Raw genomic sequence first — 117,412 nt, 5'->3', positions numbered from 1 at the left:
ACTGATAGCCAACCAGTATTTGTCGACAATCTACATGCTTCAAATTTCATCATTCAAGACCCTTCTCATCAGGCTCATGTTATGACTAATTGTAATGAAGATACAGCTCTAGCAGCTCCTCCTTGTTCAGAACCTAATTTAGAGGTACCTGATCACTTGACCACTTCTCAGGCTACTGACATCATTGAGGAAACAGTCCAGGAGGTTCCTGTGCAGGTTGTCTTAGCTGATACTAGAAGATCCTCAAGAACTACACACAAACCCTCTATGGCTGCAGGATTTTGTCTCTCTCAACATAAATATGGATGTGAAGTATCCCTTATGCAACTACGTCTGCTATAGTCATCTCTCCCCTGCCTATCAATGTTATATAGCAGCTTCCTCATCATACCTACTCAGATGTAGTTAAGGATCCTAGATGGGTTGATGCTATGCAAACTGAGATTCAAGCCTTAGAAGACAACCACACTTGGGAAATCACAGATTTACCCCAAGGAAGAAGCATATAGGCTGCAGGTGGATATATAAGATCAAGTACAAATCTACAGGGGTTGGTAGCTAAGGGGTATAGTCAACAAGAGGGTATTGATTACAAGGAAACTTTCTCACCAGTTGTTAAGATGGTGATTGTGAGATCCATTGTTTCTCTTGCCTCTTCAAGGCACTGGCATATTCATCAGATGGATGTTTTTAATGCTTTCTTGTAGGGTGACCTAGAGGATGAAATATATATGCAGCTTCCTCAAGGATTTGTCAGTCAAGGGGAGAAGGTGTGTAGACTGACAAAGTCACTGTATGGGCTCAAGCAAGCTCCAAGGCAGTGGAATCACAAGCTGACTGAAGCTCTTGTTGCCCTTAAGTTCAAACAAAGCCAATATGATTACTCATTGTTCATCAACAAGTCAGAAGCTGGGATTTGTATTGTGCTAGTTTATGTGGATGATATGTTAATTACTGGCAGCAGTCTTGAATTAATAGAAGACACTAAACAGGCACTACAAAAGCTTTCAAGATGAAGGACCTAGGTGAACTAAAGTATTTCCTAAGTATTGAGTTTAGTAGATCAATAGATGGTATGGTGATGCATCAAAGGAAGTGTGCTCTGGAGCTTATAACTGAGGTTAGTATGACAGCAGCCAAGCCTGCAGGAACTCTTATTGATGTCAATGTTAAGTTAACATCAAGATAGTATGATGAGCAGGTAAAACTGAGAGATAATTCTGAGGATCTATTGGCAGATCAGACAATGTACCAAAAACTAATTGCGAAGCTGTTGTATCTTAACATGACAAGGCCAGACATATCCTTTAGCACACAAACTTTGAGTCAATTTCTACAGCAACCAAAGAAGTCACATATGGATGCTGCATTGAGAGTGGTGAGATACTTAAAAAGGAACTTGGCCAAGGTCTATTGCTGGCTAGTTCCTCAGATGAACTAGTCACTGCATTTTGTGATGCTGATTGGGTTTCATGTCCACTTACTAGAAGATCAGTTACACGGTACATGGTCAAGATAGGCAAGTCATTGGTGTCATGGAAGGCAAAGAAGCAGACCACAGTGTCCAAAAGCTCAGTTGAAGCTGAATACAGGAGCCTAGCATCTGCAGTCTCAGAGTTGGTGTGGTTACTTGGAATGTTGAAAGAGGTAGGAGCTGATATTAAACTACCAGTGCAAGTATATAGTGACAGTAAAGCTGCCATACAAATTGTTACAAATCCAGTGTATCATGAGAGGACAAAGCACATAGAAATAGACTGTCATTTCATAAGGGAAAGATTACAACAAGGCTTGATCAAAATAGACTATCTACCTACACAAGAGCAACCAGCAAACATTTTGACAAAAGGGTTGTCCAGGATACAACATAAAAATCTAGTATCCAAGCTAGGTGTGTTGAATATCTTCACACCTCCTAGCTTAAAGGGGAGTGTTGAAATATGAGCTGATGATGAAGCAAGAAGAGTACAAGTTAAAGTTGTTAGGATTAATAAAGGGCAGATTAGTCTTTCCCAATTAGTTAGTTATAACTAACTCTTTGTTAGTAGGTTCTAGAAGTTAGTTACTCAATGTAATAGGAATGAGCTATAAATACTAGTCTTACATTGATGTATTACTTAGTCTTTGAACTCAAACAATGAGAGTTTCTCTTCTTCAATGTTAGCTCCTTGTTAATGGAGTTTTTCTGTTAATTCTGCTTGTTTCACTTACGTTCAAAATATACTCATGACTCAATTACTTATAGAGAGAGCCCCTTAGGGTTGGCACGAAATGTTAGTTTGACACTAAACTTTGCTTCTGACCAATGATTGAGCTTCAATCTCCTTCTCGATCAACTTATTCAAAAATACTTATTTTATAGAAATATTTTTCTAATATACTGTATAATGATATTACAAATAAAAATATCTAAATACAATTAAAATGACGAGATTGATACATTTTGAGTAGATGAAGTTTCAATCGAAATAAACGTGCATACGCCTCAAGAATTACGAGGCTCAAATTTTCAAATACGTAAAAAGATTTAAATTATACTCCCCCATTCGAAATGAATTTTCGTATTTTGTATCTCGAGAATCAACTTGACTAATTTCAAACCTAAATTACATCATATTAACCCAACATTTTAGAATTAAATTTTAGATATTCAAATGTTATACAATATCATTATAGATTGTAATTTCTTTTCATATTAATTTGATGAAAAAGTATATTTTGAAATGGTCAAATTCACTTAGTTAGATTTCAATTAACGAAATATGGCATAATTTGGGACAGAGACAGTCCATACCTATAACGCAACAAATAAGTGCAACTTACTGCCTTTTTTTTAATTGCATTTACCAAATTAAAATAATTATTCTGATTGTTCACCTTAGAAAATGGCTTGGGAGTTGGAATATTTAGAAGTAAGATTAAGAGCATGTTTAGTGGAATAAAACACTATAACTTTAGAGTATATATATATATATATATATATATATATATATATATATATGGTTTGACATATATATTAAGTGTAGTAGTCTAGACTTCATATGGTTTGACATAATAAAGTTGTTCAATACATAATCTTTTTTAGTTTTAGATTTTCAAGTTCATACATTAGCTAGTTTATTTATAAAATTAAAATCGAATATGCATCTTTTGATATTATTATACGTTGATGATATGATAATAACTTTATTTTGAGATGATAAATTTGGTCCAAATTGAATGTTTCTTTATTTGGAAGTGAAAAAATCAGATCAAGACAATTTTATTTTTCAAAAAAGTTACGCATAGAATTTTAGAGTGTTTCGACATTGAGGAGTCAAAAGAAAATACTACTTCAAGTTACCATTAATTTACAAAAACGTCTACAACCTACCACACTCTATTCTTCCAATTAGTTAATTCAACACTGAATTAATTAATTATCAGGCATTAGAATACTACTAAGTACTAATGATCTTTACTTAACCCACTTTTAAACAACATTGAGAGGCACATTTTACCATATTGACAAACTTAGAACACATAAAAACAATAGTACCACTACCAAGTTTGGTTGACTTGGTTATAAAAAATAATCTCATATAGCTAATACAATATTTGATTAGTTGTATAAGAAAGAAAAAATCTATGCATAATTAATACATCGTATTTGGTTGATGATATTAAATAATATCATATTAGATTAAAATGTGATACATGTTAAGCATTTTATGTCAAATAAAATGTAAAGAATACGAGTGTTAATGATAGGTCAGAACTCCTTAAAGACAAATATATATGTCTTTAAGGTAATTTATACATACCATTAGTTGTATTATTATTACATCGGTAAGTATTCTTACATTTTTATAAACTATATTATAGTTAACCCGTTGATTATTAATTGTGCACCATGTGTGCATAAATAATTTTGTTTGTTGTTCTTTTAATACTTGAGTTTGATATGTTTTATTTGAGCTAATGATCTATCGAAAACAGTCTTATCTTCATAAAGTAGGAATAAGGCTACGTACACATCACCCTCCGTAGATCCATCTTGTGAAATTACAGTACAGTGCATTGTTGTTGTTGTAAATAAATAATAATAGCTACATTTATAATTCCCGCAACCAAATCACATCTTTAAAAAAAGGGAAAAGAAAAAAGTAAGTATATATTGGTCTAGAACCCTCTAATTTTTAATTATTTATTTAGTAAATTTCAATTAAAAAGAAGAAGAATAAGTACAGATACTACGTACCCTATTAAGTCAAAGATGCAAAAACACAAGGTACCTAGTCGTTGCCAACCACTTTAAACAACATAACAAAATAGTACTATGTATAGACACATATGTCGTAACTAACATCCTACATGACAATTTGTATCTTATGTAATGTCATATATGTATTATGTCATGTAGGACTCATGTATATATTTGTTCATTTTATACAAGTTTAACTGTCTATTTGTGCACATTCAAAGTTGAATGACATAAATGTGAAATAAGGTCAAGTTTAAAAGACACGTTTATGTATTATGTCTTCTAGAAAAAAGAAGAAATATAAGTATATTTTAATAAACTTAAAATCTTGCCTCAAACTCTTTAAATTTTAGAATTAAGGAGCCTTTTAAATGAAAAACAAATTATACATCTATTTTGCAAATTAAGTTTTCAAAGTATCCTTTTTGCCTAATCATCTCCAAATACTATGTACCATATTAAGTCAAAGATGCAAAATATAAGCTACCTAGTTTGTTGCCAACCACTTTAAACAACATAACAAAATAATATATATTAAACCAATAAGCATAAAGGTGAGTAGCCAAACAAATCAAGAATTGTAACAATGGATTTGAACATGAAGCTAGAGAGAAAATCCTCAATAAGAAAGTTAGGAAGAAGCAAAAGCACACTATTAGCATCAGAGTTCATTAATATTCCTTGTGGAGATACTGATTATTATGAGAGAATTTCACAATCTATGAGACATGTTGAAATTATTGATGATGATGAGGCCATCCCAATAATAAGACATAAGTGGAAGAAGAAGAAAAATAAAGCATGGGTATTTCTCATGAAGGTATTTTCTTTCAAGAAAATGAGAACAAGTGAAGAATGCCATGTTGTTGGGGAAAAGTCTATGGAAGTGGTGGATAAGATCATGAACAAGAAGAAGACGCAATCTTCCTCATGGTGAGATTAATAATCTTCTATCTTAGCACTCTTTTTTTTCACCCCTCCTAGGGAGCTCACACCAACTTTATGGTCGGAGGTGGATGGTGCTTGATTATCATTTGGCACTACTAGAAACAAAGGTTTTTTCCTGCGAATCAATAGAAAAATTGTGCTATAAAACATGATTTTTACATTCCATTAACCATACTTTCTTTTCTAACTGAAAAAGGCATGGTGAAAAACAGATTCTCATTAAAATATTGAGAATATCCATTAACCATATTTTCTTTTCTCACTAATTCAATTAAAATATCCGTCGGAATAGTCATTGAACATTTGTCACAGTGAGAAATTTCGATGGGAAAATAGTGATCTTTTAGTCGTGTGAGCAACCTCCTCTTTGTCTTATTTTAATACCTTTTGGTTACAATCAGTTTCCCAATTTATATGGCACTTTCCGTTTCTAGAGAATTAAAACTTATAGTATATTTATATAATTTTTGAATATCTAAATTTTGATTTAAAAAAATTATTGAATTGATCTAATCCTTAACTTTAAAGATTAGTCAAATTGATGCTCTAGAAAAAGAGTAATAAACGAAAATGCACATCAAATTGATCAAATAAAATAATTAGTTGAAATTATGGTTTAGAACATATTTACAAAATTTTCAGCAATTTTAACATATTGATCATCAATAAATATTGAAACTTTATGTGTAGGGAAAGAGATGGTGAGATCACACAAAAGCCAGATGAAGTGTTGGTTGTGGAAAAGAAGAAAATAAGGCAGCCTACGTTTCTTCCTGATCCTTACAGACGATGGCCTGTTCAAGGATGGAGATATTGAAGATTAATTTTGATCTAAATCGACTATTCATCGTTCAAGAATTCTTGTTTAGTATTCATAATGTTTTTGAATTTATTTTAATTTAGGTACTCCATTATTTCCTCTCTTTTTCATTAATGTTGTTTGGTCATCTCTTTTAATTTGTTTGAAATAAATATCTATCTTACAATATCTAATATAATCATCTAAAAATAACACCCCTTAATAAAGCTTTTTCGATAAAGTATATATTTGTTGCAAATCACCTTAGAATATACATATTTAATGTATTTGTTAAGACAATTTCAATATTTAATGTATTTGTTAAAAAAAATCCAATATTTAGACCAAAACTAATAAATTCAATTGAACCCGAAGCATACATATCATCCCCTATTTTTGGGTCACAAATTAATAAAAAGATAATTTATGTGATTAATAACATAAAATAAGTACTTTTGATTAAAATCGTATTTACTTTGAAAATTAGTCAATTTAACACATAGGTTTCATCTCTCATTAGTTTTCCCAATCCCTACAAAAAAAAATTAAAATAATAAATATATAGTACTATAAATTATAGTAATATATAATACATTTATAAAACCAAAGTTGTGCAAGAACTTGCAAAGCCAACACAAGAGAAAAAGAAATATGTTCACCCTCGAAAATACGCACTTGATAATACCTTATTCACAAATGATCTAACTTTATGAAGTATCGTGCTCCACTTAACTGATCGAAAAAGTCTGCAATAAGAGGCATAAGGTATTTGTTCTTGATAAGCACTTTGTTCAGCATTCTATAATCGATACAAAACGTCAAAATATATATAACAATCTTTTTTTTTCTTTTTTTTCCGGTTAATTCGTGCATAATATTACAATTATCATATGCACATTAAAACTAATTAAATTAGTAGTAATTATATTTCATTAACTTCCTATGTAAATGTATATATATATATATATATATATATATATATATATATATATAGGAACTTAACCATTCCATACTTGAGTCTCCTTTTTCTCAATAAAACAATGTTACTTTCAAACTCTTTAAAAATGTCACCTACATATATTGCGATAACATTTTTGTAGAGTCCGAACAACACCCCGATTCTTCCACCTTAAATCAAATTGATCATTTTGCTTGCTTGTGTGCTCCAGAATGATTATAATCACTACTGAATTCACTGCTAGTATCAGAAGGATGGAGTCCATAATCACTTGTGTTACCATATTCACTACTATTCATATCTTGACTTGTCATCACCATTTGCCTAAATTTCACCATGTCAGCATTGTATGCACATGTGTCGTAGAGATCTGAGGCGGGCCCACTTGCACCGCCAAAATTGGCCGTGTTGTTCTTGCCAGCTTTTTCATTTAAGTCCTCCAAAGATGAATCGCCATCCAAGGCACGTAAAATCTGAATTATCATAATAATATGTATAAGCGCAAAATATTGTAACACTATAATATAACTAATTTCATGTATGGTCACTTAAACTTTACTCTCTATAACAATAGAGTCATTAACTATATATCTTTTGTTTGTTACTAGCTCACTGAACAATAAAGTCATGATACTATTTTTTATTACAGTAAAGTAATTAAATTATATATGTGTATGACTCGAAAAATACAAATGACGAGAAGGTCAAATTTTAGAAAATACAAATAATAAGTTGGGGGGGGGGGGGGGGGGAGGCCAAAAGACATTGGGGCAAGAAATTTGACTTTCCAAAAATTCACATGTAGTTTAGTTATTTTAATGTAACAAAAATGAATACTAATATGATTTTGTTGATAGTGGGGTACTTAAATTCAGTTACTTTAATGCGACGAACAAAATACTGTTGTAATACATAAAGTTTCGAGGACTTGCCTGGCTCATTTTAGGACGTCTTCTAGCAGAATGGCGTACGCTAGCAGCAGCACAAGCTACCATCCTTTGTAGCTCATCGGGATCATAGTTTCCTTCTAGTCGCGGGTCTACCAACTCATCGTAATTATTCTCTTCTAGTGCTTTCGTAAGGAAAGGTCTAGCCTGTTCACGAAGGACATGAAACAAAATAATCCGTTACAATTTGAATAAAAGAATAAAATTTCATAAAAGGTCATTTGTAATAGAAATATAACTACCAAACCCTCATGTATAATAGAAAAGATGAATGTCTATGTAGTGCCAGAAAGAAATTCATTTAATATATATGTGTATATATAATAATTATTAATATTATTTAGTATCACTAAACTATCTTTTTTAGAATTCGGAACGTATAAACTATAGATTCGAAATTCTAAGAATATATTAAAATGAAGAAAAAATTAAATTAATTACCCAATCTACTAGACTGTCATCCATGAGTTTATTGGTAGTATCCAAAGGTCTTCTTCCAGTTATAAGTTCCAATAACATTACTCCAAATGAAAATACATCTGACTTTTCTGATAATTTTCCACTTGATGCATATTCTGGAGCTAAGTACCTGTAATATAACAAAATTTATTAGCAACTTTTATTAGGTTTTTATTATGAAAGGATTATGAAATAGATAAAATTACGTCTATTGTTCGTTCTGTCTTATATTAGTTGTTATTTTTCTGATCAAAATTGTATCTAATATATCAACCTTGTATAAAGTGTATAAAAGATGTTTATACACAAATATAAGTTAAATTACGTGTTTACATACAAAGTATGAATTACGCGGCGTAAATATTTTTGGAAAATATAATTTTCTTACCCAAAAGTTCCCATAACACGAGTGGAGACATGAGTATTATTGTCTTCGGTAAGTTTAGCTAATCCAAAATCAGCCACCTAATAAACAAAAAAAAACATTATTGTAAATCTTTTTTTTTTTTATTGGCATAACCAAAAAAAAATATACTTATACAAATGAAAGTTATAAAATGTCTCATTTTTACCATGGCTTCATAATTGTTATCAAGTAAAATATTTGCACCCTTGATGTCACGATGGATAATTCGAGGATGACCTGCATATAAATAGTTTTGTAATTTTAACGTTATAAGAAATGAAATTTCAATTATTTAACGTGATGAAAGATAATTTTGTGATATTATTGTTATTATAGTGGATAAAATTTAGTTATTTTTCGTGAAATTAACTCGAGAGGGTAGAAAGGGAATTTTCATACAATCTTCATGGAGGTAAGCCAATCCCTTGGCTGATCCCAAAGCAATTTTAAGCCTAAGGCCCCAGTCCATAACAGGTCGACCTTTACCTGCAACCACACCACATAATTAATTTCAATTTTCACACTTAAATTGCTCAAAAATGTATTTCAACAATTGATTTTTTTATATATTAATTAGAATTTTTTTGAAATTTCGATATCAGAAAGTGTTATTTCACATCATTAACCAACATCGACTTATTCTCTCAGCAATCACTAATTAAATAACTTTGAGTGGATAAATAGTCAATACACTCCTTCTATTTCATTTCATATGACAGTATTTGACAGATAACAAAATCTTTTTTTTAAAAAAAAAAGACAAAGAAAAGAGACTTTAGCATGTCATTAAAACAAAAACAAAAAAAGAGTTTCAAAATAAAACAAAAAATGTGTCACATCTACATATATTCAACTATAGGTGTGAAAATTGTGTCTAGTACCTAGAAATAGCCACAAAAATATTAGTCCACATAAATTATATTCGAAACAAAATATTGTAGTTAAATAAATATACGTACCATGAAGGTGATACTCCAAAGTTCCATTTGAAACAAATTCATATACCAACATACGTTGTCCATCAGCAATGCAATATCCCACAAGTGAAACAAGATGTCTATGATGAACTCTACTAATAATTTCTACTTCAGCTTGAAACTCTCTCTCTCCTTGTCCGCTCCCGGACTTCAAACTCTTAACCGCGACTACACTTCCATCTGTCAAAACACCTTTATGCACGAATCCGAACCCTCCTTGACCCAACACATTTGCTTCCGAAAATCCACCCGTGGCGGTTGCCAAGTCAGCATAAGTGAATTGAATTTTTGATAGTCCACCATAATTAGGAGATGGTATTGTAGCTGGCCCTCCTCCAGGTACATGGCTTGAATACCCTGAGCTAAATTCACTGCTCGTACTCGCGGCCGGAGGAGGGGGTGGCGGGGTCCACCCGCGACCCCCTTCTTGAGGAGTTCCCATTACACCTGGTGGTGGAGCTAATGTAACAATGTGATCCGTATGAGGACTAGAATAATTGCCCGTATTGTAGTAAGGATCACCACCTACACTAATTCCCAATGATACTTAGTTGTATTGTACGATATATTTTACTTATATACATTGACGATATAAAACATCTTATTTAATTTCTATAGGTGTTACATACAACAAGACAACATCAATAATCCCTAATTTATAAAAAAATCTGACTTCATAGTTGAATAATTAAGGAAAATACAATGTAATATTCTTACAGTAACGTTTAATTTCAAAGACGAATTCAAGATTTAATCTTGAAGGATATGTATATCTATGTCTAAATGAAAAGTTATTGATTCAGTTGAACTTGTGCCTAGCTAGCTATATAATCATTATGTGAAAATGGGAAATTGAGATAATAATTAACATACCTTTTGGTGGATGTGCAGGATCGACATAGTATGGTTGTTTCTTCTTCTTTCTATTACATAATAGGCAGACAATGACAACGGCCAAAATTAATAGACCTGTCACAGATACTGCAGCTACTATTGCAACAGTTGAGGAAGATGATTGTTCATGTGGTGGCGAGTTATTGCTTCCTAAGGAACTAGGTGATTTATTCGATGATGCATCTCGTGAAGGTGGAGAAGTAGGTAACGCCTTTTCAGATGGAAATAGAGATGATTCTGGAGAAATGGGAGTGGGTGGAGAGAATGTAGATGATGGAGGAGAATTAGGTTCGTTAAAGGAGGTATTTTTGGAAGGAGAGGGTTTGGTGTTCGTGGTTGGTGGTGGGGATGATGATGATGATGAAGAGTTTGAGGAGGGTGGTGGTGATTGTGTATTAGGGTTGTCATTGTCATCAGAAGGAGAAGAATCAGATGATTTCGGCGATGGAGGAGAAAAAATTGTAGATGATGGAGGAGAGGGAGAAGATTCTGTAGGAGGTGGTGATGCAGGAGGAGGAGATGATTCGGATTTTGGTGGGGGTGATTGATTAGGGGATGGAGGAGGAGGAGATGAATCAGATTTCGGTGGTGGTGATGATTCAGGGGGTGGTGGTGAAGGAGAGTCAGATTTCGATGGTGGAGGTGAAGGTGAAGAAGAGTCAGATTTTGGTGGTGGAGGTGAAGAAGAGTCAGATTTTGGCGGTGGTGGAGAAGATTCAGGAGGAGAAGGAGGGGGAGAAGAGTCAGGAGGGGGCGAAGAAGAAGAAGGTGGAGTAGAAGATGAAGAATTTGAAGGAGAAGGAGAAGAAGGAGAATCTTCCATGTTTACCAAACGCTGACCTTCCGGACAAGATTGTGCGTGAAATCTACACGCAACTGCTGCCGGAAAATCACTTAATTGTTTGTCTCAACAATTCCTCAATTCCCTTAATACATTGCCATGCAAAGAAGAAGAAAAATTACCTTGCACACATCAACATGAAAGAAAAAATGTGACACAAATTATTCGCATGTAAAAGGTATTAACGAATTGAATTAAGTCAAGATCCTTCAAACATTACAATGCATCTATACAATATGCATTAAGATTCATTGAAGGTTTGCCATATTCATTCGTTTTGAATTATATTGAAGTTGGTTAATGGAGTTTTTGTAGTAAAGAAATTGAAAAGGTAATAAAAATAGAAAACATGTACCTGAATGAATACCGAAAATGAAGGGTTCTCAAAGGGAGAGAGAAATTTTTATTGGGACTAACAATGTGATTTTCCCTTCTTAGGGAGAAAGTCCCTTTCTCTCTTTCCTCTCACTCAAAATTTTGTGCTTTTAAACACCTCAAATTTGGAGGAGACCCAATTCTCTAATGACCTAACAATTGTCAATAGTTTTCTAGTTCGGCCAAGGGTATCATGTTTACTTGTAACTCTAGTTTATCCCTACTCCTGATTGAAATCGACGTATATGAATCCAAAAAAAATAAACAACAAGTAAGAATTAGTATTAGTCTAACAAATAAAAATGACAAAAAGAATTTGTGTATTATATACATACGATATGATTAATATAATCTTTGTATAACAAATATATATAATATATGATTATGTATTAATCTTCTACTATTCGTATGAGGCAAGTAGAATTTAATATTGGATTCTGAATGATATATATATATAGAAATATAAGTTTATATTATTGTATTATAATTATAAGGTATGTTCTATATCCTTAAAAACCTATGTCTTGCTAAATATAATTTCGATTGTTAAGTTATTTGAAGAGAAAAAAAAAATGAATGAACAGAACCCTGTCCCTTTGATTTTTTGCCTAGACAAACCAAGACCACATAACATTGGATAACAATTCAATGGCCTATACCAAAGTACCAAAACACAAACTCTAATTGGAACCAGTTTAATAGATTATAATAATATCTACTTTACCAACAAACAAAAAAAAAAAAAAAAGCACAAACTCAAAAGTAAAAATGTTAAAAAGTACAACTCTTGTTCTATTTTAATTGTAAATTATAGCAACATGTAAAATTTCTCTAATACAAGTACACCATTAAAAAAAAGTACCAAGTAAAAATTAATCTCCATTACAGACAACTAACTCAACATTCAATAGTTTTGAGAGATGAACGACAACGGATGATATTGTATCAATAAAAAAGTACATATATAAATAACTTAATTTTGCGGAGAGAGATATATGTCCTTGATCTGAATCCCCAATACTTTCAAGGTGGAGTGTAAATTTATGAAAACTACAATAAACCATAGATACAAACTCATAATTTTTAAAAACACAATGACTGCATCGCTACAAACCTTAAAAATTAAACTCATATCTCGACGCGCCTGAGACTAATAAAATGTTAGCCAAAGCATTGATCGGTAGGGAGTGGGCCAGGAATGGAACCTTGTTCCAAGAATTGCAACCCAAAGACAACCAAAATGGCCAACAAGGACAAGTAAGACAACCCTTCTACAGCACCCAACAACCCAAAGGGTCCATTAGGCAAACCCGACCCGGTTTTGGACTTGGTATACAATGACCAACCCACAATACCCACCACAACTAAGTAACTTACACCTTCAATTGCTCCAATTGAACCAGCAGGTCCTGGTGGAAGCCCACATCCTGTTGTTTTTAGAGTGTAAAGTGACCATCCAATTACTGGTGTGGATATTAGTCCACCAGCTATGGCGATTTTTTCGATTGGGGTTGTTTGGTTAGACATACATTGGATTTTGAGATGTGTTGATTTGGGATTGTAGGGCTGTTGTTTTTGTGATGGAAGAACACATTTCGGAGATGATGGAGATACAAAGAGCAACATTTTGATATATTTGAGTTCCTGATAAGAAAACGCAATCTAGTATTTGTATCGGACGTTGCAATATCGTCATTTTTTGCCTACTCATTTGTTTTTTTTTTGTTTTTTTGTGTGTTACTATTTTTAAAAAAAATAAAAATTGGGGATTTCATGATAATTACAAGTGCAAAAAATCAAACGCTTACCACCAAATAATTGTACTTATATTTTAATTACGTGATTTTCAAAAATTAAAATACTATGTTTTAATTAAAGTTGTGATTTTCAAAAATTAAAATACTACTCCCTCCGTCCCATTTTATATGTCATCTCTTTCTATAAATAGTTAGTTCATAATACTTGTCATTTCATAAAATCAATGCATAAATTACCATATTTTCCTTTTTTACCATTGTGAGTTATTAACCTTGAAAATATACATTTGATCAACTTAAAAAAATTAAGTAAATGTTTCATGTTCATTGGTCAAATTAATTAATCAAAATAAATTAATTCATATTCATTGATTGAAAACTTGAATTTCAAAAGAATTATATAAGTAGAAGGGTAAAGTTATATTATTTCTTAATACAAGTGCAAAATAAAAATGGGATGGAGGAAGTATGTTTAAATTGAAGTCTGGAAATAATTGGGGGGGCGGGGGGGGGGGGGGGTATACTAAAAGAGAGACGGAGAGAATTGAATAAATTAATACAAATCCAAGCGCACGCGCTATACATGTCTTTGTAATTTTGCTTTAAAAATTGTACATAAACAAAGTGGAATCAATCCCATTAGAACGATCAACCAAGCAATGCCATTGCGACTTCGTGAAGTTCACGCGCATTGGGTCACAAATTGGACCATTTCCTCCATGATCACCTTTCCTTGTAGCCCATTCTTCTCTTCCATCATTTTGGGCTTCCAAGCCCATACCCGACAACACAAACACTTCATGGCACCAATCCAAGTGGGTTAAAAACAGCATTTTTTTTTTGCACAAAATAAGCAAGGAATTTTTTTTCCTTTTTTGTTGGATTGGGACAGACAATTGCTTTCTCTTTCTTTTTTTCTTTATTAAATAGAAATATATTCTGTGCGTGCCGGTGGGCATGTCATCGCTCGTTCGCTCACACAGACACAATTAGCTGACTGACATCTGGCACCACCTGCAAGTTGCAAAAAATATTAGCTCGCTCTAATGTAAAAGTAGGCTCATCATCATCTCAAGTCATAAAACGGTCACACTTAACAGAGACAACTATCCACAAAGCGGTTTTACAAAGCCAATTTAAAACTACTATCCCCCATAATAAAAGGCAGCAAAGCATTCCTTTTTAATTTAAGAAGAAAATAAAGAGTTTCTATCACCTACTACTATAGCAGAACTAGCAAAGATTTTCCTTTCAAACTAGGATTCCCTCTTCATCAATAACTGTCATTAAGCAACGGCTACTGCACCCAAACAAAGAGCGCCAATATTTACTAACCACCTTTTGAACATTTTCTATATCATCCATCATCCATCATCCATCATCATCATCATCATCCTACACCTGAATTTCCCACCAAATCATCTGGTCTGTTACTATCCAACAAAGACATGCTCAAAAGTTAACTACCACCCATCATCACTTTCAGATATTCTTGCTAACGGTGCTTGGATGACTTTGAATAATCTTCTTCTTCGTCGTCTTTGTCGTCCCCACCATCATCATCCTCATCATCTCTCTTCCTCTTCTGAGAGGAGGATGGTGGCTGCTCCTGAACTTCACCATCATCATCCTCTTCATCATCAACATCTTCCTCCAAATCCGCATCTTCATCCCCAATTACTGCCTCCACATCACTGCCTTCAGTATCATCTACTACAACCTGACCAACTGGTTGAACAAGGTAGCCATTCCCATTATCTTCTTCCTGCCATTCATAACAAAATCAGTAAACCTCCCTATTTACCATCATACCAAAAATAAAAGTAACTGCAAAATCCATAACACAACTTTGACACACAACAAGATAATAATGATCACCCCAACTATGCCATAAAAAAAATACAGTTTTTTCCAAGAGGTGAATACAGAGTCAAACAAATACAAAACTACAGCACCATAGAAAAACATCTAAGGAAGTAGAAGATCATTCATACATAACGACGACACTTGCGCCAAGGAATCACACAGAGAAGATCATAGCAGAAGCAAGAAGACAAAAATAACCAATACTTGCAGAAAAAACAGAACAAAGGAACACAAGCAGTGGATTCAACAAGTCAAATTACCCATAGACTTCAGCAATGCAATTTGACAGATCCTTCCAGAAAAGAAACACAGTTTACAAATAGCAAAGAAGTGGAAAACAAGAAATTGAAGTTTAACTTGGGATAATCACTTGATAAAAAAGGATGGCAAATACACATCACTTAAAGGTAAGATTCCCTATACGTTGGCAATTGACAGTCACCTTCTTGAAGAATGGGATAATGATGGCAAAAAAGAGAGAAATCAAAGAAAACGGTGTCAAAGCTTAATTTTTAGGACATCAACTTACAACCAACAAAAAGATGAAAGGACTAAAAACACCATAACCCTATCCTCTTTTCTTTAAATAAAGGATACTGGTACCGTATGCCAATAGGGGAAGACCAAAAAACAGATTCAGGGGAGTTGTTTCAAGCGAAGCTCAATGGGAATCAAGAGATAGTGCATAAAACAGCAAGCCATTCAGGTAGAAGGGGGGAAATAATAGCACAACAGCAACACCAAAGACATGGAAAATCACCTAAAAAAATTTCACTTTGAACCTCTTAACATTTGCTCCTCTAGTATAATAGCAAGCACAAAAATTGAAAAAGAACCCTCAAAACTCTCACCTAACAAATCACAATTTACTATTTGGGTAAGAAAACAAAATACAGTTACAATCTCGGCCAAAATCAGAGTTCCCGGTGGATATTAGACTGGCCACGCAGAATTAATCATATAACTAACGGAAGAGCACGTAGATGAAGCTGCAAGTATCATATAAATTATAAAACCGACACCATTCAACAATCTTCTTGCAAGTTTATTCATCTGTTAAAATCAATTAGCTAGTGACTCTAGTCAGTTTTCTAAACAAAATTATAGTTCAGGTGGACTAGGAATGATTAATCCTAGATGGGTACCTGCATCAGATATTTTGTAGAATACACAGCTTCAACCAGAATAATATATATTACACACCACCATAATCTAATAAATCAGCTTGGTTTTGAAGGTAACAGAATCAATCTGTACACCAAACTTCCAGGTTCAGAGTAACCTGAGGGCAGATCCCACCAACAAGTCAGCCAAAATTACTGGTATTTCCAAAAGCAATCAGTGTAACAAATTGATTAATCACTATGGAGTTCCAATACAATATGAACTCTAACAATTCTTTAGCAGTAGTAAGCAAATCAATCATGCATTTTCATAAAACTAATAACAAGAGAAACAACAAAGCTTAACACAAAATAACCAATTCACCCATCAGAAAAAGGAGTGCAGAATAAGTTATGCAACAAGCAAAAGACATTGAACAAAACAAGTTATGGCATGTGATACATTAAAATGAAACAAGAAATAACCAACTAAAAGAGGAGAAATTTTCACCTCATCTTCAGCATCCTCATCATCTTCAAAATCTCCATCCTCCTCAACACCTAGCTCTTCCTCCCCTGTCTCCCCATCATCATCCTCATCTGCATCATCTTCCCCATGTTCATGCCCATCAATCTCTCCTTCTGCACTATTCAACCTCCCAGTACTTTCGGGTTCAGCAAAAAACCCATCATCGTTATCAACTTCCTCTTCATCCTCATCATCGTCGTCGTCATCATCGTCCTCCACACCATCTTCATCCTCATCACTGTCTTCTATCTCATGAACCTCCACAACATCATCTTCATCTCCCTCTTCATCTATCTCCTCCACAAAGTCCTCATCTTCATCATCCTCATCGTCATCATCCTCCTCTCCATCAGAAGCTGCCTCTACTCTAAAACCATTTGAGTGACTGGAACCATCCCCTTTTGACCCATTAGTCACTCTAGTTATCTCTGTCTCCTCCTCATCAGCATCACTCTCTTCTTCATCCACATCTACGACTCCTTCACTCTCAACCCTATGTCCATTCGTCATTCTGAACGGACGATCCTCTCCATCAACTTCCCCGCTCCCTGGATCATCCTCTTCATCCTCCTCTTCATCTTCCTCCTCATCATCCGATTCAGGCCTCTCATTACCCTCTGCATCCATCTTATCCAAATACTTCAACGACCTAATCAAACCAAAAACCCTAGATCGATAATCCTTAACCCTCGTCACGGGACATTCATAGAGATCAAGGGAGACAAGCCTGAGTTCAGCGAAAGGCCGAAGATCATCGATATCCTGAATCCGGTTATTAGACAAATCAAGGTCCCTAAGAGAATTTAAACCAGCCTCTACAAGGAACTCAAGCCCTCCAGCAATTCTATTGTCCGATAAATTCAACTTCTGTAGATTCTGAAGCCTAGGAAACTGTTCAAGCGATGTAACACCGGTGTTTGCAATCGAAAGGTGCTCTAGATTCTGAAACCTTTCGAAAATTGACGGAGGAGCCAACTTACCATGAATACACTTCACCGCTCCGTCCAACGTTAGGGTTCTCACAGAACCAAAGTTTCTCTCGCCATCTAACGCCGTCTCCACCGCTCTTTCCCAAATCTCGTCCATCAATCAGAACCACAACTCATATAAATACAAATTTTCAGAAAAACTACAGGACCACCAAAACCGATATCCCAGAGCCAAAACGTCGAAACCAAACAGCGTTAAAAGTTCAAAATACCTCAAACTTTCCCGGTATCTTCTTCGTCGGCGCCGGAAAATGCATATAAAACCTAATTTTTTTTTCTTTCTCTCTCTAGTTTCTCTCTCTAACAAGTTTACAAACTATCGCTTGATATTGGGGGAGGCGAGTCGAGGAAACTCGAGGTCGAGTCAGGGTTGGGAGATAAAGAGTAATCAGGGTTGAGTTAACTAACCAGAGTCATGGTTAATATGTGTTTGTTGAGAGGGTAATTTACCACCGCTGATTTTGAGAAACACGGATCGATGACATGGATATAAAATGAACGGCCGAGATTGAAGTACCGTGTGTTTCTTTATCAAAATGCTGAAGACTCGTTTTTTATTTTGTTATTGATAAGAACGGACACGTCACTGTTGACGCTTGTATATCGGGGATGTATAAAAAATACCCTTATGTTTCTCTAATATCACGGAAATACCACTGGCCTTTGCACAAATTTTTTTTTTTCTTTTTCTTTTTTCTTTCACATAGAAAAAGAACTCTTTCTTTTAATTTTGTTTTGCCTATATAAGTGAAAAAATTATTGCATACCTTTTATAACTGATGAATGATGATACTATAATTGTTATTTGTGCATGTCCATAACTACAGTAAAATTTACAATAATTATTTTCCATCTATGTAAGATAATACTTTCAGATAGGAAAATAGTAAGATATTGATCATAAATTAGAATTAAAATAACAAATAAATTATTAAAAATACTATATCGTGGCAAGTCACTATTTTAAAAGAGATTTCAATTGAATAGAAATGCGGAAAGAAAGAGAGCAAAAGTATGACCGTTCAATAAAAAATATAAATAAGCAAGATTTCGATTAGGCACGTATCGAAGGAGCAAATTAAAGGAGGAGGTAGCAGCAACTTTAGCAGGAATGTGATGAAAGAAAGAGAGTAGAAGTATGACTTTTTCAGGAAAAATATGAATAAAATAAGATTTTGATCAGACACGTATCGAAGGAGCAAAAGAGGAGGTAGCAACAATATTAGCAAGAGCAGCAGGAAGCAAACAAAAGCGTGTTCTAGAATCAGGATTATAAATTTCACTCAAAACACGTGCGCTTATCACTTCAAACACGTGCACTTATAGCTGAAAGTTTTAAAAATTGTATAAATACCTAGAAAAATAAAAAGAGAAAGAAAACATTGAAAAAGAAGAGAGCAATTAGAAAACGTTGTTGAAGAAGAGGAAGAAGAGAGGAATTTCTTTATATTGACAAGAGAAATCTCAACAAGTATATATAGATAGATGATAATGTTTGAACAGTAAATGTCTTTTAATTCAGGAGAATATATATTGACTAACGTTAATTTAAGGAAACAAACCTAATTAATTCGGAAGAATAAATCTTGACTAAATTTAATTTCAAAGGAATGAACCTTGACTAACTTTGACTTTCAGAAAATGAACTTGGTTAATTCAAGAAAATAAATTTTTGACTTTACACTACCACTCATAAATAAAAATACCAGCAATCTCCCGTAAATTCAAAAATAATATAATTAAAATGTCACGATCCAACCCATCACCTACAATACAAGAACCCTTTCACCCAACTAAAATTAGGCAATGTGGAAAATAAACAAATTACTACAAAAAAAATCTTTTTAATACCTTTGAAAATTCATAAAAACATCAAACCTCACAGTGAGTACATATTTGTTCTCTTTGATTACCACAAGTCCCAGAAATGGCTAAAACCTAAAAGTAAAAGATTTTTGACTAGTTTAGATCAAGTCAACTTTAGTTGGAAAAAAAATTCCTTGTATGAATTTAACCATAATAAGAAAATCTTCTCCATGTAACTTTTAATATGTATTATAGTTAATATTTAATATCATTAAAATAATGATATAATAATTGTAGAAAAATGTGAAAAGATGATTTTGTCTAAAGCGAGTCTTGAGCAAAAGTTTAAATAATATTTTATAGGACCTTCATGTTTCAATATAGTACTAGTTAAGTGTACGTGCTTTGCACATGTGTATCACGTTATTTAATAATAAATACACACACGCACGCACGCACGCACACAAAAGACCAAAAGAGGAGGTAGCAACAACATTAGCAGGAAGCGAACAAAAGTGTGTTCTAGAATCAGGATTATAAACTCATTTCAAACATGTGCATTAATAGCTGAAACTTTTAAAATTGTATAGATACCTAGAAAAATAAAAATAAAAGAAAACTTTGAAAAAGAAGAGAGCAATTAGAAAACGTAGTTGAAGAAGAGGAAGAAGAGAGGAATTTCTCTATATTGACAAGAGAAATCTCAACACGTATATATAGATAGATGATAAAGTTTGAATAGTAAATGCCTTTTAATTCAGGAGAATATATATTGACCAACGTTAATTTCAGGGATCAAATCTAATTAATTCGGAAGAATAAATTTTGACTAAGTTTAATTTTAAAGAAATAGACCTTGACTAACTTTAATTTTCAGAAAATGAACTTGGTTAATTCGAGGAAATAAATTTTGACTTTACACTACCACTCATAAATAAAAATACCAGCAATCTCCCGTAAATTCAAAGACATTATAATTAAAATATCACGTTCCAACCCATCTCCGACTTAAACACCTAGATACGAGAACCCTTTCACCCAATTAAAATTAGGCCAAGTGAAAAATAAACAAATTACGACAAAGAAAAATCTCTTTGATACCTATAAAAATTCAAAAAAACATCAAACCTCACAATGAGTACACATTTTTTCTCTTTGATAACCACAAGTCCCGAAAATGGCTATAACCTAGAAATGAAAGATTTTTGACTAATTTTTTTTAGATCAAGTCAAATTTTAGTTGGAAAAAAATTTGTGGTATGAATTTAACAACCATAATAAGAATATCTTCTCCGTATAATTTTTAATATATTTATTATAGTTAATATTTAATATCATTAAAATAATGATATAATAATTGTAGGAGAATGGGGAAAGACGATTTTATCTAAAGCGGAGTCTTTTAACGAAGAGCAAAAGTTTAAACAATATTTCTAAGGACAATAATAAATCTTGAAAGCTCTTATTATCCCAGCATCACAAGGTTGAAATTAGTAAGATATAATGATTTTAATGTATTCATTGTACTTTATGTATAATTTTTTTAAAATGAGAAATCAATAAATATGATACATAAATTAGTAAGATACAATTATTTTGATATAACCTTCATTAAATCTCAAACCGTTCTTTAAATTAATAAATATTAATTTATCTATTAAATAATATCTCTATAAAATAATAACATTTCATGATCCTACCTCTATTAATTTATAGATGTTTTACTGTATACATAAAATATGATTTATGTATAATATATTATTAAGTTAAAAAACTTTTCAAAATAATATAAACTTTTTTAAGAATATAATTTTTACCCAATTAAATATGGTTTAATGAAGGTATCTATAGGGTTAAGTCAAAAGTGTTCTAAGCTCCCATGAATGCTAATACGTTTAATAGGATTAAAGTATATACAAGCAATAACTCTTGAAAGATAGTGATCTAACAATTTTCTATACAGTCTATTCCATATGAGAAATGGAAATGAGGGAACTATTCCCAAACGGGTCAAAATAGGACCTTAGACTGTGAATTGTATGTTCATTGGATATGCTACAAATAAATAGTAAAGCATGTCGATTTATGATTCATAAGTCTGAACCGTCGGATAGTCAAGTGAAGGGTCTAAACAACCTTGGAAAGAACCAAAGGAGAATGTACTTAATAAAGAGATTCAGAGGCGTAGTAAATGTCAATGGACAAATTACTTCCTTCGAGTTTGATTTTGTAAAATTTCTTCTTGAAAATGAATCTCATGTATTTGAAGAAGCTATGTCCTCTGTGGACTCATTCTTTTTGAAAAAAGACTGTCAATAATAAGATATATTAAATCTTGAGCAACCATACTTGACAGTTGGTTGATCTTCCTCCAGGAAATAAACCTTTGGGTTCAAAGAGGATCTACAAAAGGAAAAGAAAGTTGATGAAACAAAGCAAGACTTGTTGTCATAGGCTTTAAACAATAAGAAAGCCTTGATTATTTTGACACATAATAGTCACTAACTAGGATTACATCTATTCAAATGTTAATTGTGCTAGTTGCAGTATATGACTTTCAAATTTGTCAAAATGGATGTGAAAATATATTTTTTTTAGATGGAGAATTGGAAGCAGAAATTTACATGAAACAACCTGAAGGCTTTGTGGTTCCTGGTAAAGAAAAGAAAGTCTGTAAACTTGTTAAGTCACTTTGTGAACTAAAAACAAACGCCCAAATAATGACATGTGAAGTTTGACCAAACTATGTTGGCAAATGAATTCAAGATTAATAAATATGATAAATGTTTTTACATTAAAGACTCTTCAAATCACAAGGTGATTGTTTATTTTTAAGTTGATAACATGTTGATCATCAAAAGAGACATTTCTGACATAAATGCTACTAAGCCTATGCTAGAAAGCAACTTTGATATGAAAGACATTGAAGTTACAAATGTGATTGAAAAGTTACGTGAAGTATTTGAATTTCAATATTGTCAAGACTCCAATAAATGTGAGTTTTGTACTTCAAAAGAATGAAGGCAAAAGTGACTCACAATTGAATTATGCTAGAGTATTGAGAAGTATGATGTATATCATGAAGTGTACGCGATTAGATATAACATGTACTATTAGCAAACTGATTCAGTTCATGAGTAATCTTAATCAAACTTATTAGATGACAATGAAAAGATTTTTAGAGTATTTAAAACATACTTTAAAACTATGTTTTGCATTATAACTAATATTCAACAGTATTGGAAGAATATAGTGATGCAAATTGAATCACCAGGTCAAATGAAGTAAAATTCACGAGTGTATATGTATTTACTCTTGGTGGAGGAGTAGTCTCTTGAAAATCTTCCAAACAGAAATGTATCGATCACTCTACTATGAAAGCTGAGTTTATCACTCTAGATAAGGTCAGTGAAGAAGTTGAATGACTTCGAAATTTCTTAAATTTTTTTTGGCCTAAACCTTTAGCTTCTAGTATGCATACATTGGTGAGAGTCAATTTGCAATAGGTAGAGCATGGAGCCTGATGTATAACGGAAAGTCTCGTCATATATGACGTAGACATAATATCGTTAGAAAACTACTCTCTAGTAGAATTATCATAATTGACTATGTAAAGTCAAAGGATAATGTGTCGGATCCACTTACAAAAGGTCTAACTAGAGATGGAGTTAATAGATTATCAAAGGGAATGAGACTATGGCCGAGGACAAGTCATTGTGGCGGTAACTCTACCTAGAATACTGGAGATCCCAAGATCTAGGTTCAAGGATATCAAACAAAGTCACTGATGACAGTTCAATATTGTCAAAAAAAAATTTATGGTTCATTCTCATGATAAGACAATGTTCACTAACAAGGATAAAGGCATTAGGACTTTTTAATGGTTTCTAACTTTGATACAGGGTATATCAAATGGTGTATCTATGGGATAACATATTTAGAAATCACCTATGTAAGTGTGAAGTGTAAGCCGCTTCAAGGAGAATCCGATAAGGCCAGTTCTCTACACACTTATAAACCAAGACGTGTTCATGACTGAAACAAACAAAACAATGAAAATAAAAAAACAGGTCAAGGGTTAATTGTGTGACTTATGTTTTCTAGATATACACCAAAACTCGACGGTTCAAATATATCAAATCTACCGATTGATTGAGTATATACGATATATGTTCACTATGAAAAGTTCAAAGGGAAACCCCCTTATTCAGATACAATCAATCCTTACTTATGAATCACACAATTTTTCATGCATATGTTTTAACAATAGTCATTCTCTATTCATGTGGGGATTGTTGAGTTTTAAAGGTGTGGACATGAAATGAAGAGTTGTGACTCTCCTGAAGGGTTGACTTTGCCGAAGGGTTGTTACCTTTATGATATGTTGTGTTTTTTTCTAAAGGGTTGTGATCATTTGAAATGTTGTGTTTTTTCCAAAGTGTTGTGACCTTTCTGAAATGTTGTCTTTTTTTTTCCTTGAAGAGTTGTGACTTTACCCTTTGTTGGCTATAAATAAAGAGATTTTCTCTCATTTTTCTGCATTGAATTCTTCCCTTCTTCTGCATACATTTCTTACGAAACAAAATAGATCGATCGTGTGTGTGTGTGATTCATGGCTGTCATTTCTAGTTTGTTGAAATTATCGAAGTTTGAGGTACCTCTACTTCTTTAATGGTTAATCCATTTTATCCTGGGAGGAATTAATCTTCAACCTCGGGTGCTTAAGGGGATTAAATTTCTTAAGGACACACAGTGGGTTATGTGGACTCAGATAGTTCTTTGTTTTTTCTTTTAATCTTTTATTATTTCTGGTTTGCTAATCTGAATACAGAAGATAACAAGTTAAAATTTAAATTGTAGTTATAAAAGTTAAATATCAATATGTTAAAATTCTTGAGATTAAGACGATCAAATTGGGCGGGTCAAGACCCAGTACGTTTTTAGCCCATCTGAGCCTAAAGTAACCTTGGTGAGTCAGGACCCAACCCGATTGCTATTTCAATCTATTTTAATATAGTTAATTCCAACCCAACCGCCCATTTGACACCCCTACTAATCAATATTTACATATTTGGTGGTTTAACCCTTTAATTAAATACTAGATTAGCATAGCCCGTGCCAAGCACGAGCCCAATGCTAGACTAATAAATTGTCGTTCTAGTTAAGCAGAAGAAATTATTGTAAGGTTGTTCATGAATAACTGGAAATTGAAACTCAGACAACAATGAATGAAGCAAAGAGTTTGGGGATTGTTACGGATTTGGTTCTAAAATTACACTACACCAATTGGTGCAAACAGAAGAGGTGGTGATCAAAACACTTCTTTTGAGTAAGGATGATCATCATTTATGCACATGCTATATAAATAAATAAATACCCTCAAAATTTCAGCCAACAATAATATCATAGCAAAATCAAAAGAGGAGAACAAATTTGGATGTGAACAGGGAAAAATTTCTAATCCCTTTTCACCGACTTTGAGAGTGAGTACTGTTGAGTACCACTTCACTATTAGGTGTAGATGTATATATAGAGTACTCATGTTCTATATAGAGAAGAAGAAGTATAGGTGGTTTAGAATATTATGATTACATGTGTTTTATGAAAAGAATAAATTAGTACAATTTAACTTGCTTCGACTTTTAAATTGAATCTCACACCTATGTAAAGCAAAGTTCATGTTGCACTGTAACAACCTTCACCTAGCTTGAACAGTCATAAGATTATTTTGTTGTCCAACAATTTATACAACTTTACATTCTATTACCTTGACAAAAGCTTCAACAGTATGAAATCCAACTGCTAGTATAATTGGGATTTTGGGAATAATAAAATTTGGACTGAAGAAAAGAGTTCACATAAACTTTGTTAATGCGGCTAACACAAAGAAAACAGCTCTATTACATGGACAAACTTCAACGCCTCCGTCCGCAATAGTTTTTGATTCAAGCTCATCTTTCCTAAAATTTACTGTAATTAAACTTCAATATTTCTCTTTCCATCCCTGTCCGATTGTGTGTAAGCACAATGAATCATGATGGACAAACATGAGTTCTTCCACATGCATTTTTTTATCGTTCTTTTGAGTGGTAATTATTTCTATTACTTGAAATTGTGAACAATATAGAACTTAATATTTCCAAGCAAAGATATACTGAAGGAAAATAACTAATTACTGCTCAACACAATTGTTGTTAAGTAGTTAAACAATGATAGAATCGCCAAGTGCATTAGAAGAAAATAAAAAAGAAAAGCCAGCATGGGTAATACAAGTATGTACATTTTCAAAATTCTCATGTCACTATATGAAGCTCAAAAGAACCGCACATTATCGACATATATATCTTTCATGATAACAAAGATAAAGGAAAATGCCTTGAGATATTTTAGACTTCCACTATATGAAGTTCAAAAGAACAATACATTAATGACATATATATCTTTCATGATAACAAAGATAAAGGAGAATGACTGCAGATTTTTTGGACTTACTTCTTCTTGTCCCATCTCAGAGAGAGTTATAAAACATTGACTACTTCACTTTTAAGAGAAAGGTTTTCAACAAAAGAATGGTTTAAGTAACCTCGTTTCAGTTTGTTACAAACTTATCCGAGCAATTAGTCTTAAAATGACTTGTAGTCCAGTGGCTACTACTCACTTCTCTTTTTCATCAAAAGCAATATCTTCCTTTCTAATATTTTATCTTTACCATTCTTATAGTCATATAATTCTACTTGATTCACATACCAAAAAGAAAAAGTAGATCTCACATCAACGACACATATTATCAATGGATATATGATAGCATGCTACTTCAAACATATATATGGTTCTAAAATCCGCATGTCCTTCTCAAGTCTTACTTTATTTTTTTCATTAAGAGGAGGGCGAGCAACCTAAAATCTACTAGTACATAATATTTCAACTTATTCTTTAGTTGGTCTTGTAATAAGCTTTCACACAAGTCCTAAGTTTTATGCCTTTCTTACTTTCTAAAAATTGGGAGGCAAAGCTAAAGTTAAAAAAACATTTTAGTGCATAAAAATGATTATTGTTTTATAAAGAGTACATAAAAATAACTAATACACAAAATTTCAGTTTTACTCTCCTGCAAATCCCAAGAAAGCATAGTAGGCAATCAAGTATATCATTCCACGGATCGAAGGAAAAAAGTCATCAGTTTCTAAAGTTAAAACACAATAGAAAAAAATGCTAACTAGAAGACGAATTGCACGTCACATTTATTGTGGATTTGTAGGAAATTCATAGAAAGATCGAAAAGATTCAGATAATTTGTGCACATACAAAAATAAAAATACTCAAATTCAAAATGGATATGAGCCTAAAAGGCACATAAGATAAAAATCATGCAGAAACCAAATAGATGACAACTCTTATATAGATTAGTTAGCACCAATCAAACCAAAATTCTATGTTCAATTAAATGACATATTACTTACTAATATTGTCTAGTAATGTTAAATAATATACCTCTCAAATTGGTGAATAATATGCAAGGTGTAGAACTATTGTGTAAAAGAAAAAAAATAGAAACGTGTTTAGTTACTTTAGGCATATAACACCTTTGCTACATCAATATAAATAGTTTTTTAGTAGCATATGCTCCCACACACCAGGAAAATAATTCATAAGAGGCATTTCAACAAACAATCAAATTCATGCAAGGAATTAACAAAGAAGCATGATGAAAGGAAAAAAATATATATGTATCATCCATTATAAAAATATTAAATGACACACTTCACTGAAAAGAAAAAAAGAAGAACTTATGAGGCCCCTGCAATGCGAGGGCTAGCACTTAATGGTTCGCAGTGAATTACAACATAAATTTAGTGCATTCAACTTTCAGGAACTTTCAAACAAAATATGACCGAGAATTGGCTAAACACTCACATGGAGTAACTTTGAATAGCCATTTCACAATTCGAGTCTATTGAGAACTCTTAGAGAAGTGTCAGTTAGAAATGCCAAACTTTAGCAGTAAAGAAGCAGTATGCAGAGCAATGCAAGAAAACACAAAGAATTTGAGTATGGAGAAGTGAAAGTGGAAAAAAGATGTTCATACAATCTAAGTTGTTCGACTCTTCACTTTTGGTACCATACTCGTGTCGACACAATATGGGTGTGGGTGTGGGATCCGTGTCTGATTTGGTCAATCGATTTTGGGTACTTTGACCAAAATCGAAGGGGAAAGTATGGATAGTTTTTATGGTTTCTGTAATCAATTTAAAAGCTAAGGTGAAATTGAAGAAAAGGGAATACCTTTTTATATCAAAATTTCTATGTCACTCCTTTTCCTTGAATTTCCTTCTAAGATTCTTCTCAAGTTCTCTACATAATATCTCATAATTTAGGGTTTATAACTCTATTTTTAGATAGTTTATAATTATTATTAGGCGTACATGAATCCATATCCACGAATCTTAAAAATTATATCATGAAGAATCCGACCTCTGGTTTTGCACCAGTATCGGACACCCGCACTCGAGTCCGAGCAACTTTGCATACTATGATACAAAAACAAATGTTGAATCCAACTCACTGAGCTTGGATTGAGCTTCTCTAATGGTGAACACACGATGCCATTGATGATCAACACAAAAGGAAAGAAGAGGATCTGCTTTTGTATTTCATAAACTGAGCTGATCAAATTACAATGAAACAATACAAGCTATCTATTTATACAAATAAAGAGAAATTTCTAGAATAACTAACTACTGCTACAACTGGCACTAATAACAAACTATCTAACTAATTCTAATTCATAACTAAAATGTGTATAACTAACTTTGAGCAACTGAAGTTCTCAATAACCCCTCTCAAGTTGAAGGTGATGCAATCACTGCCAACTTGGATAATACATTTGAGTGCTTAACTCCAGTGAGTGCTTTAGTGAGGATATCAACCAACTATTGAGTGGTACCAACATGCTGTAGAGTGATGAGTCCTTCTTGAAGTTTGGTCCGGACAAAGTGACAATATATCTCGATGTGTTTGGCGCATTCATGAAAAACAAGATTTCTTGCAATGTGATGCAGATTGACTATCACAAAATACATGAAATGGATCAGTGCTAGGAACAGTTAGTTCAACAAACAACCTTTGTAACCATACCAACTCACCAACTACCTTTCTAAGCGACATGTACTCTGCCTCAGCTGAAGATAGAGAAATAGTCTCATGTTTCTTGGATTCCCAGCTCACAGGGCTATCACCAAGTAGAACCACATATCCAGTAACAAACTTCCTAGAATCAGGGCAGAATGCCCAATCTGAATCGCAAAATGCTCTCACTGTGTAATCAGTTGTATTAGACATGAAAATACCCAAGGTGGGATCTTACTTCAGATATCTCAACATGTGAAAGGCTGCCTGCAGGTGAGGCTCTCTAGGTGCATGCATGAATTGACTTAAGTGTTGTACCCCATAGGCAATGTCCAGTCTAGTATTTGTGAAGAAGTATAGCTTCCCTATGAGCTTTCTGTAATATGCAGGATCTGAAAGTAGTGAGCCTTCTTCAGCTCTTAGCTTGATTAATGGATCAAGAGGTGATGAGAAAGGTGTGAAATGACTGCAGTTATATTCCTTGAGCAGATCATGGCAAACTTTCTTTGAGAGATAATAATCTCATCCTCCTTATACAAGACCTCCAAGCCAAGAAAATAGTGCAACTTCCCCAAGTCTTTTATCTTAAAGGTCTCATGCAAGAAGATCTTCAGATTATTTATCTCTATGAGATCAGTACCACTGCGCAATACATCATCTACATAGACAGCTACAAAGACAATGGAAGAACCTGATTTTTTGTGAAATAAGAAGTAATCATTCATTGAGTGGGTGTAGCCTCTAAAGTTGAGAGCATCGGTTAACTTTGCATACCATTGTCTGCTGGCCTGTTTAGATCCATACAAGGATTTATTCAGTTTGCATACAAGTTTGAAGGTGCCAATATCTAACCCTTATGGTATATCCATGTAAACTTCCTCTGGTAAGTCCCCATGAAGGAAATCATTATTGACATCCTGCTGGAAAATGTCCAAATGTTTTTTGGTTGCAGTGGCAAACAAAGCTTTGATTGTTGTCATCTTTACAGCTGGGGAAAATGTCTCAGTCTCCAGCATGCTGGGTATAACCCTTCACAACTAACCTGGCCTTCAGCCTTTCTATAGTACCATCTGCCTAATGTTTGATCTTGTACACCCACTTACATCCAATTGGTTTCTTTCCAGGTGGTAGAAGAACTATGTCCCATGTGTGATTCTCATGCAATGTACTAAACTCTTGTGTCATGGTTGTCTTCCATGCAAGATTCATAGTTGCTTCTTCATAAGATGATTGTTCACAATCATGAGAAATATTAATTACAAAAGACTGACTAGAATGTGTCAAATCCTAGGGGCAATGTGACTGATGTGTGCAAAAAAAGTACAAAGGGAGAGTGAAATGGATTTGGGGGCAAGATAAATGTAATATTTTAGGTAAGTTGGTGTCTTGTGAACTCTGGTGGACTTCCTAGGAACAGGTGCAACTTCAACAGAATTGGAAGAAGAATGTGTTAGACTAGTGATTCAACAGAACTAGATGTTATATGTGATGCTGGTTGGTGAGCCCTTTGATCACATTGTTCAAGATTAGTATGAGGTGATACAGGATCACACTGTGCAGGATTAGGATGAGGTGAAACAGGATCATGATATAATGAAGAAAAAGAAGGAACATCAAAATGGAAAAATGGAGATGCAGGAAAAACAGAAGTATCTTATGTCAAAGAAAAAAGAAATATTGTCTCATGAAACACCACATCCCTGGACACATCAATCTTTCTAATAGCTAGAGTTAGTACTTTGTACCCCTTTGTGTTAGGAGGATATCCTATGAAGACATGAGGACTAGTCTTAGATTCAAATTTGGTTCTTTGTATTATAGGTTTAGTAGGATACCATAGGAAACCAAAGCTTCTCATATGGGAATATGATGGTTTTAGTTGGTGTAATACTTCAACAGGACATTTATTATTCAAGGTATGTGAAGGTAGTCTGTTGATGATATAGGTGGCTGTTAGAATGCATTCACCCCAATACTTTATTGGCAATTTAGATTGAAAGAGGAGTGCTCTAGCTGTTTCAAGGAGATATTTGTGTTTTCTTTCCACTACACCATTTTGTTGTGGTATGTGTGGGCAAGTTTTCTGGTGTATGATACCTTTGGATTGAAAAAAAAAATTGGCTTTAGTGTTTGGGAATTCTAATCAATTGTTTGATCTGATTATTTTTATTGAGGTTTGAAACTGGTTTTCAACCATAGAGATAAAATACTTGACTACAAGTAAGGCATTACTTTTACTGCATAAGAGATGAATCCATGTAGCCCTACTGTAATCATCTACTAAAGTGATGAAGTAGCTGAAGTTATTGTATGTCTTGGTGTGGTAGGGTCCCCATAGATCAGCGTGTAACAAATCAAAGCATTTGGCAGACTGTGTGGTTTTAGTGGGAAAGGGTAGCCTGGATTGCCTAGCCATGTGACAGATTGGACAAAAGAAAGGTTGTTTGGTTGAGAACTTTACTGGTATTGAAGTTAACCCTCTCATCTTTACAAAGGGGACATGACCAAGTCTACAATGCCATAACAGATCTGCAACATTTGCATGAGATATAAGGGAAGTATGAGTGAAACATGAATCACTATTTTTATTAGCAACAATTGTATTTCTTACAACAGGATGAGTAAAACAAGAATCACTACCTTCAGTAACAACAAAGTTTTCTATATCAAAACTAGGGGAACATGAATGGGAACTACATGGATATTGTTTACATGGATATTATGCTTTGTTTACATTGAGCACATGAGATGAAAGACAAGGAAAAGTATGGTTCTTCTGTAGGCACTTTGAGCAGAGAAAGTATAGTCCATCATGTATCTTACCAATCTCCAGAGGCCTCTTCAGTGAAGGGCCCTACAGTAGACAAAGTGAGTTAGTAAATGTAGTGACACAGTGAAGATGTTTGTTCAAGGAACTGATGAAAATTAGATTGTACTTGAAGGTAGGTATTAAAAGAACATTAGACAATGTGATCTCAGGGGTTAACCTCACTTCTCCAACTTGTGTTACCTTGACTCTATAACCATTAGGTAATCTAACAAGCATTGGATATGGTATGGTGAAGATCTTAGTTAAATTGGTTTTATCAAAGGTTATGTGATGAGTACCCCTTGAGTCTAGGATCCAGGAATCAATTTTTGCTTTGAAACATCCACATGAAAGCTTATCAAAATCAACAGAGGAATTGCAAGCAATTATACCTGCAAAGTTAACAGATCCATTGTTGAATTGTGGCTCAATAAATGCAGATCTATCCCCATGTTTCCTCCTTGAAACTGCTGCAACATGCTAACTAAATGGTGATATTGTTCCTGAGACAAGGCACTTGCAGGACCACTCTGAGTGCTAGATTCACCCTTTTCTAGCAGATCTCCATGAATATTTGTTGCAGTACCCTTACCTTTATGCCCTTTATACTGAGAATTGGAGGAATTAAAGTTTTGGTTCTGGTTGTACTGATTTCTTGGTGGATAGTTATTGTAAGGATGGTTATTAGGTCCTAAATTAACATTTGGCTTGCTAGGATACCCATGGATTTTGTAGCACTTGTCCTTTGTATGTCCAACCCTCTTACAATGATCACAGTATTAGTTTGGAAACTTTTTACACTTGAAGGACCCAGAACTTCGTGAAGAACTAGAACTGACATTTAGGGAAGAGGAAGATTCTGCAAAAGAGTGGTTGTTTGGCTTGAATTCTCTTTGTTTTTATTCCTGGACCAAAAGAGCAAAAGCCTGTCCCATAAAGGGTAATGGATTCATCATCAACATGCTTCCTGGATAATGGTTAAACCTCATTAAGATCCATAAGGAATTGAATGAGTTGTCTGTCCTGCTCAGCCTTATGCATTGTGTCTTTAGCACCACATGTGCAAGTGCAACTACAAATACTCTTAGCACTTACTGTGGTGAGTTCTTCCCAAAGCTTCTTCATTCTTGTGTAGTAGGAGGTGATGTCCAGAGTGCCTTGATTGAGGTCGTTAATTCCCTTTTGAATCTGATACAGCTTAGCCAGGGTCTACTCAACAACATTAGGGGCCTAAAGCGAAACTTAAGAGAGGGGCCCTAATATTTTTTTTCATCATATGTATTTTTATTTAAAATCTACTTTTCTAGCTATTTTAGATGCGAAGTCATTAAGTACTGTTATAATCAATTTGATTTAATAATTTCTTTTCAAATGATAATATAACTAACTCATTCAATCTCTCTTTAGACATTGTTGATCTTAAAGAAGATTTAATAAATTTTAATTTTGAAAAAACTTCTTTCGGCTGAGGCAACGGTTACCAGATTTGTTAACATTATTCTATAAGCAATATGTGTATTTGGAAAGGAATCAAGTATTTTTATTTGATTGAGTATTTTCATTAGATCACTATCTTCTACTTGTATTATTTCTCTTAACACTTTAATTCAAAAAATAAATCTAAATCATCAATACCACAATAAATATTACGTGTTAAAGAAAGTTCAAGGTTAAGACTTTTTTAAAATTCTCATCATCTAGTGATCTCAATATTTTACTACTAAATAAAAAATAAAAAATATTTTCATATGCTTCAATTGGTTCAAATCTATTTTGAAGTGAAAAAATAGTTTGATCTACTCTACATATATAAAGTAATCAACTCTAAAAGATTCTTCAAGGGACTTTTGTGATTTTTATCCATATTTTCATTAAATTGTTTCTTACGAAATTTAGGTTTATATTCATCTCATATGCAATTTCCTTAGTAGAAATCATAACATTCATAATACATATAATTATTATTCTTAGAAAAATAACATATATAAGTAATTATATTTTTAAAAATGGGGCCCCAAGCGATGGCTTTAGTGGCCTAGGGGTTAAGACGGCCCTGAGCTTAGCCCCATTGGTTTGATCATATCAATCCTGTAACTCACTTCATAGCTCCAATGAATCAAACACGTACTATACACTGTTTGCAATATCCTTGCTTAGCGAATTCAGTATCCAAGAGGTAACCATGGCATCACATCTCTGCCATTGACGATAATCAGGAGACTGGGCTTGGTTTCATACACTCTATTAATAAACCCTAATTTGTTCTTCAATGAGAGTGAACGCAGCACACTCCTCTTTCATGATCGTAAACCAACACCATCGAATGGTACATGGACCAACACTGAACCTGCGCTGTCAGAGGGGTGGATGTATAATGGACTTCCAATATCGAAAGTGATGGGAGTTGGAACAGAGGATGAAGACCCAACAACTTGATCCACAACTTCAACCATAGTGAGAATCGAAACAACTGTTGAATTGAAAACGAAATTGGAGATGAACCGGACGAGTGAAGATGAAAATGAGTAGATATGAAACTGAGCAGAGAAAATAAAACCTCTATAGCACTGATTAGTGAGCTCGGATTGAGCTTCTCTACTGGTGAACACACAATGCCATTGATGATCAACACAAAAGGAAAGAAGAGGAACTGCTTTTGTATTTCATAAACTGAGCTGATCAAATTACAATGAAACAATACAAGCTATCTATTTATACAAATAAAGAGAAAGTTCTAGAATAACTAACTACTGCTACAACTGGCACTAATAACAAACTATCTAACTAACTCTAATTCATAACTGAAATGTGTATAATTAACTTTGAGCAGCTGAAGTTCTCAATAGATCGAGTGTAAACAAACCCGGAGAATCTCGTAGATATTATTCTCTCTTCCTTCATACGAATTGGAAGCTTTCTCCATTATTCATGTTTTGCAAAAATCAGAGTTTATTAAAACTTTATGTTAGAAGCATAGCAATTTATTCTACAATCGTAAGTAGACTGACCTTTTACAACTCTTTTGATGACATGTATGGTTCAATTTTTCCTAAAGATTCTGATACAACACTTGTTGCTTCCTTATCTACGCTACTGGTGCACCCAGATTCTTGAATTTTTTTATGTTCATAACTTAAAATCATGTCTTCTTTTATCTTTTCCCCATCATCACGTCAAAAAAAGTATGTGTTTTGTTTTGCAGGTGCAAATTAAACCTAGAGATAACACTGAAAAATAGATACCAAGTGATGAAATGCAATGCTTGTAGGTAAATAGGATTTATGCGTATTGATGAATAAAATATAATCTGCAGTGGTAAATTTGTATATGCACAATCATAACCAGTGAGTCGAGCATAAACACAAAACAAATGCTCATATAATCTCTGTCTTAAGAGTACACATACACACCCCTATCTGTATGGCACTAGGAGAGGAGCTGCAACCTAATTAAAAGCTATATAAAATCTATAATAGATATTCAATATTGGTCTAATTGCATCTTTTTGACACCCTTCCTATAAAATCTATTACTTCATCAAAAGAAACATTGCAATAGATGTTCGATATTAGTCGTACCTAATCAATGTACAGCCGCAAAGTCTACATCTTCCTTTTCTTATAGCTCATTTTCTTAATTTTTCTTTTTTAATCAGGACTAATGTTTGTACTGTGCTCCAGATTCTTGAAGAGAGATCCAAATGATAGATAAGAAACTCATCTAACATTTTTACTCTCTTCTCCTTTGTTTTCCAGACATGTAACACTGTCCACCAATTAGATTTGGCAGACACCTGACTATATGTAAGGAATTCCTCTGTAGTCTTCTATTGGTGCCAGTAATGGTAGAAAATACTGTTTTTAAAAGTGAAAAGCACAAACTATGACAACAACCATGGGACTTGGAAGTAAGAAATGAAGCGTGCACTGCTTTGAAGTGAAGAACAATGTTTACAGAAAATTAAAAGCTACCAACATATATGAATTTAGTATATAAAATTGCAATAAGAATAACTAATTCAAACATCCATTGTACAATAATAGCAATTTCCACAGGGTACTTGCTACCTCCCACTACTACGGGTCACATCCAGCCTCCTCTCTACCTTTTTCACCACTCCATTCCATATCTCAAGTGCTTTGTATTTGCATCTAAAAGGAGACCCAAATAAGTAGAGGGTCTGAAGTCTCTAAGATGTAATCATCCCTTTCTTTTTGGTATAAGAGCTATGAATGAGGCATTGTTGGATTTGACCATGTGGCAATGCCGATGGAACTTGGAAGTGGTTGAGAGCTCCCATATATATTACTTGCATGGGATGCACTTATTGGAAAAGAGTAGTCAAATATCAAATAGGTGTGTACCTATGTATTTAAGCCTTTAATCATTTGTACTGTTTGACCATCATTTAGAAATGTGCTTAACCGCGTATTTTCTTTTGGGGGGACTTTAACTCTTCTTAAGTACTGCTTTTCCATCCAGAAAAACTCACTCACTCACTCACTGAATAACTACTTCATAGATTCGTCACCTTTTCAAAGAGTGACCCGAGTTAACAAAGTCTCATTTCTTGTAAATCCATCTCTAAAGATGACTCTCACCCTTTCTAGTTCATGAGTACCAATAGCTCTAACCCTAAGCCTCTAAGAGACAAAGATCAGAAAAGATAGATCGTTCGGAGATATTAAACAAATAAAACAATGTAAAAATATCAAATATTTACTGCATCACCTTTTGACAGTATACACATGTGATGCTTAGCTTGGTTTAACCTAACTTTAAGGAAACTCCAAGAGCAACATTAGGAAACACAACAAGCTAAATTTTAGTTTACTAGCATACCTGAGAATGTTGAGCACCAACTCCATCTGTGGCACCATTAGGACCCCTGAAGACGATGGGGACTGAGATCTGACCGGCATACATGTAATTTGATTTTGCAGCATAATTGATAATATGGTCAATTGCCTGCTGAATTCCAAAATATTATACCTTCAATCAGCATTCATAGGTATAAACCATAATCAAGAAAAACCTTTGAGAATTTCGCTCACAAAGCCTTTCAGTATTCTCATTGAATTCTTCTTAAGACAATTTAACACCTAAGAAATTGAGACAAAATAGTAATGAGTACACGTATCTGCAAAATCAATTAAAGGAAGAACAAACTCACAAGATTTCTGGTGAGCTTTACTTCATTCTCGTTCTTTCATGTAACACCCATTTCATAGTGACAGATTCCTGTTAATTTTTCCCAATTTCCAAACCAAAAACACATAAAAAGTGAAAGACGACTTTGAATTTGATAAATAAGAAATCAATATCTCAGGAAAAAAAGAAGATTAAACCCAGAAACTGAAAGGAAAACTCTAGAAATTTAAATTAGAATGAAAATTACCTTTGATTTTGATAGTCAAATGTGAAATTTCATCACCAAAATTGATGCACCAGCTCGGAACTCGAATCACTCTTCTCTAATTTGCCATCAATTTCTAAAAGCCCTCTTCTTCGCCAACAGTGAGTATGGGAGAATGAATAGAAAAGTAGAACATGATGGAAAAGATGAAAACTTGATGCAAGAACCAAAGCAAAATAATGAAAAACCAGAGGCAGGAGGACGTGTGTAGTACACATGTTTATTTACCAGTGAATAGGGCACAATGGTGTAGTACAATTTTTAATGATATAGGTACAAATTTGTGGTGTTGTGTTGGTACTCCAACTTGTTGGCTTATATATAATGGTAATAAATATATGAGTGGTTGATCACATGTTAATAAAAAAAAATATCATTAGTACATGTTTCAATTCAACTCCCAAAATATTGAGGCGGAAAACGATAACTAACCTCAATGGCAAAGACATTTAGATAAGTGCATGTTCATATCTCGAATGTGCAAAATATTACTTCTAATTTTTTTTTCCATACATTTATAATAGGCATTTATCGAACATGATAGTGAAATTTGAAAAATATGATTACAATAGATCGATTTGACTCTCGTCCTCCTCTTTCTCTTCTTCTTTCTTCTCTTCCTTTCCTCGTCTTCTTCTTTCTCCTCTTTCTCCTCCTCCCCCTATTAATTTTTTGATTACTTTATTAAATATAATCAAATTTAAACTTTTGAAATTGTACATATATATTGATATCACTTGAGTATTTATGTCATTTGATTAATTTTTGGCAATTAATTTTCCAAATTCATGGAAGAATCACACTTTCGTTAGAATGTGCCATTTGTTACGTAAAATATTAGTAAATTTTAATATAACACAATATTTATTTGAAATGATTACATGAGCGTCATTTCTCTTGATTATTAATTTATTACTTTGCAGGAAGTAAATATATAATTAAGGCATAATACATAAATATGATGCTTAACTTGGTTTCAACGGACTACTATGATCTTTAGTTTTGAATCTGTACAAGTAGACATTTAAACTTGTATAAAATTGAGCAGATAGACACATTCGTCGTACATGACAAATTTGTGTCCTACGTGACATCCTATGTGTGCTATGACACGTAGAACACATGTGTCTACTTATTTAATTTTATACAAATTTAAGTGTTTAATTGTACACAACCAAAATTGAAGGATATAAATAATAGTTAAAGCCTAGTTAAATAGCATATTTATGTATTATGCCTGAAATTAAAATAGAATTGTGCCACCATGCACTATAAATAGCTTAACAACATTTGGCTTCTTATTTAGGAAAAACCACTAATATAGATTAATTTTAGGACTTCTCCGTTCAAACTCCAGTAAAAAAAGTTTGAAGTTTTTTTTTTTTTTTTGGTTAAACTAAGGGTATTTTAATCAAAAATTTGTTTTCACATAAAAAATAGTTAAACATTGAATTATTTTGAAATGCTTGATTAGCGATCCAAGAAATGAATACTTATTTTGTCCCTATTTATGTGACATAAGTAAAATTTCATAATTTTTAAAAATTTGATCACAAATTCAAACATAAATTTTTAAATTTTTCTGAAATAAAAAATATATTTAAAAATCACGTAAAAAATACTATAAATTACAATGCTCCTTCAATTCATTTTTATATGTCCACTTTGAGTTTTTTACACCCATTATAAAAATAATGAACATAAGCATTTTATCATCATACAATGAAATCTCACTAAATTAATACTCGGTTAATTAATAACCTCTCTAAAATAATATTTTCCTTCGGTCCCGACTTGCGCCAATGGAAAAAATCACCTATTTCGATAAAATAATATATTTTCAGAAGACCCATATATAAATATATGGTCCCATTAATATTATAAATTAATAATTCTTTAAAAGTACAAATATATCTAAGATAGTTTAGTGAAATATGATTCTATTGTGTTCTGTTTTTTGTTAAAATTTAATTCTAGTTGAAGCTCATCTCTAACTTTTCTTATTGCATCAAAAAAATTCGGTGTTGCCTTTTCAAACTACACCATAAAATCGTGAAGAGTTCTAAATGCGATAAGTGCTTCCTTACGCGTAATTGGTTCCAAAGGTATTGTATCATCTTCAACTTTATCATCAACATTATTTTTTTCAATTATATCCACAATTTCTTCTAAGCTCTAAACCTTTGAACATGTATCATTTTCACCCATCTAACGAGTTATAAACATCCATTTTATTACGGTAACCAAGATCACTAATCATGATTCATAAATGACGTTTTCACAAGTGGGTTTATTTAAATTCTCTGAGATTTCATCCCTCGAAACATTCTTTAAATTAATAAATATTAATTTATCGATAAAATAATATCTTTATAAAATAATAATATTTCATGATCCACCTATATTAATTTAGTGAAATTTTATTGTACTCATATTAATTGATTTATAGTCTTATGTTTTAAAAAATAATTAGACAAACAAGTACTAATTAATATTAAAACTTGATAATTTTATTTCAATATGTTAAAATTTAAAAGTGACAAGTAAATGAAAATTTACTTTTACTATAGTGAATAGAAAATAATTAACAACTTAAAATATTTGAGTAACGTATAAAAAATTTTAAATATTGAATCTCAAAATTATCATATCATATAAATTGAGACGGACGAGATTATTTGTCATGTTTCTCTCTATCTCCACGTAACAAACTCAACGTGCTTGGCTCGCAAATTCACGATCGCTTTCCTTTCCCGTAACTCAGATTCTCTCAATTTCTTTCTCTCTTCACATCGACTCAATTGTTCATTAAAATCTCAGTTTTCAAATAACAATCAAAATCTACAAATGAAGGACGATGAATCGATACCGGTATCTACACCGACGACGGCGTATTCATCGTTGAATACAAATTCAATACATTCGAAATCATTATATGATGCTACATTGTTCGGAAGAGGTCGGTACAAGTTTTGGGCATTGGCTGCTATTCTTTTGTTAGCATTTTGGTCAATGTTTACAGGTACTGTTTCACTCCGATGGTCTGCCGGAAACCTTAATAGTCTCTCCGATCTCTTCGATATTCCGAAATCAGATGATCTCGACGTCCTCGTATGTTTACTATGCTTATCCTTTTTTTTTGTTCTGTAAATAAGTTGGATCCAGTATTGGTTAATTTTACTCCATTTTTCTTTAAATGTTTTTTGCATTTTCGGTATTTCTAGATTCAAATTAGTTTTGTTCGAATTACCTCTGAAAATTAGTTAAGTTGACTATTAATAAGCTGGTAAAGTTGCTGATCAGGAGGTTACGAGTTCGAATTGTGAAAATAACCTCTTGCAGAAATGTAGAGTGAGATGGAGTCTTGTTCGATTTAGCTCCAAAAATTAGTTAATTTGTTTGTTAACAAGCTGGGAAAGTTGTTGTCATGTGATAAGGAGATTACAAGTTTGAATTGTGAAAATAACCTCTTGCAGAAATGCACGGTAAAAGATGGTGTACAATAGATCATTGTAGTCTAGTCCTTCCAGCTTAGTGCATCGGTTTTTTTTTTTTTTTTGACCATCAATAAGCTAAAAGTGTGTTGAATAAATTTGGATGGGGAGGGTTACATTGTGAGGGTGTTGATTGATTCTTTGAGAAAATCATAGTACTCTTTTTGCAGGAAATGGAAGACAGGGAGAAGTTGGTGAATCATATGTGGGATGTGTATACTAATAGTCCTCGGATCAGGCTGCTTAAGTTTTGGCAGGAGGCGTTTGAGGCGGCCTATGAGGAGTTAAACAGTGACGTTGCTGAAGTTCGAGAGGCTGCTATATCCGAGATATCTAAGATGTCTATCCGATTTGTTCATATTGATCTGCCACCTTTGCGTTCGATGGTTAGCTCTCTCTCTGTGTTTCAGTCCAGTTATATGGGTGCATATAGTTCACAGAAAGTTGATTCCTTATATTATGATTTCTGAGCATGCTACTTTTTTTTTTTGATGAAATATTCTGAGCATGCTACTTTGAATAGTTAAAAACCTGAGAGCTGTTGTTGTATGCGGATATAACAAGTTTCTACAAGAATCAGTTTGTGAAAGATAACATTGATAACAATTAGATTTTGTAGGATCGTGAGTGCATAGATGATTGAGCATTAGGTGCAAATACAAGTATCCAATGTAATATAGGTAACAATTTTCAAGGCTTAATTAGTAGATAGTTCAGGTTACTGCATCTGCACTATTCTACCTTGTCTTGTGGGGCAGTTGGTGGAACTTGATCCATCATTGGATTATTACTATTAATTTGAACATTGATCTCAATTTGCCTCACAAATTAAACCTTGTCTTGAGCGTATAGACTTGTTATTTTCTTTATAAAGTAATGATGAACTTGTTATTTTATTTGTCCATTTACTTGGGATGCCTTCTTGTAAGGAAGAAAAGTGAATTTCCAAATTGGAAAGATTTTCCTCTAATCTAAATTTTATAATTTGGTGACTTTTCATGGCGATTAATCAAATTAATTTTTTTAATTGTTAAAATTAAATAATGTTACAATGAGTTAGTATTATATTTTGTTTGGGGTTAGTATGCTATTTAGAAGATTCAAATCTGCTATAAAGATAACATATAGATTCAAATTTGTAGATAATATTGTCTCTCTCTGAGTCTCTATTAATTCAGCTTTCAAGATGACAAATGTTGCCACATAGAGAAAGATGTATAATTTTCAGGACATACCATAGGTGAAAGTCGATCAAAGTGAGAAGGATGTAGTAATATTCTTCTTCTTACATATCAATGACAATGCATAGGAACAGTATACATCTTGATAGATCACTTTTCCCTTAGAAGTTGATTATTTTGAAGGAATAGGAATGAAAGGAAAGGAATGAAAAGGAAAGATATTGTACCTTTACCAATTGACATGCTCTCTTACTTTGTTTCCTTCTCATTCATATCTTTACTATCATATCTAGTTGACCCCTTTGTAACTCATTCAGCCCCGGTTATCTTCTAAACTTCCAAAAGACAGAGCTGCTATGCTTTCTCATACTTCTGCTTGACAGAAGTGACTAAAAGTTTGTTGTCATCCTCTAAAGAAACTTATCCTGATGCAGATATCGAGTGTGTCCATGTGGGTGCTATGGTGGTCATAAACCCCATCCCTTTAAATTTTCTTACAGTCTTGATAGGCGCGTAACACATTATCTATCACAAATTTGAGATAGAGATTCGCGCCCGTTCTCCCTTTGTTGGCACAAGACTAGAATAATACTATGCCTCAATCCAAAACAAGTTGGGGTCGGTTATATGAATCCTCATTGCACACGTCGCTCCATTTCGTATTTGGCACTAGAATCATAAAACTTTTCCTCCATCCCCACCATTTGTCATCATGCACCCCTTATTTTAGCAATTAAGGCTCCAATATTGGTGCCTTGATTGTTGCCGCTCTCACAAATCATCAGTACTTGGCATGAACAATTTCAATCAACTTTAATAATGAACTGGCATCCACATAAGTACTTACCATCTAAACATTTTACCAGCAAATGCCACAATACAAAGGCACAGCTAGATCAACTGCTTTCAAGTTCCCAAGTTAAAGGCTGAGTGGTTGATATGTAGAATAACTACATGTATCTCAGGTTCGAATCTTGTTATAATACTCACTTACTCAGTGAGTCCATCTGCTCTAGTCTTTGCGGACAAGATTTATCCCACCGCTACTTATGAATTATAGCAGACTGTCCTATGGATTAGTCGAGATGTGCCCAAGGTTTGGTCTGGACAACTCTATATTTAACAAAAAAATCAATTGCTTAGTCCTTTTCCATTTATACTTGGGAAATTGGTTTCTATGTTGCATGTTTACCCCTATATCCAAATTCTATTGGGGGATAAGAGAGTTGTCTGGATTAGCAAATCAGGACCTTGGATATGTCGTAAACGTGATAATGGACTGAATACCAATTCTCTCTCTTCTCCCATTTCTTATGTGGATAAGATTGTGAAGCTGATTGTTCTCTCTCTTAACTTCTTTTCATGTTTGTTTACATTCTCCATCAATTTTCTTTTTGTAATTTTTTTTCATTTACTTGAGATTTTTGAAATCGTTCATCTACTATAGACTTTCTTAGGTCCAGTGTTTGGTTCTTGAACAGTACTTCAAAGTTTGTCGAGTGAAATGCAGTCATTCTATTGTTGCAACCATCTGTCTGTCTGTTCTGCTTCTGCATGTCTACACATTCTTCAAGATTTTTTCCCGTAACTCTTTTTTTTCCATATTTCTAAAATCCTTGGATGATAGAACAATTTTTTCTTCTTCTAGCTAGCTGTAACCTTTTATGGTCTGTTCTGGAATTCGTATACTTCTTGATTTTGTTTTACCTCATGATCTGTCATTTTTGCATTTTTTAAACTGAATACTATCCTCTAGCTGTTCCTGTGCAAAACCCGTGAGATCTTTAGTTGCATGCTTATCACTTCTATATTTCAGTCTTCCTTTCATTAGAGAGCTTGCAAACTCATCTGTTCTTGGCGTGCGAATCTCGAACGAGTTGAATAAGTACAACATCAGCCACTATACTTCTGCAGAATCTTTCCTGGAGTTGCTATACTGGGCTTCTACCAAGTTAATTATTCAAGATCTAAACGCAAGCAAATCATCCGTTTAGAGGATTTGTTATGAACTTTTAAGGGAAAAATACATCGTTTCCACACTTGTGATCTTTTTTTTTGGATAACCGTGTTGTCAGGGCGAGCTTACACGCACCTTGACTAATTCCACCGGATACCTGCCACATGTGTGATCTTTTAGGGATGATAGAGAACGATACTGCTTTCGGGGAGAAAAGAGAATTTTAAATTAGGAATTCAGTAATGTAAAGGTGTATGTATCTAAAAGAGGACTGATCTGCACAACACTAGAGCGGGGTTTACTCTGTGTGCACCTGAAGGGTATCGGCTGCGAGTTCTGTTGTCATCATCCAAAAAAAAAAAAAGGGTGACAAAGGATCTCCATCTCCATTCTCCTATTCCTCTATAGTGAACTTGTGCCATCCCTAACCCTATTTATCCACCTTAACATATTTAAGTGCAGGATAGTTACAGGGAGAACTCTTTTGTTAATGCATTTGTTGAATGTGGTAAGAGTTCTGGAAAAGGTTACATGATCCTTTCGTCAATCTAACTGTCAACTTTATTCAAATAATCCTTGTTTGATCTTCATGAGGGTCACTTTGGATTTGTACTACAATGTGCCTATTTAGGTTTGACAGATAAACTAACTGCTGCTTGCTGTTACTTTTAATTTCTTTTTAGGGAAAATGCATTAGTACCCCAAATATGCCCGAAATCCCAGAGACACACTTATACTATACTAAGGTCCTATTACCCCCGAACTTATTTTATAAATAATTTTCTACCCCTTTTCGGCCTACGTGACACTATCAACCAGATAACTTGAAAAAATTGTCAACACGCGCCGAGCCCAGAAGATAGTATCACGTAGGCCGAAAAGGGGTAGAAAATTACTTACAAAATAAGTTTGGGGGTAATAGGACCTTTGTATAGTATAAGTGTGTCTCTGAGATTTCAGGCATAGGTTGGAGGGATACTTATGCATTTTCCCTTTTTTTTATAGGTAAGATTTTGTAAGCTGCTCGTAGTTCTCTCCATAGTACGTTCCACCTGCCCTCTTTCACACTTATAATTGCACTTTGCAATTGCTCCCTGAACATTCTTGTTAATTTTGCGATTACTTCTTGAACATTTCCAGTCATTTTAATTGGCATGCATGATTGATCTTTCCATGAACCGTTTCAGGCAGTAAGAAAATTAAGTCAAAAACAAGCTGAGAGCAAACAGAGGACCGCAACGGGAAGTAAGTTATGACTAGAAGAACATCAAGGGTCCAAATTTGCACGGTTGCCACTTATTTATACAAGACAAATGAAAACGTACACAAACCTGCTCCCTGGTATTTGACTAAAGGTGTATCTGGGTAAAGATTACGCGAATTTTTGCAATAGGGATAAACATTTCTAATGTTTTGTTACCTGTACCTCTTTTTTTCCTTTCGATTTCCATCTCTCCAGACTCCATTGAAAAATCATATGAGTGCAGAGTTCAAGAAAATCATTACTTAATTGCTTCATGCTAAGAGATCGGAAATTACACTAGAAGACCCTTACTGATTTTCTTGTATTACAGTTGAGATACCAATTATACAAAGTTGCACGGGAATAGAAAGATTATATTTTATGAGTTCTCATGTGGTAAACTTGTTTTTGGTAGTCTCTCAAGTGATTACATGCAGCATGCGGCCCTGTTTGCATAAAAAATTGCAACTCTACTCACTTCGAAACAACTTCAGGCACTGCGTATCTGAAATTAGGCTTGTTGGACAAAATGTCTGCAAGTTTTATATGACATGAGATCTGCATATATGGTGGTCTTTTGATTTCTAACTATGATATGACCTAGAGCTTGCTAGAAGAATATTTCTATCTTTTCAGGATTTTAGAATAGATTTGGTGCTTGCTTGAATGTTACTAGAGGTGATTAGTATTTTCATCCCCCAATTGTTGCTAGTATCAATTTCAATTCCTTGAAAGTTATTATTATTTGGATGGATGGGAAAAAAATAATTTATATATCATGTTTGTCTCCGCTGAAAATTAAGCATTAGATCTCATGATGCTCAATCTACTTCATTGACTACTTAGTCACACATCCTCGATTGCAGATTGAGGCATATGTTTCCTAGAAGCTTCCACATATTTAAATGACTTGAAATTTTACATAAACATCTCAATTGAACACATATATTTAGTTGAAGAAGTCTAAGTGAAAAATCGTACCTAATATGATTATGTTTTTTTTTTTCCATTGGATTCCATACTATCTTTTCTTACTTGAATTGACTTTTCATTGGGCCTATCTTGCATAAAGTTTTCATCACAATTATGACGATGCTTTGCTATTTTTCCATCTCAAATGGTTATAGAAGGCATATATATATATATAAGGACAAATTACTTAACTACACTCATTTACTTACCTTAATCTTCATTTATCCCTACTTATTTCAAAAATTTCAAAAATACCTTATTTTACCTATGTATCCTGCATGTATCCCGTGCACTACGCTATGTATCTCGCTATGTGGAATGTATCAAACGCTATGTATCTTGTGCACAACGCTATGTATCTCGCATGTATCCCGTGCACAACGCTATGTATCCCGCTATGTGGAATGTATCAAACCTAATGTATCCCGTGCAAAACGCTATGTATCCCGATATGTGGAATGTATCAAATCTAATGTATCCGGTGCACAACACTATGTATCCCGCAAACATCATTTTTAAGGGATTTTTGGTAAATAAAAAACTAGAAGGGATAGGATGTTATTTAGTACTTATAATATGTGGTCCCTATAATTTATACTATATATAATGATACAAATGGCTTCATGATGAAAACAAATGATTGCTTTTCTCTCTCCCATATGCCTTAATCAACAATAAGGACCCTTGTACACTTCCTCAACATCCTGTCCCTTCATTCTTACAAAATACACAATTCATCACCATTGATCATCTTCTGTTCGAAGAAATGATTCATCAAGATAACGAGTCACAACTGATATCGACACATCATGATCATTTCCCCATAATCACCTCACCCTCCTTCAAACACCACGTGTCGGTGACCCCAATAACCCCCGCCGGCCAATGTAGCTCAAGGAATGGAGAAGCATTCAGTACTACGTCCGATGATAGCCACACTAGGTCTTGTTGATTACTCCTTTCGTTTCTGTTTATGTCACACATTTATTATTTGAAAAGTGAACTTCTTTGACGTACCATATTTTTTTTATGAGTTACTTTTAATATTTTAAATTATTAATTATTTTGATTTATAGTATTTTTTATATATTCAAGCATTATCTTAAGATTTTACTATTGAATTTGCGCACACAAAAATTAGAAAGTATTTTGAGTACTCTCCTTGAGTGGTGCCAAACAAAGTGGAACAAAGAGAGTAGTGGAGTTATACTTATAATAATTTTTATTTAAATTTTTTAATTAAAGAATAACATAAAATTCTAATGACTTGAGTTAAATCATAAGGTTTAAAATTTTATAATACAGTTTAATTTATAAACTTTCGCTATAAAAATTGAGATAGAGAGAATAATATTATAGTGAGATGGTTGTTACGAAAACTTTTTTCTTTAAAGACATTACATATTAAAAAGTACTTGATATTTTTGAATTTTACTTAAGTTTAAACAAAACCTTTAAGAATATGATTATTCTAAACAAATGTAGTCTCAAAGTCTTTCTTTCTTATATTCTGATTATTTCATTTTTCTAGTAGGTCACCTTCACATGAATTCAAGTGGAAAAATGAAGAAGACAAGTGGCAACATTTTGTCAAGACGACCTCCGACGATGATACAGAACAACAACCTCGTAGGAAAATCTCTTACTCCTCTATCTCCGACGATTCAGACAACGACAAGGTTTTAGCAAAGAAGAACAAACACCAAAGTAGTGGAAATAAAAAAGTTAGTACTAGTAAAACAAAATTCCTTATGATGATGAGCACTACGTCCCCATCATCATCAGTGAATGAAAATGAGATTAATTTTACTAGTAGAAAAGTTAATTGGGATTATTATGAGAATATTGATATTACTAATGAAGATGAAGAAGACGAGACTGAGACGTTTATATCTTCTTCTTGTAAAAGCCATGTGGAGTTTTCAGATGATTCATCTTCGAATTTTAGCCAAGAGTTTGATACAATTTACAAAAATACCACTAGAAGGAATCAAAAAAAGATTGGCTATAGCAAGAGAAGAGATGTCAAAAACACAAGATCTAACGTTTCAAGGGGCATGAACAATATTGGTACGTTCCTAGTGTTGAATATATTATGTGATTGATTTATCGATCTGAAAGTTTAAACAATTAGATGATGGAGTATATCTTTAGAGTCTGTTTGATTATAAATGGATTAGGTTGAATTATATTACCATTTCATTTAAGAACTTAAATATAAAGAGGAATTATATTAAGTGTTAATGCGCCTCCTCCTCAAGCGAGTAAGTTATGAACCTAAAACCTTTTATATACCTACTTAAGTACGTACTTTATTGAAATGCCTATTCATCTCATTTAAAAGCTTAAATTGATATAGAGTATTACGTCTTAACTAATTTTTCAGGTAAACGGTTATCAATTTCAACGTCAACGACATCATCGGACGGTGAGTTACCTCCAAGGTTATCGGTGTTCAAGAAGTTGATACCATGTAATGTGGAAGGGAAAGTAAATGAGAGTTTTGCCATAGTGAAGAAATCAGAGGACCCGTATGAAGATTTCAAAAGTTCGATGATGGAAATGATTTTAGAGAAAAAAATGTTTGAGAAAAATGATTTGGAGCAACTTTTGCAATGTTTTTTGTCATTAAATGCTAAGAATTGTCATGGGGTGATTGTTGAGGCTTTTTCTGAGATTTGGAAGACATTGTTTTCACCCAATCATAATTAATGTTAGTTGTTAGGATAATTTCAAGAAATTAATTAGTACTCTGTTCGTTTATTTTTACTTGTCATGTCTTTTCGAGAGTCAATTTGTATGGTTTTAGACTAGTATTTTAAAATATATTGTTTCATCATATATATTAATATGAGAATGATTGCAACTTATATTTGCGTATTCTTCTTTATTCATTTATAAATTATGTTGTAGTTTATATTCTAAGTTATTTATTTGTATTTCTAGATATAAAATAGTCTTTCTTTGTGCTATTATAGATTTGTGACAAATTCCTGCAAATATATTACCATTAAGTCTATTTTGCCTATGTTCTAATTCTTGTCTTTTTGCTATGATTATTTCGTTAAGTTTTTGTCTATATTCGTTATTTTTGCTATTCATTGTATTTTTAAATATTGAATATATTTATATTCTATTTTAGATATATTATCTATTAATTGATTTAATTTTTCGTTATCAGTTTTTGTGATATTAAGTTGTTTATATTCCGGATATAATTTGTTTAATTTTCTTCTTATTTTTCTTAATTTTCTACTTGTATGTTTCTTACCGTGTTTCTTATTATCCATAGCTCTGATACAATTTTTCGGTGCGAAATTGGTAACTGAGGAATTCATAGAAGTGGTAGTGTGGTAGGTAAGTATTTTATTTTAAAGATTTTATTATAATATTCTTTTGCTAAGTGTCTTAATCTTGATATCTCTTTAATATTATTTTTTGGTAGTGCTAAATTCATAGTAATATGTAATAATATTTATTGTAATATTCTTCCGATAGTTGTTTTAATCTGAATATTTCTTTAATATTATTTATGATATATTCTAAATATAACATATCTTGGGTTCTTTGGTACATTTATAAATTTTCCTCCATTAATTGTTCTAATAGTTTTATATCTTCCATAGATTCTATCCAATATTGTAAATATTCGTAGTTCATTTTAATCTGAATTTATTTCTAAATCATACCATTCTATTCTTTCGGAGTCTAAATCATGTAGGTTTATTTCATACCATTGCTGATTTAATATATCTTCTGATTCGTCATAATTAAATATTTTTTCCCATATTATTCTTCTTAATTCAATTATTTATATACCGTTAAGTATATATAAGATTAAAGTTTCACAGTTTTTTATCATTTCATCATGCACGTATGTAGTCATGTTCGTTGTTATGCGAGGTTTTTCAATTATTCCTTCCTATCATATTCATAATCGATTAAATTCATATTAGATTATTATGAATTAGATTATCTGTTTATCATGTTATCCTGCCACTACTAGCATCGTACTTTAGCGGATACTTTCTTCTTATTAGCGCCTCAACTTTGTTTACTCCCCTAAACGGCTTTCCTCGCCTACCGGTTTCAACATTAGGATGGCATAGTATAGAAGTTTTCTCCCTGTTTTCAGTGTGCTAATAAACTAGAAATCATGATTCAAATAATTCTAATACATAATAACTAACATAAATATTCAATCATATATATGATATTCAGGAATATATGAAATTAGTTCCGCATATTTTTTGAACAATATACCTTTGCCTCTTGCTTATTCATGTTATCTGAAATATCTGATTGGATTTCAGATTGTTGCTCCATTTATCTAAATACTAAATTTTTAGTTGAGATAGTTTTCTGAAAGAAAGTTTTATTACGCTAGGCATTGCCTGCCTTCTTTAAGTTACATATCCTTTCTTTATATAGAAAGGATTTTCATACTACACTACAATAATGTACTATTCACCTTAACACTTGTCACCTAATAAATTACACCCCTTACCATCCCTTACACATGCCCATCCTTATTATGACACACATTATGACTCACTACTTATCATTATGACACATTACCATTCACACCATACTTTATTGACTTTTTTACAAGACAAATAATTTTACTCTTATCTCATCTTTTTATTTTGTCCGCATCTCATCTTCATTTTTTTTTATCTTATCATCTGCTTCCGTCTTTATCTCTTCATTCCAGCTAGACGTCTGGGATTATATTATCTTCTCCGTTACATTTTGAACATATATGGTCAAGGTATTTGTGACCAATTAGCTTGTAATATCTGGTTAATAATTCTACCGAAATAAATCCTTCTTTTAGTGCTCGTGTCATAGGTCGTTCTTCTGGCTTAAGTAGTGATAAAATCCATCTTTGGACTTCATCCATATCTGTTTTCCTTAGCTCCCTTGAATTGGAATAAATCATTAGCTGGTCTCTTGCATAGTAGCTCCATATAGCGTTTCCGTTTAAATAGTTATTTGCTAGCTCTTGTATAATCGTTGATATACCGGTTATCCTTTTGTTGGCATAAAAACTTGGTATCTCTATTTTGCATATCTCTTCTTATTGTCCGATATCCTCGGGTATAATCATATCTTTAGTTAATCCTATCTTGATAACCTGTATTGGAGGTTTTATTTCCTCGTATAATATCTCCGCTGGTGCTGTATAGAATTTTATATAAAATAAATTTCCTTTCGTAACTCTTTTGTATGTGACGAATGCTTTGTGTAGTTCTGGTATTCCACTAACTTCTTCTCTGTCGTATGTGTATACAGTATTTAACAATCCGTAGTTGTAACATGTTCTTACTAAATTAGCGTTAGTTTTTTATTGTGCAATTAACTTGTTATATCCTTGTAATTTTTGTGTCAAATAATTCTGGTTTGGTTCTTTTGCAGTTGACCTGGGTTGCGGTTTAAATAGGTTTGGATTTTGTGGATATTTTCAATATAGGTTCGTGTGATATAGTTATATGTTTTTTTCTCATTTTGGTTTTGCAAACTATCTGCGTATGTAGATGTTTGTGGTTCTATGGACATATGTCTAGGTGTCCTTTGGGTAAATGGTTTTTCGAATAGCTGGTTTAAGTTAGCATTTTTATGTTGTTTATCACTAACTTGTTTGCTTGTATCTGCAGCTATATTTGAACAAATATTATGGGTTTTAAGGAGTTTCCCATTGTCTCCTTTTAGCTCTGGGTTTTTCCGTCTTTCGATCGACGTAGCTCCGCATTTTTATAGTCATGCTGCTGACTAGCTTTAGACTTTAGATTATCTTCATTAGTCTTTAGCTTTTGTATCTCGTTGTCCATACTGTCCACTTTTATACAAAGTGTAGTTATGGCTTTGCGTATCTCTTCCATTGTATTTTCGTTCTCAGTCTGAGTAGCTTTGTCTTGATAAGTAATCTGCAATAACATTCGTATTAGTTTTTATTACTTCAATTGTAAATGTGAAATTAATATATTTAATATCAATTTCCTTATTTCTTTTGTTGTTACCGAATCTTATATTTTTCTTGTTAGCCACCATTTTACTTGTGTATTATCTGTTCTTATAATAAATTTGTTATATACAATATATGGTTCAAATGATAATAAACACTTATATACTGAATATAATTCTTTTCTATTTATTTCCCATTTTATTTCTGTATTATTAAATGTTCCTGAATAATACCTGCAATGATGTTCTATCGTAGTGTCATCATACCTGTATTTTAATATTCCTCCATAACTTTTTTCACTCGCATCTGATTCTATTATATAAGTAATTTTTTTTTCATCTGGAAAGTATAGTTTAGGTAAGTTTTTACATAATAATTTTACCTTTTGTATTTGTATTTGGTCTTTTTTATCAAACTGATATTCTATATCTTTCTTTAATTTTTGTTGTAATGGTTTTAAATTCTCTGCTAATTTTGGTATGTATTCTCTTACTTGATTTACTAGTCCTAAGAATGACTGTAATTTCTTTTTTGTATCTAGTTGTTCATTTCAGTTAATTATTTTTTGTACTATATGTGTTTGCATTTTTATTCTGTTTTTATCAATTTGTATTCCTAAGAATTCTATTTGATTTTTCATTATATCTGCTTTCTTTTTACTTAGACTTATACCTGAATATTCTATGATGTGTATAAATTTTTCTAATAATCTTATATGTTCATCTTGTGTCTTGGAATATAATAATATATCATCAATGTACACTACACAATTTTCTATTTGTTTAAAGTAATTTGCATTTTTATATTCAAATGACAATACATTCCATTCATAAAATCCTTGTGGTACGGTGAATGTTGTTAGTTTTTTAGATTCTTCTTCTAGTTTTAAGTGATAAAATCCTGATTTACAATCAAATTTACTAAAATAATTATATCCTTGTATTTATCTTATCTTTAGTATTTTATTTGGTATCGGATAATTATATGTTTTGGTTTTTGCATTTAAATTTCTATAATCAATAACCATTCTGCTTTTTCCTCTTTTTTGTTCACTATGCTTATTTACGATAAATGCCGGGCTTGTGTGCTTACTATTGCTTTCTTGTATATATCCTTTTTCTAGTAATTCATTTATATGTATCCTAAATTCGGTTAAATCATTAAAATTATACTTTAATGGTTTTTGGGTTATTATACTATTATTATCAATTAACTCAATTTTTACTTTTGTTTTATGTTTCTCCCATCCTTGTAGAGGATCCTCATTATATAATAATTCTAACTTATCTTGAATTATTTTTACTTTATCTATAGAGAATATAATTAATTCTATTTTAGGGTCTTCTTCTTTTATATTTTCTAATTTTTGTGTAATCTTTTCACTTCCTTTTATCCATTCTGTTGTTTTTCGTTTTTTATTATTTACTCTTTTTGCTCCTATTTTTTGTTTACACGGTGTCGTGAACCACCAATGTGTTTTTGTTATTATATGTAGGTATAATTTTTCTAAAAATGACATTCCTAATAGCATATCTTTTGTAGTTAATTCAAAGTTATATATTTCTTCTATAGTTAATATCTTATCCCATATTTGTATTTTTATATTTTTTGTCTTATATGTAATCATGCTTCCTTCGTTATTAAATCTTGTTACTACTATCGGTGTTTTTAATTTTTCCCACTTATCTTCTGGTAAACAATTGTATTTACATATATTAGCTTCTGCACCCGTATCTATCATTGGTGTATAATATCGGTTGTAATATCCTTCTATTATTATCTTTGCAAGTATATATATTTTCATATTTTTACTATACTAAAGTCCTTTTTATTATTACTCTTTTATTTTCATAATTTATTGTTAACTGTTTGTCTTCTAGATTATATGGTTTTACTTGTTCTAGCCATTTTATTCCTAAAATGATATTTTCATTTCCTTGATATATTTTAAATTTTATCACTATTGGTACTCCTCCAATGATTATTTTCTTTTCAGTAGTTTCTTCGGTATACATTAATGTTTTTGGTAGTTCGGGGCATGATTGCTCAATAGTTATTATTTCATCTTCCGTCACTAATTCTCTTGTAATATAGTTTTCTTCTCGTCCTGTATCTATTAATATTAAATATTTTTGTTGTTCCATTATTCCCGTTATGTAGTAATGATGTGGTTTTATTTCGTCTTCCATTGATCTTTGTGGGGTTTTCTCTATTCTTCTTGAGGTACTCATTTTTTATGAAAGTTGGGGTATTTCATTGTTTATTCTTTTTGATGTGCTTAGTCTTTCTTTTACTATTTCTAAATCTTCTTCTATATCAATTTCATTATAACTATAATCATTTTTATATATCTATGACTGTAACTATCCTTTCAAAGGGATCTTCTATTTTTATTTTATCTATTTTCTTTTTTGCTGTTATTTTATGTTTTGTTGTTAGAACATATAAGTTTTTACATCTAGCTGTAAATATTTTACTTCCTGGGGCTAGTTCTATCCCTGACATTCGCCAGTATAATATTAGTGATTTATCTATATTTCTGTCATTTATTGCTACTGAGTAGTTAACACTTATTATAAACTTAAATTTTTGGTATATGAGGTTACCTCTTACTCACTTATTATACTTTTTTCTATGGGTTGTATAATTCTATCATCCGCTAATTATATTTCTATGGATGTATCTATTCCTTCTCTAAAACATGCTTTTATTAATATTTCTGTTCCTCCTAAATGTACATATTTAATTGGATTTTTAGCCTTAATATCTTGTATTTCTTTATTTATTATTTGTTTATTTATTATTGGTATTTTGGCCTTTCCTTTAGTGTATTTGCAATCTATGATATGTTCTCTTTGACTTACTATATAATATTCTTCTTTTTGTCGTTTAAACCAGTTTCTTATTGTTGGTATTTCGAATATATTTGCTACGCTTAGGTCTAATTCTTTTCCTTTTATTTGTTCAAATATACTATTATCAAATATTATTTTCTGTTCTAAAGATTCTTCGTCTTGATGTTCTTCTTTATTTATTTTTGTATATCTGCTTCAGTCATTTGTTATATTATAGAATTCATTATCTGATTCTATTTTTGTGTCATTATCTATTTCATTTTCTGATATTTCATAAATGTTATCTTCACTTTCTAATTCATAATCTATGTATTCTATCTGCGTATATTTTTCATCGTCTATTATTATTTCTGATATTTGTTTTTTCTTTGGAGTTTTAGGTAATTTACAATCTCTAGCTATATGTCCTAATTTTCCACAATTATAACAAGTACATTCCGTTAGTTTTCTTTTTGGTATATATGGTCTTTTGGTTTTGTAATTTTTTACATAATACCTTCTTCTTGGTTTTTTATATTTATATTTTGATCTGTATTTTTTATTATATTTCTTTTTATTTTTATAATACCTATCCGTACAACCAAATTGAGGTGCTGTCTTATTTTTGCAACACCAAGTTTTTTACTAATATTTTTTTCATTTTTATTTCTTCTTTATGTTTTTTACATAGTTCCATAAACCATCGTTGTAAGAATTTTATTCTAGCTCCTAAGATATCTGTTAATTCTGCTTCATTCCAACTTTTTATTACTTTTGAATTAAAAGGTTCTGGTAATTTTGTAAAATATAATTTTCTTATTTCTTTACTTTCTTCTATGCTATATGTTCCTTTATAATAGTATTCTCTGAATGCACATGTATATTCATCTATGTAACACATATTACATATTGCTAATTTTGTCATTAGATTCCGATTTATGATTTTTTCTTTATTTTGTTCTTCTACCTCTGTTGTCATACTACTAAATTCATTTCTTATAGCTATTTCGTATTTATATAATATTTCCATGGTTGTAGTGGCTATTTCACCATCAAATTTTTTATTATTTCTTAAAGTTGTTAAGCTTTCACTTGTTAAGTTTTGTAGCCATAATTTTACTGTTCCTATAAGTGTTCTTTCTATGTATCCTGGTGCCTCTGCTATTACTATCTTGTTATCTATTAATTGTTTTGATATATATCCTATCCATAATTGGATTGTTTTATTTATATCTGCTAAACAGTCTAAATCTAAAAAATCATGTTGTCCAGTTGTTGGTTTAGGGCGTCCATTTTCTACTTAATCTTTTATCCCATGTAGTTTTTTCTTTATCATATTGTTCATAATTTTCATTATAATATTTTAGATTAAAAATTTTTGGGTTTTTTACTCCTGATGTGCTAGGTTTTTTGTCCATCTCTATTTCTCCTGTATTTATTTCTAAATTCTTTGTATTATCTATGTTTGCTAAAAGTTCCGTATATGTTTCGCTTGTTTCTGAATGTTGTTCTAGATCATCATCGTTTATTTCATCAACTCTTATTTCGGGTAGATTATCTTGGTTATTTTCTTCTTTTTCTTCTAATTCATCTTCTAATTGCAATTTTTCTTTAAATTTAATTATCTCATTTGCTAATTTTGTTTTTTGTTCTTTTTCTTTTTATTTAATTTCATACATTTCTTTTAATATTGCTAGCTCTTTTTCTAGCTCTATTATTTTAGTATTTTTTACTTCTTCTAATTGTTGTACTTCCTTTTTTGCTTGTTGTTTTATTTTTTCAATTTCTATTTTTCTATCTATTTCTTCATTTTCTTTTGTTATTCTTATCATAACAGTTAAACTATCTTCTAGTTTTACCATTTTTTTCCTAACATTAAACTTATATTGTCACCTATTTTCTTATATCTTCTTCCTAGATTAGAAAATATTATCTTTATTTTTAATCCGTCATAATTTTAATATGTTTTTTCATCTATTGCTTATTCTTCTTTATTCATTTATAAATTATGTTGTAGTTTATATTCTAAGTTATTTATTTGTATTTCTAGATATAAAATAGTCTTTCTTTGTGCTATTATAGATTTGTGACAAATTCTTGCAAATATATTACTATTAAGTCTATTTTGCCTATGTTCTAATTCTTGTCTTTTTGCTATGATTATTTCGTTAAGTTTTTGTCTATATTCACTATTTTTGCTATTCATTGTATTTTAAATATTGAATATATTTATATTCTATTTTAGATATATTATCTATTAATTGATTTAATTTTTCGTTATCAATTTTTGTGATATTAAGTTGTTTATATTCCGGATATAATTTGTTTAATTTTCTTCTTATTTTTCTTAATTTTCTACTTGGATGTTTCTTACCATGTTTCTTATTATCCATAGCTCTGATACCACTTTTCATATTTTTCGGTGCGGAACTGGTAGTTAGTGAATTCATGAAAGTGATAGTAAGTGAGAATTCCTCTCTATATAAGGGAGGATATATGTAAATGAAAGGCAGGCAATGCCTAACGTAATAAAACTTTCTTTCAGAAAACTCTCTCAACTAAAAATTTAGTATTTAGATAAATGGAGCAACAATCTGAAATCCAATCAGATATTTCAGATAGCATGAATAATCAAGAGGTAAAGGTATATTGTTCGAAAAATATGCGGAACTAATTTCATATATTCCTGAATATCATATATATGATTGAATAATTTATGTTAGTTATTATGTATTAGAATTATTTGAATCATGATTTATAATTTATTAGCACACTGGAAACAGGGAGAAAACTTATATACTATGTCATCCTAATGTTGAAACCGGTAGGCAAGGAAAGCCGTTTAGGGGAGTAAACAAAGTTGAGGCGCTGATAAAAATGAAGTATCCGCTAAAGTACGATGTTAGTAGTGACGGGAAAACATGATAAACAGATAATCTAATTCATAATAATCTAATATGAATTTAATCGATTATGAATATGATAAGAAGGAATAATTGAAAATCTCGCATAACAACGAACATGACTACATACGTACATGATGAAATGATAAAAAACTATGAAACTTTAATCTTATATATACTTAACGGTATAGAAATAATTGAATTAAGAAGAATAATATGGGAAAAAATATTTAATGATTACGAATCAGAAGATATATTAAATCAGCAATGGTATGAAATAAACCTACATGATTTAGACTCCGAAAGAATATAATGGTATGAGATATCAAGATTAAGACACTTAGTAAAAAGATATTATAATCAAATCTTAAAAATAAGTTACTCACCTACCACACTACCATCTACCACACTATCACTTTCATGAATTCACTAACTACCAGTTCCGCACCGAAAACTTATACTTCCTCCGTCCCAGTTGATATTTATTATGGAAATTTCACACAAATTTCGTAGTGTTAAAAACTAATTACATCATATCCCTATTATTTTCCAAATTACAAAAAAATAGTGAAATTCGGATACATCCTGATACATAACGTCCCGGTTTCTGATACATCGCTCTACGTTCCGATACATCGCTTCTAGGTTTCGGATACATCACTCAACATTCCGATACATCGCGTCTTGGTTTCGGATACATCACTCAACGTCCCGATATATCGCGTCAAAAATGATGTATCCGACTAATACATACATTACTCAACGTCCCAAAACATCGCGTAAAGTGACGTATCCAACCAATACATCGCGTAAAGTGATGTATTCGAGAATAGGAGAGAATAGAGATCTTTGTAATTTTTTCAAATGATAGAAAGTTTCAGAAAATATAGTTTCAAATGATGCTAAACTTTCCATATGTCATGTTTAAGACTACAAGATTTAAGAATATTTTGTATATAAAATACAGTTATAATTTATTATGCCATGTAAGATAGGAGTGTCTATTTATTTAATTTTGTACAAATTTAAGTGTTTACTTGTAGGTGGCTTATTGGATGGATTGAGCTAGCGGATAATTATGCTTAACGACATGATTCATCACATATCAATTTTTAAATATAATAATCTACTAGACAATCAATAAGCTATCAGTTGGTTCGATATAGAATACTCCCTCCGTTTCAAAAAGAATGTCTAGTTTGACTTGGAACGGAGTTTAAGAAAAGAAAGAAGACTTTTAAATCTTGTGGTTTAAAATTAAAGTATGTCAAATGTATCAAAATGCCCTTTAATCTTGTGGCCTTAAACATGTGGAAAGTTTAAGTTAAAGTTTTGCCAAAAGAAAAGGGGTCATTCTTTTTGAAATAGACTAAAAAGGAAATGAGGTAATTCTTTTTGAAACAGAGGGAGTAGTATTTAACAGATGGTCATCGAGCGGTGTATTGACTCAATCATTTCATGCTCTCTTCCTTCATTTTCACTCACCAATATATTGATCTTCAATTAAACAAAACAATTTTCTTTAGCTCTACTTAAGCCGGTAATTATATAGTTGTAAATCATACTGTGAAATATATATAAAAAAGTCTAAATTTTGAGGATGCATGCACATAAACATTCATTTAACAAATATACTTAAAGTACAAAAATGTATGGTAGTTTTTAATAGGTACGGTTTATCCAATAAGAAAACTAAGGAATTTGTCCCCGCATCGATAAATCATTAACTATAAAATTTAATTTGTTCAATAATTATTAATCCGATAATCCAATACCAATAAATCAACATTGTAGTTGGCTTATCGATTACAGTTAGATTCTGAACAACCCTATTTGTTTGTGCACAATCAAATTTCAAAAATCAAGTTAAAAGGAACGTTTATATATTATCCCTTCAAATGATGATAATGCTAACAAAAGGATGATGATGATTGCAGAATGTATCATGAAAACTGTAATTTCTTATTCAAAACAACGTGGAGTTATCTTAACTCTTAAGCAAGTAGGTAAAGATTAATTAACTAAGATAAAGTGGTATTTTACTAGCTAGTTGTCTTAATTATATCTATAGATCGTGTCAACAAGGAATTAAAAGTAAAACTAAGGGTAGTTAGAAAGGATAAGAATGAAATGAGAAAGAGAGAGGAAGGGCTGATGTATTGGTATACTTTATTTTTTAAAGTCTAACTACTATATGATAGAGATTATTTTAAGCTATAATTCATCTAAAAACTAATTATAATACTATGATGAAGGGATGATGTATTGGTATACTTTATTTTTTAAAGTCTAACACTATTATATGATAGAGATCATTTTAAGCTATAATTCATCTAAAAACTAATTATACTATGATGAGTTAAATAATGATGAGAATATTGGAAATTCTAACACCAATAATATATTCTTTGTTGAGCTATATATGTGGAACTACTATTGAATTCGGAGTTTTAATGATGAATAAATATAACAAATATTATATAAGAATTAAAATTTTAACATATCTCAAATAAAAATTTAGTGTTTATAATTGACAAATAACTACGAAAGAATCATATTATTAGCATGTGTACTGAAGAAATTAGGTTGCAAAAATTTTATGCACGAAGTAGCTAGAAGAACCAGGTCCTTCAAATATAACTGAAAATAACTGTTAATTAACGGGTAAAAAATAATTTCCAGTGAAACAAAGATTTCAAATAAGAGTTCTGGAATTAGGAGAAAATATGTGGAGGTCGAAACAAATAAAGGATACCAATTTCAAATTGAATTGTAACATTTTACTTGACTAAATGTTTTGTAATAGATGTTTGTTCCTCAAGTTGTAAAATTTCTTATGTTGATTACATTTTACACTTTAGTTCTTATTAGATGACTGAAGAACCTGATTCTTTAGTGCACCGGTTGACAACTTAAATTAACATATATATATATAATTTACCTCTAAAATATTGATATTTTTTCATATTCAAAACCAATTTAATTCTACATTTCCTATTTATTCTTAATTAAATGATTTATAAACCCTCGAAGTGCTTGTCCATTTGACTAGGGATGACAATGGGGCGGTGCGGGCCGAGCTTAACCCGCAAAACTTTAATCCGCACAATATTTTTTTTTTCATTTATACCCCCCCTCCCCCACATAGATCCGCTCCGCATAATTTTTTTAATGTCTTCTTTTACTAGTTAAATTTGACACTAAAAATAACATTCATAAAAATAAATTTATTTTTTCATTAAGTTGTATTAATTTAATAGGATAGTGGCTTAAAATTTTATTTTATAGAGGTCAATTGAGAAACATGTAAGAAATTGAATTGTTTTTTATTGAACCATTTTCATTTACTATCTTGAATATTTAGTAGCTTTAAAGAAATTATCTTAATAAATAATATTTTATCACTCTTATAACATGTAAAAAATTAAAATTAAGTTTAAGCACACATAAAATCACATATACCCGCAACCTACCCCATCTTATACTAATTAAGAAAAACCCATTTCAACCTGTCCTGCATAACCTTAAACCCCCCGCCCCATTGCCATCCTTACACTTGACATCTATAGGTTATAGTTCTAAGGCAGTTTAGTTTTCCTTTTGGACATACTTGTATACATTACATACGAATATATGTTTTACACAAATAATTGTAACATTTTTTTAATTATAACTTCCAATGTCAAATAACTAGCGGCGGATTTAGGATCATGAATCATGATGTGCTACTTCTTAGGAATGTAGAAACTATCGCATAGATGTTATATTTATATTGAGAAATTTATTATATATATAAGGAATATTTATTGAGAACTCAACAACAAATTATCTCTTAGTCCAATAGCACAATGGAACTTGCTTAAGGTTGAGGGCTCGATTCCTCTTGAGTATTTAATACTCCTAATAAAGATTTTAAATTTAATTTGAAATAACTTAAAACCCATAAACTTCATATCCTAAATTCGCCTGAGCAAATAATCATCACATAAAATGAAACTATGGAACTTTGAAAAAGATGCGCATGGCATGGCTAGGATTCCCTTTCACATGCTTTGATAATTTGTTTATTGTTAATTTGGTTTAATTTATGCTAATTAATTGGTGTCATGTTTATCCCGACAACATAAGGCCCTGTTTCCCATCTTCAAACTTGGGATTTTAAATCCTAATTAACACCTAATAAAGATTGGATCAAAACAACTAGCTAATCAAATTAGCCCACTAATTGTGTTTTGTTTAATGTCAAATATATCTTTTATCACGTGGCACAGTCATAAGCACGTCCCTTTACATTTTTAATTTTTTTATTGAAAGAAAGTTTTATACTTTAGGGGTTCTTTATTTAATTATATGGATTAACTAGACCTTATAAATTAATTTTAGACAGCTTTATATTATCTATAATTTAGTCCATACATTTGTTTATTCAGTTATTTGTTCCTAGTGCCCATCTCTCATCTCTGTGGACAGCTACTGATCCAATAAAACACACATGACATTCCACTGATCATAGTATTTCCAAGACAATCACTAGTCATTTGTTTGATTTCACATAGTTTTTTGGAACCTCGAAATTATCCGTAACTGCTATAACTTCTATCATAGCCTATGTCATTCGAGTCATGAGCACTCTGTGTGCATTGGGTAAATCTCACACTGTGTGATGGCTTACAAACCACACAGTAGATGTAAACTGCACTAGGCAAGCCTTATGCGTTAGGCTCGACTCAAGAAGACATTGAGAGGAATCGATCAATGAGCCATTCTGAAGGACATTTCACCTAGTTTAAAGGCATAATTATTACCATTAATTGGATATTTGGATGTTAAAGAATGCTAGATGTAATTACTCCTTACTTTGATAGTACTTTTGGAATGTAAATTTAGCTTTTATATCACAACGGTGTTGAAGGAAATACCAAAACAATACTAAGAAACAAACTAATTAAGCTAAAGCCTAAAGCTTATAGGTAATTAGATTTCTAGCTATATATCCAATTAACCTAGACAAGTTTCACTAACCAAGATAAAAAAGCTACATGTCCTTAAATTTTCAATCCCTTTTCCATTTCCCAAATTAAACTAAAGTATATATATAGAATATTCCAAACAATTGACTATGAAATCTGACCAAAAGATAAGGATAAAGTCCGTGTATATTCTAATATCTTGCTCAAATTTCACCTGTGGAATTACATCAAATATGTTATTGTTGTTGAATTTGAACAAGACATGTGATCATCAAGCTAGCTCTATAAATTATAAAGTCCCAACAAATACCGTTTTCTTCAAAGTATTCCTTTCTTCACTTTCTAGTTATATATCACTTTAATTAGTAAGCAAAACCAATAACAACAGAGTAGGAAAAGGGATTAAATATGACAGGCAACAAGGTTGATGATCAAATGGAACTCATCTCTCACTTCTATCCTCAAATTTACTCCCAATTAGCACAACAACAAGGTTAGAATTACAACTTCAACTTTAATTTCTTGTAGTAGGATTAGTTGTAGTTATATTCACCATTCATTATACTTTCTTATTTTATTTATTCTTATCGTCCAAACTTTGATCAGCACATATTTACTCTTGAACTATTTTAATTCTCCTATAGACACACCTTTATTAGTTAAACTTGATTTTTATACTTTTGTCTCTTTAGAAGAGACGGTGAAACCGCGAAGGAGAAGGAAGAAGAACAAAGTTGAAGGAAGAAACAACACTAGTGAAGGTGTGATGAGGAAGAGGAAGTTGCTTAGTGAAGAACAAGTTAATCTTCTTGAACGAAGTTTTGGGGACCAACACAAACTAGAGACGGAGAGGAAGGCCAAGCTTGCTTCTGAGCTTGGCCTTGATCCTCACCAAGTCGCGGTGTGGTTCCAAAACAGGAGGGCTAGATGGAAGAACAAGAAACTTGAGGAGGAATACTCCAAGTTAAAAACTCAACATGCGGATACCATCATTGAGAAATATCGACTTGAAGCTGAGGTACATATGTGGTCCTTCTGTGTCACTTGATGTGACACTACTATCATAATTATTGCCTTATTGGTGGATCGAGTAAAAAAAAAAGTTCATTAATATTTTAATTTGTTAATAATTATTAGTATGACTTAAGAGTAAGTTGTATCATGTATGCCTTTTCTCTATATATAAATGGAATTTAATTTTTTTTTTGAAGATTCTAGGTGTTCAGATTCATCGAAGATTTATTAGATTGACCCTCGTACTCAAAGTGTACATTTTCCTTTCAGGTGTTGAAGATGAAAGATCAATTGTGTGAAGCAAAAAAGAAGATAGAAAGGCTATTATTGGAACGTAAAATTGATATTTCAAGTAATAATAGCCCAACTTCATCAATATTCTCAATGGAACTATCACATTTTAGTCTTGGGGAGTTTGGAATGGAAGGGCAATTAATGGATGATAGTATGTTATTTGTTGCTGATTATCAAAGCAATTATGTGACTCTTTGGGATAATTAGCTAGAATGGGTTTAAATTTATTATAATCCTATATGTATGATATTATGATCATCCTTGTTTAAGTTTTAAATGTAGAAATATGTACATTCTTTCTTTTGCAACTTGCTTTGTGGTAATTAACTACTCCCTTTATTTTATTTCATTTGACCTATACTAATTTGATACTCTTTTAAAAACTAAATTAACCTTATTAATTCTGCTTCGATAATGTCAGTTTGATCGCTAATATTTTATATAGTTATTTAATAATAAGAGTAGTATAAAAGAAAATAACAATTTTCTTTTGATTTGCTAAAATGAACCAGCACTTCCTTCTATTCATATTACTTGACTTATGTTAAGCTGACACACCCTTAATAAAACTTTAATTAGAGATGTATTTTACTCCAATAAACTAACATCATTAATGAAGTTTTGAAACTCTAAATTTAAATATTAATATCTTATATAATCATTTAATACTAACAGTAAAATAAGAAAAAGTAATAAAAGTTTCTTAATTTGCTAAAATGGACAAATAAAATAAAACATTTATTTTTATACAAAAACTAATTAGTAAAATGAAACGAAACGAGTAAAAAGAATTTTTTTAATATAGAATGAGGGAGTTACAATTATTTATTTATTTATTTATTTTCTTTTGGATTAGTAGATCATTTGATTCATAGGATAAAATATTGAATTATCTAATTTCGTGGTTTGTTGGATTTTGTAAGACTATTACATTCCACTCCTCATAGATAAAATATGGCTCAAATTAAGGCAACAATTATGGACCGTTCAATTCAAAGGTTTTGAAAAACTGAAGGAAGATAATTCGTAAAATTAAAATGTCAAATTGTGTGACTATATTCTCAACACGCTTCTCATTTGAAATACGTGAAAATTCTTTTTGATTTGGGAGATTTGATCTCAGGACCTTTTTGCCTAGCTCTATATCATGTTAAAGTGTGTGACCATCTCATCTAAAAACTTAAGTGTTGTCTTGACATGTTTATGTTGCACTTAGTGGGATAGCTGTGTGATCCTTCCAGTACATGGTGGTTGTGTATTGATTTTGCACTTGCTCTTATTTTTGTTGAGTGCAGGGCATCTTCAAGCAGCTATTGGCTGACCTCTCTTAGAAGATCACTGATCCTCGCTTCGAATTCAAGGGTGAGACAATTCTTCCGGGCTGCCATGGGATTCTCTTTCGTCAATGTCCACCATTTTCGGTCATAGACATTTGTTCTAGTTAGTTGATTATTTTATTAGTTTGGGGTTGTATCCCTTCTTGTTTAGACTTGGTTCATTGTTAGATGTTTTGGTACATTAGATCTTTTGTTGAAGTTTATGGGAACTTCAGTTATTAGCTATTATTTTCGTTTTCGTATACCTAAATTGTCACGACCCGAGAGTACCCCCTAGATGTAACATGGTGTACTTGACCTCGAAGGGGTCTCATACAAGCCTCTAGCATCATCATTACATAAGACATAGAAAATAATGCGGAAATTTAAAACTTTTACAATCGAAGTTCAACTTCACTTTTCATAAAAGAAAGTAGTAGGAAATCTAGACTTTGTCTCATACACCATCTAAAACATAGGAATACAAATTTTGGGACTTAGCCCTTTACATCAATAGAAGTCTCAACATGAGAAGTACAATAGAAACTAGAAATAGGAAATCCCGTCCTTGAACTTGAGGACTCACCACAACTTGGAGATAAGCAATCCAAGTCTTCTTCAAAGGGAGAGTGAAAGTCACCTAGCCGGAACCTACACTCATTAAGATGTAGAAGAAAGAAGTGGTTAGCATATGATATGTACTAAGTAAGGAAACATGCATAAAATCCATAAATATGATTTTAAAAAAAAGGACATTTATTTAAAAAGTATGCCTTTGTCATGTTTAGAAACCAACATCATTTACAATGTATAATACAAGCCATAATCACTCTTACACTCATTACATGATAATATCGACACCTTAGCAATCTATAAGGAACACTTGTGCAAGGTATGGTTGGCATCCCATAATACCAACCCTACTCAGTACCCCCTTGAAGCTACCTTGGTCATGCTTAGCATCTTTAGACCTCAATATAATCATTAGTCACCAATACAGCGATAGTTATGAACATTACTTTGAATACAAGGATAGTCATTCATAACAACCAACCATTCAAGACATACGTATGCGTTTGAATCTCATCACAATATAACGGAACTATCCTACAAAATCCTACTAAGTCTACTTGTGCAATGTGAAAGTGAAGTCCCATACCCCCACTCCTACTAAGTAAAATCACCAAGAATTCATAGTATAGTTCAAGTCTCATTCCTTATATTTCATTTAGGGAAGAGTAGTCATAACCGACATAGACCATGTGAGCTACATGGAATCCGGTGTCATGTAACCCCACACCGAAAGAAGGTGTCCTGCTTGCCTAAGGTAGGACTAAATGTATTAGCGTCTACGTGGATCCATTAGCTAAGTCCTATGTTAGCACATAGTTATGGGATAGGGAGATTACTTCTAGAAACCCACCCTATTGCATTGACGGAGTGGCTTCCATCTCATGAGTTCACTTTGGATGATCCTCCGTATTGCACTGGAAGAAGGGGCTCTATCTCATTGTCCTTATCAACTCGATGCTAACTTCAAGAACACCTATCAAGAACTCATCAAGAACTCTAATCTTTCAACTTCAAGAATGAATTTTTGCTGAAAATAACATGATTGGCATGTGGGTGAACTAATCCAACACTATGGAAGCTTACATACCTCTTAGGGATTAAACCATGGCGAAAATCCGCAACAAAACGCAAGACTCTCGACGAACGCTTTGATCATCTCCTTTTTTCTCTTCTTTTCTCTTCCTGAACTCTCAACTAAAAGGCTAATTTTAGGATTATAAAACTGAACCCAATAGGATTAGACCGTTAAAACCTTACTAAAAATGAATGAAATCTGATTTGGTAAGGACAAGACCAAAATACCCTTCTAAAAATCCAGTTTTGACTTTCTTTATCTAGACAGCCCAACTTCGAATGCACATATCTCCCTCATAGAAAATCGAAACTGAGCAAACTCTATGGCGTTGGAAAGATAATTCAAAGATATTTCCTACGGTATCTAGTTGTATACCTAACTCATCCTGAGCTAGGAGTTATAGTTGTTTGAAGTCAACCCAAAACTCATACTTAGCGTAACTTGCAAAATTTTAGATTTATGCTATTTCCAATTTAGTTCTTTTTGAAACTCAAGGTGATACATCTAGTGACCTGACTTTAATACTTAAGAAATTTTTAATTCCTTTACAAAAAAACTTACTCATTACGAAGGATGGTTCAAGTCTTAGCTCAAAAAATTTCTGGGGTGTTACAGAAATATAGTCCTTTAATTTCTCAATCATATTTTGGCATTTTGACTTTAGATTTATAAGGGGCTTTCTACTTTTGGTATATAGTAATATGATTGTTATTGTCATTTTGTTTCCTTATGAGTGGATAAATTTTCTAGAGATTGTAAACCCAATGGGGGTGTAATGTTCTTAGGTCTTCGTGTGTTGCATTTTCCATAATTAAGATGCTAACCTTTTTCTTGTACTTCTTGATTGGTTGATAGTTGTAAACATTAGCCCGTGTCATAATATCTTAGCTTTTCTTGGGAAAATGGATTAGAATTCGATAAAAGAGAGTTTCATAAAATCAAGGTGCTCACCCTTCTTTAATAGATTTGCTTAGGAATAAGTTGAAAAAACATGTCATAATTAGCTATTCTTATCTAATTACTCGTATTTTTGTAGGAACATCATATTGAGATAAATTCTTTAACTCTTGAAAAAGGTTAAGTGATACTTTAGGGGCTGAGTGAATAATTAGAAAGAAAATTATTTATAATTGCATTAAAACTGAAGAAAGGTTCGCTAAAACCGGAGAAAGGTGCATTTTATTGTAGAGACATAATCATTGTGCTTTAATCATATACTTTACATCTCAAAGTTATTACCACAATCTTTAGTCTTTATACTATGTTATAGAAACTTTGTTGAAATACGTGGTAATTGATGGATTAAATCCACAAATATTGTAGTGTATTATAAACAATATTAGAGTTTATGCTTTCCTACGATATCTAATATAATGCAAATTATTCTTAATGAATCATATGATTATAACCAAAGTGATTTGGTTGGATTTGCTCCTTTATATTTTATTGTTTTTTTAATATTTTGATAATCATGTGGTGTCAAAGGTGCTCTTAACTCATATCACCAACTCTTTGGGGTATTTATATTGTATTTCTGCACTTGTGTTACTTAAAGGCATGTTTTAGGACTTATCACTGTTTGTGTTCACATTATGCATGTTAATAATGGAAATAAATTAAAATAGAGATAAGGTCCGTCTATCAGATTGGATGAGGTTCTAAAAGACGAAATCATATAAATGAAGATAATTAAATTTGAATTTAGAAGCAAAAATAATTCTTTGCCTACATGAATTAATAAACTTGTCACTTTATGAGAAGAACTAAATTTATGTAATTAAAAATAAATTCTAGAATACATACCATAAATAATGAAAAGTAAAATTAAGAGAATATATTCATAAAGTTCCTAAAAAAAAATAAATCTTCTCTAAAAGGACAAGAAACTAATTTTAGTTGCAGGATCATTGATGTCAGGACTCTAGTATGAAAATTATGAACTAAAATAATATGATAATTTTGATGATTTTCTATATTGAATATCGAGTTTTTGTATCGATCCAATAAAATTTTCTATATCACTTGCATTTTGAAATATTAAATCCTAATAATCATATAAAATGTTAGTTAAAATGTATTTAGCTACTTGTTTCACAAGTAATTTTAAATCATGAGACATTAATTTTGTTCCTATAATAATAAGAAAGGAAAAAGGACAAATGCTGACGTAAATGATATGCAGACACCCTCTGTCATACTTTTTGGACATTGGTGCACCTATCGTCCAAAACTAGAGCATATATGCCCTTCACTCTAACGAAAGACTAAATAGGGACGCGCGGCGCAATCTTATCCGACAATATGATATTTAATAAATGTCAGGTCGGTGGATAAGATTATGACATGTGTATGTCCGTCAGTATGAAGGATATATATACTCTAGTTTTTGGACCACAGGGGTACCAATGTCCCAAAAGTATGACGGATGATATCTGCATACCATTTACGATAGTTCGGAGGTATATTTGTTCTTTTTTCCTAATAAAAATATTAGCTGAATTTGGGAATGATATTATCATTGAGAGTTTTGATAATGAAAAGGTTTAACATATAATTTAGAGATTCAAACTTGTCGATATAGTTTGACGTATCTCTTTTCATCTTAAAATTCATTAGTTTTATTCACTTTATAATACAAGAATATTTTTACACCAAAAGCAATTGAATGCACTTTTTCGGGTGAGCATAAGTTGTTTTCCTTTACAACAATTTCAATTCATTTCTATTGTTTTAATATTCAAAATTTCAACCTTAAAAACTATTACAATTTTGAAGACATCACATGCAAATGTTAGTACTTACCACTAAATGTGGGATTCATACCTTTATTGATTTCACTCATTTTATTATCAAGTACGCTTGAAGTTAAGACTTAGCAAGAAAAATAATAACCAAACAAGAAATAAATAATCAAAAAGATACTTCCTACATAAACTTAAAAGAGCATAATACAATACTGCCATATATATTATTATTGACATTAAAAACATTGTAATGTTATTCAAGACTCTACACAAAAAAAGAAGAATGATTCAATAATATCTCATTATTCAAAAATAAACATAATAAATAGGAATCAAGAGCTAGCTCTTAATATTCAAAGAAAATTAGTTGATACCAAACCATTACTTATTTATTTGTTATGTAGTTTCACACACAAGTTTGATATTCAATATCCCTCTTCTATGAATCAAAATAAGATAAAATAAAAGGAGTCAAAAAAGATCAATAGATAACAATTCATCTTGAAGAATCACTTGCATTTGAGAGCAGTTTTAATCTTATGAATTTTATGAGAGATGACGTCATTTGCATCTATGATTGACTTCTCTGGAAGATCTGTTGTGGGAAGATTGTTCACCAACATTTAAAACCTCACAGTCATCAGTCATCCACTATAAAATTCATAATCATTTCCACCATTGTTATTAACTGCAGAATAATTTTGAGATAAATTAGGAACTATCGAAATTCCACTGGAAAAGAAATCCACACAAGAAGAGTCCCCCCCCCCGTCAACACCATGTTCATTTTTGAAGAATCAACTATTGCATAGACTAAAAGAGAACCTGTTGCATCCGTGCAAGTGTCTTGAAAGATCAACATGTTATTTTGATTAGCAATGATGTCAACCCCCTACATTTTCAAATTTAAAAAATCTTATTAATAAATCAACAATAAGATAAAAGAATAAACTCTGTCATGTTTCTAAAATAAGCACCAATTGATCACTCACATCAGCACATAACAGAGAGACGCTACTCTCAAGATTTTGACCCTTAGTAATATGGACAATATTTTGTATAAGACCACTATAGGATAAGATATCCCATTGGCTACTCATATTTTTATTAGTGAAGAATTCAAACAAACATTGTGGTTTTATTGGCAATTGAATTGTCTTTGTGGCACTTAAAATCACACCGATAGGTTCACCAGGGTCACTTATATTCTTCTTCATCATTAAATTTTCATCTTGTACATTTTCTATTTAAATTGTTTTCCACTGGCAAGAGGTTGCACAAATTCCTACACAAAAATTGTGAGCCATTCGTTGAGACAATACTCCCATACCTATCTTACCCTTTGAATCAACTGCCCAAAATAAAAATTTATCAAAATTCATTTTTTCTAATTGGTATTCAAATGTGTAAGGACTTGCGCAATATTAAAATATTCATGATTACATGTGGAATCAACAAATGATGCCATCACTCTCAGGAACACAAATTTCCTTTGGAAAGAGGACATCCACCTTTGTGCACCAAATCCTAGACCATCTCTGATCAAAGGGAGATACAAATGATGAACAAAAATTTCATCATATTCCATATGCTCGATCAAAATAATCTGAAAATATTATATCAATATTAAGTCACTAAATAAAAAAATATTAACTTACATGAACTATTAACCTAATTACCAATTAAAGTAAAATAATCATTGTTTGAGACAACTTAGAAAACTCAGCAATCAAATCATGGACTCAATCACAAGGAATGTATCCTACCAAAAAATTCATGATGGTGTTACAAATAAATATGATAGCAGGGAGCGTGCACAATTTTTATGTCAGACACAAGATCTAAAATTTAGAGGAACATTGTAGGCAATTTTTTGCAAAAGAAACACTACAAGAAAAACCCTTATTTATGACCAACATTTAGGGATAAGCTAATAATTTCATCTCTAAAAGTATATATATTAGGACGAGGGTATAATATGGTCTTTATTTATGTATTTTATTGTGAAGGTACTAAATATCGTCCCTAAAGAATTAAGTAACTGGTCTTAAATTATATAATTAAAGGCCTTGCAAGGAAGTATTTGGAGAAACTGGCCAAATTTATTAAGTACTAAATTATTTTTTAAATCAAAACTTTTCTATTAACAAAATCTTAGGTACCAAAACAAAATACAGTATATTGAAATAAAAATTAGGGAAAAGGGTCAAAAATACCCTTCAACTTTGTTTTATTAGTTGACTTTATCCTCGCCGTTAAAATGAAGTTAATTTTACCCCTCCCGTTACTAATTTCACCAAATTTACCCCTCAATTGGATGAAAAACCCAAATCAACTAAAATTACCCAATTTCAATTAAATAACCCAATTTTTTCTCTTTTTAATCCGAACCCGACCCATTTATACCAAATTAAAACCCCAAATCAAGCTCCGGCAATCCCATTCATTTTCTCCGTTTTCCGGCGAAACACCACCAAAACAACCTCCAAACGATCACCTGAAACCACCACTCAAAACCCCCAAAAACCAGAAACGACATCAAGCAGAAAATATTAACAACAAGCCCATTTTCCTCTACTTTCCGGTGACGACAACAAAACCTTTCTTCTCCATTTCCAGCCAGTTCCAAGCTGGAACAACATTAAGCAAACCACCCACCGCCGGAATCATTCAAACAGCCGCGAAACCGACCTGAAACAGCTCTCAAACATCACCCTCTCCACGCCAAGCGAAAAAATCTCTGACTTGTCGCCAACCCCTTTGTTCTTTGAGCACAACACACATCTCTCTAAAAGTAAGCTTCGTAACAAAAGAACCCATCACTTCCCTCATATCATATGACCCTTCAGCTTTGACCGAAAGACTTCTTACTCTCTTAATAGCCGCAATCACATGTTTCCCGTACAAATTCCCATTTCTATCGTCTTCTAAGTACTGCACCATCTGCTCAGGGGTTCGCTTAATCATTTGGGTGTCATAGCTTGTGAGCCTTGGTTCCGCCTCAACGCGCTTAAATATTGAGCTTTAGCTTTGATAATGCGACGAGCGTTGTCGTCGAAAAATGGATTCTTAGGGTGTTTTTGATATGGGTTTTGGTTTGTTGAGGTTCTTGCTGTTGTCGTCGCTGAGTGTCCATGGGTCTGGTGTGACTGAGCAGGAGACTGTGGTGGGTTTCGGTTTGGGTTTTCTGGTAGGTTTGTGAGATGGAGATTTTAATTTGATATAAATGGGTCGGATTCGGATTAAAGGAGAAAATCGGGTCATTTACTTGAAATTGGGTAATTTTAGTTGATTTGGATTTTCCATCCAATTGAGGGGTAAATTTGGTGAAATTAGTAACGGGAGGGGTAAAATTAACTTCATTTAAACGGCGAGGGTAAAGTCAACTAATAAAACAAAGTTGAAGGGTATTTTTGAGCCTTTTCCCAAAAAATTAAAAAGTTGCCCTAATCTCACATCTCTTTCAGAACGCTCTTTCTTTCCCACCGCAGCTCTGCCCTAATCTCAGCGAAGGTAGAGTATCCCATTGCAGTCTGCCATAAACTTGAGGCAGGTAGGTGTCTTCTTCTTTGTGTCGTCGTAGCTCAGCTCGAGATAGAATTTTATGTATGCTGTTTTCCAATCTAGTTACTCTTCTCTTCCATAAGTTGTATTTGTGAATTTGTTTATTTGCTTTTATTCAAGTTACTTTTCTTCCATTAGTTGTGCGCTAAACTAATGGTCTTTTTAAATTGGTTAAAGACATTCAAACAGAGTGTAAGGATCAGTTTCAGGTTTCGTTTATATGATTTCTTGTTTTATGTTTATATCCATGGTAGAAAGAGATTGTGGGGCTTTGAAGCAAAAGATTACTTGTTTAATATTTTGCTAGTGAAACTGTTGTTTTGCTATATATAGAGATAAGTCCAAGCTAGCAGACGTCTGGATCTGTTTAAAAAATCAGTGTTTTATCCTATGCGTGCCAAAGGATAAGGGTTGCGGGTTTCCGTTATCATCAAACTTTTTTTGTCCCTTTAGTTTCTCAGTATGTTATATTGTCTTAGTTTTGTGCTCAGTTTCATTGCCTTTTTCCAAACATATTTACTAAAGATTACTGTTTTTATGGGGTTGAATCCTGTTTGTTTACTTGTTATTAGACTTAATTTATAGTTGTATGAGGGGTTTGACAACTTTAGTATTGAATCAATTGAATAGGTGGAGATGCTAAATAGTGTTCGAATGATTCTGGAGTCAAAAGGTTCACATTTTGAACACAAAATTTCAAGAGGGAAAATCAATTATCAGATTAACCAAAAGGATGTCTCAAATTATATGCTTGATTATAGTGCTGCTTCTTTGCTCTTCTTGCCTGATCACTTTATAATTCTTGCTTGCAATATATAATACAGAGTTATTTCTATAGTCATGCGTAACACTTCTTCTGTATCATTTTTACATTTGAAATGAGTAACTGTCCAGTTAACTTCTTCATTCCAACATAGTGTTTTCCTCTGAATTGGCATTCATCTAAGTAGACTGGTCCAAATGCCTGAAGAACACTCTAAAACGAGCATTATAAAGGTGACATGTAGCTCAATTAGTTCCATTAAACAATACTTGACTCTCGGCCAGAATAAATTCTTCGCCAAGAAGTTTTATGAACTTTTCAATGCTATTTTTTTTTCAATTTTGTTGCTTTTGTTCTTCTGCAATTTTGTGTAGTTGAATTCTTTTAGTGGTTGATTCTCCTTTATTTGAAATCATACCTCAAGGAATGATGCTTGTTTCATTAAGGAAGTTTTGAAGTTAAATTTTGTTCTGATCACTCTGTGTTTCATGTAATTTTGAAACATACTATTTATATTTAAGAACATGGAAATGATAGCATGTGCATGAGTAAAATTGGAAGTAATGAGACTGATACGGGTGGTTATATCTTGAATATTAACCCTAAAATTGAGGAGTCTATATGCATTGGTGTATACAAGATTTCACGTATTCAGAATAGATGTACTTTTAAAAAAAACACTATATTACTTTAGGTGTTTGATATCATTTGGTTGATCTGCATTTCATGGAGATAAAGTTAACTGATGGTTTTCTTCAAATAAGAGTGAGTATGGTTTTATCAAATCAGAGTGAGTAAGATAACATGGTAGTACTATAAGAACCATTGCACAACTTTAATTTTTTTTGACAGTTAACCATAGTTGCAAAACTTCTTCTTCCTCTAATATTTTTTTTGCAGAGCTCCACACAATTTATTCATGCTCTGTTTTCTATTTATGCACAGTTGAGCACAACTTCTTAGGGCTCAAATTTGACCACATAAATTTTATCCATTTTAGTTAATCTAATGATGCATACTTGTAGGAACTTTTTTTTACTTAAAACACTTTATTGAATAGGGCTTGTGGGTGTGAACTACTTGGATTGATTGTTGGAACATTGTTCATGCACGCGCATATATAACTGCTCTATTTTTTTATTTTCTACCCAGCTGCACACACTATTACAGTATCCTCCACTTCAGGCATTGAAAAAGAAAGCTTTTCCCAAGTTGGGAAAAGATCAAAAGAACTAATCGCTTTCTCAACTTCATTTTTTTCTGCGTAGCTGCACAACTTCTCTATTTTTTCGTTTCAATATTTAGTCTATTTGTTTCTATTTTCTGACCAGTTCTGTTTAATTATGTTTCTTCTAAATAGATTTTTAATTTTTTTGTTAATTTTGCTTATATTCTTGCAACTCGGTTGATGTTTCAGAATAACACTTGACAAAATTTAGACTCTTTTTGAGGTGAGAAGTTTAATTAATTCTAGTGTACAATTTACATATGTTTTTTTTGGTAAGCAAATAGTTTTACTTACCCACCAGGCAAATCACATTAGGTACAAGGTTGCTGCAAGCTTTGGCAAACTGCCCCAAGCATTGCAGGTAGACTTATTTGCATAATAGTTCATACATGACTAGCGGATAAAACATAAAGAGCTAATATATAGAAGCTTCAATCTTCACTTGGATGCCTCTCAAGGTGTTGCATTTTCTTAGATAATTTCTTCTGCTTATTCACTTTGAAAAAAACTTACTGTATAATGAATATGATCAACTACCATCAGTTCTTGCTTTCTTTTGGAAATAGCTTCATTTTTCTCCAGTAGTTCGGAAAGTTCAATTCATTCTCAACCCATGGACAATATGAGCTCAAAGACTCTATAGAGATTTGCAACAACTGACCTCTTGCATTTATCACAACTCATTGAATTTCCTTAGTCCATTATGTTACAACTCTTCTCAGTCCTTTCAAGTTGAGTATTTCCCCAAATAACAACAGGTATTTACAATAAAATAGTAAGTGATCAAGTGTTTCTGGATGGTTTGAACAGAGCAAGGTTGACATATCTTCCATATTAGTCCACTTTGCAATCTTGTCTTAGGTATGTAGTTTCTATGTAGAGCCAAGAACAAAATGAAGATACATCTAAGAGCACCTTCATTGTCACACAATCCTTCTCCAAGAGAATTCAGGGTAAACACCTCTAATATACAGATACATCTTATGTAAAGAGAAACTGTCCATTTGCATAATACCATATTCATGTAGGCCTATCTGGTCCATATACTTTTCAGCGTGTCGTTTTCACAAGCCAATATGCTTGTGTTGGTGTATATTATTATATCAATCGTTATTTAACGTTATCTCAAAATTTTGTAATTGCAAATTTTAAAGATTGAAGTTACAAGTGAAGATACAAGTTTAGAAGATGCACAAACTCATTACTGTTTTACTATAAATGTTATGGAATACTGATATTATAGTCTAGCTCAAATGTTAGCTAAGTTTTTTTCTTAGAAAATATTGAAACTAACATCTGAGATGTAAATTGATTTATTGCAATTAATTCTCCCTCTATCATCTTTTTCAATTGAGATTTTCAGTAGTAATTCTATATTTTTAGATGATTTGTTTTTGTGATATCGAGCTTCAGAACCCTTGGTGGTCAATTGGAGACCAGAATTATTGCTTGTCTCTAAAAGTTAGTTTAGGATTAGAAATGTTGTTCCTCTCAAAAGGATAATGTAAGACCAGAAGAATTGCTCGTCTCTAAAAGACATCTAAGACCAGACTATTCTCGTCTCTAAAGAGTACAAGGACCAGGTTGTTGCTAGTCGCTAAAGAAGATTATCGACTAGAAAGTGAAAACTTTTACATCATATAAATCGTCTATTTGAGACCAGAAATGTCGTCTTTAAAAAACATGTAACGACCAATGTTTTACCCCATCCCAAAAGACATTTACCGACCAGCTAATTAAGCCCGTCCCATTTAACCTTTAGGACGGGTGGCGACCAACGTTTTCCCGTCGCAATTGATCATTAGGGACCAGAATTAGACATTTAGGGACCAGATTTCCCTTCCTTGGAGGTTGTTTTTCTTGTAGTGAAAGTAACATAATTGTGTATCTAAATGTATTAATTCAAACAAATCTGAAAGTAATGATATACCTTAATTCATAGATTATAAATTTATAATTAAAAGATATAGAATATTCTCAATGATCTCATTTCTAATTAAAAGTCTACTAATTATGAAAACACAAAATGTATTGCTATGAATTTGATGATGGTGTAATTTCAAGAATTACAAAAGCATCTTAAAACACAAAATACAAATATAACGTTCAGAATTAAGATACAACTTTCAGTGGACTCAACTGACTCTATATAAGAAATTGTCAAGCAAAAATAAAAACTAGAAGGAAATGTCAAGAGAATCAATTTTAGAAAATTCTCAATATAGAATGAACAAGAAACCCAATCATTAAAAAAAAACTTGAAATTATGAAGACCTGCATGAGACGCAGATTAAAAATCAATTTAAGTTTAATTACCTTAGAGTAACCATTAGGCATATCTTGAATAATGCAACCAGAAGAGAGCCTTCCACATTTTTCAATTTTATATTGTTGTGAACCTTCTTTGATTGTGTCGATGGACACATCCTTAATAATCCAAGTACCTTCAGCATGTTTTTGACAAAAACATAAAAACTGTGTTCCATGGACAGGAACCAGATTTGAATTAATTTGTAATTCAGTTTCAACCTGCAAATTAACACTTTCAAACTATTAGTGTAAAAAATAATATAAAGATTAGATATGTAATTTTCATCAAAATAATGAGTAAGAAATAATACAAGAGGTCATGACATTATAATGTTTCGTGTCAACCGTCGAGGAGATGTTAGGTAATTATACAAGAGAATATTTGTACACGCCATTTGAATTTTCTTTAGACCAAACTTATAGGCCAAAGAGAGTCTTGAAGCAAAAGCTAAAGTTCTATGGCTTTCTGTGTCAGAGATGAAAGACGAGATTTTATTTTTTTAAAGCTAAATTGTTGAAGCTAAATGAAGGAAGGATTACAATATTACATTTCCAAGCAATTACTTTTTCATGACCCGAGCCTACACCCTTGAGAACCTTCATCCTGGCTGACTACAAGCAGAAGACTAACTCAAGCTTACTATTCTTAAAACTGATTAAAATTAATTGAACTCAAAATACAAAGTTTTAACTCAAATGATTAACTCTGAATATAATATTATATTCAACTAGCCAAAAATAGGCAACTCAAGTCTTTAAAACATTTAACAAAATAAATGAAACAAACTTCTCAAACTCTACTGTCTATCTATGAAGCCTTTAAATGACAAAAATGAAAATCAGGACAAGACCCACGACATCCGAACAAAACTGAAAGTAATTGGAATCCTTCGGAAGCAAGGAGGCTCACCATAGCAAAACTCGAATTGCAAGTGGTATCAACGAAGCTTTTCTTGATGACCCTGAATACATGTATTTGCATCATAAAAGATGCAGGTCAAATGGCATCAGTACATGAAATGTACTAGCATGTAAGGGGAATTCTAAACCATAAACATAAGCTTCAACTGATGGAAAAGAAACATACTTACCTCTTCTCAAACTCACTCAACTGAACTCAATCTCCCCTCAAGAATAGGATACTCAAATCAAGGAAACATAGTTCAATTCAACTCAGATAAATAGGGCTCAACTCAGCAATAAGATACTCAACTTTGTGAAACATAGTTCAACTCAACTCAACGAAATAGGGCTCAACTCATCAATGAGATACTCAACTCAAGATAAAGCACAATAAAAGATGAAATTTATGAAAAGCTTTTAAAATAGAAGATAGCAGCTCAATGTATTGAAGAATACAATAATAACTCAGCTTGTTAATAAAATACAATATAACTGAGATTCTCTAACCGACAACCATCACTATGAGTTGTGTGATGATATAGTGTTTAGCCCACGCTGCCAGAACTGTCCTATACTTTGCCGGAGTATAGGACCTACTAACTAAGTGGATCCACTAGTTTATGCTTAAAAGCAATAATGCATCATCTAAAATTAAAGTATAACCCTTTCTACCCACGTTGGCTACATGGTTTATAGGGGCTATGAGTTGTTAGAACTCTCCCCCATATTGATGCTCAATACTACTCCTAAAATATAACTTAGCACATATGATTAAAAACATTTCTCTTCCTCTTGTTTGAGATAATCACTCAAAAGATTTCTCTAAAAAGAGATAGTACTCAAAACTCCTCTTAAACTCTTTTGGAATCTCAGTTTCCTCCTCTTTTAAATGTGAAAACATGTAACACCCCGTAAACTAGTAGGCTTAACTATAGCTTGTCGTAAGGGTTAGAGTCATAAATTTAGCTTTTCGTACTTAGAATTAAAGGTTTAGGGTCAAAACGTCAAGGTACGACTCCCCAAGGACCAACCAAGGGTCCTTGAGGAGGACAATATACATTTTTCCCTAAAATCTGCCTAAGACCTTTACCTACGGCAGAGCTCACCACGGGTCGTCATCATCACCACGACCCGTCAAACGGGTCGTGAAGGATTTCAGCCTGATAGTGCTTCATTATTTTGGGCATAACTTTTTACTCTGATATGGGATTTGGGCAAACTTAGCGATGTTGGAAAGAGGACTTAGAGACCTTTAATTTGATAGGTCATGGGCCACCCCTTTTCCCCTAAAAACAACCTCTTGTTCACGACCCATCCCATGGCCCGTGGTGGCCTTTGCGAGCCGTCTAGTGAATCACGGAGAGGGTCCCTATTTTGGGCAGCCTTGTGAAGCTACTACCTTACCACCACGAGTGGTCCCACGATCTGTGGTGACCACCATGAGCCGTCTAGGCTCTCGTGGGAGGTAGGAAGCCTTCTTTAGCTACTGCCTAGACATCATGGGCACCACCACGAGTCGTGGTGCCCTTCACGACTTCTGTGCGCACTCGTGGAGGGTTTCAAGGCCCAATTCTCTAGCTCATGGCTTGCAATTAGCCCCTAGATTAGTCTGCTAGGATCAATGATGATGACTTCTCATATTCTAGGTCCAGTGGACATAGGCGTCCTCAATTCCAGCAAAAGTTTTCCAGTTAAGGTTGTTCTAATGCACCGACTCCTAAGTTCAACAAAGATAGGGTGTCGAATCCTAAACCCCAAAAAGGTGGTGGTAATTAGAGCTATCAAAATTGGTTTAGACCGTTAAGTCGACCTAACCTAACCCTTGAATTATGTGGGGTTGGGCCAAATATTTTTGGCCCATTATTTTTTGGATGACAAGGGAAACCCGCAGCCGCTACCTTTTGGTGCGCACAGGGTAAAACTCTCGCTCCTATGCAATAACTCACAAACCACATAGGAGAGGTAAACCACACTAGGCAAGCTAGGTGTGACGAGCTCGATCCAGAAGGCAAATCCCTTGGCCCATTTAGGAACGACGCTTTTTAACCCAACCTCATTTGACCCACTAGCCTCGTAGGCCCAACCCGCGAGCCTTAGAGGCCATCCCGTGGGCTATGAATTTAAGAATATTTACTATATATATATATATATTTTATGTAATGTTTTATTTGTAAAGATTCTGTCAATAAATATTTTTAAAAATATAAAATCAAGTCTAACTCTTTTGCACATCTTTTACATTTTAGGACCATTAGCCCACTAAATTTTCTTATTAGCATATTATCCACTAGGATTTTAATTCATTTTAATTTTGATATTAATGGTGGAGATGGTATTATAATAGTTACGTGATAAAGACTATCCGAAAGATTGACGAAGATGGCGGCTACGTAGAGGATTTTTGGTGATGGCAGCTAGAAGGACTGATGAAGAGCAGAGGAGGGTAATGAAGAAAGAAGAAGAAACAGAAAAAGAAAAAGAAAATGAAGTTAATAAAATAAGAAAAAAACAAAATGAAACTAAAGATTAAAAATTAAAATTAACACCTGACAGATAATAACTTGTGCGTGATTATTTACAACACTTTAAAATTGTTTAAGAGGGTATTAGGACCCACAAAGTTGAAGTGTCTTTTGCAAAACATGTCTTAATTTAATGGGATAATTATGTATTTTCTCAAACAAAAATAACACCACTTGAGAGCCCTTTTTGTTAATTTTCTCAGTTTCTTTCTTTTTCCTTTTGTCTTTTTGAGTAATCTTTGGCTTTTGAGAGCTGAGAGGTTTTAACTCGGCTACCATTTTTTTTGGGTTGAGGGTTTATCCTCAAAAATATAGAGCTCTGAAATGGCGATGGGTGCCCTTCAGTCCGGCTGCTCAGTTTCCTTCGCACGGGCTTTACGGTCTCGCACTTTTACAACCATCTCCAGCACCGTCACAGTACCCTCACTCAAGAAGGCTTCTCAAATGGAGTCGCGCCTCCTCCTTGGCTTGTCTGAGGAGCAACTTCAGCAACTTGCCCTCGACTTTGGTCAGGTTTGTTTAGCCCAACAATTTATTGCCATTCATTAACAAGTAGTAATTAATTACTTTGTTTAATGTGCATAGAAAAGTTTTAGAGGTAAGCAACTATATCATCTCCTCTACAAGAGAAAGGTCAAGGAAATTCAGGAATTTAGCCAGCGTGAGTTTTTCTTTGTGTTGGAAATCTATCTATAGTTTTGTTTATTTTATGCCATAGTCTTTTTAATTTTTATGCTTGCTCTTTCATTTTGTAATTACTACTATTTTTTGGATAGTGCCATTGGAATTTAGGAACGATTTACAGGAAGCAGGATGGAGGGTTGGGAGGTCCCCAATTCATAAAGCAGTCACTGCAGCTGATGGGACCACTAAGGTGAACATTGTTAAATGCTTATATTTTGGTTATGCTGTGTGCTAGTGTAGTAGTTTTGTCACCGTTTGCATTTAGAATTATGATGCTATAGATATCTTTGGGTAATAAACTTTCTTGCGTGCTAACTTTGGTTGACTGATCATAATGCGTTTTGGCACGCGGTGTCTCCATTTTGTATATGTCTGGTGCCTCCGTAATACCATGGAGTACTGACCTTTTGCAGTTTGAAAAGCCAAAAGCACAAAAAAGATAGAGCTAGGGGACTTCGAGTGAAAACCATGAATAAAAGTGCACTCGTCTTCGAAGAAAGGTGCACATTTTCCAAAAACACAAGAAGTTCCAAATATATGTTATAACATCAAGTTGCTACAAAGCTGCTAATTTCAGCATCCAATATACAGTAATGACAGTATTAATTCTAATGAAACAATTCTAATTTAGAATATAAATTCACTAAGACCAAAGAAAGATTGCTACAAAGCTGCTAATTTCAGCATCCAATATACAGTAATGACAATATTAATTCTAATGAAACAATTCTAATTTAGAATATAAATTCACTAAGACCAAAGAAAGATAACTTCAATCACAAAATTAATGAAAGAAAGATAGTTTCAATCACAATATTAATTCTTATATTTGGCTAGTCAACTATTAGAAAATCAAGCTGCAGTATTTGACCTATATTTAATCACTTTAGTTATTGAACTAAAGAGAGTAGAAGAAATAAGCAATAGAGAACTCTCCAAAGAGAAGTAGCAATAGTTTGTGTGTATGAAAAATTACAAGAACCAAAGTTGGAAGTTGTCTGAAGAATAAAACAAAAAGAAGAAAATCCAAAGAAAGCAGAGAAACAGTAGTAGAAGAAGAGGGGTTACAAAGAAGAAAAAGACGAGGGCAATGAAATGTTGATGCGTATGTGAGGAGGATAACTAGTATCTACATGCCAAAGGGTCATATTTTTCCCCTTGTTTAGTTTTTCCATTTTTAAAATTCAAATTCTAAGAACTGATCATTTTTTGTTGAAGCAGTCTAAGCCTCATTTTTTGAAGTATGCTGTTCTCATAAGGACTAGTTTCACCTATGAGAGCTCCTGCTTTGCATTCTCTGTCCCTTCAAGTGATGTAGTGATGATTTCTAATAACACTGGCTTTTCAACCTTCCTTTTGATCCTTCAGTGGAAGTTGATTTTCTTGTCAATGGATTGCATAATATTGTGAATCTGTCCTGCCATGCACTATCCAACGTTAAACCTACTCTGCTCAAATACCCTACTAGCCCTAGAATAAATATACAAATTAGTGGCTTAACCTCATTGTAAATGGATGGAGAAGTATCAACCAAAAACTATAGTTAGTGTCGTATGACTTCTTCGATCAAGAGTAGAGTAGAAAGTGATTTTAGTATGTGTACTGTCTATATGGTGGGAGGAGTTGTTCATATCTTTAGAAGTTAGAACTGATATGTCTGCGTGTTGGCGTTTTGAAGACAACTATTTATTGTGTAAAATTGATTTTGATTTTTACTGACTAGTTGAATGTTGACATGGTGGTTAATGGTGGTACCAAACACCCCATAGGGGATTCTTATTTTTGAATGACCGATAATATTCTTATTAGCACAATGGTTGCCTTCTGGAAGAGACATCATGAATTTTTGTTCTGGTGCTAAGGAGCTAGTAGAACTAGAGTTTACCCCTCATGCTAAGGGCCTATTTTGGAGATGCGATATGAAATCATGATTTCAAATCAGATTGATTTGAAGTTCAAGTTTTGTTTGGACATACAATTTAGATTTCTTAAGTCGTATTTTTTCTCGTAAATATGAAACCGTATAAGTTGTGAAAAGTATAAAATTTTTTCCAATTCTTATACAATCTTATGAAACGAGCAAACCACAACTCATAAACAAGATACCGCGCTATATCCTAAGGCGCGACATTGATAAATCGCATATCCTCACCTTTTATAAATATATGTTTGTAATTACAATGGATTAGCTAAAGCAATGCTCCCAGGGTTCCCGAACAAAATTTTCGAAGCCCCCTCAGGGCTTTTGAATTCCTCTCCAGTGGTCTTTCACCATTAGTGTTTGCGACTTTTCATATTCTCTCTCTCTTCTCCTCCATCTTTTTCTTTCTCCGAGATGGAAAACATGAATGATTTGAATGGGTGGAGAGTACTAGATTCTCAATGAGAAGGATGATTTTGAGCAAAAATGCACTTATATGTCTAAGCAAGAGATTTTGTGAAGCTTTTGTCAACAAAGGGAAGAGCTTTAAATCGTGGAGATGTAGAGATATTTCTACCTACATTTATTGCACACAAAAGTTAAATATATATGGTAGATTTATTTCACTCATTGCAGTCAAAGGCCATAGCAGGTCAATTATTATTATTCCAAAAAACAAATTCAATGAAGAGTGGGGGAGACTTGCTAACAAAATAGAGTTGTTTATTAATGAAAAATCAAGTACAATAGGTGTAACTATCACACCAAGAGCCCAACTAAATAAACCCTTTATTAGAAACGGAAATAACAAAGAGGTGATTGCAAAAAGTAAATGGATTCAGCGGATTGAAAAAAAGGAAAGCACACAGGAGGAAAATGCTCTATTACACAGATGCTTGGTGGAAAGATTCACTGGTGGTGAAGAGGCCCCTACGCGAAATGATGTGAGGAGATGGGCATGCCAAACGTGGAAAGGAACCCCCAATTTACAAGTTGTATGATATGAATGATTTTCTTTTCCTGTTCAAATTCCAATCAAGAAGAGACGCAAAGCTTATCATCAAGGGTGATTGGAGAGACAAGGCCAAACCCTGAATCTTGAATGGTGGTCGCTGATGCATATCAACTGATATTTGGCAAGTCCAAATCTCCGACGGGGTGTTCTGAATTTGTTCGGAACCCTGTGCACGCAAACGAGATATGCAATCCTACCAAATTTGATATTCCGGACTCAATGGAGCAGTCGAAATTCCTATATGAGGTCATCTCAGCAAAAAGTGGGTCCCACCCCCAAACTTCGTTTTAAGTCATCATACACTGCTTATGTCCTGGAGGTCATTACAACATACACAGAGGTGACGTGGAGGTCATTACAACATACACGAAATGACCAATGACCTGGAGGTCATTACAACATACACTGCTTATGTGCTATATATTGCTTTCTCACCTCACTATAATTACCCAAAGCAAAATAATCCTGATAAAGCAAAACTTGTGTCTTATCCTATGGAGAGAACTAAGCATGTGGGAACAGTACCACTTAGGGAACCTGAGAATGCCTGGTTTGACAGTTTGTTGCACAACAGACATGTCTTTGTGTGAGCCTTCGTTCAAACAATACCATGAACCTCCTTTGATTGATGCACATCACTTTTGCCTTCTAACTTGTGGGCTTCTGACCAAGATCTGGTCCCTTGGTTCGGGTTACCCATTTTGTTCAAGGTGAGTCCAGCCAATTATATGACCAACACTGTTGAGTTGACTTGAATCTCTAACTTGTGGGCTTCTGACCAAGATCTGGTCCCTTGGTTCGGGTTACCCATTTTGTTCAAGGTTAGTCCAGCCAATTATATGACCAACACTGTTGAGTTGGCTTGAATCTACCTCGGAAATGGAGATACTAATGCATATGAAATCTGATAACCAAAGTATATATGTAATGTATGTTGGTGTTCTGAATATTCAAAAGCTACTTTCCCTTCCTTCGTTTGAAGGAATGAAGATGTTAAAAATCACCAGCTAAATTTGTTATGGACATTACTGGCAGACCCTGTTTCTGTCTTTTGGGTGACATAACTCTGTTAACATAGAAGGATGTTGTGTTCACATCTAGCTAGTGAAGGAGAGCAACTTGTACGACTCAGAAAATGGACTTACGTCACATGCTATATACAAGTTGTGGTTGTGCACTAAGACTGTTTCTATTTTATTTGTCTTGATATTCTTAGGCAAGTCTATCCTACGATTTTTTTATTTTAGTTATAGTTATGTTTTAGAAGGTTAAATTCTTTTGTGCAGTACACTTCTCTTTCTTGCCCATCTTTCCCCTCTTTCACTATCTTACGATTCCTGCAAATAAACTTCAGTTGCTAATAAAACTCGATGATAACCGACTGGTCGAGACTGTTGGAATTCCAGTTAAAGATAATGATGGTTCATTTCGCTTGACAGCATGTGTTTCGTCTCAGGTAATTCATTGTGGTCATGGATTAAACATATGCTCTCTGCACTAACTATTAAAAACCTATGTGGTTTTAATCATTATTCTGCCACCATGGTCATTCATTTTTGTGCTAATCAGGTGGGCTGCCCGTTGCGCTGTTCGTTCTGTGCGACTGGCAAGGGAGGATTCTCAAGGAACCTTAAGAGCCATGAAATCGTTGAGCAGGTTCTCTTTGCATCTCTATTATGCTAATATTTTTGTCCCTAATATAGCGACGTCTTCATACTTTCTTCTCTGTAGCTATGAACGTTACATTGTGGGATTTTCAATAGATTTTCTGTCCATTTTTGCTTTATCATTCAAAATAGAGATGTAGATGACCTATTCACAGACCATAGTTGCTAACATGTAAAGCATCATATTTAACTCTTTAGCTTAATCAGTCATGGTTCTGATCTGTACACTTGATCACCCTCGAGAGGATTGTGTTGTTGGGCTTGTGTTGTTTTTTGTTTTGTGGTGGATGCCAAATTCAAGAACATGGTATGTCTTTGTGGCACAAACTTGTGGGGACCATTTTTATTTGTAATTACCTGGTGCAGGTCTTGGCAATAGAAGAGCTATTCAAGCAGAGAGTGACAAACGTTGTGTTTATGGGTATGGGTGAGCCAATGTTGAACATGAAAGAAGTCCTTGAAGCACACCGTTGCCTGAATAAGGTCTGGTAGCATCTGTGATATGACTTTCTTTGTTCATGTCAGTTCCTCCATCAAGTCTGACATGTTGAACTATTAGTATTTTCAATCCTTTTTCTGAAAGTATTTATTTTATATGTTTTTTCTTTGGATAAAAGGCTCCATAAGTTTTGTTTCCTTCATGAACATTGATAGATTCTGAAATTATATGCTGTTTCAATTGCTTAAACATGCATGTCATTGCATTGCAAGCTGCTTCTTGAGTAGCTTTTGATCAATATTCACCTTTGAAATATTAGGGGACTTGGTACTTACACCCTTTCACAGAGTAAAAGTATCTTGTTAAAAAATGAAAAAGTCCAAGGCTTGGGCAATCCTCTTCCCTTCAAGCTATTTTTTGAGGTGTGTGTTAGGCCCAAGGCCAATTTCAACATGTTATGAGAGCAGGACCCATCTCACTTGATGTTGGGCCCCCAAATTAAACTTTTCCATGCACCAGATGTCCAGCCCTGGGTGTGAGTCTATGTTGCTCGGACTCTTCAAAAATGTCAATTGGTGCGTGTCGGATTCTCCAAAAGTAGTGTATTTTTGGAGAATCCGACACGTGTGCAGCATTGAAAGTGAAGTGTCCGTGCAACTTAGGTGTGAGTTGGGTGTTAAAGAATGAAAAAGTCCACTCAGTGGTTAATGAGATGTGTGGTCTCCTTATAATACTTGGGGAATCCTCCTCCCTTCAAGTTAGCTTTTGAGGTGTGAGTCAGACCCAATTTTAACCTATCTCAAATATGCAAGTCATTTGAGAGATCTATTGTTTGTGCTAGAGAAATGTTTCCCTTTAAATGTAAATTGAACTTGATGAAATAATACTAAGGCATTGGACAGTCTGCCAGGAATTGATGCAAAAATGCTGGGATTGGAAATTACTAAAATTAATATTTTCCATATAATTGGCCTTTAAGTTCTGTATGAAAGCAGCATATCGCTACATGTTATTTCATAGCTAGACTTCTTAAAAGCTGTGTTGTATGAAATTTGAATTATTTGTTTTCTTATAAGGATATTCTGATTGGGCAAAGGATGATTACAATTTCAACCGTTGGAGTTCCAAACACCATAAAGAAGCTTGCATCTTACAAACTTCAGTCTACGCTGGCTCTCAGGTAGTAGTTTCTCTGTCTACTTCCTCAAACCCTCCTCCCAACAACACAAACAAAATGCAATAAAAGGGAAGAAATGTATCAATAAAAAAAGGATAAATATAAAAAGGTATATAAACATATTTACTTTTGAATTTGGTTTGGCCACACTTATCTTGCGTATGATAGCTGAACAATACATGTTTGGTTGCAGATAATTCTGGCTTGTTCAATATTAACTTCTAGCTGTGTCCACGAGATTCAGACCATTTTTGCACTGCTATAATAGTGATGTGGGTGCTTATTTCCTTCATGAAATATTTATGTTGTATGGAATACTCTGAGCCCTCTCTATATGTGCATATAAAAAGATTATTGTGGGCCCTTACTTTACGGCATAGAGATTTTCTTGTGCCCCTTCTCATAATGTCCTTTTTTAACCCCTCCCAGGAGCTCCCACCTTTTTGCTCGCTTGGTAGCTCAAACTCACAACCTTACGCTTGTGAGTGAGGGGTGCTTACCATCCGAGCAACTCCCTCTTGTCCATAATGTCCTCCTATCCTCCTGATGTGTGCCTCTTTATTTTTCTTTTGGGAATTGTTCTACTCCACATGTGGACTAAATTTGAACCTACATTGGGAACACACGAATATGGTGTGCCATTGAATCTCTAGTGACGACTTTAGCTTAAGAACCATGACGCAAACACATTTTAGTAGCAAGACAGTTGATAACCCACTTAATTGCAGAGATGTGTGGCCAATAGAATTTGACAAAATGTAACAAAGCAAGGTGTACTGAGATTGTGTCCTGCATCTTGTTTTCTTACAACTGATTACTAACACCAGATTTGGTAAATTTAGAGAGTGATTATGTCCAAATTCAAAGGTTTAGGCAAGGAATTTAAACTGGACATTTCAAATATTGGTGGAACTTGATGCTTTTATTTTTCTTTCTTGAATCTGGTAACAATTTCTGTTAATTTCAGTACTTAGGCAGTACTTGAAAACCATATTTACAAGAGGAAGATTAAAAAATTTACAAGACTGATACTACAAACCTTTACTGACACCAAAACATCTAGAATTGTTGCAGTATCATCAGCAAAAGCCTTTGTACACCAGAAACAAAATAACAATCTACAATGGAGCTTAACATTCTGTATATTCTACTCCTATTCCCAAAACATCTAACATTCCTTTCCTTCCAAATCGTCCATCAAATACATGTAATCATCCATCTATCCCTATCTCTTGCCCCAACTCTAGCTTTCTCCTATCTGAAAAGAGTGTCAACAATCTTTCTAGGCATTGTCCATGAAATGCCTTTGAGATTGATAAAAATAGTCTTCAACGACTGATTAGTGATAAGACGGTGTAGAAACAGTGGTTGACTGTCTTAGCATCCCTTCCACACAAAAAGTATCTTGAGCAGAGAGATATCCCTCTCTTAGCCACATTATCAAGTGTAAGAACAACCTCAAATTCCGTTAAGGGCACCGGAAAAGGGAAGTTTTGTTATCTTTCTAAAGGAGGAAAGAGAGTATCTTGGGACTCATGCCTGGGAGCATTTCTTTTTTTACCATTAATGGGTCTTTTTCATCTGGCAAAATAGATTGATGGCGGAACTTGATGTCTCATGGTGTGATTAGTTTTCATCTCTTTAACGGGACTTTATACCAAGTTATCTCTCTCTATTTTATTTTCGGGAACACCAAGTTATCTCAAGGACTCTAAAATTGACCTACATAGAGCTGCGAAGATACTGCATGTTATAACACATACATTCTTTTGTTTCCTGGTAATTTGTTCTTAGCTATCTAGAGTTCCTGATTTCTACTTTGTTTTACTGTTGTACATCAGCTTACATGCTCCAAATCAGAGTCTTCGGGAAAAGATTGTACCAAGTGCAAAGTCCTACCCTTTGAATGCAATAATGAAGGATTGCAGGGACTACTTCCTGGAAACTAGAAGAAGGGTTTCCTTTGAATATACGCTTCTAGGTGTTCAGTGAATTTTTTTTCTTTTCCTTTGTTATAGACTCTCCCAGTTCCCTTACTCCGGAAAACATATGCCAAGGATGTGACCTTTCAATTTTTACTTTTCTGCAGCTGGAGTGAATGATTCCGTCAAACATGCAATTGAACTGGCAGAATTGCTTCATGAATGGGGTCGTGGCCATCATGTTAACTTAATACCATTCAATCCAATAGATGGTTCGGAGTATAAGCGTCCATCCAAAAAATCTGTACGCTTCATCTAATATCTTCAATGGCCAATCCTTTGCTGATGGGTTCCTCATTTGTCTTTCTAAACACTCCATCTGAGTTTATCTTTCATTGATGCATTCACTTTTTATTTTTTTGGCACAGGTTTTTGCATTTGTCTCTGCTCTTGAATCTCGTAAAGTAACTGCTAGTGTACGTCAAACAAGGGGACTTGATGCAAGTGCTGCTTGTGGACAGTTGAGAAATGAGTTTCAGAAGAGTCCTTTGCTTAGTGGAAGTATAAATCAGGAATCCCATTCTGAAGTTGCACTTGCATCTTGATATCATAAAATTTCTGCTAGCCTTGCTGAAATTATTTGACTTGTGTGTTTAACCGTGTAAGCAGTAATTGAGAGTTTCTTAAAGAACAAGTCTTGTTTGGGTAGAAGTTGCTTTAAGGTGGAGCGTAAAGAGTGGTTACATGAAGGTGGTCTCATGTTTGCATGCCTTGTGATCTTGGTGAAATTTGTTTTTCTAGGAGCATGATTGATTTATTGAGCTTGTTCTTATGGACGTTTTCCTATCTCAAAGTGCTCCTCTGTGCTTCAGCAATGTAAATACTCAGTACTTAACGAGATGAGAAAGGTAATTTTGGATATGGTACTAAAATTTTCCCATTAGTAGCTTTTGTTTCTTATAGTAAAAATTATAATGCAGTCAGGTATCGGATATTGTGTTGTAAATCTTTAAGGCGTGTATTTTCTTTTTAAATTTTGATTTTTTTTGGGTATTCGCATTGAAGCTCACATTGATGCATTCACTTTTAAAATCAGAAAATCAAGTAAGTGTTGACCACCTACTTGTGAAGCTTCTACCACAACAAACATCCTAGTCAAAACTGAAACTACATACGAAAATCATAGAGTGGACTTGGGGTAAACCTTCCACTTTTGTAGGTCCCTTCCTCTAACATGAATGAATTGGATAATCTCCTTGTCACATTGATACGATATAGATTGAAATTTGGTAGTATTTCTTTCTCTCCATAAAATATAGACCAACATTACAAAGACAATTGATTATTGCTTCAGTATCATTACTCTTACTTGCCATTTATTACCCCATGCTAATTCATTCAAAATGCTTCTGTATGCCAAACTTTAGTAGCCTTTTTGTTGTAGCTAGTCTCCACCAAGCTGATAATCATAGGATAAATTGTTATGTATTATTAATATTGATAAACTTTAAGTGGTATTGATTAAATAATTTAAAATTTTTGCTCTCATTCACAGTTTCAAGTATATACAATAAAGTAATTAGTTTACAATAAATATAATTATATTTTATTTACATAAAAAATGGCCAAAAGTCATAGGACACATACATTGACTATAGAAGTCATAAAAGTATACACGGAATATACAATATAGAGCTATACATTGACTATAAATTATGATACATGCAAAATGTTGAATATAACTTAATTATACATGAAGTATACATTGAAAATTCAATCTCAATTAACTTAAAGGCACCTCTAAATAGTCATAGATTTTTGGATATGAAATTCACTCGATGTTTCAAGTGTTTTGATATATAATTCACTCAAAACGATTCACCTTTGCGGTACGTCGATTTTTATTTTTAATTTTTTAAGAAAATAAAAGAGAAGAAGGATCAACAACAGCAAAGAAGACGAAGAAGCAAAAGCAGCTAACAGAAGCAGCAATGAGGAAGAAGCAGCTGCAGTGGACATCCGATAAAAAGAAAAGAAAAAAGAACACGAGCCAATTTTGTAAGGAAAAAGTATCGAATGATAAATGGTTTAATTTTGTTAATATGCTATTTTTTATGTAAGAAATATTACCTAATGAATACTTTGTTTAATTTGTCCTCCTTCTCTCACAAATCTAATGCGAAGAGTCCCATTGAGATGTACATGATTAAAATATTTTTCTTCATTAATAGTTAATTTTCTTATTCAAAGTAATTAAAAAAAATTATACAAATACTTGCGACGCTCAAAATAATAAAGTTATAACTAAAATATATGAATTTAAAACTAAAGGCCAAAGATAAAGAAAAAAATAGTACACTATTTAAATTAAAATAAAACCAAAAAAATTATTATTTTTTAAACTTTTGGGTCGTGAAACTCCTATTACTTCACTATTTGTTGTGTAGATTCCTTTTGAGGCATCATTGTGTGTGTGCTGGTCACCACCGACACCACTACTGAGGCTACTAGGGCGACTAATTCCTCAACGCAAGTGCCAGACTCGAAAGGCTAGGCTTCACCGGTATACCCTAGAGCTTTATTGTATTTTTGATGCATTGAGGACAAGGTACATCTTTTAGAGGGAGATGAACCTATGAGTCTATCACACCACTTTGATTTTTCACTACAACAAAAATAACTTTTAGCGGTAATAAATAAGCAAATTAATAAATAGTGTTAAAGTCTTTACCAGCATTAGTTAAGTGTCATTAGATCTAATGTTGCTAAAGGCTTTAGGGATATATATAAAGAGTGCTAATTGCCGCTAAAAATACATATTTAGCGGCAATTGATCTATTGTCCTTAATTAACAGAAAAGGGCCTAAAATATCCCTCAACTATGCGAAGTGGTACAAATTTACCCCTCTTCTACCTTTCGGGCCTAAAATGTCCTTGTGATGTCAACCTTTTGGCTTTATTTTGCCCTTCATCTTTAACAGCCTAAATAATAACTTCACTTAGCAAATTCATTTATGACGTGTCGCTATTCTCTATTGGCTATCCTAATAATTAATTAAACTAATTAAAAAAAAACAAAATACCCACCTAAAAGCCCCACCCGTAAGCCGTAACCCAGATCTTTTAACCCAAATTCAACACTGTCAACTGTATAATCTTATTCCTCTGTTTTCCTATGTGTCTCTTTTCTCTCCGTTTTTTTTTTTCCTTTATGAACAATGGTAAAGAAAAATTGGTTGTAGAAGTGGTGGCAGCACATAACTTGATGCCAAAAGATGGTGAAGGTTCTTCATCACCATTTGTAGAAGTTGAGTTTGAGAATCAGAGAAGTGGCTATAGAAGGGGAAGAAGTGGCGCAGCTTTATGCACTTGATAAAAGGAGTCTTTTTTTCTCGTGTGGTGAGTTGAGCTTGAAGATTTATTTATCTACAAGATTCGGTGACAGTGTTGAATTCGGGTTAGAATACTCTATCATCCTGCAATAACTGTCAAAATAAAGATCTCTAAAACAAATAAAGATAATAAGCCCCAAAAAAACAACTTCAATTTATGAACACTATAATAGATTCTTGAAATATTAGACAACTTAATTATGCCGCATAACTTAGTTCCTACAAAACTTGTGCGTGGCGAACCAAAAATTGAATGAAAAACTCTAAATTCATATAAATTGAATAAGGCTTGGATAGATAAGGATAGTTTAATTTAGGCCACAATTTCCATGAAAAAACAAAATTAATTTAAAAGATGATAAGTTTGTGAAGCTCCGGGGCCAGGGACTAGATGGAATATGCCTTCTCGGGTCCGGCAAAATAACGTAGTTGAGAAGAAAAAATAGAGAGAGGTCTAGTCTGTAATATGCATGGTTGTTGTTGCTTAATATATATGCATGTGATGTGTGTATTAAATAGTAAATGAGTTGTCATGTCAGGCAGTGATGTGCAAAAGAGTAAAATGTACGTATTAAAAAAAGTCAACTATATATGCAGGTTTAAAATGTTAATAACTTTGCATTTCGTCCTAATTAATTAGTTGAAGAAATGGTGAAGAATAATATTCCATATTTCTTCATCACATTAACCACCTACTTCAGCTGTGCCATCATCATCGCCTTTGGCAAACTTCGTCATATCTGCTCTCTTTTTACTAATCTTCAGGTTGTCTTTTTTTCTTCCATCTCCATCGTAATTGTCTTCAACAACATACAATAATCTCATTTTGTCTTCTGTTGTGTTGTGTTGTGTTGCAGGGATATTCAACCATCAGCGAAGAACATGAAGATTTCATTATGCAGTTGTATAATCGCATTGAGGTAAGCAACTTCACTTCTCGTAATCCTTAACCTATTTTATGCCCCATATAATCTCATCTTACTCATCGTTAAGCACCCCAACAACTAATTTATATTAAATGAAAAGAAGGGAAAAAAAAATTACACTTAACCAAATATATCAAAATGAATATATAGTGTACACTAGTTCCAATAAAACCATAAATATACCACAAAATATGAGTATGATATTAGTATTTGTAACCTGAAAAAGAAATTACATGCAGTTACTAATATGAGCGGCTAATATGTGATTAATCGAATGAGCTGATCAAATTACAGTTACTTATGCTATGTAAGTGATTTTATGAATCAATGTAAATAAAAAAATTGATAAAAAATTCTAAATAAGAAACAGTAGTGGCCTACTAGCGCTAACGTAAACGACACGTGAGATTACTGTATAATGTTATACAAGTTTATAATGTACATTAAGCATATAATACAATCTATAACTATATAATGTTAAATTGTCGGGACATGTTCAAACTATAATTATAAGTACAATTAAAGATTACTAGACATCTATTAGCTGAAGCTCACCAAATACTATGTCGAGTGTGCAACGAATATCTAATATGGAGGTCTGCTAAACTCTCTACCTCATCCTGCATTTATACTAGGCACTAGTTTTTTGACACGTGTATTGCACGTGATTACCAATTTCAAAAATATATATTATAGTAAATAGTATTGCTTATTTAAGCGAAGATTTGAATAATACGCTTAGCAAAAAATAATATTGCAGATTCTTTTGCAACGTGGATCGTCATATATATCTTTTATTCACGCAAACCTATGAAGATGGTGAATGAATAATTTTATTAGTTAAATGCAATAATGTATATACTTATTTCAATTCGTTGAGGTTCAATCATGTAATTAGTCGTATCTCACTAATATTACCCTATAGACAATATTTGCTTTGTATTTTTCTTGTCATCTAACCAAATGTTTGGATAAGAAAACTCGGAACATTTTAAAATAATATATTTTGAAGCTAGAAGATCTTGTTAACTTGATAATACAGTTGTGACATATAATACTTTAATTTAAATACAAATATCTACCCAAATATAAAAAACATATTTGCATTAATAATGAAAATATTTATCTAATTAAATTAACTAAATAATAAAAATTAAACTAATACAAACTTCAACTAGCGTTATTTGTAGTCGTATGAACTTTTCTTCGTCTAAAATATTGATATATTAAGAAATAGTAAATAAGTAAAACAAAAGGGTAGTGGTTATATAGTAATAACTATCTTGAAGTAAAGTTCATGAGAGTCTAGATCACATAAGTAGCATTGATAAATAAAGTCCTTCTTTTGTCTTGAGCATCAAAAATAAATCGTGACAATTCTCTAAATTTTGAAAAAGATATTCAGAAGTATATATCTACATTACAAGAGAAATTGTTAACAAAAAAAATGAATTTATGCTACATCATGTTAACTTCATCTATTAGAACATTACATACTAATTAATGTATATATTAAGCAAAACAATAATTATTATATCATCAAAATTATTTTCCTCAAGTACTCAAGGTTATGAAATATACCCTCTTAGGATAGAACGACTTACTTCATCAGAATAGTGGTACCTCATATTCCGCTAAACTTCGAACTCACTCAAAGATAATAAATCACACAAAAAAAATTTAAAATGCAAGAAGAAGAAGAGTAGAAGATTAAAAAAATTGTGGTTGAAAAATGAGAGGAAACCCCTCTATGTATAGTGAACAAGGGTAGTATGAACAAATATTTTTTGTGTCTTATCTGAAAATCATGACCTTTTCGAGAAGTCACAACCTTTTGGAAAAGTCGCAACTTATTGAAAAAGTCACAACTCTTTGGAAAAGTCACAACTTATTGAAAAGTCACAACTCATCAAAAAATCACAACCCTTCGAAAAGAGTCACAACTTATCGAAAAAGTCACAACTCATAGAAAAAGTCACAACCTAAGTTAGGGATATTATAGTAATTTAACATTCAAGTTAGAAGTTCATGCTTTTAAGGTAATATAGATATAGATAATATATAAATGTGTTATTTAATTTTGTTTCAATTGATATTTATGTCCAATAATTTTGGATATGCGCAAGTAAATACTTAAATTTGTATAAAACTAAACAAGTAGATACATGTCCAGTCTTACATGATGTCCTATGTGGCATCCTACATGTGATATGTCTCCTAGGACACATGTGTCTACTATTGAAAAACTATATGCACAACGGAAACATATTAGAATCATATTGCTTACATGAATAATAGATAATCAATACGTTTATGCTAGAACACATAATAAACTTTCTTAAATTTAATTTAAGAATTACCTCTTGAAGCGTGAATAGATACCTTCAAGCGAATCCACAAGTTAGACTGACCTTTAAGCGATTTCACAAGTTAGAAATCAGTTCTCTGGTCTTTTACAACGATCCCATGTTCACATCGAACTCTCCCAATACTTGGGTGCGCAAGTATTGTATAGAAACCTGATTGTCTTTCTAGGTTAGAAGAACATCTACTTATATAGAATTCTTCCCAGTCTAAAAAAGAGAACAATAAGACACCTATTTTCAAGAACCAGAAAGTAACGTTCTTTGTTCCTTTTTTCCTAGAAAATAGGATTGTGAGTTTTAGTTATATATGGACACTGTATGGACCATCAAATTAATTACTGAAGCTTCTTATTATGGAAATAATTTCAAATAATTAATTTGAATTATTCTTACCATAATAAATTACAAATCATTCCACTGTAAATTCATAATTGCACTCCTCTATTTATATTTCGAAATTCTCCATGTTAAGATCCAGATACTAATTAATTAATTATATTACTCACAAATTTAATTCAAAGATTCATTTTCTTTAGAGCAATGCTTAACTTATTTCATGTGTCGGATTCATAAATCCACTTGCAAGATTTGACACGATGAAAACTTACAAGCTTCTCAAAAAGACATATCATCAATCTCTATATCAAGATATATATTATTATCATCCAATCTACCAAACATATTGAAAATAATATGTTTGTTAGTCAGTCACAAGAAGTGAGTCTTCTTCACATGTTAATCTCATGCTAGTCTCAAGAGACGTAGAATACTTTTTGCTTTGTTTTATCCTAAATTTGTCAACAAGCTTCTTGGCATACCCTTCTTGGGTAACAAATATCCTTTTACCCGTGTTTGTTACCTCTAAGCCAAGAAAATGATGTAATTATCCCAACTTCTTGATATCAAATCTTATGGCAAGCTCTTCTGGAAGCCTTGCAACTTCAGCATAATTGTTTCCTATTATTATCATGTCATCCATGTACAAAAGAACAACCAAATGGAAATTTCCTTGTTTCTTAACAAATAAGCTACAATCTGAATATGATGCAGCGTAGCCACAAAAATATAGATATTGATAAATTTTTTCGTACCTTGCTCGTAGATCCTTCTTAATACATAAAGTGATTTTTTAAGTTTGCGAACACAATCAAGATATAAGTTAGAAACATACCCGGGTGGTTGATCCATATAAACATCTTTGTCAAGATCTCCATACAATAAAGCAGTATTCACGTCAAGTTGTCCTTTTTTCCAACCATATGAGGCTGCCAAGCTAGTACAATTCAAATTGAGATCATCTTAGACAATGGATGGAAGGTTTCTTTGTAGTCTTTGCAGTATTTTTTAGAAAAACCCCGAGCAACCAACCTAGCTTTAAATCTGTGTATGCTTCCATATGCTCTTTTTTTTATTATTTTGTAAACCCATTTGAAAGAAACGTATTGTATATCTCTAGGATTTGGCACAAGGCTTCAAGTTTGATTATTCATTAGAGCCTCATTTCATCATCCACAGCAAACTTCCACTCTTTGACTCCTTTAGCTTCTTCAAAAGTTGAAGGCCTTTCATCGTCAATCGGGCCTGCAAAGAAATAAGAATATGTACTAACAAAGTTTTCATCTTTGAAGCGGGATGGCTTAACAATAGTTATGTTTGGTCTTTGTGAAACTAATGCATCATTTTCTTGTTGAGTTTTCGGGCTGCCCTCTCGCTTAGGCTCCTCATCAAATGTTTTATATAGAGAATCACTTGTTATGAGCAAGTTTGAAACTCCAGGTTTCAATATTTTAGAACCCTCTCCTTTTGATGCAACTCCAACAACAAGGAGATTTCATCAAATACAACATCTGTAGAAACAACAAAGCGATGAGTTTTTGAATCCATGCACTTCCAACCAATGTTCCTTTCGTCATATCAAACAAAGATGCATTTTCTTGCCTTGGGATCCAATGGAGGTCATATCGACAAACCATGTGAAGTAATTCAAGCAGTCTTGTAGTGCTTACCTACTTCTTCTGTTTAAATGAGGATTTAGTCTGCTTCCCTATAACACAGGTATCACAAACTTTGTCATCTACAGATTTGATTTTTGACAATCCACAAACCAGGTCTTTTGAGACAAGTTTATTTAGAAGAGATTCATTAATATGACCAAATCTTCTATGCCAATGATTAGAATTTTCACTCTGAGCACTGAGGCAGGTAAGGTCATCTCCACAAGCAGTGTCCAAGTCAGTCACATACATATTTTTACATCTTTTAGCAATCAGAATTACAATCTAAGAAACCAAATTTGTGACAATATAACATTCTGACAGGAAGTTGACTTCATTTCCTTTGTCGTGTATTTGGGATACATTGATTAGATTGTACCTTGGTCCACTCACATAATATATGTCTCCAATTGAAAGTTCCAGAGATTTTCCAATTCTTTCAACGCCAAGAATATAGCCCTTATTTCCATTGTTATATGAGACACCTCCACCCTGAAGTGCCTTGAGTGATAGGAAGCTTTCAGTCTTCCCAGTCATATGTCTAGAGCATCCACTATCCATGAACCAACATTGACCGCTACTTCCTACTCTTACCTACAAAACAAATCACTTGTTAACTTTGGGAACCCATTTAAGTCTCAATGCTCAAAATCCAGACAGAGGCTTAATCGAGGACTTCTTGGTCCAAAAAGTCAACTTAGCTTTTTTTATTTTAGGACCAATACTACGTCCCCTTCTCAAATTTTCCTTTTGCTTGGAATAATTTGAAACAATATTTCGTTCTTTTCCAAACTTCACAGTCTTTCTTAAGATGGCTTTTGCGACCTCAATGGATGCACAACGAATTATCAGAGACAGAGACATATTTGTTGTGAGGATTATAAGGATGACCTAACTTTAGACATCCCAAAATCTTTCCATTGTTGTATTCTAACTAGTGAGATTTGCTAACTTTTTAGAGGAGATGGTTCATTTATGAGATTTGTTCAGTTCTTCTTTAACACGTACCAAGTTCCCCTCTAGAGATATAATCAACTTCAACTCAATTTTTTTTAGGTTATACTTAAGTTCTAGCTGTAACCTACTAGCTTCACTCTTTTCTTAAGAATTAGATTCGGGATTTTCTTCAGCTTCTTCTTGAGATCTAAGTTTTCAACATCTAGAGAAGAAAATCTTTCTTCAATTTCAGACATCTGAGTAGTCAGAGCAATTTTCTCATTTTGAAAGATGTTTGGACTTTTATTTAAAAAAATCCTTCTCAGCAGCCAACTCACAAAGTGAGTCAATCAGAACACTAGCTAACCTTTTCAATTTCTTGATGGAGTAGACGTTCAGATTTTGTTTAATATCAAGAAGGGTTACCTCTTCATCTGCATCATCAATTGATTTGGCCATAAGAGTAAACAAAGAGTCAAAAACATCTTCATCAACCTTTATTGCCATCATGAAAGTATCCTTGATCTTGGTGCATAGGTTCATCAGAGTTGCTTGATATATCTCCCCATGCAACAAGAGCTCTTTTGATGACATAGTTAGTTCCAACTCTTCTTTTTAATTTGTTATGGATCGGGTTCATTCATTTTTCTTTATCACCTCCAGCTTTAACATAATCTTTGTACTCCATCTCATGCATAGGGAAATATATGATGTAATTACCTAGTTTTTCACAATTGTGACACAAATCAATTCCATCTTATGGTTTGCTGGAGCTTCCATTTTTCTTATATTCATCATTTTTTTCTCACAACTTTGTGAAACCTTCGAGCAAAGTATGCCATATCTTCATTTTCTTCACTAAGTTCACCTTGGGAAGCCTTGAGAGTCAAGGTCTTTTCCTTCTTCTAATCTTTCTAGGAGTGATCTTGTTTCTTGTTTAACTTGTGGATTTTCAAGTTTCGATCCACTCATCTATGGTAAGAGTCTTTAGATCCCTAGCTTTTGTAATGACATCAACTTTGCTTTCCCAGACTCGGAAAGGATTCTGAAAATCTTTCTTACCTGTTTGCTTGGATAAAATGTCCCACCCAAAAAATTTAACTCATTAGTGATCGAGGTGAACCTAGTATTCATCTCCTGGATGGTTTCCTTCATACTAGAATTTCTCATATTGGGGTGGCAAGCATATCTACCTTAGACACTTTCACCTGACTTGTTCCTTCATGAGATATGTTCAAACATTCCAGATCTCTTTAGCATACTCACAAGTAAACATTCGGTTGTATTCATCTAGTCCTATGCCACATACCAGGAGTTTATTTGCCTTATAATTTTTTTCAGTATTCTTCCTATCAACCTCGTTATACTCCATCAGATTCTTAGAAACAAGTCAAGTTATGTATCCTTCCTTTACTTCATTTATAGGAACATGAGGTCCATCCCAAATGATGTACCAAAGTTCGCTATCTTCAACCATGATAAAATCATGTAACCTAGTCTTCCACCAACCATAGTACTGGCCATTAAATCGAGGGTCTGGTGGTAGAATGTCTTTCTTCCAAATTTGGTGGAGCATTCATTTAAGAAGGATCCTCTCTAGGTATTAATGGTATTGAGAGTTCAAGATCTCACACAAATTGTTGGCTTATATGAATCCACTTCAAGTCAAGAGACTAGGTCCCTTGACTATTTAAATAGTGATAAGAATAGTAAAGTTGAACGTAAAGAACAAAGATGTTTACATGGAAATCTTTTTGCTCAAGGGAGAAGAAAATCAGAACCAGTCACACAAGATTTCTCAACAACTTTACTAAAACTTCAAGAAACATGTGAATACAACCTCCGGTAATCACAAATGATTAAACTATTGATCCTACACATTGTAACACCTCTATTACAAGACTCAGAACAATAACTTTATTACCCATTGTATTAACTATCTCTAGTTAACATATACTTCAACTGCACAAACCACAACTAACTCTAGCCATGAGCTTTACTTTACATAGATTTCAATTGAAATGATCTATATTCTTTTATAGAATATGCATAGATCTTACAATGTTTTAGCACAAGGCATAACTCTCAACAAACAACTCCAGACTTTCTGTAAATCACTCGATCAGGTTCCTTGATGTTCATATAAGCTTGTTCTTTTCTGATAGAATAGGTTTTGCTTTGAATATTCTTGTTATGCAAGAACTACGTTGTTTATTGTCAAAGTGTCCAATATAGGATGTACAAATACAACCTAGTAGACTTCCATTGGCTGAGAGCTCTAGGCCTGAGTTTTCTTGCTCACCTACAACAACAGGCATGACAACTTTACAATTGCACTCCCTTGACTTGTTCTGGACAATACCACTCGATGGATCAGATCCCTTTACCAGATTCCATAGTTTGTTAAGTCATAAAAAATAGAATATAACACTCTATCATATTATTGTTTTCATCTGGTGGTTCTGGTAGGTCTGGTGGTCTTGGAGGTGGTGTTTTCGTACTCCGGTGTGTTGATGTGGCCATGTTCTAGGAGGGGTTCTATATTCTAGAGCTATATACATTTATTTCAATGAGAAACATAAAAATACTTTCACTAATAATAAATATGTTTAGTTTCTAGTTTTGGTCAATTAATTAATATCGTTTTTTTGTAGGACTGTTTTGAACGGCCAATATGTAGTTCTCCAGATGCTTGGTTTGATGTGGTGACGCGTGTGACCAATGATAACAACAAGATACAAAAGTGAGTATTGAAAACTTGTTTCAATTTGTAATTTACTTTAAGTATATGTAATGTGTCCTAATTATTTTTTTATAAAAGACATGTATTTAGGGGTAACAGTACGTATTGAAATACTTTTTTATTTTCTCAATCAAAAGAAACTCAAATTATACAGGCGGACGAAAAATGTGTCAAGGTGCCTCAACTTGGGATCATATAATTATCTTGGTTTTGCTGCATTTGATGAATATTGTTCTCCTCGGACAATTGAGTGTTTGAAAATATTTTCCGCAAGCACTTGTAGTACCCGGGTTGATGGAGGTAGGCAAGTTTCTCATGTGCATCTTTCTAGAATAGGGAGGAGAGCCTTCTTCTTCTTAAAGGTCATTATTTGCTAAAACAGGAACCACAACAATACATACTGAATTAGAAGAGCATGTGGCTAAATTTGTTGGAAAACCAGCTGCTATCGTTTTTGGCATGGGTTACGTAACAAACTCAGCTGTGCTTCCTGTCTTGATAGGACAGGTACATAGCGTTACTATCGTATCATTGTGTTTAGCTTATCATTTTCATTTTTAGCTTCAAATAGGGTCGTTGCAGGGAGGTTTGATTATTAGTGATTCTCTAAATCACAACTCTATTGTCAATGGAGCTAGGGGATCTGGAGCCACTATTCGTGTTTTTCAACATAATAGTAAGTTTTTAATAATGTATCCCTTCTCCTTGTTAGTACAAATATGATTTGGAAAACAAGATATAGTTTCTCATTCCCTTCTTTCTTTAGAACCATCGCATTTGGAGAGAGTTTTACGAGAGAATATTGCTGAGGGCCAGCCCCAAAATCATAGACGGTGGACTAAGATAATTGTTGTGGTGGAAGGCATATATAGCATGGAAGGGGAGCTTTGCAAACTTTCAGAGATTGTTGCCATATGCAAGAAGTACAAGGTACTTCTTTGAAACTATTTTCATCTTAATTACTAACTTTATGATTTTTCTAAGAACATGAAGAACAACTTCAACTTCTTAATATGCTAACCATCTTTCATTTCTGGGACAAACTCTGTTTCATTATCAGAAAGAAAGACTATATTTCTATTATATACATTTTGGGATTCGTTATAACGTATTTCTCATGAGTCTTTGTGTGTTTGATCTTCTTGATGCAGGCATATGTTTATGTGGACGAGGCTCACAGCATTGGAGCAGTTGGTAAAACAGGAAAAGGGGTATGTGAGCTCTTGGGAATTGATACTGCAAATGTGGATATTATGATGGGAACTTTCACAAAGTCATTTGGATCCTGTGGGGGTTATATTGCAGGATCCAAGGTAGGTTTCCTTCATCATTCTTATGGCAATGCTACTGAACTAGCTTTATCATTAGTAGTTTGATGCAAATGATTCAAGAAAAAAATATAATGATTTATTTAATCAATGATTTTCTACTTGAATTACGTACATCATGAAATTGAACGTGTAACCTAGTTGTGCTATTTTGGAGTATCAACAGATTTTATCATGGCTATACTATTTTATATTATCATCTATTCATTCTTCTCTTAATTACCCAATTTAAGCAACAACAACATATCTAGTGTATTCACACAAAGTGGGGTTTGTAGAAGGTAGAGTGTACTTAGTAGACCTTACCTCTACCTTAGAGGCTCAAGTCAAAAATAGACTAAAAAGACGTAATGAAAGTACAAGAAAAACTAAACAACATATATAGTAGCAGAACAATAACGCAACCAAATAATATTACCATCGAACTACAACCATAGAACTATGACGTTCTACCCTAGTTTGTGTCCTCCACACCTTCATATCTACTTATCATTCCGGTAAAAGATCATAATGGACTTAGAACAATATCATGTTCCAAACTGACAATAAATCATTAAAAGGTGGAAACTTATTTACTACTTCTATAGTAATTTACCTTCAATTTTTGAGATTTTCGTTTGGTAAATTTGATAGTGTAATTTGTAATATATGGTTGTAACATTAAGATGACAATTTCAGGAACTAATTGAATATTTGAAGTACACTTGTCCAGCGCATGTATATGCAATATCCATATCACCTCCAGCTGCTCAACAAATCATTTCTGCTATTAAGGTTTTGCTTGGTGAAGATGGTTCAAAAAGAGGTCAAAATTCCTTCTTATAATTAATTGTATGTGGTTTTCAGATTCTGACTACTCGTAAACCATTATTGAATTCATTGTTATAGGAGCTCAAAAAATAGCACACCTACGTGAAAATAGCAACTTCTTCCGGTCTGAACTGCAGAAGATGGGGTTTGATGTTTTGGGAGACTATGATTCACCTGTGATGCCCATAATGCTCTATAATATTGCAAAATTACCGGCTTTTTCACGAGAGTGTCTGAAACAGAATGTACAGTTTCTTCTCTTTATCCTTATCTATCTAGATAGTTATTTGTGAAAAGAAAATGATCCCACTTGTATCTATGTCTTAATACTCATTGCATGGTCTATTACTTTAGGTAGCCGTTGTGGTAGTTGCTTTTCCAGCCACCCCTTTACTTTTGGCCAGAGCACGCATATGTATTTCTGCTGCCCACTCAAAGGAAGATCTCATCAAAGCATTGAAGGTTAGAGCTTGCTCTTCAATTTCATTTACTTCTCTTAAGCGCTATACCCTCGTTATGAACTTCAAATTCATTCACATGGCTTTCACTCGAATTTTTTGCTACTCCATTTTCTTCTTTCACTCTCAACTTAATGCATCACAGACTGACAAGTTAGAAGCGCTAATAGAATGACTTACTTCTTACTTAATTCAGATTCTGAGAGAAATCAGGATGTTAGCAATATGAGTTGAATTCATAAGTGAATTTGACATTAATGTTAGTGGTTGATAATAATTGTCATCTTATTGACTGAATGAGTGCAATTGAACCCACAAAATCTGGCTTTGAACTGCCTCTAGATTTATTTGAACTTTTGGACAGTGATATTAGGATGAGTTGGTCACTCTTTAGTTTCTCTGTAGAAAGATATTTCACGCATACATTTTTTTCATCTATGTGGGTGTTTGAACATAAAAATTGTGAAATTTAGAAAAGTTAAAGTTGAAAATTGGATTGTTTTAGCCATTTGGTCATGCATACAAATTGATGTTGTTTTTGAATTTTTATGAGTGATTTGACGTGAAAACAGTTATTGAATTTTGAAGAATTATAACAGTTCAATGTCCAAAAACTTTTTTGAAATAATATTCTAGAAATAGGTGAAAAATATCCATGGCCAAACAATATTTAATACACCCATAAACTTAACTGCTAGACTTGATATATTTGTCACCTTTCCCAAATTTATCCTAGGGTGGTGGATGGTGTTTTGAGAAACCACATTGTGAAAAATTACGAACTGATCATCTATTATCTCTGTGAGAAAAAAATAAATGAATACTGAAATGCTGAGATGGCTTGCTTTATGTTATGTTTGCGTATTTCCAACTCATACAATAATCATAATAGGGGCAAATGTATATTGGTGTCTCAATTATTTATTCTTGTGAGAATATTATCTCATTGGGCAATGTAGTAATAGCTTATGAGAAAGAAAAGCAATGTAGATGTTGACTAGTTACTGACAAGTTGTTGTTTTTGCCAGGTTATCAGCAAAATTGGTGATTTATTGGGTATAAAATACTTGTCTACTACCCCAATGGATATAAATAGACTAGGTGATTCTTCTCATCTGTCCTAATCTTGGTGGACAAAATTACTTGGTACCTGTTGCTGCTGACGAAAGTTGATAGTGATAGCTCTATAGGTGGAGCTTAAACTTCATAGTAAGAGAAGAGAGGAAAAAGAGAGGATCAGATTGATTGAATTGTCATACTTGTTACATTGAATCTATACATATTATGTATTTATACTACTCAATATGACTCAGTAACTAAGTAATGCCAACTACACATATTTCTAACTAACTATATATAATTAGTTAACTCAACCATATAGCTTGCTTAACCATTTATATTAGTTAACACTCCTCCTCAGGCTTATGGTTGAAACACATTTGTCATTCCAAGTCTGCTCATCAGAAAGTTATGTTGTGCCTTTCCCAGACCTTCAGTCAGTAAATCAACTAGTTGATGTGTTTAGTTTTCAGGAATCCTTGACAAATTCTCTCTTACAAAGTGGCAATCAATGTCTATGTGTTTAGTTCTCTGATGAAATATTAGATTAGCAGCTATTTGTATGGCTGCCTTACTTTCACACTTCATATGCACATGAAGATTAACACTAACTCCCAGCTCTTTGTATAAGCCTAATAACTAAGTTATCTCAGTTGCACAAGTAGCCATGCTTCTGAACTTTGCCTCAGTTGCACTTCTTGACACTGTTTCTTTCTTCTTAGATTTCCAAGACACTAAAGCAACACCAAACTTAACTAAATATCTTGTGGCTGACCTCCTAGTTTCTACACATGCTCCCCAATCAGAGTCAAAATAGACATTGAGTTGTATAGTTTGTTTAGCTGACATTAATAGTCCTGAGCCATTGTAAAACCCTGGACCCGAAAAAGGGTAAGCTAACTTATTTCAAGAATTTTCAGGTGCCAGCCACGGAAGCCAATCACGATCCATGGCTAGAACCACGGACCGTAGGGTGGTCCGTGGACATGTCACCCCCAGGATCCTCAGAGGCCATGAACTACAGCCTGACCAATAGGCCATCGGTCAGACCACGGTCCGTGGTCAGGTGTCCATAGGTCAAGGGCCCTAAAAACAAGTTTTTGACCACGAACGACGGTCGTGCAGGACGGCCCGTCGTCTTGTCCACGGTCCGTCGGTTGTCGCCATAAGTGGTGGTTTGGCAGTTAAGTTTAGGGGAAGTTGAGTTTTTTCCTAATTATTTTTTCTCTATACTACGTCGTTTTACCCTTCACTAATTCCCCTATATAAGTGATTCCAACCCCTAAATTAGGTCATTTACTTTATTCTCTCCAAATTCACCAAAAAGAAGAACTGTCACATATTTCTCTCTAGAAAGCTTGAAGAAGAAGGATTCAACCTAGGGTTTCACGTCAAGTTTCAATTCCTCCATTGAAGATTAGCAATTAGCTTCAAGGTATGATAGTTTTCCTCCATGGATTCCTTCCATTCATGGAGTTCCCAAATTCCTCTATTTTCAAAGTTAGAAATTCCCAAATTTAGTTAGGGTTTTCTTCAATTGTCATGGGTTCTCTTGATTATTGATTTAAACGATTGGATTATGATCTCTTATGCATGAGTTGATGAAATACTATAATTTTATGATGATTTCCCTATGAACCCATGTAATCCCCATGTTATCCAAGTTATGAGTATATGATGTGGGATTTTGATTATGAAGGAAGAGTTTCATGAAATTAAGCATGTTTTGATAGAATTGCGTGACTTTATGATGAAATATATCTCTAACCCATGTTTCCTAAATGTTGATGATTGAAAGTGGGTTTTGAGCCTTGAAAGGTAAATTATGGAATTATGCATGTTCTTAGGAAATCTATGCAATTGTTTTAAGAATGCTTTGAGAGTAAAGTATCAATGATGATGTTGTTGTTGTGTTGGTGAAAGGATTTCTCATATACACATAAAAGCATGATTGTGAAAGGTTTCTCACATAGTAAGGATTCTAAGGTTGAAAGGTCTTCTCACCTAATTGAATCAAAGATTAAGAGTTATCCTAATGAAACCTAGCTTGGATTGGTTATTGAATAATATCTTTCCATGGATAATGACTTAGCTTGGATTGATAAGATGACATGCCCTTTCATGGATAATAAGAACAAGTAAGAAATGACTATTCCGTGGGATTTATTCTTAGCACCGAGAGGATATTGAGATCGAAGCTCTCCCGTTAGTAGAGGTCGGGTTTCTAAAAGCAATATCCTTATACATTACCTATGTGCCCCCATAGGATGATTGTGTATTTAGACATTAACTAGTGGATCCACCTAAGCTAAAAGTTCATGGTCCTTAACTTGGCAAGTAGGACAACCCTTTTCGGTGTGGAAGACATCGAGGGATCATGTTATAGCTCACATGGCCTCTAAGTCGGTTAAGTCTACCTCCCATATTAATAATGAACTAAAGTTACTTCAAGAAGTATCTCATATGTGTTCAAAGGTTTCAAATGATGTTAGCTTGCATTGACCATATTTTATGACTTGTGTTTTCTAACCCTTTTATATCTTGTTTTAGCTTGGTCAATTGCATGTCATGAAATGTCCTCTTTTAGCATGATTTAAATGTTTTATACATAGCTATGATACTTTGTACATTGTTTTGTACTAACACATACTCTTGCCTACAGTTTCCCAAATGTAGGGTCCGACAATCAGGTTTCTAAGTTTCGTGGCTAGCGGTTAATTTCGAGATTCCCGAGCTTTGGTGAGTCATCATGCTTCGAGGACAGATTCTATTGTTTTATTTTTCTTTCCTATTCTAGTTTTGGACATAATGTATGGGCTAGACCCAATTTCATTCTATTGTATTAGATGGCTATTGAGACAAGTGTTTTAGTCTTCCGCTTTTCTTTTATAAAACTATTGGACTTGAAATGTTAGTTTACTTCTTTTGTTCTATTTCTTAAGTTATGAATGCTAAGTGTCTTGTATAGGGTCTCTCGGGGTCCTATACGCCATGTTACATCTAGGGGTAACCCTGTGTCATGACAGCTAGGAGCCACTTTTATGTATCTCACTACTCTTAATGCAGCCTCCATATGGGATTGCTTAGCACAATGCATGAATTAGCATAATACATGTACATTGAAGTGTAACACCTCAGAAATTCTATGACTTAAGTTAGATTCTCACCTTATGAATAATGACTTAAAAATAGTTAAAATGATGTTTCTAAACCTAAAGTAATGTAATTGACTTGGTTTGGAAGAGTAAATGTCTAAACGTCAGAAGCAAACACGACGTCCGAAAACTAGAGAAAAATATGTTCTAGTGTATCCTTAGGTTTTGGACAAGTTTGGGAGTGTCGTATGATGGTATAATAGTGTAAAAAGGTTTAAATTAGGTAAATATATGTTTATAGGGGCAAAATGTTTGAATACGACACCCCGAGGCCATCCTAAGGGGCCCCGAGGAGGACCCCAACCTTGGCCAAGCAAGCTGCCAAGGCAGCTTGCAAATTGCACTTGGAGGGAATGCATTCGTGTCGCGGACTAGCTCCCCCAAGGAGAAAAAATTTAGTTTACGACGCGGTCATGTCGCGGACTCTACTGTCTCAAAATTTAATTCTAATTATCTTCAGGGAACAGCTTCCGCGTCGCGGACTTGTTTCGCGACGAAAATGCAGAAATTCAGAAATCGATTTTTACTTCATTAAAGAGCTCAACTAAGTGAGGGGTATTTAGGGTACTTTAGGGGACGTGTATATAATGATTTTTAAGTCAATTTACCACATTTTTATCACTCAAACACAACCCCAAAGATCAAAACCTAAGGTTCCTCCTTCTCTCTACTCTCTCTCTCTTCTCAAGAACTCCATTGAAGAAGATTGGAGCTTCAAGAAAAAGACCAAATCTCCAAGGTTTCAAATCAAATTTTCGTGGTTAATTCATCAATAACGTATGGTTGTTTATCACTCATGGGATTCCTTTCCCCAAGAGGCCCCTTCAAGATGAATTTCAAATCTCCAATTTCTAGGTTTAAATCCAAAAACGTGGGTCTTCTTTATAAAGTGAAATTGATGTTATAAACTGACTTTGGTTAATGTTATATGAACAATTATGGATGAATATATGTTGTATTGGTGGTTTCTTTAAGAATTCCCCATGAGACCCACTCCTTCTCTCCCTAATTCTAACCCTAGTTTGTGTTGGATACTAATTGAAGGCTATGAATTGAATGTGATGTTATGTAATTCATGTTATTATGATAAGTCTACCCTAGGTTATGTATAATTTCTATGAAATTAAGGTTGAGTCTTTGAATGAAGCCTTTAAGGCTATGAAGGGAATCTGTCAATTGCTTATATTGATGTTGATTATGTTATTACTTCATGAATTACCTTGTATTATGTATTGGTTATGAATCGTTTGTTAATTGAAGTATGAATGTCCCATGAAGGGAAACAAGGTATGAAGGTTAGTTCTTATTTGAACTCAAGTATGAAAGGTGAATTACTTAGAATGTAATGATGCTATACCTAATGTGTTGTTGTGGTGTTGATGACCTAGTATCCTCATCCTTAACCCTCTACACTTGAATTAGCTATGAAGTATGTATGTATGTTATGGTATGATTGCTATATGATTGAAAGGTAGTTCTCATGATTATAGTGTAATGTAAAGTGAAAGGTTTACTCACTTGTTAAGTGTTTCTAAGTGAAAGGATTGTTACTCACTTATGAACACATATGAGTTATCATGGTAAGATGTCTACATAAGAGTCTAGTAAAGGCTAATGTGAACTTATGTGATGGCTAAAGATGATTACAAAAGGGAATAGATGCTTAGCACCGAAAGGGCATGTAAATGAGACGAGGGTCTCACGTTTAGTAAGTCCGACTCCCCATATGGGTTTCCTCACGTTTAGCAAGTCCGGATTACCCATGGTATGTGTTGTCTCATGAGATGGAAACCCCCCTGTTTAGTAAGTTAGGGTTTCTAGAAGCAATTCCCTTGACCCTTAACTATGTGCGCACATAGAACTCTAGCTTAGTGGATCCACCTAGATAGCTATGTACGAATGGTTACACCTTAGGCAAATGTTAACCTTCTCTTTTCAGTGTGGCAGTAGAACACGGATTCCATGTATCTCTCATGGTCTATGTCGGTTATTGCAATATTTCCCTAATATAAAAGTAAATAAATGTATGAAAGGTGGGAACTCTTACTAGGGCTTTCTTAAGGGTTTCTACATAGTGTAAGGGAGGGTATGGGACTTCTCTTGCACATTGCACTTGTGGGATCCTGAGAGATGGTTGTAATAGTGTTCTCTTATGGTTATGATGATTATGACTTATGTATGTTGAAGCTATGCTATGTATGATCATTATGAATATGGTAAGTTATATGATCTTATGAATGTATGCATGAAATAGGTTGCTTAATGTGATACTTGGTTTTGGATAGAGTTATAGGGTTATATTCTTTGCATTGCACTAGTATTGCTTGGGTTGTCTACATGTTGGGATGATATTATGTTGGTTTGGACTATGATGCTTACTTTGTGTGCATATTGGATTTACTTGGTAAAAAGCATGTTTTGACTAAATGTCACTTTTATTCATGTTTCAATGGTTTTTATGCATAGTAGCCATACTTAGTACGTGTGTTGTTCTAACCCATATTTTCTCCCATTTCCCCAAACATTTAGGTTCGGGCCGTTGAGGATTCAAGCTTACTTCTCAAGACATTTGGAGTTGCTTCCCCAAGTTTGGTGAGTCCTCAAATATGAGGACAAGACCCTATGATCTAGCTTCCATATTTAATTTTTTGCTTATGTTGAAAGACATTGTTGTACTTTCCTATTTCAAGACTTCTTTTTGATGTAAGGGCTAAGTCCCATTTTTGATGAAGTTAGATTCTGTTTTTCATATATGACGTGAAGTTGAACTTCCAAAGTAAAAGTTTTAAATTTTATGCAATTTTATTCTATGATACATGTTATGATGAATTCTAAGGGCTTGTATAATACCTCTTCGAGGTCGAATACGGCGGTAACGACTAGGGGGTGCTGTCGGGTCATTACAAACTTGGTATCAAAGCATAAGGTTGAGAATAATGTAGGATTTATGTCACAAGATACCACGTCGAGTAGAGTCTTGTTCATGGGTGTGAAGCGCGCCACATTTATGAATGAGAGGCTACGAGATGCTTAGGAACTTTCACTCTTTGTTATTCCATAGTCGTGCCTAAGTGTCTTAACTCTATTTAGTCCTTTTCTCCTAATCCTTCCCTTGTACTTATAGGCAATGAATACAAGAAGGAATAATGTAAGGAGGGCCGGTGAGGAGAATGTGAATGAGGCGGTTCTCCCTCAAGCTCCTCAAAACCCTCAAATTCCTATTGAAGAAGGGGCTATGTCTAATGTTGAGATAAGGTCGGCTATTTATAATTTGACTCAAGTGTTGGCCACTCAAGTTGCTAGGGATGCTAGGGTGCAAGTGAACCCCAATGCTATCACTACCACTTCTATGATAAGTGATTTCACAAGGATGAATCCCCCTACTTTCTTTGGCTCCAAAGTGGAAGAGGATACACAAGGGTTTATTGATGAGTGTTTATGGTTCTAGAGGCTATGGGTGTGTCTTCTTAATAAAAGGCGGAGTTAGCCGCCTATCAACTCAAAGATGTGACACAAGTGTGGTATGAATAATGGAAGGAGGGGAAACCTATTAGAGAGGGTCCGATAAGTTGGGTTACATTCAAGACGACTTTTCTTGATAGGTTTTTTCCCTTGGAACTAAGGGAGAGGAAAATGCAATAATTCATCAACCTCCGTCAAGGGGGTATGAGTGTGAAAGAGTATGGCCTCAAGTTCACTCAATTGTCCAAGCATACTCATACTTTAGTGTCGGACTCTAGAACTACAATGAACAAATTTGTTATGAGGGTATCTGATCTTATGGTGAATGAATGTAGGTCGGCTATACTAATCCCAAGCATGGACATTTCTCGTCTTATGGTTCATGCCGGAAAAATTGAGGAGAAAAAGCTTAAGTAAGTTGGTAGAGAATTGAAGAGGTCAAGGGCCGATGATGGAAATTCTTCTAAGATTAGGTTTGAAATCCTAGATAAGCTAAAGTTCAAAAAGAGGTTTTCCAACCAAGGTCCTCCTAGCACTCCAAGGGTCACCAAAGGTAAAGTGTCTACCCCTAAGCCTTAAGAAGCAAGAGGTGGTGGTCCTTATGTTGAGAAGCCTATTTGTACAAAGTGTGGTCAAAAACATGAAGGCAAGTGCCTAGTTGGCACGAGTAGTTGCTATGGTTGTGGTAAGAGTGGCCACATGAGGAGGGACTGCCCTATGCTAAAGGCTCAAGGAAGGGAAAATGCTCAAGCACAAACAAGTGGCCCAAATCCCGATGCTCCTAAGAAGAATCGCTTCTATGCTCTCCAATCCCGAGGTGATCAAGAGATCTCTCCAGATGTTGTGACCGGTATGTTACAGGTATTTTCAATTAATGTTTATGCATTGTTGGATCCCGGTGCCACTTTGTTTTTTGTAACCCCTTTAGTGGCTATGAAGTTTGATATGCTTCCCGATGTCTTAGATGAACCCTTTTCAGTTTCTACCCCGGTGGGTGATTCTATAGTTGCTAAAAGAGTTTAGTGGGGTTGTCTCATATCATTGCCCAATAGAGTCACTTTGGTTGATTTGGTGGAACTTGATATGTTAGACTTTGATGTTATATCGGGGATGGATTGACTTCATGCTTGTTTTGCGTCCATAGTTGTAGGACTTGAATTGTGAAGTTTCAATTTCCTAATGAACCCATTTTAGAATGGAAGGGAGGAAATTCCGTTCCTAGGGGAAGGATCATTTTAGACCTAAAAGCCTATGAGTTGATTTCTAAGGGTTGTCTCTATCATATTGTGAGGGTCAAGGATCTTGAGTCTGAGATTCCTCCTTTGGAGTCGGTCCCCGTAGTGAAGGATTTTCCAGAATTCTTTGCTGATGACTTACCCGGGATTCCTCCCGAACGGGGAATAAATTTTGGCATAGATTTATTGCCGGATACACAACCCATTTCAATCCTTCCTTACCGAATGGCCCCGGCAGAGTGGAAGAAATTAAAAGCTCAACTCAAAGATTTGTTGGATAAGGGTTTCATCCAACCTAGTATATCTCCTTGGGGTGCACCAGTGTTATTTGTGAAGAAGAAGGATGGATCTTTTCGTATGTGTATTGATTACCGATAATTAAATAAGGTGACTATTAAGAACAAGTATCCACTCCTTAGGATTGATGACTTATTTGATCAACTTCAAGAAGCGAGTTACTTTTCAAAAATTGATTTGAGGTCGGGTTATCACCAACTTAGGGTGAGAGGTGTCGATGTTCCGAAAACAGACTTCCGAACAAAATATGGTCATTTTGAGTTCTTAGTGATGTCCTTTGGTCTTACAAATGCCCCGATGGCTTTCATGGACCTTATGAATCATGTGTTTAGAAATTATCTAGACTCATTTGTTATTGTCTTTATTGATGACATCTTGATATACTCTAAAAGTGATGATGATCACATGAATCATTTGAGGATAGTATTGCAAGTCCTCAAAGATCGCCAACTCTTTGCTATGTTTAGCAAGTGCAAGTTTTGGCTAAGATCGGTTGCTTTCATTGGTCACATTGTTTCTAGTGAGGGTATAGAAGTTGATCCAAAGAAAACCAATGCAGTCAAAAGTTGGCCTAGACCTTTGAGTCCTTCCGACATCCGAAGCTTTTTGGGTTTGGCCGGTTACTACCGGAGGTTTGTTGAGGGATTTTCATCTATTGCATCTCCATTAACGGCCTTAACTCAAAAGAAGTCCAAGTTCAAATGGTCGGAATCTTGTGAAAAGAGCTTCCAATTGTTAAAAGATAAGCTCACCTCCGCTTCAGTTTTGACCTTACCGGAGGACACCGAAGGGTTTGTAGTATATTGTGACGCTTCCCGAGTGGGTTTGGGTTGTGTCCTCATGCAGCATGGTAAGGTTATAGCTTATGCCTCGAGACAACTCAAGGTGTATGAGATGAATTATCCAACTCATGACCTTAAGCTAGCAGCCGTAGTCTTTGCCTTAAAGATCTGGAGACACTATCTCTATAGGGTACATATGGATGTGTTTACCGACCACAAGAGTCTTCAATATGTTTTTAGCCAAAAAGAATTGAATCTCCGACAAAGGAGATGGTTGGAACTCTTGAAAGATTATGATATGAGTGTCCTTTACCACCCCGGAAAAGCAAATGTGATTGCAGATGCTTTGAGTCGTTTATCTATGGGTAGTGTGTCACATGTGAAAGAAGAGAAAAGAGAGTTAGCCCGTGATGTACATAGGCTAGCTCGGTTGGGTGTCCGACTTAAAGATTCCCCAAAAGGAGGTGTCATGGTCCGTCATAATTCCGAGTCATCGGTTGTTGTTGATGTGAAGTCTAAGCAACATCTTGACCCTATTTTGATGGAACTAAAAGAGTCGGTTCTCAACAAAGCAATATAAACTTTCTCTTGAGGGGAAGATGGGGTGCTTAGGCACCAAATGAGGTTATGTGTGCCAGATGTGGATAGCCTAAGAGAGACAATCTTAGAGGAGGCCCATGGGTCCCGATACTCCATCCATCCGGGAGCCACTAAAATGTATCGTGACTTACGTATGATTTATTGGTGGAACAGAATGAAAAAAGACAATGCAAATTTTGTGGCTAGGTGCTCAAATTACCAACAAGTCAAAGCCGAGCACCAAGGACCGGGAGGTCTAACTCAAGATATTGATATCCCCACTTGGAAGTGGGAAGAGGTCAATGTGGACATCGTGGTAGGTTTGCTTCGAACCCGTAGGCAACATGACTCCATTTGGTTCATTGTTGATAGATTGACTAAATCAACCCTTTCCTTCCCATCAAGGTTTCTTATTCGGCGGAAGATTATGCTAAGTTGTACATTAATGAGATTGTGAAGTTACATGGGGACCCATTGTCAATTATTTCCGATAGAGGTGCCCAATTTACTTCCCATTTTTGGAGGTCTTTCCAAAGTGGGCTTGGTACTCAACTGAAACTTAGTACCGTATTTCACCCTTAAACGGATGGTCAAGCGGAATGCACCATCCAAACCCTAGAGGACATATTGAGAGCGTGTGTCACTGACTTCAAAGGAAATTGGGATGACCACCTACCTTTGATAGAATTTTCCTACAACAATAGTTACCACTCGAGTATTGCTATGACACCCTTTGAAACACTTTATGGTAGAAGGTGTCGATCTCCGGTTGGGTGGTTTAAAGTGGGTGAATTTGCTCTTCTTGGTCCAGAGGTAGTCTATGAGGCTATGGAAAAAGTTCGACTTATAAGGGATAGGTTGAAAACAGCTCATAGTCGGCAAAAGTCTTATGCCGATAATAGAAAGAGTGATCTTGAATTTGAAGAAGGTGATTGGGTCTACTTGAAGATCTCACCTATGAAAGGGGTGATGAAATTTGGTAAGAAGGGTAAACTTAGCCCCCAGTATGTTGGGCCTTATGAGATCTTAAGTGTGTTGGAAAGGTCGCTTATGAGTTGAAATTACCCATCGAATTTGCACCGGTTCACCCAGTGTTCCATATTTCTATGTTAAAGAACTGTATAGGTGACCCGGTGTCCATTCTCCCTCTAAAAGGTTTAGGGGTGAATGAGAACCTTTCTTATGAAGAGGTTCCGATCGAAATCTTAGATCATCAAGTTAAGAAGTTGAGGAATAAAGAGGTTGCCTCTGAAAAAGTCCTATGGAGAAACCACCTAGTTGAGAGTGCAACATGGGAGGCCGAGGACGATATGAAGTCCTGCTACCCTCCTCTTTTTCCTCCTACTCCTAGCCAAAGTTGAGGTTATTAGTCTCTTTCAATTTGGTATAAATTGAAAAATCATGTATGTTGATGATTATGACATGATTTCCTTGTATGTGCATATTTTTGTGAAAATTCATGCTTACGTTGTATGTTGAGTTTTCATGAATTTTGTTTCTCATGGTTGAAATTGGACCCATAGATGTTGTGTGATGTTGTCTTCATGAGAGTTGTAATGAGCATGCTTGATGTTGTCTTGTTAAAGAAATGTCTTGTTGATTGCTTAATAAATATGTTGATGCTCATTGAATATGGAGAAGGTAGTTCCTCCTATACTTATGTGAAGTAAAGAGTTTTGAGTATAGTGATGTTGTGGATTAAATTCCTATATGATATGATAATACGATGTTGTTGATGTGACTGGTTGTTGTGCTGCTAGTTTGAGTCATTGTCTCCCTAGAAAGAAGTCCAAGTGACATTCGGGGACGAATGTTCCTAAGGGGGGGATATTGTAACACCCCAGAAATTCAATGACTTAACTTAGAGCCTCACCATATGAATAATGATTTAAAAATAGTTAAAATGATGTTTCTAAACCTAAAGTAATGTAATTGACTTGGTTTGGAATAGTAAAAGTCTAAACGTCAAGAAGCGACCACGACGTTCGAAAA

General features: G+C 33.5%; 9 protein-coding genes and 1 pseudogene across 9 annotated transcripts; 6 read left to right on the top strand and 4 right to left on the bottom strand.

Annotated features, from left to right (window-relative positions):
* The first annotated feature begins 4,801 nt into the window (after positions 1-4,801).
* Positions 4,802-6,054, top strand: LOC125810309 (uncharacterized). The gene is made up of 2 exons (XM_049489817.1): positions 4,802-5,176; positions 5,882-6,054. The coding sequence occupies exons 1-2, from the start codon at positions 4,830-4,832 to the stop codon at positions 6,006-6,008; spliced, it is 474 nt and encodes a 157-aa protein (XP_049345774.1). The 5' UTR covers positions 4,802-4,829; the 3' UTR covers positions 6,009-6,054.
* A 1,056-nt stretch (positions 6,055-7,110) lies between these two features.
* On the bottom strand, positions 7,111-11,454 carry LOC125810307 (proline-rich receptor-like protein kinase PERK4). The gene is made up of 8 exons (XM_049489813.1): positions 10,611-11,454; positions 9,720-10,262; positions 9,160-9,246; positions 8,927-8,997; positions 8,743-8,819; positions 8,337-8,484; positions 7,881-8,042; positions 7,111-7,421 (listed from the first exon to the last, which is right to left on the bottom strand). The coding sequence occupies exons 1-8, from the start codon at positions 11,452-11,454 to the stop codon at positions 7,134-7,136; spliced, it is 2,220 nt and encodes a 739-aa protein (XP_049345770.1). The 3' UTR covers positions 7,111-7,133.
* A 1,417-nt stretch (positions 11,455-12,871) lies between these two features.
* Positions 12,872-13,473, bottom strand: LOC125810302 (uncharacterized). The gene has a single exon (XM_049489810.1). It carries the CDS (start codon positions 13,471-13,473, stop codon positions 13,009-13,011), a length of 465 nt encoding a protein of 154 aa, XP_049345767.1. The 3' UTR covers positions 12,872-13,008.
* A 1,593-nt stretch (positions 13,474-15,066) lies between these two features.
* On the bottom strand, positions 15,067-18,393 carry LOC125810285 (acidic leucine-rich nuclear phosphoprotein 32-related protein). The gene is made up of 2 exons (XM_049489792.1): positions 17,085-18,393; positions 15,067-15,369 (listed from the first exon to the last, which is right to left on the bottom strand). Exons 1-2 carry the CDS (start codon positions 18,186-18,188, stop codon positions 15,100-15,102), a joined length of 1,374 nt encoding a protein of 457 aa, XP_049345749.1. The 5' UTR covers positions 18,189-18,393; the 3' UTR covers positions 15,067-15,099.
* A 21,580-nt stretch (positions 18,394-39,973) lies between these two features.
* LOC125810299 (uncharacterized) lies at positions 39,974-45,502 on the top strand. Its single transcript, XM_049489807.1, has 3 exons — positions 39,974-40,359; positions 40,913-41,128; positions 45,068-45,502. Exons 1-3 carry the CDS (start codon positions 40,096-40,098, stop codon positions 45,134-45,136), a joined length of 549 nt encoding a protein of 182 aa, XP_049345764.1. The 5' UTR covers positions 39,974-40,095; the 3' UTR covers positions 45,137-45,502.
* A 1,044-nt stretch (positions 45,503-46,546) lies between these two features.
* LOC125810356 (transcription repressor OFP7-like) lies at positions 46,547-48,834 on the top strand. The gene is made up of 4 exons (XM_049489855.1): positions 46,547-46,555; positions 46,775-47,037; positions 47,627-48,165; positions 48,482-48,834. The coding sequence occupies exons 1-4, from the start codon at positions 46,547-46,549 to the stop codon at positions 48,805-48,807; spliced, it is 1,137 nt and encodes a 378-aa protein (XP_049345812.1). The 3' UTR covers positions 48,808-48,834.
* Positions 48,835-63,114: 14,280 nt separating this feature from the next.
* On the top strand, positions 63,115-64,282 carry LOC125810295 (homeobox-leucine zipper protein ATHB-21-like). The gene is made up of 3 exons (XM_049489802.1): positions 63,115-63,260; positions 63,460-63,785; positions 64,052-64,282. Exons 1-3 carry the CDS (start codon positions 63,176-63,178, stop codon positions 64,280-64,282), a joined length of 642 nt encoding a protein of 213 aa, XP_049345759.1. The 5' UTR covers positions 63,115-63,175.
* A 6,010-nt stretch (positions 64,283-70,292) lies between these two features.
* On the bottom strand, positions 70,293-79,992 carry LOC125810355 (homeobox-leucine zipper protein HDG1-like; annotated as a pseudogene).
* Positions 79,993-81,351: 1,359 nt separating this feature from the next.
* Positions 81,352-90,817, top strand: LOC125810286 (uncharacterized). The gene is made up of 10 exons (XM_049489793.1): positions 81,352-81,586; positions 81,659-81,734; positions 81,850-81,947; positions 86,048-86,149; positions 86,263-86,349; positions 86,727-86,843; positions 87,876-87,979; positions 89,818-89,957; positions 90,066-90,202; positions 90,327-90,817. Exons 1-10 carry the CDS (start codon positions 81,398-81,400, stop codon positions 90,501-90,503), a joined length of 1,227 nt encoding a protein of 408 aa, XP_049345750.1. The 5' UTR covers positions 81,352-81,397; the 3' UTR covers positions 90,504-90,817.
* Positions 90,818-102,158: 11,341 nt separating this feature from the next.
* LOC125810353 (long chain base biosynthesis protein 2a-like) lies at positions 102,159-105,975 on the top strand. The gene is made up of 10 exons (XM_049489854.1): positions 102,159-102,255; positions 102,410-102,555; positions 102,638-102,762; positions 102,838-102,931; positions 103,022-103,185; positions 103,407-103,568; positions 104,262-104,388; positions 104,472-104,638; positions 104,748-104,855; positions 105,880-105,975. Exons 3-10 carry the CDS (start codon positions 102,715-102,717, stop codon positions 105,973-105,975), a joined length of 966 nt encoding a protein of 321 aa, XP_049345811.1. The 5' UTR covers positions 102,159-102,255; positions 102,410-102,555; positions 102,638-102,714.
* Positions 105,976-117,412: the final 11,437 nt, after the last annotated feature.

Source organism: Solanum verrucosum, unplaced genomic scaffold (genome assembly GCF_900185275.1).
Source record: "Solanum verrucosum unplaced genomic scaffold, falcon-dt-bn FXZP01000038.1, whole genome shotgun sequence".
NCBI lineage: Eukaryota > Viridiplantae > Streptophyta > Magnoliopsida > Solanales > Solanaceae > Solanum > Solanum verrucosum.
This window is presented reverse-complemented; position numbering and strand designations above follow the sequence as displayed.

Excerpts from the sequence above, each read along its gene's own strand:
- LOC125810309 (XM_049489817.1), top strand. The coding sequence starts at position 4,830 with ATGGATTTGAACATGAAGCTAGAGAGAAAATCCTCAATAAGAAAGTTA. Across the intron at positions 5,177-5,881 it reads AAGACGCAATCTTCCTCATG|GGAAAGAGATGGTGAGATCA; the intron begins GTGAGATTAATA and ends CTTTATGTGTAG.
- LOC125810307 (XM_049489813.1), bottom strand. The coding sequence starts at position 11,454 with ATGGAAGATTCTCCTTCTTCTCCTTCTCCTTCAAATTCTTCATCTTCT. Across the intron at positions 9,247-9,719 it reads TTTGGAGTATCACCTTCATG|GTAAAGGTCGACCTGTTATG; the intron begins GTACGTATATTT and ends GTGTGGTTGCAG. Across the intron at positions 8,998-9,159 it reads GGCTTACCTCCATGAAGATT|GTCATCCTCGAATTATCCAT; the intron begins GTATGAAAATTC and ends ATTTATATGCAG.
- LOC125810302 (XM_049489810.1), bottom strand. The coding sequence starts at position 13,473 with ATGTTGCTCTTTGTATCTCCATCATCTCCGAAATGTGTTCTTCCATCA.
- LOC125810285 (XM_049489792.1), bottom strand. The coding sequence starts at position 18,188 with ATGGACGAGATTTGGGAAAGAGCGGTGGAGACGGCGTTAGATGGCGAG. Across the intron at positions 15,370-17,084 it reads ATGAGGATGCTGAAGATGAG|GAAGAAGATAATGGGAATGG; the intron begins GTGAAAATTTCT and ends TATGAATGGCAG.
- LOC125810299 (XM_049489807.1), top strand. The coding sequence starts at position 40,096 with ATGAAGGACGATGAATCGATACCGGTATCTACACCGACGACGGCGTAT. Across the intron at positions 40,360-40,912 it reads CAGATGATCTCGACGTCCTC|GAAATGGAAGACAGGGAGAA; the intron begins GTATGTTTACTA and ends CTCTTTTTGCAG. Across the intron at positions 41,129-45,067 it reads TGCCACCTTTGCGTTCGATG|GCAGTAAGAAAATTAAGTCA; the intron begins GTTAGCTCTCTC and ends GAACCGTTTCAG.
- LOC125810356 (XM_049489855.1), top strand. Across the intron at positions 47,038-47,626 it reads TCCGATGATAGCCACACTAG|TAGGTCACCTTCACATGAAT; the intron begins GTCTTGTTGATT and ends TCATTTTTCTAG. Across the intron at positions 48,166-48,481 it reads AAGGGGCATGAACAATATTG|GTAAACGGTTATCAATTTCA; the intron begins GTACGTTCCTAG and ends CTAATTTTTCAG.
- LOC125810295 (XM_049489802.1), top strand. The coding sequence starts at position 63,176 with ATGACAGGCAACAAGGTTGATGATCAAATGGAACTCATCTCTCACTTC. Across the intron at positions 63,261-63,459 it reads CCAATTAGCACAACAACAAG|AAGAGACGGTGAAACCGCGA; the intron begins GTTAGAATTACA and ends TTGTCTCTTTAG. Across the intron at positions 63,786-64,051 it reads AATATCGACTTGAAGCTGAG|GTGTTGAAGATGAAAGATCA; the intron begins GTACATATGTGG and ends TTTTCCTTTCAG.
- LOC125810286 (XM_049489793.1), top strand. The coding sequence starts at position 81,398 with ATGGCGATGGGTGCCCTTCAGTCCGGCTGCTCAGTTTCCTTCGCACGG. Across the intron at positions 81,948-86,047 it reads CAGCTGATGGGACCACTAAG|TTGCTAATAAAACTCGATGA; the intron begins GTGAACATTGTT and ends AATAAACTTCAG. Across the intron at positions 89,958-90,065 it reads CTTTGAATATACGCTTCTAG|CTGGAGTGAATGATTCCGTC; the intron begins GTGTTCAGTGAA and ends ACTTTTCTGCAG.
- LOC125810353 (XM_049489854.1), top strand. The coding sequence starts at position 102,715 with ATGGGTTACGTAACAAACTCAGCTGTGCTTCCTGTCTTGATAGGACAG. Across the intron at positions 102,932-103,021 it reads TCGTGTTTTTCAACATAATA|AACCATCGCATTTGGAGAGA; the intron begins GTAAGTTTTTAA and ends TTCTTTCTTTAG. Across the intron at positions 103,569-104,261 it reads GTTATATTGCAGGATCCAAG|GAACTAATTGAATATTTGAA; the intron begins GTAGGTTTCCTT and ends TGACAATTTCAG.